At 37.8% G+C, this 121,137-nt stretch overlaps 1 protein-coding gene, 1 non-coding gene and 2 pseudogenes across 2 annotated transcripts; all 4 read right to left on the reverse strand.

Moving 5' to 3' along the window:
* Positions 1 to 10,554: 10,554 nt before the first annotated feature.
* LOC149240546 (glucose-6-phosphate/phosphate translocator 2, chloroplastic pseudogene) lies at positions 10,555 to 74,628 on the reverse strand (annotated as a pseudogene).
* On the reverse strand, positions 16,517 to 16,634 carry LOC149240547 (5S ribosomal RNA; annotated as a pseudogene).
* A 9,206-nt stretch (positions 74,629 to 83,834) lies between the features above and the next one.
* On the reverse strand, positions 83,835 to 95,024 carry LOC149240548 (uncharacterized). Its single transcript, XM_089367324.1, has 3 exons — positions 94,629 to 95,024; positions 94,457 to 94,537; positions 83,835 to 84,070 (listed from the first exon to the last, which is right to left on the reverse strand). Exons 1-3 carry the CDS (start codon positions 94,994 to 94,996, stop codon positions 84,067 to 84,069), a joined length of 453 nt encoding a protein of 150 aa, XP_089223450.1. The 5' UTR covers positions 94,997 to 95,024; the 3' UTR covers positions 83,835 to 84,066.
* A 5,851-nt stretch (positions 95,025 to 100,875) lies between these two features.
* TRNAK-CUU (transfer RNA lysine (anticodon CUU)) lies at positions 100,876 to 100,948 on the reverse strand. The gene has a single exon. It is a non-coding gene; the product is annotated as a tRNA-Lys (tRNA).
* Between the last annotated feature and the right edge of the window lie 20,189 nt (positions 100,949 to 121,137).

Below are 121,137 nucleotides of genomic sequence, written 5' to 3' on the forward strand. Positions count from 1 at the left end.
CTGTTCTACAAGCTGGAAGAATTGGCTATCATATGTTTTCTGCCATTCTATAGCCCGTTGAGTGACAATTTCATCTAGCGCCAGCGAGATTCATGCCAACAAAAGTGAAATTTTTTGGATAGTTAAAATGTCCAATAACTAAATGGGCCCGAATCTCAGCCCTGCTCTCAGTCATATTGGCCATGTGGCTGGGGGTTAGGCTAACCGCAACCCCCACCAATCTGTACCTACCACCTTAACCTGTGGTCACATTAATCCATGAAGTCAGGGGTCGGGGCTAACAGCTCGCCCCTGCCGGGGTAGCCCCCCCTTATCACGCCGGTGGTTACGTGGACCACCACAGGACCAGGGCTAGTCCCCATCTTCCGCCCTCTCAGCCTTAGTGCATGTCCACCATTGCAGAGGGTTGTATGGGCCACCATAGGACCGAGGCTAGGGCTTTAAGTTCTTCCCCTCTGGTTTAGTACCCGCACTACCCTGCACTAGTCCTGTGTGAAGACATGTGGCCATGGGTTGGGGCTAGGAATGAGCCCCTTCGTCATTGAAAAAGAAATTCAAACAAGATGACGTTGTGACAGAATTCATGCCAACTACAAGTAAGAATATGAGTTGAATGAAATGGAGGACTCCGTCGAAATAGAAGACTATGTCTCTCGTTTTTTCGCTAGTCGATTGTCATTGTTAATTTTTAAAGAATTTGCAAGCATAATGCAAGAAAGTGAAATTAGGTTATGTAAAGGATGTTTGGGCCGGGAGTTCCTTATCTCATCTGATAGCAAGTGTGTATATTTACAAGACTGTCATTGAATTGATTTTCTTGATGCATTCATCCTTAATTTTCTATGACAATCATGCATTTTATTTTTTCAATTTAATTTATGGGTTGGGCTTGTTGTGGAGAGTCTGGAAGAATGAAGAGGAGAGTAAGATTATCATAGCATGTAGAGTGCTAATAGTATGGGCATTCCTTTCAATCATATTGAAACGTTGGCATCTAATAAATCGTTGTGTGATACCGTGATTTCGTTGTTCCTTAATGCTGAAATTATTGGAATCTTTTTTCACTTTTACTATCAACAAACTTAAAAAAAAAACGATTATATATTTGATCATATTTAAATAATAATCAAAAAATACAAATACTTGTTTCTCAACTTTCAAATTTGAAATGTTATGAGCTTTCACTTTATTTTAACTTATATAAAAATATAAAAACAGGGAAAAGAGATGCTAAAATCAAATGGCACAAGTTGTAAATTTACGTTATTTTTCACCTTTTTACATAACATTAAGTTATTTCTGGAATATTTGTTAAGAGTCTCTGGTTTTACATTTAATGGTTTTCTCTTGGTTTTAGGTACAATGTTTGCAAAACTCTTACGGTTTTGTACTGGTTTTGGGGTACAATGTTTGTAAACCTTTTATTTGATTTCAGATTTGGTGGTTGTTTCTGGGATTTTGATGGTTCTATGTGTATCTAATGTAGAAGGATATTATTGATGTTTTTGGACCATTCTGATTGTGTGAATGTGTTTTTGGGTCATTCCAACTGTGCAAACTTAATAATGGATTGATTCAGATTATATAAATTTAATAATTTAAAATTATAAATGTCCTAAAAATTAAATTTTGAAAGCTTCACATCTTTTTACTAATTATATCTTTAAATCTACAACTGAAAATCCAAATCCCTTTATATTCAAATTCATGCTTCACTGCAAATCAATGTTTGATGTGACTGAGATATTTTGATATCCAAATCCATGCTTCACTGCAAATCAATGTTTGATGTGACTGCATATATTTACATTGATGAGACTTCCTATTGTTTAATTTTATTTTTTTAATTGTTGAAAATACAAGATCTTGTGTCGCAGAAATGATGAAAAAATTGACAAAGGGAGAACATTTTATTTAGCATAAGATGTAAATCTGCTGAGTTAAAGACAGTATGATTAACACAACAAATCATAATCAACATCATTAAACATGATAAATCTAGATTACCTAAGGAATACATCTTTTTAGTAAATAAATAATAAGAAATTAGTTTTATAAAAGTATTTATAAATTAAGTTTTAGGAATGATAATTAGATTTTAAATTTTAAAATTTACATTTAATTAATTATTAATATTATTAATGATATTTAATATTATTAATGATGTTTAATAATATTAATATGATTTAAAACCCATTTACCAATATTAGTGAAATTCAATAACTTTCTTATTAAATTATAAATTTTTATTTATAAAAATTATTATAAATATTTTAATATTAAAAATTTATAATATTAAAATTTAATATTAGTATTTATAATATTAAATTTATATTATAATATATATTAAATTGATGCTTACCATATATCAACTACATTTATTAATACAATACAATACAATTAATACTCATTATATGTGTTAATTAGTTTACTATAATATTTGCATAAATACAAGTGATATGACTAATTCACGTCGAAACTCTCCACGTGCGAAGTGATATTCAAAACCTTCCTCCCCTTTTGCAAATTTGGAGTTTACTAAAGAGCCATAATGAGAAACTAGCTATATTTAAATTTATTACAACAAAATGAATAACCATTATTACAACAAAATGAATAACCATTTAAATACTATGTAGTTACTTGTTTTTTGCGACATATGAATGCTCTTTGAAACATAAATGAGATGTGTTTTTGGGACGCAATATGTGTTGGGAAAATTGTTGGATAAATAATGTTTTTTAATTTGGTAAAATAAATTAATAAAGTTAAACGAAAAAATTATATACATATTTTTTTAATATTTTTTTAAATCTCAAGAAATTATATAAATATTTTATATTTAAAAAAATTAAAAATTAACTATATAAAATTATATAAAAAGGAAAATTATTTACATTGTAAATTATACGAAGATAGCAAATTATTTATTGCATTTGATATTTTATCTCTATATAAATTTTTTACAAACACAAGTGATTTCTCTTACTAAAATGTTGTTTTATATTATATATTAGGTTTATTTGCATACAAATAACTATGTTTAATTCAAATTGTTGTAATCTCAAGAATATAAATTAATTCGTTATAAATAAATCATTTTCTAGGCATTACAAATAAATCTCTCAATGTTTCTCAATGTTATTCATTGAGAGGTGGGTTAAGTTTTTTTTTTCATTTTCAAAATTTGAGTATATCTTTTGAAGTTTAAGTTTTATGTAGTGTTTATTTTTTCTATACATAACTACTAGTTTTGGGTTGGTTTAAAGAAATTTAAAAAATGAAAATTTCTTTTAAAATGTAAAAATATTGGCAAATCATATATAGATATATATATATGATATTCAAATTTCCTATTATTTTATATAGTTTTTTTTTTAAATTTAGAGATTTTTAAGGTAAAATATTTATATTCTATAAAATTCAATTGAATTATTTTTAGAAAAAATGACAAATAGTGATTTTTTTGGGGAGAAAACATGGAACATTAGCCTATCTCTCAAATTTAGCCACAGAAAATTTCCTTGGTCTTACAATACATAAAAGGTTTGTTGTCGTATTTATGTCAGTTATATCTATTGAGTTAATTAATTAGTAATAATAATAGTTTAAGTATCTATAATAAACTAATTATTTTTAAATTGTGTGTTTAAATACTTTAATTAAAATAAAACAAAAATATTTTCATGATATATACTTATAAATATAAGTAGTTTGTGTGACACATTTCCATAAAGAAACGACTACTCATTTCTTCATCGTTTAATAATCTTAATAATATTTGTGAGAAATACCACTAATACTAGATCAACCTAGTTATGCACAAGCAACTCCAACACATAGTTTATGGACAATCTTTACAATTGTAATCAATTTGTTTACCATTGTAATTAATTTGGAAACAATCTTCCGACAACAAGACATCACTAGCACCTAGGCCTAATTCTTTAAATTGTTGTTAAATATTCACAATGCTACACCAAAAATAATGGTTAGAACCTCCTTCAAAATATTTCTAACAGTTTTTTTTTCCATCAAAGAATGTCAAATATTTGACAATTTAATTCATCTCTTTGCATCAAACATTCTTGTCGACAACCATGACAAGTTAATGTTCCAATCCTTAAATATGCCCAGTGTTGGAGAGTTAAAAAGTGGTTCAAAAACACACCAACATGATGATGATCAATTCGAAACAAATGTATTGCTATGTGTAGGCCAATGAGTTATGCTATCCTATAATTTATGGGTCCAAACAAGATTAGTCAATGGTGCTTTTGGAGTATTCATTTAAATTGTGTATACACCAAGAAGTGGCCCCACAAATTTGCTAACATATGTTGTTGTGGCTTTTGATAACAATAGTGGGCTTCCATTAGACCAAACCCAACCAAAGCATGAGCCAATTCTCCTCACACAATAAACTAACAAGAAACAAATCCCACTTTTGTTGGCTTGGGCATTAACTATACATAAATCTCCAGGAATGATCTTATTAAGGTCTACCATTGACATTGATAACACTAAACACGAAGACTTGATCTTCACAACAATGTCACACACTTATTTTATATGAATATGAATAACATCATTATTCTTCTTTAAACATTATGAAAAAATGAAGGATATTATGTACCCCACACTACTAAAAAATAAAAAATTATGCTTATTTTCTTGGTTACTTTCATAATCCCAACTTCTAACCTCACATAATCATATTTCTATACATAAAATATAGTAATTACTAGGACATGATAATAACACTAAACATGAAGGTTTGATCTTCACAACAATGTCACACACTAATATTATATGAATGTGAATAACATCATTATTCTCCTTTAAAAATTATGAAAAAATGAAAAATATTATCTATCCCACACTATTAAAAAAAATAAAAAGCCATGCTTATTTTATTTGTTACTTTCATAATCCCAACATCTAACCTCACATAATCACACCTCTATACATAATATATAGTAATTACTAGGACATAATAATACTAATAAATATTAATACATATAATAATTACTATGACATAATAATACTAATAAATTTTATTTGTTATGTATTTACTAAGACTTAATAATACTGCTACATGTTATTTATAATAGATTTCTACTTCCCCGGATGCGGGTGACACAAACGAATTAAATGTTAATCATGACAGATTGTAATACCAGGTACTGCCAGCTGCCGGGCAACGTGGCTTCCCAGGATCTCACCTCGCACAAGAGGAAGGGTCTTAATAAGGATAGATATGGCAGGATTTCTGCATTAATGGCGTGCACTCTTCAAAGCAAAATTGTGGTAGTTATAATCATGGCGATCTTGGTTATTCTCTTCACACTTCGCATTCAGTCTTCTTGTTCCGGGCCTTGGTTTGATGTGGTTTTTGGTGACAAGCAGGACTCTGCAAACAGTGGCAAGTTCCAGGCCGGTTCTCTGTTATTCTGGAAGAGGTATTACTATGCTAAGGATCCCCACGACAGGATTAGCACTGCTTTAAGGGGTAAGCTTTCTAAAGCTCTAGAATTTAGAATTGGGCGAGTCTCTTCTCCTTCTCAGGCATACTCTGTGTGCTTGTATCGGTCTCTGTTTCAGTCCTTTTGTCCTCTTGTCATTGTTTCTGGTTACTCTGTGCCTTCCCCTTCGCTCTTCATAATGGTTTGCCAGAGTGGGAGGAATCGTTCCGGGGGGCGACGTGGTAGCGGCAAACGTTCGATGGCTAGTCATTCTATGGACCCTGAACGGTCTCCTGTCAATCTTCCCTCCTCTCATGTGGATGTGCCTCCTCCGAGCCCTGTTCGCAAGCCAACTCCAAATAGTGCTTTCCAAACCACGCATTTCAAATTCCAAAGCAATCTTAATAGGCCTCTGATCACTGCTCATATCACTATAATCCTATCGGAAGAAGAAAATCAGCTCTATCCTCTGTCATGCATGGCTCCTGAACCTTCTCAAAGCAGTGAGCAATTAATGGATGGGGGAAGCCAGGAGAATCGTATGAGTGATAAGCTTGGTCAGGATGAAGTTCCCAGAATCATTCCGCCTCTTGAAGACATTACTCCAGTGGCCGGGGAAGGGATTTTTGGAGCCACTAATCATTCCTTGGCGAACCCAGCGGGCGAGAAGGATGGCAATGAAAATTTGAGGATTGGCAGCGCGTGTCCGGTAGCGGAGAAGACTCCTGGTGAGGATGTGGAAGTTTAAGGCCACCTGGGTCTGTTTTTTCTCTCTTTTTGGTTTTGCTATCGCTCAGATGACTACTTCCAGGCCACTCTGTTTACAGTCATGGTTCAGCATCTTCAACCTGATGATTTTGTTTCCCTCCAGGGCAGTGGCTGTTTAATTACCGTCTGGTTTGCCAAGTACATAGGCTTTCTTGCTTTCATGTTTCTTCCTATGTTCTACTGGTCTATCTCTGGGTTCTATATCTGTCTTCTAGCTCTTTGTAACTGGTCTCCCCAGGTTCCTTCTATACTGGGGCAGTTTTGTTGTGTTGAGTGCTCTCGGGTACTGTTATCTGAGGCCTCAACTCCTTGTAAAATTATTCTACTTTTCAGTTAATAGATTTTAGTCTTTGCAGAGAAAAAACAAATAATAGATTTCTACTTGATAAATGTTATTTATAATAGATTTCCACTAGATAACAATGTTATTTATAATAGATTTCTACTTGATAAATGTTATTTATAATAGATTTTCACTAGATAACAAGAGCCACGTGGTGGCAATGTCATTGGTTTTGTTTTTTTATACATTGCTACCATGTATCTTTTTTCTATTATGTAAGAATGGTATAGGCTTATATGTAAACAGACTATTTTTAAGAGATTTGTACTTAAAAATATTTGTTTTTCACAAATTAAAATGGATATATATTATTGATAATAATAATAATCTCAATTTAAAATAGAAAATTTGATATAAAAAAATATAGTATCTTTTTTATTAAAATCCATCATATTGATTTTAAATTTTAAAACGAAATATTAATTTTATATACATATAAAGCTCTTCACTAAAATAATATATTATTTATAAAAATTAAATAATATTTTATATTCGGTTGATTGAATATTACTAAAAAAAATATTTTATTAATAATCACATTGACATCAATATATTTATATAAAATATTAAATAAATTACATTAATATATTTATTTAAATTATTTAAACATTGATTATTAATAAAATTTTAATTATAATTGATTTTCAAATTTAATTTTCATTCTTTGCGAATTTGGCATGGAAAGAGTAAACCATTATAACCACCAAATATAAATTTCAAAATAATTATAATAAAAGAAAAAGCCAAAATATTAAGAATTCATACATAAAACATTCCAATGTTTGACTTCTATCCATTCTGATGTAATGCTACCTATGTGATGGGTATTTTTTTTATGGTTCCACCTCAATGCCATTTTTGTGATGTATACAAATTGAGTGGGCCTAATGGTTAAGAGCATGTGTTTCCTTCTAAGAAAGCGCGGGTTCAAAACCAGAGGGGAGTAGAGTATGTATACCTTTGTAGACTTAGCAATCAAATTGTTGCACGAAGGTGGGTCCCTTGTCCCACAAACAAGAGGGTCTCATACAAGGAGATAGTGTTCGGTTGGGGGAGTTTGTGATAAAGCATCTTTTATATGCGAATGATCTTGTATTGATTTCTAAATCAGCCCATGGATTGCAAATGCACCTATATGCCCTTGAGCATTTTTGTAGAGAAGTGGGGATGCAAGTCAATACTAGCAAGACCAAAATAATGTTTTTTTGTAATAAAAGGAAGCAGAGCCAACATACATTCTTCTTTGAAGGCAACATTTGGTGTCTCACTTGGCGTGTAGTGGGATCCTCTAATGTATACATCTCATCCTGGTTAAAATGGGATATGAAATTTAATGTTCAAATTTCTATGAGTCAAACCAACCAAAATAAAATAAAATATATCTAATTAATATTATAATATTATAATAATATATTTTCAATCTAAATTAGATCTAATTATTTTTTTGTTCACGGACACTGGGTGGCCGCTACATCCACGGAAAAAATCCAGGCAGATCAATCCAAAGGGTTGTCAACCAAACAAGCAAGGCCTAACCCCAAGAGCATCGAGGAGATTTGACCCCGTGACCTCCCAACTAGCAAGGTACTTAGCAATGAGAACTCGACCAACTAAACTAACCATTAAGACTTATTAAATCTTATTAATATTATAATATATTAATAATATTATTTTATTTTGAAAAATATTTATTGTATATATATATATATATTATGTTTTTTATAATATTAATAAAACATTATTGATTTATAGTTTAATTGTAACTCGTTTAATGGTAAGTTTAATGGAAAATTTGGTGTCCCACACTATGAAACGGAAATCCGCTCTCTTACACGGTGGGTTGAAAATTAAGCAAGCGACAAAATAATGTCTCATTTAACGTGGGAGATCCAGATTGGTTGTTATTGATCACAAATGAACCCCCACTGCCCAGCTTTTCACGACTCTCGGCCGTGGGCACCAACCCTCTAAAACCCCATCTGCCCGTAATTTTCTAAAATCCCCAAATTTGTTCTCCACGATTGCTCAGTAAATTCAGGGTTGGTTGTTTGTCTCTGTATAAGCCATGGCTTCCTCTTCTCCCTCGCTTCATTACTCTGTTTTGTAAAATCCTGGGCCAGATCGGCAAGCCTGGTGTGGTCCGTGCCTTAGAGCCATTATTAAAATTGGCTAAAGTATTGGCGGGCACCATGGAGTTCCAGTGTCATCGCTAGATAAAATATTTTCCAGTTGTTTTTAGTATGTTTTTTTGGAAGTTTTTCTAGTTTAATTTCTCTAAAATCTGTCAGGAGTTTATTGAAATCATAAGTTTGAGGAGGAATTCAATGACCATTTGTTTCTGCAATGTAAAGGCTCAAAGCAATTGTGGCATGCCTTGGAGAATTATTATGGAGTCCAGCACAATATTCATGCTTCTATCACAGATTCGCTCCTATGGTGCAGTGAGCAAAACGAAACCTGGAGGACTATCTTCATCATTGCTTTGTGGAGTATATGGAAGTGGCGTAACAACTCCATATTCAATGGCTGCAATTCCCCTTTCCTGGACATTTTTCTCAAAATTATTTCTTTTCATGATGCCCTTCCGCAAAGGTCCCTCAAGAAAAACAAGAGCGCCAACAATGATTTATCAGAGGATCCTTCCTCCTATCCAAGAGCATACTTCGATGGAGCGGAACAGCTCGGTTCCTGTGGATGTGGTGCTATCATTATGGTAAATGAAAACAATCAATTTTTCGCCCATTGGAACGGTGGGAAAGGCACCAACAGTAAGGCTGAGGTGATGGCCCTAGCAGGCCTTCTAAAGCTCTGCATATTCCTAAATATACAGGACGTCTCGGTGTTTGGAGATTCTAAGGTAATGGTGGATTTTGTCTCTGGAAAAAATCATATTTTCATGCCGCACCTTGCAGGATGGACGAACAGGATCAGTTTTTACTGGGGAAGCTTGCAAGGTGGCTCCATACATCATATCAGCAGGGAGCTAAATCAGCAGGCCGACTTGCTGTCAAAAGAGGGTCTTCATTCAGCTCCGGGTCTTTGGTTCTTGCAGGTTTTGTTTGAAGGGATCCTTTTTCCTATTCAGGAATTCTCCTTTCAGGATTTCTAGTCTCTCGCATGCAATCTCTCAGGTTTCTTCTTTTGCTTTTTGTTTATTCATGATGAAATTCCTATCTTTGTCCATGCGGAAGCATCCTCCTATGCTTTTCTGTGATTAAAACATATGAAGAACATCATCAAGAGGTGTGATCTGCTTTTGTTCCTTTGCATCCTGGTTATGCTGGCTACAGTCTTATTAGCAGGTTTTGTATAGCGACAATCTTCAGAATCTGGACATATGTATGCTTTTTATATTTCTCATATAATATAATCTCGCTTTTTCTTCCTGAAAAAAAAAAAAAAAAAAAAAAAAAAAAAAAAAAAAAAAAAAAACCTTGCACAATTTAAATGTCCCAGGGGTTTTGAAGATGCTGAATCTATATATAAAATTAAAAAACCAGTTTAAATAACATGATTTTACCTCAATTTTTTCCGCTAAATTCCAATACCAAAAAGTCCAAAAATCACATAAAACAATTCGAAATAATTTTAATACAAAACTTTTTAAATTAAAATTAACATTATATACTATATCAAAAAAGGGTCTAAAATTTTATTATATTATGTATTAGTGTGATTACTAAATGTCTGTACCAGTGACATAATAATCTCTGGTGAAAATATTTGTTTACCCTTATATTTGAACTATATAATTACACATTATTTAGTCCTTTTCTTCTTTATATGCAACCAAAAAAATTCAATATGCACATTTTATTGGTCATGAAATACGCGGTGTGTATTAAAACATATTCCTTTAATGTTCGCTTCAGCTTTCCCTGGTCAAAGTCAAACTTAAGTATGCATTTATTCATTCCTATGATAGAGGAGAACAATGGAATAATCCCGCATGTTTAATGTGATCTGAAGTTAATAAAATTAATACCCACAAAGGAACCCATTCAGTGACATCTGGTTGTAGAGGTGATAAAAAACACGTTCCGCTGCAACCCACCACACAAATTGAGGTCCAATTGCTTGCAAAGCTTCTTTCCATCCAACGGTCGATCCCTAATGTCCTTCAACTGCAAAGGCGAATGACATTCGTAATTTTAGAGACAGTATAGAGAGGCAAGCATAGTACTTCATGCCACCCACGGACTTACCTTCTTTCATGCCCTTTCTGGACAAAATGTTGTGGAATACAAAAGCAAAATTTCAGATCATTGCACCCATGAAAACTGTCATTCTAAAATTCAATTCCATTGTTGCCACCAACGCACAACCCCCAATAATGGGAATTAGTGAGAGATATGGCACATAAAAGCTTTCTTCCATGAGAAAACAAGAGACCAAGACACTAAAGGCTGGCTGAGCACTTTTAATGATGTGTGTGAATGAAAATACTACCTTGGACATGCTAACATTTGTTGCTACATGCCAAATTGTATGTGCAACTACCACCGGTACCAATGACTTCCAAAATTCAATATTAATAGTTGGAGCATCCACTAAACGTGTTTTCCAAGACACCCACATCATTAATGATCCAACGGCTAATGAAAGCGTTGAAGTCAACCAAGGGTAAGGAAATGCATTCAGCTCTTGTTGTAAATGTTGAAAACAACATTTAGGGTTCACCAAGCAACAAACTAGATCCCAATTTTCAATCTCTGAGCAACTTCTGATGGAGAATATTTTTCTGGAAGGACTTCATCTTGGACATCACTGTCAGGAACTAAATATGAGGAACTAGCTTCATATGCCTTGCCCTGAACATTGAAGTTTATCCTTCTCGAAGGTATCTGACATAAGCCAAGCCTTACACAGGGTGTGAACTCGAGAGACTATCCATATATGGCTTTCCTATCAAGTGCAGATGATAATTGAATCAATCCACCCACAGGAAGAGACCTGGGATTTAAATTTGTTTTAGATAACACATTTATCTGCCAACAAGAATTTGGTACATAGATAGTTGTACGACATGGTACATTGCTTTCACACAACATATTTCCAATCATGATTTTGGCACAAGCATACATTTCTGATATTGGTAGCCATGTGAATAGGACAATTTAGTAAACGTCGACGTCGAAGAGGGGAAAAACAAAAACATTGAAGTGCAGCGATCGACCGAGTACTCTCAAGACCTCTAAGGATAATTCTAGGTTCCCTTCCCAAGTCCTTGAAAAATCGATCCCTGTTTGACGTGGCATTCCAATTTAGATGGTCGGGAGAATCTGTGGGATGTAATCAAAGGCGTTAATGTTGGCTCCCAGTTAATGGCGGTGTAGAAGGTCAACGCTCCCCTTGTGTTTCATGGCATGTGCTTAACACTAGCAATGTGTCTATTTACTAACACCTGCGGGTTTTGGTGTAACGACAATTGTGTCTCCAACAAGTGGTATTAGAGCCAGAGGTCTCGAGTTCGAAACACACTGGGCTCACAGTGGGGGAAATTGTTGGCTCCCAGTTAATGGCGGTGTAGAAGGTCAACGCTCCTCGTGTGTTTCGTGGCATGTACTTAACACTAGCAATGTGTCTGTTTACTAACACCTGCGGGTTTTGGTGTAACGGCAATCATGTCTCCAACAGTTAATCCCGATTGGTTTCTATTGGATTGTTCTAGGATCCATCTTTATATCAAATCATAATCTCCTTTCCACTAGGGTTTGACTTCTTAGGTAAGAGCTAGATCTTCGACGAGCTTAATTAGCCCATAACAAAATTATTTCTGATTTTAGTAGGTACATAGTATTTCATAATTAATAATAATTCTAGAGATTTATCTTAGAATAAATAGATTTGATATAAATCGAATTTCCAAAAACAACTCATGATAGAGGTTTTAGTCATGTATACAACTCCCTTCGTTACCTATGGAATATAAAAAGAGAAGCATTCGAAGATAAGCGAGATACACATTACATTTCCCTTGGGCATTGTGTGAATCAAGGTATCCTTTTAAGGAAATTAAGGTGTGTTGTTCTAGAGAGAAACCATGTGATAAGGTTTACTATGGCGGTGCCACGTCACTTTATATGGTCTTTGTTCTTTCCATTATGGTCCTTGTTCCTTCCATTGTGGGTTGTATCTTGGATGCCAGGGTTGTATTTTGTAGGTAGGGTGCATTATAACTTAGTACAACATTATGGTTATCGTTGTATTTATGGCAAGTTTGTGGTTTGGAGGCAAGGGTCATTTTAATTGGGACTTCGTAAAATATCAATGTTGTTGTTGTTTTTTTTTTTTTTTTTTTTTTTAAGACTTTTTTTTAATTGGTTTTGCAAGAGGTATTATATGATTTCATGCTTTGGTTTATTATATATGGGTGGATTTTGGTTATATTATAGGGATTTTGTAATTGGGGGTTTTGATTAGAATATTGTTAATTTTATTATATTATGTTTATTTAAAGAATATTATAATAATTATATAATTTAAATAGTTGGAAAAGAGAGTTCAAATAGGAGTTGGGTGCTTTCATGAAGAGGTTGGATGTTGAGTTTTGTTCTTTCTATCTATATAATATTAAGTTATGTAATAGTAAAGCATCATTACATTGATTGATGTTTATGCAATTTTTTTTGTCTTTCTATTTGAAAAGATCATACAATAGATCTATAAAACAGAAATCATATTTATTAGTATTAATTTTACTATATTATGTTTATTTAAAACATGTTTAAAATTTATTATGGAAGAAAAATTTAGTATTATAATTGAAATTTATCTGATACATGTATATTTATTAAAAATACAATATTTTTCCTTTATAAACAAATAATTATCTTACAATCCAATCCATAAAATAGAAATCATGTTTATTGTATTAATTTTACTAGATTATATTTATTTAAAGTATTTTAAAAATTTGTTATGGAGAAATTTTGTTATTATAATTGAAATGTATCTCATAAATGATATTTTTTATATATATTTATTAAATTTTTATTATTTTTTCTATATAATTAAATAATTTAAAGAGTTTTTTTTTGTGAGCTTGGTAGGATTTCTGATTTTCGAGTTTACATGTCCATTATTCACCCCGCTACGAGGGAAGGGTAGCACAAGATAAGAACCCAAGATCTCTAGTTCAGTGAGACTTCATTCCACTGCCATTGCTACTTGAGCTACCCCAGGCAAACAATAATTTAAAGAGTTTTAAGTAAAATAGAAATATGATTATTTTTTAGATCAATTTAAAATGACAATAAATTAGTAGTTAAAATTTCCATTATAATAAAACTTGGTTTATGGTAGACTCTTAACCATTCATAAAAATTCCAAAAAAATTAAACAATTCAATTCAAGTTTTTAAAAAAATCATTGTTTGTTATAGGTTTTGTTTATTCCCTATCCATTCAATATATAAAAAACATATTTTCAATTAACCCAATGTGTTTTATTTTTATTTTTTTAACCATAATGAGTAGATTTTTTATTTAAATATGGCGCGCCCATTCAAAAACAAAACTAAGATTTTACATAGTGATTTCTAGCCTTCTAAGGACATGTGATACATCATTTGGTTTGCATACCCACTATACGAGTGTTCTTTGTAGTGCATACAAAAATTCCCATTCACATATCTCTTATCATTGTAGATTCTACAATATTGAAGTAATAAAAATTGGCATTTACATTTTGTCATTTGAAAATAAAGAAAGAACTGAAAAGTCTAAAATTCCAAAGGCACTGGATTGTTCAGGTCTAGCTCGATTAGGACTACTTTGGCTTTCTTATATAGGTCCTATTCAGTGGAGTCCTCCTCATTGTTCTTGCTGATCTCTGCCACCGTGAGTTTAAGTTGCTCAACTTGCTGACATAGTGCTTCCACTTCATCCTCAAGTTGACGGATTTGTTCCCCCTTCTCTAGTTGACTCTCCTGTATTGTGAGATTCTCTCGTTGTTGAATGTACATGTTGTGCTACAAAGCCTCCAAGCCTTCTCTAAATTACAAGTGCTCCTACTCACAAGTGGTGTAGGTTGGCTGAATTCTTCCAGCACCTTGCCGACCCGACCTATGCCTCTGACTCCCCCAAGAGCTCGACCAAGGAATGTCTTCTTCTCTCTGACTCCTTAAATCCATCTTATGACATCCCAAAAAGTTACAATTATTTATGCCCCCCCTGCTCAAGTCCCAAATTTCCTCGACCCACCAATCCACCTTACAAGCCAGCCACACCACCCTAAGGATATTACCTAAGATCCCTTCACAGACTAGAGGAATAGAAGCCTTCTCACCTATAGCAGAGACAGAACTGACCTATATCAACCGCACTTTCCAATTTAGTGGAATTTCTTTACCAGCCCCGGTAATTGTATCATTCCCGTATATTATACTCCAACCCGCTGCCCCATAATGCTTCTCCTTTGGAATCATTGCTCCAAGGTCCTGATCCTGGATCTCCTCCCAGACATGAAGCTTGAGAGAATTCACAGCTACTAAAGTGTCAAAGACAACCGAATTCCAAACTTTTCATGCAGGTCTGATCCAAAGACCCCTCCCAAATCAACAGACTAGCAATTCCCAACTCTGCATTACCCCTTAGACCAACTATAGCCCTTAGACCCGCGAACCCCTGCAGCTTCCCACTCAAAAGTTCTGACTCACCGGGCTCCTTAGGATTCTTCCCACCAATCCAGTCCCCACTACAAACACTCGACGACCTCAGCTTCAGCCTCAAGGCCTTAAGGAGCATTATCCCAAGCAAACTTCTCCGACTGGTGTTCCTTATATAGCAGTAATAGTGCCACGAGATGATGCAGTTCCTTTGGAGGAATCTAATGGGACTATGCTACCGATGATATTCCATTAATTCCCAGCCTTCCGCCTTAATTTCCTAGCATTGATCCTTGTCCTTCATTCTCCTTTTGAGTTTCCTCCCATGAGTGTTTTGGATCGATCTGTGTTCCTGAAATAAATGTTGCTCCTCTCTTCCCCTTATCCTACACAGATAACCAAGGAAAATGAACTAAAAACTTACTGAGAGATCCATGTTATTAAAAGAGATGGTACCTAAGTGATGATATCATACACGTTATGGGTGTAAGAAAAGGACATGTTTGCCACGAGGTTCTTGGTCAAGCTAGGGAACGCAAGGAGATGTTTTATGGGGCCCAAGTGTCAGGGGTGAGAGGTGGGCAAGGAAGGGGAACATGACAGAAGGGAGGGGAGATGGGATGGAAAAAGAGAGGGGCGAGACCATGGAAAAGAAAGGGGGATGTCGGAGGGAAGGGGTGAGAAGGATGAATAGGGGAGAGGGGGAGCAAAGATAAGGGGAGGGAAGAGACAGGGGAGGGAGAGGGATAAGGGGTAGGAGGGCAGACCAAGGAGTCGACCCAATGAATTTATACTCAAATTCCCTAATTCTAAGGTTTGATATAACCCAAGCCAGGTTTAGCTCATCCTCCACTATCCAGGAATTGTAAGTCATTAACTAACATATGCGATCCTAGTCGTGCTCATGACATCATTCACCATGCTCCTTTCTTCGATCAACTAGAAAGCGAGGTTAGCTTATTTGTCATATTCTTGATTATTTCCTCTTAGAATATGGAAGAAGGTCACTGAATCGAAGGATGGGATCATCCCTTGGAATCTCTTGATAATTTAGTTTAATATTGTGTTTTTTGCAAATGAGGCATAGTTCATATGCCATATTATAATCATGGACTCTCCCAGCACCTGCAGAGTTTTTATTCCTTTCTTTTGAGCCCATGTGAGGCCCAGAAACAATCCATACACTTCATCTTGATTGTTTTTCTTCCATCCAAGTCCCCAAGCATATCTATCTTCAATGGTTCCTTCTAGATTAATCAGAATCCCTCCCCCTCCTATCACCCCATGGGAAGAGTAAATAAAACAAATATTATAAGGGACATAAGACGGGGGAGGGTGCAACACTAGGACTTCCCAGGAGGTCACGCATCCCAGTACTACTCTAGCCTAAGCGTGCTTAACTACGGATTCTGATGGGATCCGGTGCATTAACTTTGGTGTGATTGCACCCTCAATGTATTTTGAATTTTACTTGAAAACTTTATATCAATTAAAAGAGTGTTATATAACCAGATCACAAAAACAAAAACTACATGGTGGAAATGTTCAAAAAGCTAGGGCAGTGACATTTCCACCACGTGGCTCTCATCAGAATATGAGGAAGGAATTTTTTTTACTTAAATTTATAATTTTCGGTTTAATGAAATTATTGTTGTTAATGGTGAAATAAATTCAGCTTTCGCTACTTTATTGTATGTGAATTTTGCAATTTTCAAGTTTTTTATCATTAAAATTTGAGTAAAGGGTTTTCCATCATATATTTTTTTTATTTGATGAAATTGTACTTTATAATGGGTAAATAAATTTAGTCTTTAAATATTTTATTGTAATTGAATTGTGCAATGTTAATATCTAATATATGTAATTTAATTAATTTAAAAAATGAATTTTATTAGACTTTAAATAATAATAAAACTTAATCTTTGTTTCCATTTTTTAAGTGGATGGAAAAATATAAATCTTTAAAACTTCAAAAAATATTTTAAAAATAAAACTATAAAAAATGTATTTCCTCTTCACATTCATTCATTACTAGTAATTATTAGCATAATTTAAGGTTTAGAATTATTAATATTCTTGTTATGAGATTTTTGATATGAATTAAATTTAGAAATAGAAGAATTCTAAACATTTTATGATTTTAAATTTTGTTATTTGATATTATGAAAATTTGGCCATTAAATTTTTAGTGAATTTGTAAAACTCTGGATCACTAAAATTGTTCTTCTTAATGTAAAAAAAGATTCAACGCTCCCAAATACCTTTATTACAACTTGACTCTGTATATTTAATGATTGGTTTTTGATATTTCATCAATATAAAATGATTTACCAAATTGGAGACAAAATATCAAGATTTCCCTTCTCTTTATTTTGAGCAACGGTAAAAGATAAAGTTATAGAGCATTTAGACTATGGCTTAGAAATGTACCCAAGAATTTGACTAGACCCTCCACCCATCATGAGTAGATCCAAATGAAGTTCATTGATGATAGGTGGAGTGTCCATCCAAGATGTTGGGTACCTTTCTACACTCTAACGAATTTGATATCTTAAAATCTCTTTACAATCATGGCTAACCATAAAAATCATTTTTGCAATCAAAAGGAATGTAGTAATTTTTTTTAAAACAATAAAATTGCAATGGTAGATGTTGATTAGGATTCAATTCTAATTTGACAAGACTATAGCTTAAATTTACTTAGCATCATTTTAGGTTCCAAGGTTTCGCTAAAAAAAAGGTCCTAATGTAACACTCCCTTCCACATCCTTAGCTTGAACCAGCCCAGTGGAAGGTGTTACTTTATCCTAACTAAAATTCCAAGGTTTTGTCATGGAAGTGGGGTTACAAAACCCCTCAATTTCAACTTCCTCGAAACTAATGCCACCAATGCGTCTGCCTTGTCGAGAGCTTTCCAGTGATAAATTTTTTATCCCTAATCAACCCATGGATCAAAAACTATGGTCATTCAAATATTTTGTCAATAACGCTTTGCCACATCAACAGACACTACCACGTGGTACCCACATGGATCCCATGTGGCATTCCACACCACATGCCAAGTCACTCTCGACCAAGGCCCACAAGGCCAGGCCCTAGTGTGCATCGCAACCCTTTCCCATTACAACCACTCTCAACCTCGATCTTCTCATTTTTTCTCGACATCATAGCACAACACATTGTTGTAAGCTTGGGGCAAGACGAGAATTTTTTGCATTAATTACCAATATAGGGATTTCTCATCTCTTAACCCTCGCTCCCTCGTTGTCCATAACATATGCCATACAATGGAATCCCCCAAGGCCCAGGAACTTAAGCTCCGGAGACAGTAAAATTCCCCACCTCTTGTTAGGAATTTTTATGTTTCCCAACCCCCATCACTCTCATCCCTTCGCTTGTGTGCATCTCTTATGTGCACACCACACATTTCCTCAAAATCCGTAGAACCTAGGCTCAAAGATAGCATCATATCGATGCCATGTTGACTTCCCTCACCCTGACGTCATGTTGACATCTCTCGCCCCACCATGCCCCCTTCCATCGGCCTTGTTACAAAGCATTATGATTGGGGAAAGATAGGAATTCCATCCATCACATAATAGAAGTGACCCCTTTGATAAGCATTTGGCACTTAAAAATATTTCCAGGCTTGTCAGCATACATACACATCTATGTGTATCAACGAGAAATGCTCATCATACATAGTGAACCCCTCCTAAGCTTACATATATGCATATGCATCTATGTTAACAGGGATGCCTTGACTCTTAGTCAAATATGGGCTATCCTTCCCCAGCTTACGCAATAGATACATACATACATACATGCATTTCCTCTTGAGCTTAGACAATTATTAACCTGCTTCCATCTACATATACAAATAAGTCTATCCCTCCTTAGCCCAAGCTTCATATCAATATAGATGTATTTTAATCCATCTCTCCTGAGCTTAATTGATTTCAAGTATTTGAGTTTTTCAACCACACAAATAGGAGCAATTCCTCTAGGTGACTCAATAGCCCAAGATTTTAGAACAAGATCAATTCAAAGCAAGCAATAGGAGAAATTGCAACGATATCCATGATTCCACTAATGTGTGTGTATATATATATAGTGACGGGCTAAATTCCTTTTTACTAAACTAGTGACAACAGAGAGTTCAAACCTCTCTCACTACAACCATGAATAGGCTTCTATTCCTCATAAAAATACATGCATTTTATTAATAGTAACAAAGCATATACATTGCATTCAAATAGAAACATGAATAATAAATTTATATACATTTCATCCATTTATATAGGAACATGGAGAATAAATTTATCTTGTATTACAAATAGGTCTGCCAACTGAGATTGGGACTCTAACCCTCCACCCAACTATAGGTCGACCATACAAATATCTTTTCTTATAGCAAACCACCCCTGAGTGAGATTCATATTATGTGAAGGTAGTTATCTCATTATTTCTCAACCATTCATTCTCATACAATGAACACAATGTTGGGTGTGGAGCCTGATTATCTTCTGTATTCAAAGGTTTCAGTCGGATGTATACCCCAGGAAGATTGTACACCCCTCCACGCGAGGGGGTGCGGGGGGACTAATCCCCCCCGACTGAGGGGTCCAGGGGCCAGTGGTCCCCCGACGAGGGTTCGGAGGCAGTGCCCCCGAAGCTAAAAACATATGTAAATTTGCCTTGTAAAAGTATAGTAATTTCTAGTCAATCTGGGTCGTTCATTAGGTGGATGATCTGACGGTAGAATTTATGTTTAATTTAGGGTTTTTTTTCCCTAGAAGGAAACCCCTCACTATATATGAGGGAATTGTATTGCGTCTATGCATATTTGAATATCTGTATTCAGAGTGAGGAAGAGAGAGGAGATTGAGAGTGAAGAGGGAGTTACAACAGATTTGTTGTAGGTTGTATCTCTTCAGTTTGTTGGATAATATAAAAAGAAGGACTAGTTGTTTCTCCGTGGACGTAGCCCAAACTGGGTGAACCACGTATATCTGTGTCTCTCTTGTTTTATGTGTTTTCTTTGTTTATATTTCTGCAATAATTTATGTGTTCCATTTCTCTGTAATATATAATTTTCTAACAACTGGTATCAGAGCCGAAGGTCTATTTGGCTGATAAACTCGCAGGAGAAAAGGGTTTTTGGTTCGAGTGGGAGTAATGGTGGAAGATGATAGGTTTAGGGTCGAAAAATTCAATGGTCAAAACTACCAGCTGTGGAAGATGCAGATGGAAGATTATCTGTATCAGAGAGATTTGTACTTAACATTGAGTGGAAAGGCAAAGAAGCCGACAAGTATGACAGACACAGAATGGAATATTCTCGACAGAAAGACACTTGGAACAATACAGCTGTGCCTAGCGGCGTCAGTAGCATTTAATCTTTCAAAGGACACGACAATACAGGGTTTAATGCCGACAATGGCCAAACTATATGAAAAACCCTCGGCCTCAAATAAGGTATTTCTTATGAAGCGTTTATTTAATATGAAAATGTCAAAAGGTGGATCTATTATTGATCATTTAAATGAGTTTAATACAGTTACCAGTCAGTTAAGTTCTGTAGGGGTAAATTTTGATGATGAAGTTAGGGCTTTGTTATTTCTGTGCTCATTGCTAGAAAGTTGGGATGATTTAGTTATGGCCAACAATAACTCTATCTTTGGATATACTACTTTAAAGTTTGATGATGTTGTCGGTGCAATCCTTAGCGAGGAAATGCAACAGAAAAGCTCTGTGAGACATCAGGTAATGCTTTGACTGCAAAGACTAGGGGAAGAAAAATTGAAAGAGGAAAGAGCCCTAGATATTGAAGTAAGTCAAGAAAAGGTATATCCAAGTCCAGATCGGGGATAGTGTGTTGGAAATTCAGGAAGAAAGGACAGCTGAAGAAAGACTACAAGTCTCGAAAGGGAAAAGAAGGAGACGCGTAGCAAGAAAACAATCATGAAGCGAATGTGACAGGTGATATGTTGCAAGATGCTTTGATTCTTTCTTTAGAAAATATTATTGATGCCTGGGTGGTAGATTCAACGGCCTCATTCCATGCCACACCTGATAGGAAACATTTTCATGATTATGTTCAAGGAGATTTTGGACAGGTTCGATTGGGTGATGATAAACCCTGTAAAATCATTGGAATGGGTACAGTTTTCATAAAACAACAAAATGGAAACCAATGGCTATTGAAGGAGGTAAGGCATGTTCCAAATCTGAAAAAAAAAAAAAAAAAAAAAAAAAAAAAAAAAAAATCTAATTTCAACAGGGCAGTTGGGAGGTGAAGGTTGCGTAACTACTTTCACAGATAAAACCTGGAAGGTCACTAAAGGATCCCTGATAATAGCGAAAGGAGGAAAGGTCGGTACATTGTATATGCAATGGTATTTCTAATTTTGTTAATGCTTTAACCTCTACAGGAGAAGATACAACACTGTGGCATCATAGGCTCGGACACATGAGTGAGAAGGGGATGCAGATTCTTCTCTCAAGAAATTTGTTGCCAGGTTTGAAGCACATTGATTTAAAATTCAGTGAGAATTGTGTTTATGGAAAACAGAAGAGAGTCAAATTCCTTAGAGTTGGGAAAGAAAAGAAGAGCGAAAAATTAGAGCTTGTGTATACAGATATATGGGGACCTGCTCAGGTATCATCTCTTAGTGGCTCTCGTTATTATGTTACTTTTATTGATGATGCAACCAGAAAAACCTGGATTTATTGTATTCAAAATAAATCTAATGTATTTGATACTTTCAAGAAATGGAAAGCTTTGGTTGAAAATGAGACAGGGAAAAGGTTGAAGTATCTCAGATCAGACAATGGAGGTGAATATTGCAGCAAAGAGTTTGATAGGTATTGTTCAGAGAATGGAATTCGTAGAGAGAAGACAGTTCCAGGAACACCACAAGAAAATGTCGTGTCAGAAAGGATGAATGGGACAATCATGGAGAGTGCAAGGTGCATGAGATTGCATGCAGGATTGCCTTTACAATTTTGGGCAGATGCTGTAGATATTGTTGTTTATCTAATAAACAGAGGACCTTCAAGTTCCTTGGATGGTGGTATTCCAGAGGAGGCATGGACAGGTAAAAAGGTAAACTACTCTTTTTTAAAGACTTTTGGTTGTGAAGCCTTTGTCCATATTAATAAGGAAAATAGAACAAAGCTTGAGGCAAAATCAAAGAAATGTACCTTATTGGATATGGTGTTAATGCTTTTGGTTATCGCTTTTATGATTATGAAAATCACAAATTCATTAGGAGCAGAGATGTCATATTCAATGAAAAGGTTTTGTATAAGGATCAACTGCAGGAAAAGAAACAGGAAAAAGAAAACAGATAATACACAGTGCTTGACGATATCACAGGAAAAGTGATAGTGCTTGAAAATCATAATGATCAACAGCTAGAACAACAACCACAATAGCAACAAGCACCTCAAACACCTTAAAGTGGTGTTAGAAGATCTACTAGGATAAGTAGACCCCCTGAACGATACTCTCCTTCATTATATTATGTATTGTTGACTGATTCTGGTGAACTAGAATGTTATGAAGAAGCAGTGCAGGTAGAAACCAGGAAGAAGTGGGAGCAAGCCATGAAAGAAGAGTTGGACTTCTTAGCACATAACCAGACTTGGGACTTAGTCAGGTTGCCTGTAGGTAAAACAACATTGCAAAATAAATGGGTTTACAAGTTGAAGGAAGAAGATGGAGGTAGAAAAAGGTATAAAGCTAGACTTGTGGTGAAAGGGTTTGCACAGAAAAAGGGTATAGACTTTGATGAGATATTTTCTCCTATTGTGAAAATGACTTCAATCAAAACTATTCTAAGTCTAGTAGCAGCTGAAGATTTGCATCTTGAGTAGTTAGATGTAAAGACAACCTTTCTCCATGGGGATTTGGAGGAAGAGATATATATGCAGCAGCCACAAGGATATGAGGTAAAAGGGAAGGAGAAACTAGTGTGCAGGTTGAAGAAGAGCTTGTATGGCTTAAAACAGGCTCCAAGGCAGTGATATCTAAAATTTGACATGTTTATGTCTGAACAAGGTTATACTAGATGTCATTCTGATCATTGTGTTTATCTCAAATGGAAAAATGATGGCAGCTATATTATATTGTTATTGTATGTAGATGACATGCTTGTTGCAGGTTCTAACATGTAGGAAATAAATGTGCTCAAAAAAAAATTGGCGAACTCATTTGCAATGAAGGATTTGGGTGCTGCAAAACAAATCTTTGGTATGAGAATAACTAGAGATAGGAAGAATCGCAAATTAACATTGTCTCAAAGTGAGTACATAGAAAAGGTGTTGAAAAGGTTTAATATGCAGAATGCAAAACCAATTAGTACACCTTTTGCTAGCCATTTCAAATTAAGTAAGGATGAGTGTCCCAAGACTCAGGAAGAAATGGCTCATATGTCTAAAGTTCCATATGCATCAGCAGTTGGAAGTTTAATGTATGCAATGGTCTACACAAGGCCTGATATTTCACATGCAGTGGGATTTGTAAGCAGGTACATGAACAATCTAGGAAAAGAACACTGGATGGCGGTGAAGTGGATTCTCAGGTATTTGAGAGGTACCACAAATCAAGCATTATGCTTTGGTGGTTCAAACATTGCTCTATAGGGATATGTTGATGTAGATATGGCAGGTGTTAGAGATAATAGGAGGAACACAACAAGGTATGTTTTGACTGTAGGTGGAATAGCTATCAGCTGGGTCTCAAAACTGCAAAGTGTTGTTGCACTCTCAACAACAGAAGTAGAGTATGTTGCTGCTACAGAGGCTAGTAAAGAAATGATTTGGTTACAAAGGTTTCTGGATGAATTAGGTAAGAAGCAGGAGTTGGGAAAGTTATACAGTGACAGCCAGAGTGTCATACATCTTGCAAAGAACTCTGCATTTCATTCCAACACTAAGCATATACAGCTCAAGTATCATTTCATACGATCAGAGTTGGAAGATGGACATTTGAAGCTAGAAAAGATACACACTAGCTAGAATCCTACAGATATGTTAACAAAAGTTGTAACCAGGGAGAAACTGAGAATCTGCTCAGTTTCAATTGGTCTTCAAGTATGATGAAGAAGATGAGAAACAGCCAGGTCCAAAGTGGAGTCATTGTCTAGCAAATGAAGCAGCGGTGGAGTTGCTATAATCAGTTTCAAGTGGGAGATTGTTGGGTGTGGAGCCTAATTATCTTCTGTATTCAAAGGTTTCAGCCGGATGTATACCCCAGGAAGATTGTACACGCCTCCACGCTGGGGGGTGCGGGGGGGCTAAACCCCCCCATCTGGGGGGTCCGGGGGCCAGCGGTCCCCCGGCGGGGGTTCAGGGGCAGTGCCCCGAAAGCTAAAAACAGATGTAAAATTGCCCTGTAAAAGTATAGTAATTTCTAGTCAATCTGGGTTGTTCATTAGGCGGATGATCTGACGGTAGAAGTTATGTGTAATTTAGGGTTTTTTCCCTAGAAGGAAACCCCTCACTATATATGAGGGAATTGTATTGTGTCTATGCATATTTGAATATTTGTATTCGAAGTGAGGAAGAGAGAGGAGATTGAGAGCGAAGAGGAAGTTACATCGGATCTGCTGTAGGTTGTATCTCTTCAGTTTTTTAGATAATATAAAATTAAGGACTAGTTGTTTCTCCGTGGACGTAGCCCAAACTGGGTGAACCACGTATATATGTGTATCTTTTGTTTTATGTGTTTTCTGTGTTTATATTTCTACAATATTTTATGTGTTCCATTGCTCTATAATATATAATTTTCTAACACACAACTTGTTTCTCAGGCGTTCTCAATAGCTCCCCACTATTACATGATAGGGCCTTTCAATCCATCAACAAAACAATGCAAGGGTTAATGCAGAGCATACAGAGTCTTAGCTCAGTCTTGGAGAGTGATATGTATAAATAAAAATGAGGTTTGTTATTTGTGTTGCTTCTATAGGAATAAGATTGCATTGCCCCGCAACTTCTCAGTGGTTTTCACACTTGCGTTCTCATCCTCCCCAAGGCTACACCAAATGTTATCGACCCACTAGCTATGGAGTGCCTCAACCTCTTAGTAATTTCTTAACCAACTAATATCTAGTGGTTTTATCAACCCCAAGAGCAGAACCACGACCCTAGCGATTCTCATTTAACAAGCCCCAAAATTTTCTCATCCTAGCTATAACCAAAGCATCTCTATACCTTCGAGCTCTCATCTAGCCTCAACACATAGGTTCAACATAGGCCTCACAAACACACAAACACATCACAGGATTCTATAAAGAACAAAGAGTCAACATGTAGTATTGCAAGAATGTATGCATACATGAATGTACAGGCTAGGAAGACACTCATATCCTCTTCTCTTTCTCAGTGTGTAATCCTCCCCTCTTCCATTGTCTTGTGCACCCTCTTCTTTCACATCATCATGTCCCATTCGCCTTGTTCTCCTCCTATCCTCTTGTCCACCCCAAGTCCTCTTGCGTATTGACTCTGTCAATTCGACCCTCGAGGAAGTCTACAGACTTTTCCTTTGATTGGGAGCCCCATTTCCTCCATTAACTACCCACAACAAGGCCACCCCCTCCAACATGAAGTTTGGTGATAACTTAAATGAAGATATGGCTTACAAGAAACTCCTTTTGCAAACCTCTGAATCTGAATGCCATCTCAACTAGTCATCATTTATAATTAAGCATTATTTACATGACTTTACAATTCGTAAAAATACTTATAAGAGGGTTATCAAAGAACACACCCCTTAGAGTAACATCATCCTCAGTGTTTTATACCCAAACACACACTATTTACAAGAGATATATACACACAAATCATCCCATCCATTTTCATATACATTTATGTTTACATACACATTTACATTTTCTTAATCATCAAACAAAAGTGGGTATGCTACCCTCATTTTTTCAGCCATCTCCCATGTAACTTCCTTTGGTCCAAAGTGTTTCCACTATTTCTTATCCTACTCGATTACTTGATTTCAGATCACGGTCTACCTCTGATCTAGAATGCTAAGAGGTTATGGCTGGAACTCTCCCTCTTGTCCTACCTACAACATAGACCCATCAATTACATGATTAACATCTTGCACATATCTTTTAAGTAAAGAAACATGGAAAACATCATAAACCTTCACTGTATATGGAAATTCTAGTATAAATGGCATTGGTCCTATTCTATTTTAAACTTGAAATGGTCCACAATACCATGCTTCCAACTTGGCACAGGACTAAATTTTCAATAAACCTTTCTTTGCTCTAATTCAGAGATACACATGATCTACCACTTTGAATTATTGGTGCACTCTGTGTTGGTTTACATAGCACTTTTCCCTCTCTTGATCAACCTTTAAGTTCTACCTAATGATTATAATTTCCTATTCCATTTTTCTTAGTATATCAGGCCCAATATTTTGTAGAAATTAATGTTTATATTTGAAATTTCTCATGAAATTTACTAAATCGCAATATTTGAAGCTATTCTACTAATCTACGGAAGTTAATTCACAATCTAGAACACAAATCATAGACATGCAAAAGGAAACATCACACATGCACGAAAATTTATCTAGGGGAAAGAAACTACTCAAAACCCATTCCTATCTGTATTGCATTAATCAGAGAATAGAGATGAATACATATGTTTGCTCAAGCCTAAGCACAACCTACAAGTGTATAGTTTATCCCTCTACATAACTGACTGACTCTGACCAACACTTAGCCAATTTTAAATCCCTCTAATCTCCTATTTCCTTGCATTATTCCTTGAGGAAATTAGCCCCTATTATTTAGGAAATTCCCTCAATTGGATTGCGCAATTCCTCTAGGTCATTCCTCTGACTGCATGCACCACCTGTACACATGGGAATAGTCTACAACTGATAGTACACTACCTTGGAATCTCCATCTCAACTGGGTAACTCGAATTCTTTGCATGCAACAATTATTTTGGGTTGATTGATTAGTTAATTGGTTGATCATTGAGTGTGGTTGAAGTTCCACTTCCACAACTTGACCTCCACTAGTTATTTTGACAATTAGAACTAGTTTAACTCACCAAAATTCAACTTAATTAAAATATATTGTTGTAAAAAATTAGAAATCAATCATACTAAACTGTACTCAAGCTTCCCCAACTCGAATTCACTGAGTTAAGTAAGTGACAAGTTCCATGTCACCTCGGTTAACTACCTCCAATATTCATGTTGAAATAGAAATTTGAGATCGCCTCAATTGTTGCTTGACTTGCAACCATGTATTTTGATTCTGTCAAGCTGAGTGCCACAGATATTTGATGGATGTTGTACCAAGAAATTGTTGCGGACCCAACACTGAAAATTCCACCTGATGTACTCTTTCAGTCTGATGGACTCCCTGCCAAATCTGTATCTATGAAGCCACACAAATTCACTCCCTCTGTTTGCCTGTACCATAGTGATGAACACTAGTATTGTAGCAAGAATGTTGCAACTCCTGGAGCTACCATCTTTACTTTATCAACCCGGGGTTTGTACAAACTTGGAGGTGATAGTGTTGTATACACAAGTAAAAGTGTTGGTTCTGCCTTTTGTCACTATTCATCTAGCGAGAGACCACTAGGGTTTTCAAGCCAGACTTCCATGGATTCAGAAGAAGCTTTATTACTGATGAAAGAAAGAGAAATCTACTCTATTAGAAAGCTTGTCTATTGTAAATAAGGAAAATTACTGAAATCCTATGCTAAAAACACACCATTCTCTAACTAACTGCTGAGAAACTGTGCTTTACAGTAATTCCAATACAACATGTATAAAATTCTACTATCTAAAGCATGGAAATTCAAGACATCAAACATCATTATTGTGCATGTAAAGGACTGAAATAAATATGTTTTGTTCTTTTTATTCTTTTTCTAGAAAATCAAGTGTAAACCCTAATCTATTTTGGTGATGTGGCAGGTGGATTAGTGATGCTGGTGGATGGTTGGGAGGTTTAGGAGATGGTTGGAAGGTTTGGGAGACCCTTGGGTGACCTAGTGTGGCTTCCTAGAGGTATTCCCTCAATTCGGCCTCAAAACAGGTTACTACAGGAAAACCTACATGATGTACTAGAAACCTACAGGATTCCCTGTATTTCTACAGGATACAGCCGAGAGAAAAACGATGGTTGCTATAGGTGATGGAAGGCTTAGGGAAGGTGGTGTATGGGTGGAATGGAGCGATAAAATGCCTAGGATCACTCAGAACTCAAAAACAAGGTTAGGAGATGGTTGGATTCGCTCAACATGATTGGAGGAATTTCTATGTAAAATGATGAGATTAGTGAAGATCTTGGTGAAAGCAAGGAATGATTATGAATTGACAAAGTTGGAAGGTGGTTTCTTGCTATAAGATCCCTTTAGATTTATGATGCACCTGCTTTGCATCAAACATTTATAATTGCCAAAAATTCATGTAAACAAGAAGAATTCTAACAAGCTAGAAAAGCAGAATTTAATGAACTAATTGTCTACTTCATGCATGAGGAAAATTGTTGAATAAAATGGAATCATGGATGAGATATATTGTAAGACTGAAGATGGAAGAGATGGTAATTAAATCCTACACTTGCAAAAATTATCAAATGCTGGTTCAAGTACAGTAAACTCTAAATCTTATGAGAAAATGGAAATCTGTCTTTTTGGGGCTGCATAAGGGTCTTTTCCTCAAATCATGATCCCTGAGGGAAGAGGTGAGGCCAAGACACCTACTGAAAAATTTGTGGTGCTCCTTTTATCCCTTCTAACCTGCTAATAAAGTAAATCACAAATGGAAGCAAACTAATAAACAACTAATCAAATCCACAGTACTTGCAATGAAATACTTCTAGAGACAACTTAACCATGAATCTATGAAACTAAGCCAAGCATACAGATACAAGAAGAGAAGCCTTTTCTGCTAGGGTTGGGCCATAACCCAAGAGCTTCAGCCCTCTCATTTAACTAAGTGTCGGACCAAGAAAAAACTCATTTTCATTATCAAAACAGAAAATTACATCAATGTCTTCCACAAGTCTGGAGCTTGAAAATAACTAGTGTTTTTACAACAAAAATTCGAATCCTAATTAGGCCCTAGGCCTCTCTACTTATACCACTGAAGTCTCCAATGACTTCCTTAAATATAGGGAGGCTCAGCTCCCAAAATCAAGATGAACTAACTCTTTGTCTATAACTTTCTCGACTGTCTTTTGATCTTCATGACTTGGTGTGATTAATGGAGGAATATTTGGATGGGGGAGGAGTAAATGAGGAGGATTTACCTCCTACAATATCTCTCCCTTGTCCCATTCGAGTTTCAAACATTATTCTTGCCAAAATTCCTTGATTTTCTCTTCCAAACCTACATTCAATTCATATTAGTCCACTAGGCATAATATCTCACTTTAACTCATCCCATTAAACAAAATATAATCAAAACATGTAATAAGTTGTGATAAAAATTGATTTGACTTAGCTAGGAGGTGAATTAAGAATGATATAATTACCTAATGATGAGGCTCATCATCACCCCCCTATTGAAATTGTTGCTCATCCTTTGAGTAACTCAATCAATATCCATGTCTTTCATAGCTCTAGTGGCCTCCCTGACATCCCATGCCTCTGCTATGGTTTCTTCTTCTTGTGCATAGAATCCTACCTTCTTTTCTACCTCCTCCCACTGCCTTCTTTCTTCCTCTTCCTTCTTTCCTTCTATCATCCCCAAGAGCAGTGGGGGACTGAGTCTCAGTCCAATCCAATTGACTTTAAGCCTTTGGATGGATTTCTTGTACATGGGTGTCTTGTTAAGTGCTTCTCTCATCCTTTGAGGAGATTGGTACTCTCTGATCTTCAAACTGTATGGAAATGTATTCCATCTCCTTAGGAAATCTTGCATGTTGTCATCCCCTAATAATTTTAACATGTCCTCAAAATGTGTAATTGCTTGCTCTTGGGCAACAAGATACCTGGGTGCAAGTTGAGGATCATTTGCAATTAAATTATGTGTACTGATGAGTGCCATTGGATTGGATTGCTCAGCTCTGATCATAAGAGGCTATATTTGTTCTTTTGCAAATATCTTCTTCATTTCTGTAGCCCTTTCTTCCTCATGGTTCATCCAAGATGCCAAAGCCATCAACCGTAAATCCCCTAGATTTGCATTAGGGTCCCATACATTCATGTATGTCAAAGCCATGTTATGCAAATAAAACATAGACATCTTGGCCCTATCTTCCAATGTGCTTTGATCACAAAGATCAATGAATTGTCTATAATCCTGGAATGGCATAATGCCTCTCTGTGCTAGGGTCTTGATTTGGAACTGCAGCCATTGTTCCTTAAGGTATATTGCATAGGACTTAGCTGGCATCCTGCACTGGATTGCTTTGAAAGAGAGACTGGCCATGGATTCCAATTGATTCTCTCTTTCTTGTAGTTGTCCTTTCAACCATGCATTTTCTGCCTCTAACTGATTTTTCATGATGGCCTCTCTATCTCTCAAGCTACTTAGTTCTCTGCCCATCTCTTTGTGCTTCTCCTCCATGTGACCAATTTCCTCCACTCCCTTGGACTTGGCAATCTGCGTCCATCTATGAGTTCTGGCTCTCTCTTTCTCAAGCTCGAAGAATAATGGAATGGAAATTTTTTGTGGAATGACCCTGCCCCCCTAATTAAATTTGTAGTAGGAGTCAAAGTTAGGTTGAGGACTAGGTTCCTCTAGCTCTGGGCCCTCTCTCTTTGTTTATGGTTGCTTACTTCTTTCCTCATCCAATTTTTGAGTTTCCTGTAGGACTGCCTCTACTTCCTGTAGGTCCTGCTGTGTATCCTGTAGGATGCCTTTTCCTTTGGATGAGGTAGACTTGGTTACAGGCCTTCTCACATAGGTGATAGGAGACTTAGGGGAGGTTTGTGCTAAGGATCCTTCTTCTTGAGTTTTTATAGGAGGAGCCATCTTCTCCTGTTGTTTAGGTGAGTCCTCAATAACAATGGGAACCTTGGTTGGAGTTTGGGGTTTTCCCTACCTTATCCTTGTGATTTTCCTTGTTCTGAAATATAAGGGGGCCTACCTCTGTCTTTTGCCTTTTTGTTTGATAGGGGTGCTAAGGGAAGTGAGGGCAGTTGTTGCCTCTCTCTCAGTGGGTTTTGGAGACACCCTAGGTGACTCCTCCTTGTCCTTTGCCTCCTCTTTTCCATTTCCCTTTTCACCAAACCTCAATTCTTTAAGAAGCCTAAGGTGATATCCATAAACCACACTATACCTACCTTCACATGATATGTATTTAATAAGGTGGTAGCTTACCTCATTCCATGGGTATGGTAGGCTTGTTCTCCTTACTCCATTCTTGTCCTCAATGGGCTCTTCTCCCTCTAAAAGGAATTTCTTCTTGGCAGTCTGGCTATCTCCCTTGTCTTCCTTTCTCCAAGGCACTCCTAGGGGAAGTGTGGTAATTCTTCTTATGAGTTCAGGGGTGAGCTCTATGGAGAGGCCTCTCACCACAACAGTGGCATGGGCTCTGGTCAGTGGAATGAGGAAGAGAGAAAATTGTCGGGCCACTTCATCATCATACCCCCTTAATTTCTCAAAATACCCCATCCAATTATGCCTCGTGAAGATTTCTAACACATGAGGGTGTTGGTGGATTCTCATAGTGTTAATGGGCTCCCTTCTATTAAACCCCCTTGTCATTTTGGCTGGTGAATTTTGAGGAGCAGAGATGGTTGATACAAATTTTAATGCAGAAGTAAATGGGACTGAAATAATTATGGAGACAATTCCCTTACACAGCTGCCAAATTCACTCAAACTAGGAGATTTTTCTATTCAATTCACTTGGAAAAAGGGAAGTAAATATAGAGCCTACCTTTTCATGGTGTTTTTTGTAGCTAACCCCTATGTATCCACTTCTGAAACTGCTCTCGGCCAATCCTGTAGACTGTCTAACTGTATCCTGTAGGATTCCTATGTGATCCTGTAGGATTTCCTGTGTAATCCTATAGGAAGTCCTGTGCAGGAGAAAGATGGAATTTTCCTCTTCTGTAGGTTTCCTGGGTACGAGAGAAACTTTGCTAGAGTGGGCCTCGAGGAGATGAATGCATGAGTGCATGGGGATCAATGATTATTTCCTCTTATGGTCAAGTTGAGTGAGGTGGTGTGCAGGCAGCGGAGGTACATTTTCTATTTTTGGACTGTTGGTCCCCGCAACCACCTCTCATTCCCTTCTCCTTATAATCAACTCCTACTTCATACATTCCATAGCCTTAATTGCTTTTGTCCTTCTCCTCTCTTTTTTTTTTACTTGGCTGCTGCCACGTGTGGGAGGACAAATTTTTTTGTCTTTGTCAACTGAACGAAGGTGGCCAAGTTAACTGGCCACGTTTCGCTTATAAACCAACTCGCTCACAACCTTTACATCTTTTGACTACATAATGAAAATGAGAGAGTGAAGCGATATACTTAGCTATGGTGCTAATACCTTGATGCAGTTTGTTGAAGACATGAGGTGCTTGTTGTGTGTTGGTTGCATGTTATTTTTCTTTCCTTTTTTATTTCCCTCTAATGATTCCCTTGATGTGTAGGTACCTAGTGTTGAAGATGATGGTGTTGCTGCTGCTATGGAGCTTCTTTTTCCCTTGGATATTCATGTTGGAATCTTGCTACTACTCATGATTTTTATTATGTGGGATAGGCTGCTACAGGATTTCCTACAGGATGTCTTGTAGCTACTTCTCCCTCAAAATTTTTAATCATTTCCTCTGCTAAGATTTTAAAGATGATGACATGGATAGAGAGGAGGTCTAGGAGTGTGAATAATGAGGAATACACTCAGGTGTTGTTCCCTTCTGCCCTCTGTTTCATTTTCCTCTGTGTTTTCTCTTGAAGACTGTGAATTTTTTTTTGAAAACTGATTTTTTTAATGATGAATGCAGGGGTGATCAAGGTGGAGAGAGTTATGGTAATGAAGTTGTGATGTAGGGATGTTATTTTTTGACATGGCAGGTCATTTTCTCACCCTAGGGTTACTTCCTGTAGGATTCCCGAGCCACTGTAATTCCTACAGGATCATCCTGTATGTTTTCAGGGGATCTTGTAGAAAACACAATCCCCTTGTAAACTGAAGCAAATGAGCAAAAGAAAAAATGAAAGAAATGGTGGAGTGATGAATGATGATGGGTGGAAAAAAATTAAAATGTGAGTGAAATAGGTCCCCTTTTATTCTCCTTTATTCTCTGATCATCCTCCTGCTGACCTGCAAACAGAAATTTTTCATGATTTTTCTCTTTTTTTACATATATATTTTTTTAAAACAACTAGTCTTCCTCTAAGAGGTTTTCATCCTAGCTGTTTTCCCTACGCGCCTCAAGAGAGGTTTTCACCCAGAGATCTTTTTATTTCCCTTTTTTTTCTTTTCTTGTTTTTTCTTTTTTTGAAACTATTGGGCTGCCCCAAGAGTTTTTCAATCCAATAGTGGGACTTAGGCGCCTCATGGAGGTTTTCACCTGAGTCTCCTTATTTTCCCTTTTTTCTTTCTCAGTGACTTGATGATGCAAGAGTTGAAACTTGCTCCACCACCATCACTATTTTATTGATACCATCAATGAACTCTTGGTTTGATAATGGCCTCTTGTAAACTTTCAGTCTGTGCCCATTAACAAGTAAAGGAATGGCCTCTACATCTAGGTTCCAATCTACACTAAACCATTATCATGACATCTCTCTATAACATAAGGCCCTAACCATCTTGTCCTTAACTTGCCCTTAAAGTCTTTATATCTGGAATCATATAACAAAGCCCAATCACCTTCTTGAAATTGCTTATCCTTGATGTTCTTATCATGCCAAATCTTCCTCTTAAGTTGAGTTACCTCTATGTGTAGGAGGGCCTGCATTCAGAATTCATCCAAACCATTCAACTAGAGCAATCTCTCTTTTTGTGCACTACTAAGATCTAGATCTAGTTTTGCTGCCATCCTCGATGTGTTATACTCAAACTCAATGGACAACAGGGCCTTTTTCCCATAGACTAGCTCATAGGGTGTGAATCTAATGGTGGTCTTCCAGGTGGTATTATAGGCCCAGGTGGCCTCAAATACTCTATTTTCCCAATCTTTCCTACTGTTACTAACAACTTTGGTCAAGATGTCCTCCAGCGCTCTGTTGGTTACCTCCACTTTCTCATTAGCTTGTGGGTGATAGGGAGTGGAGGTCCTATGCTTGATCCTGTGCTGGCTGAGCAAGTCTTCAATCATGTTGGAGGTAAACTGGCTACCATGATCAGTGACCAGTTCTCTAAGGTACCCAAATTTTTAAAATACATTCTCCCTTAAGAACTCAACCACCTTCTCCTCTGTTGCTGCCTTAATTGCCTTGGTTTCAGCCCACTTAGTCAGATAGAGAGTGCACACAATGATATATTAATTTTGCTTGGAAGGAGGGTCAATAGGTCCAATGAAGTCTATTTCCCACTTGTTAAATGGCTCAAAAGTCACTTGAGGTTACAGAGGCATTTCATCTCTTGGAGTAGGCTTTCCCATCCTTTAGCACCAATCACACTGACTAGTATATATTTTCACATCCTGATGAAGAGTGGGCCAATAATGACCAACTTGTAACACTTTAAATGTTGTCCTCTTTGCTGCAAAGTGACCTCCACAAGGCCCATCATGACAAGTTAGAAGGATTTCAAATCCTTCATCCTCCCTAACACATCTTCTCAGAATTTGATATGGACCAAGTTTGAAGAGGTTGCCCAAAATCCAGGTGAAGGGGGCGCTCTTCTTCACAATCTTTCTTTCCTCTTTGGAGGAGAGATTTGGTGGGAATTGTGCAGATACCAAATAGTTTGTTATGTCAGCAAACCACGGAGAGAGAACTAAAATGGCGAATAAGTTCTCATCCGATAACTGATCATCAACCATTCCCTCTTCACCTGCAGGAAAAGTTAATCTAGGCAAAAATTATGCAACAACATTTTCCTTTCCAGGCTTATCAACAATAGTTAGATCAAACTGCTATAATAAAAGTAACCATCTAATAATCTGGTCATTCAGATCAGGTTTATTCATTAAATATTTGATTCCAGCATGGTCAATGTGTACAAATGTTTGATAGCCTGTAATATAATGCATAAATTTGTTCAATGAATGCACAATAGTCGGGAGCTCCTTTTCAATTATTGTGTAGTTCAGTTTGGCCTTTGACATATTCTTACTGATAAAGTAAATGGCATAAGGAAATTTCTCATCTATCTGGCCTAGGGCTGCTCCTATGGCTTTGTGTGAGGCATCATCATGAGTATGAAAAGGAAGGGCCCAATTTGGGCCTTGGAGAATCGGTGCAGTGGTTAACTTGTCCTTCAGGGTGTCCAAGGCCTCTTGACAGCTTTTTGACCATACAAACTCAGAGTCTTTGGCCAATAACCCAAATAAAGGAGAAGCCAACTTGCTGAAGTCTTTTATAAAACTTCAGTAGTTTCTAGCTAACCCTAGGAAAATTCTGACATCTCTATGCTTTTGTGGAGGTGGGACCCTTTGGATGATAGCTATTTTGTTTGGGTCCACCTGCAGTCCTTGTTGAGATATTGAATGACCTAGCAAGGTCCCTACAGTCATCAAGAATTCAAATTTCTCGGGATTGGGAGACAGATTCATTTCAATGCATTTGTTCAGAACCTTACCTAAGTTGGACAGAGCCTCCTCGAAATCACCTCCATAAGGTGTGAAATCATCCATACATATTTCTACCGCATCATGGACTAACTCGGTAAAGATACTCAGGACTGCTCTCTGAAAAGTGGTAGGAGCATTGCATAGGCCAAAAAGAAGGACCCTATAGGCAAAAGTACCCCAAGGACAAGTGAAGGTGGTTTTATCCTGGTCTTCTGGGCTGATCTAGATTTGATTGTACCCATTGAATCCATCTAGGAAAGAGAAAAACTTTCTCCCTGCCAGGCCATCTAGCACTTGGTTGATGATAGGTAGAGGGAAATGGTCCTTTTTTGTGGCTTTGTTTAACTCCCTATAATCGACACAAATCCTCCACTTACCATTTTTATTTGGAACCAACACCAAAGGAGAGACCCACTCACTATTTGAGATAGGGTAAATGAATCCTGCATCTAGCTGTTTTTGTAGTTCTTCTTTGTCTATATCTTTAAGAGCTAGATTCATCCTACTTTGGGGTTGTCGGAATGGCTTGCAACCTTCTTTGATATAAATATGGTAAGCACACACCGAGGGGTTCACTCCCTTCATTTCTTGGTAACTCCAAGCAAAGGAATCTAGATGTTCCTTTAGCATGTTGCACAACTTTTCTTCTTGGAGAACAGAAAGAGATGGATTGATTTTCAAAGTCTCTCGAGACTAAATTATATGGTTTTGACATGGATAGGGTTGGAATCAGCTAAGCATAGATCAATTTGATGGTTGTTTTGGGTTTCCTTTACTACTTCTTCTAAAGACAATGTACTGGGAGTTGGACTTTGGAGTATGTGTTTGATCAAATCATCTTCATCCTGTTGTCCCCCTCCCATGGTTATTTCTAAAGTATAGAGTTGGGAGAAATAAACTTCATCTTCCTCTTCCTCTTCCAGCCACAAAGGTAAGTCACGTTCTAGATATGGTTGAGCAGGAGGGTATAGGACTAATTGCTTGGACATATGCCCATTATTGATGGTCATATTTCCAGCTCTGCAACTAATGTAAGTATTAGTAGTGGCTAACCAGGGCCTCCAAGAATGAGAGGGTAACCAGTAAGCTTAGCCTTAAGTTGGAGAACTAGGAAATCTGCAGGGTATTCCCAAGAATCAATGGAGACCATCACATCCTCCACAATCCCCTCAGGGGTCACTATGGAGCAGTCTGCATGTTGCAGAACTATTGTGGTCTTCCTTAATGAACCTTGGAGGTTGAGCTTGAGCATGGTGTCCTTGGTCATCACATTAATGGCAACCCCAAGATCAATCAAAGTGTGTGGGACAATAGTGTCATTGATGTGCACATCTACTACAGGGCTTCCAGGGTCCAAATACTTTGGACAGATTACATGCCCCAGCATTAAGTCGAACAATTATCCAATGACATTAATGGTAGGGGAATCTCTTTTTCGCCTCCCTGGATGCTTAAAGCACTTATCTTTAATCAACTTGTTGTAAATAGGTACATCCTTAATAGCTTGGAAAAGTGGAATTTTGACACATAGGTTTTTCAATTCTCCTAGAAGTTTAGTCTCTTCTAGGGTAGGCTGGAGTGGTTGGGTTAATCTCTCAGGAAAGCATGGTGGATTTACTTTAAGCATGCTTTACTCTCTTTATTCCTCAACCTCCCTAGGTGAAGGTAGAGGTTGGTTATCCGGGAGTACTCTCCCAGATCTCAGGTTGATTTCCTGAATCTCCATAGCATAAGTTGGATATGATGTCTCTCCACTATATACTTGTTGTGCCTGTCTATTGTTCAGGTTCAAATTTGGCTGGGCAGACATCTGAGGTTGTTTAGGTGGAGCAGAGTGTAAAATTTGTGGTTGGGCAGGTGGTGAAGGTAATAAAGTTGGAACATTGTTGTATTGGGGCCTCCACCCCTAGGGCGGTGCATTCCACTGAGGTTGTGGCAGAGCATATGGTTGAAATCACTAGCTAGCTGGCTAGGAATGATACTAAGGTGCAAAGGACCAAGGAGGAGGTGTAGACCAGGAAGGATGAGCAGGGGGTCCCCAAGAAGGTATCGATGTGGTCCAGTTGGGGTTATAATATGCATGGGATGACCCTTGCATGCCCTGCTGCTATGGACTAGGCCCATGAGGTCTCCTTTGGTTTATGTAGCAGAGCTTCTCAGTGACCCCTTCAGCTCCTTGATATACAACTTTGAGTCAAGTTAAAGAGGGGAACTTGTCTGTGGAGTGGTTTTCTTCATAGACTAAGTGAATTTCAATAGAAATCAATGGACATTCATTCCTAGGGTTCCTTCTGGTGCATGTAGGACAAAAAATGGCCAAGGCTCTCTCTACTTCCTCCTGCTTTATCTTAATGTGCATAGTGTGCATCTATAGGGCAAGGGTTTGCAACATCTCACTTTTGAAATCCTCCAGCATATTTCCAGTTTCACCCTTGATGGATGCATTGGAAGAGGATGGAATGACCATAGGTTGACTACCCCTACCCTTTTTCCTGGCTGCCCTAGAATGGTTTCTAAAGAAAGCCTTGATATCCTCATAGGGTAACTAGTAGACATCCCCTCCTTCTAACAAGTGTAGGGTATCCAGAAGGTCTTCCCTTACTCCTCTAAGCAGGACCAACTTCAATGACTCAAGGTCAAGTATGCACCTGGCCCTTTTGTAGCTAAGATGGAATCTTTCTTCATAATCCTCTAGGGATTCATCATTGCCTAGGTCATCCTAAAAATTTCCTCTTTAGTGTCTTTAGACCTGCAGTAGTCCTGATACTTGTTGTTGAAGGCTTGCTTCATCTAAGCCCAAGTTGTGATGCTATCTCTAGGTAAACCCATGAACCAGCACAAAGCTGCATCCTTGAGTGTGGATGTAAATAGTTTCAACTTCTACCCATCATTTGTATAGTCATAAGTTCGGCATATGACAATAAACTCAAATAATAAAGTGTCAAGTTCTTATGTGGTTAGGCATGGAAATGAGCCAGGGTAGAAGGGCTTTGTTATATACCTAGGGGGGATAATATGGGGTACTAAGGGAGGTAACCAAGGTAATAATGTAATAATGGGATGGGCCATAGTAATAAATAAGGTAGTTAATAATAATGTAATGGACCCATGGTATTAGTTGATGGTATGAGGGAACCATGGTAATGACCCATGGTATTGTATGTATGAGGCCTATATAGAGGCTAGAGACTCCAAGTCAATGAATAAGTCAAGGATTATTGTATGAACAGGCATATGGCGTGTGGAGTGTTCTCCTTCCTTAAGGAGTGAATGTATGGTGTTGCCCTACCTTAAGGGTTCGATATCAATAAAGAATCATTTCATATTATTTCTATCTTGTTATTCTCGGGTTATTTCTATTATCATAATATCTTTGGGTTAGATCTATAACAAGTGGTATTGGAGCTATAACAAGTGGTATCATAACTATAACAAGTGGTATCAGAGCTACAACAGGCTTATATTTTCATCTTAGTATCCCCATTGGTTTCCCTTATGGGGAAGGCACCCTCAACTCTTTCTCTATTTCCTTTGTCATTTCTATTTTCAGCCATAGGTTCAGTAGGAATGGGTTCTCCTTCTTCTTCTTCCCCTGTAGGTTCTTCAAATATGTCTAGTTGCTCACCTAAGGGTTCCTCTAGTTCACAACCACTGAAGAAGAGGGAAGGTTGGTTGTTTGAAGCAGTGGGGGTATTTGGAAAAAAATTCCCTAAGTTATCCCTATTCCTACGAGGCATGAAAAGAAATGTTTTTGTTTGGTTTTGTGTTTTTTCAAACTTTGAAAGTAATTGCAGAATTGAAATTGCAGACTAAATGAAAACTACTAACTGAATGAAAAATTAACTACTTGATTGAAATCTTACTTGCAAAATGGAAAGGAAAGCAAAGAATGCAGAATGGAAAAGGAAGCAAACTAAATTACTTTTGTAGAAATGAAACTAAGAGAAGAATATTAGAAACAAGAAATAGAAGAAAGAAAGAAGTAATCACATATTACTCAGACACCTCCCCGACAATGGTGCCAAAAAGTGATGAGCACTAGTATTGCAGCAAGAATGTTGCAACTCCTAGAGCTACCAGATTTACTTTATCAACCCGGGGTTCGTACAAACTTGGAGGTGACAATGTTGTATACACAAGTAAAAGTGATGGTTTTTCCTTTTGTCACTGTTCAGCTGACAAGAGATCACTAGGGTTTTCAAGCCAAACTTCTATGGATTCAGAAGAACCTTGATTGTAAACAAGCTAAGCCGGATTGGTTCTTCAACTTGTCCTGACGATGAACCACACTGGTTGGTTCGAAACGCGTCGACAAAAGATTGGTTATGTGATTTCGCCGAAGATTATCTAAACAATGTTATGGATCACAGAAGTCTAAATTCCTTAATAATTTACCTTGATTGTTGTTGAAAGAAAGAGAAATCTACTCTAGGAGAAAGCTTGTCTACTATAAATAAGGAAAATGATTGAAATCCTATTCTAAAAACACACCATTCACTAACTAACTGCTGAGAAATTATGCTTTACAAGAATTCCAAGCCAACATGTATGAAATGATACTATTTAAAGCATGAAAATTTAATACATCAAACATCATTACTGTGCATGTAAAGGACTGAAATAAATATGTTTTATTCTTTCTATTCTTTTTCTAGAAAATCAAGTGTAAACCCTAATCTCTTTTGGTGATGTGGCAGATGGCTTAGTGATGCTAATTGATGGTTGGGAGGTTTAGGAGATGGTTGGAAGGCTTGGGAGACCCTTGGGTGACCTAGTGTGGCTTCCTAGAGGTTTTCCCTCAATTCGGCCTCAAAACAGGCCACTATAGGAAAACCTACAGGGTACAGCTGAGAGAAAAACGATGGTTGTTGGAGGTGATGGAAGGCTTAGGGAAGGTGGTGGATGGGTGGAATGGAGTGAGAAAATTCCTAGGATCACTCAGAACTTAAAACCAAGGTTAGGAGACGGTTGGATTTGCTCATCATGCTTGGAGGAATTTCTATGTAAAATGATGAGATTGGTGAAAGAAAGGAATGATTATGAATGGATGAAGTTGGAAGGTGGTTATCTGCTATGAGATACCTTTAGATTTCTAAAGCACCTGCTCTACATCAAACATTTATAATTGCCAAAAAGTCATGTAAACAAGAAGAATTCTAACAAGCTAGAAAAGCAGAATTTAATGAACTAGCTGTCTACTTCATGCACGAGGAAAATTGTTGAATAAAATGGAATCATGGATGAGATATCTGTAAGACTGAATATGGAAGAGGTGGTAATTAAATCCTACACTTGCAAAAATGATCAAATGATGGTTCAAGTACAGTAAACTCTAAATCTTATGAGAAAATGGAAATCTATCCTTTTGGGATTGCATAAGGGTCTTTTCCTCAAATCATGATCCCTGAGGGAAGAGGTGAGGCCAAGACACCTACTGACAAATTTGTGGTGCTCCTTTTATCCCTTCTAACCTGCTACTAAAGTAAAGTACAAATGGAAGCAAACTAATAAACAACTAATCAAATCCACAATACTTGCAATGGCATACTTCTAGAGGCAATTTAACCATGAATCTATGAAACTAAGCCAAGCATATAGATACAAGAAGATGGGCCTTTTATTCTAGGGTTGGGCCCTAACCCAAGAGCTTCAGCCCTCTGAGTTAACTCAGTGTTGGACCAAGAAAAAGCTCATTTTCATTATCAAAACAGAAAATTACATCAATGTCTTCCACAAGTCTGGAACTCGAAAATAACTAGTGTTTTTACAACAAAAATTCGAATCCTAATGAGGCTCTAGGAATCTCTACTTATACCACTGAATTCTCCAATTACTTCCTTAAATCTAGGGAGGCTTGGCTTCCAAACTTGAGATGAACTAACTCTTTGTTTATCACTTGCTTGGTTGTCTTTTGATCTTCATGACTTGGCTGATTGCACTCCGAGGTGGTGTGATTAATGGAGGAATATTCAAATGGGGGAGGAGCAAATGAGGAGGATTTACCTCCTACAATCTTTCTCCCTTGTCCCATCCGAGTTTCAAACCTTATTCTTGCCAAAATTCCTTGATTTTCTCTTCCAAACCTGCATTCAATGCATATTAGTCCACTAGGCATAATATCTCACTTTAACTCATCCCATTAAACAAAATATAATCAAAACATGTAATAAGTTGTGAGAAGAGTTGATTTTACTAAGGTAGGAGGTAAATTAAGGCCCATATAATTACTGAATGATGAGGCTCATGACATAGTCCAAACTGAATAGTGCCTCTAAGGTACCATAGAACATGCTTAGTTTCCCTCCAGTATAGTTTGGTTGGCCTAACCATAGCTTGGATCATCTAGTTAGTTGCTTAGAAAATATTTTGTCATTTTTTCACAATATACATGAGTGAAACCACCAACTGCCAGTAAACAATAGCACCCACTTCCTCACCTGAAGTGGCATACTCTTTCCTCCAGTTGGTCACAAGAGGCATCTCCATGGGTTTGCATCTATCCATGCAGAACCTATGAAGTATATCGTTGGCATACTTTCCCTAGGAGACAAACATTCCCCATCACCTTGCCATAATTCCAATCCGAGGAAGTAGTGCATGAGACCCATGTCCTTCATTTCAAATTATCTTGCAAGGTCTTTCTTTCAAGATCTGATCAGCTACTCATCACTAGTCAAATCAATTCATCAACATATAAGAAAATATTCAACAATTTACCTTCTACAAAAATATGATAGAGGTTTGCATCCACTTCACTTTTGGTGAAGCCCAAACTGGTGAGATAGTTGTCGATCCCAGTGTACCAAGAACGGTGTGCTTGCTTGATACTATGTAACGCTCGCTTGAGTCTGCACACATGAGAATCTCGATCAAAATTCTTGAAGCCTTATGGTTGCTAGATATACACCTCCTCCTCAATAACTCCATTGAGGAATGTTGTTTTCACATCCATTTGGTGGATCTTCTACCCCATTTGTGTGGCCAGAGCAAGGATTGATTTGATGGATGAGTACCTTGCTACAGGAGCAAAGGTCTCCTCATAGTCAATCCCCTCAACCTGAGAGTACCCCTTGGCCACAAATTTGTCCTTGTACTTTTCTATGATTTCATTTGTTGCATGCTTCACCTTGAAGATCCATCTCGAGCCCACAACTGATTTGTTTGTTGGTCTTGGGACCACTTTCCAAACACTATTATTTACAATGGGTTCATACTCCTCCACAATTGCATCAACCCATACAGGTTTCTCTACTGCTTCCTCGAAAGAGGATGACTCAGTCTCTACAAGCTCATTCATTAGAGCCATGTATACAATGTCTCGATCTGGTGACCTTCTCTGCCTGTACTGATTTGAAGGAGCACCCATATTCTCCCTCATATCCTGCACAAGTATATCAGCTTACCTGGTACTTTTCCTACCTTATCTGGATGGTTCTGCTTGAGTGGTTGTCTCCACTCTCTTCTCCTCAATTTGTGGCTGCTCCACAACTTCTTGAGGTTCCTCCTTTGGAGCTAAGAGCTCCTCTTCTGGTGGAATTTGATGCTCCCTCTCAAGAGATCACCACATGGATTTGTCTTCATCAAATTTTACATCCTTCGCACAACTTTCATTCTAAGGGATGGAAAGTACACATTGTAGTTGTGTGGAGTTTCTATGTAACCCACAAATACCCCCAATTCTTCTGTTGGCTCTAGCTTATTCCTTGATTCTTTTAATACATGGCAGTAAACAAAGGCTCCAAAAATCCTTAAGTGTGACACATCCGACTTCCTCCCCGAGAAATCCCCTCTAGTGTAATCATGCCATGAATCCGATGAGGACTCCTATTATGCAAATAGATTGTTGTGTTGCATGCCTCGGCCCACACATGCAGAGGTAGGCTGTGATCATGCAACATCTCCCTTACTTCTCTCGCAATGCTACGGTTATTCCTCTCAGCCACCCTATTCTATTGTGGTTGTGGGGTGTTATCAACTCTCGTCAAATGCCTTCTTTTGAACATTTTTTTTTAAATTCATTTGACATGTACTCACCTCCATTATCGCTGCTGAGAGCCTTCACCTTCTTTCCCGTTTCTTTCTCAACTAGTGCCTTGAACTCCAAAAACTTGGAAAATGTCTCAACCTTATTCCACAAGAAGAAGATCCAACGCTTCCGTGAGAATTCATCAATAAAAAAGATAGAATATTTGAGCCTTGTAGTGGAGGTTATTGAGAAAGATCCATAGACAACAGAGTGGGTCCTTTCAAGGACTGCATGTGCTTTGTTGTCCTAATCATGGAAAGTGGATTTTGTGTACTTCCCCAAGGTACACCCTTTTCATGCATCCTTCTGCTATAGTGCTCCTTTGGGGAGGCCTATGGTTATTTGTTGCATGATTTTCAAAGAACCATGATGAAAATTGCCAAGTCTTCTATGCCAAAGTTCAACGACATTGCTGCTCTACACCTTCTCTTCCTTTGTGCTCAATGTACCAAAATACTCCACATCTAGCTTGTACAAGTTATTCACACGAACCCAATTTTGCTTCACCTATCTCATGCCTATGTGTCTCATGAATGCCTTTCCTTTTTTGAAGATCACATCATAGCCATGGTCTTCCAAAACTACAAAGGAGATGATATTTTCTTTAGACCCGGAACAAACATCACATCCTTGAGTCTGAGAAGGGAGCTTGACTCCCTTTGAAAGGTGGTTGTACCAATCCCATTTTCATTTTACCTTCCATAATCCCCCATCTCGATGTTCATCTGGAGATATTTTGCCTCCAAATCACTGAAAAAATCTCTATTCCCCATCATATGGAACGAGGCATCATTGTCCAAGTACCACACACTCCCCATCATTGTGTTGGCCATGCATGAAATGAGAGTAAAGTCAACCTCAAACTGTGAAGCTAAAGCTTCACCTTCTGCTCCTCCTGAGGTCAACCAACGCGACTAGTTATGAAGTTCTTTGGGAACTTAGACCAAAATATTTTATACTGATCACAAGTGGTTTGTGCATACAAAACTTTCTCCTTTACCCACTCTAAATTATTTTTCCACAATTGTGCTTGCTGCAAATTAAATTGGTCAATTTTATCATACCACTAATCATGAACATCATCTTTAAGGATCCTTGATAACATGGTCAAGATCCATTTAAAACATTGAGGTCCCAACAATGGAACCATTTGTTGGCATAAAATTTAATAAGACCCAGGGTTCTGACATTGGCTGCCAACAAAGGTTTTTGTCGTAGCCTAGCACATTGTCGACATTTCCACTTCTCCTAGAAGGATAAATGTCTCACCCGAGACATGTCAAGACTAAAAAAATGGTACGGGATCATAGAATGGAACAAGAAATTATTTAACATTCAAGAAAGTCATTGCATAGTTACTGCACTCAACATTACAGTAACATCTTTAGTTCATTCAGTAATTAAACAGAAACAATTCTTAGGTACAACAACAAAATACAACTGAAACCATACTCTCAAAAAAATTTAGAGCCTAAATAATTAATCATTCATTCTAACATATAGAAATAGAATCATTCCCCACAACACTTATTTCTATTATCAACCAGATCATTACAATGTAGTATAACTCTTTATAAGGATGTGATATCATGCATAATTAGCACGATAAATCATAAAACATAACATAGGAGTACAATAGAAAGACTACAATTTTCTCAAAACTTCACGTCGGAAACATCTCGACATACACTATGAATTATCTCTTTCTGTCTTGTTTCCTTTATCCTTTTATATATTGTATTCCTTGATCTCGCTCACTTGATTTGGTCCACTTTGACAAAATATGAATTTTTTGGTTCTTATCATCTTTGATCCTTTCAAAATCTAGTGTGCATATCCTCATTTCATGGCTTCTGTGAGCTCCAAGATAACTACTTCTAACCTCTTTTTGTCGCTTCTTCCTTTCTGTTCTCGACTTCTGGCTATTTTGACCACTTGTCTTCAACATTTCCAGTGACCTTCTATGTGACCATTTTTCAACCAAAAATCAATAAAAAATTTCCCAAACTATTACCAAAAATGAAGGACCCAATAATTGGTTGATATGGAGATCTCGTCCTTGGTGGAGCCACCCGATCATGTATGGTTATGGGTGTGGTGTGGTTAGCAGGACCAACCACTTAATGACCTCTGCTAAGATGAGGTTCTTTTGTCTCCCACTATCGACAATGAATTGTAGTCGAAAACACTTCACCCACATCTGTGATTGGAAGAGACACTCCCCCTCCTCTGGATCTTCGAGCTCAATCTTTTGGACCTTGGTGGTGGCAACAATGGCACTAGGTTTTTGATCAATAATTTGTTTCCCCTTGTTAGGTTCTATTTAGAGCCTAAACATACATCTAACTCTGAATATTTTAGCTCGTTCACTACTGACTACTTGGCATGACACCCAAATGTGTTGTGGGTGGGGATCTTGTGGAACTCACACCACTTTCTGGTGTCATTCTTCATCTTCATGGTGTTATTCTTTGCTTGTGGCTTCAATGGGTTGTCATAGGTTGCTCCACCTTGGATCTATCCTGTGTTCTATGGTTTGGAGTTTTATTTTCCCTACTTCAGATTCATAGATCCAAAGTCTCTCTTCTTCTATTTAAATGTATGCTCAATCCTCAAAACATAATGGTATGCTACACCAAGAGAGGATATTTAAAGGAACTCCATTTTTGCCTAAATGTATTTTTGCAAACAACCAAAGTACTTGAGTATTAAGTTTTTCTTAGAATCCTTAATACCCAACTTCGTGTGTAGGGTATGGAAAATGTTTGTGAACTCTGGCATGTCTTAGTCCTTTTCTTATCGTAGTGTGGTCCACTTTATGTACTTATCTTCATGGCTCCTGACAAGGTAATATTGCTCCTGGATGGCATCTTGGAAATAATCCCAATAGGGCGTATATGAAAATAGTAAGGGTTCCCCCTTGTCACTCTGCTCAGTCATTTTCCCACCAATCCTTTACATGGGGGACATTTTTGAGGAGTTCAAAAGTAATATTTTCCCTATCGAAAAAATGATGGAACGAAAAGCATCCTTTCAACAGATTTAACCATCTATCTAGGGAATATTCATCTATCTGGCTTTCAAATATATGAATGTAAAAGTTAACTTGTACCTTAAATGGTGTGACACCTCTGAAGTGACTGCTAAAAGAATATGTTTCGCTCGTTGATACCTGATGAAGGATCTGGGAAAAATTGGCCATCATCTCGTTCCTTTGTTACTCGAGGGCCTATTTGAGAAACATTTTGAAAGGATCTCTTGCTCCCTCATCTTTCTTTTCTTCCACCATGGGATTTCATCGAGGTCGGTGAGGTTGGTCTTGCAAGGGTTCAACCAGTTCAAATCCCAACTCCTTACACCCCAACCTTGTTGGGGACATGCATAGAAAAATAGAGAAAGAGAAGACTGCTTTGATACCACTAATCTGGATTTATGAATGAACGAAATGAAATACATATTTAAAAAAAAACACAAATATACAATGAAACAAAACTTCAATTAATAAATAACAAATGTTGAAATTTTTTTACATGTAGAAGAGAATCAAACTAGCTCGAATGATGGTAGCTTATCTTTGAGAAGAGATAAAATGGCTACATTCCTTCTTAACTATGTTACAATGAGGCTCAGAGGCCTTTTTATCATCAAAAAACAATGGAAAACCATAAACATCCAAAAAAATAACTCTAGGAGATAAAGTAGCAAAAGCTTCTCGGCCCCGTTGAGGTTAGTTGGAACGTCAACTTCCCAAGGTCGTAACTTTGGCATACGATCTTCATTTGGCATGCACGATACCTATTTAGAAATATCTATCTGAAGAAAAATAATTTGACTACAAATGGAAAGGTTGATGGCCTTTCGTTTTCCTGTTTATTAAGAAAACATTGTTTAGGGCCTCAAAACAACTCCAGAAGTTTAGTACCTGAAAAAATGCCAAAAATAGAAAATTTCCGAAATAGGAAATTGTGCTAGAAATTAGGAAACTAAAAGGAAACAATGTTGGGGGTCCAAGTGGAATAGGTTGGTGGCCACCAATATCCACCTATATCACACTTGTTTTTAAATGATGTAAGATACAACAAAATCATAAATTTCCAACTTATTGAGTATATTGGCTTCAAAAAGAAAATGATCAACCCTTTGTTGATGTCATTTCCATGTGATTATGAAAAAATTCTTTATACACTTTGAGCTTAGAAAACCCCACAAATTCATAGGTGGTTTTAATATAAGATTTTCACAGATAATCATCTTAACCAAGAAACTTCTCATCGAAAATCCCCTTAGTGATCATTATTCAATTCATCCAACATCTATCCTAAATCACATGCATGTTGTTGTTCATGATTCAATGTTCGAGTAACTATGCCAATACAGGTTTGTAGGACACCTTTCTTTCCTTCATCATACCTTGATATTGGAAAAACCATTTATTATGACCAACAAAGCCTTTCTCTATGTTTAATTAGTTAGTTTGTATGCCTTTTTTTGTTTTGAGGACCTTAATGCATTCCATTATTTCTTTGTTGGTTAGGGATTTGAAGAATGGCTTCATTATATTGTCTCCTTTTGAGTTAGTGTATCTAAGCTTACTTTGGGCTCCCCTTGTTTTGTATGTATCTTCTACCATCAACAATTGTCTCAACTTGGCTACTCTGGCCTAGAGTTGCTCACTAAAATACTAAGATGCAACATCCTTGACACTTTTTTTAATTGTCTCATAATTTCTTTGTGTTTTATTCTTGTTATTATCACCATCTATTTGTAGAAAGGGAATTACCCTCCCTATGGCATCCTCCCTCCATAAAATATAACCTTTACCCCATTAGGGATCGGGTGTCAAATTCCAAATTATTTTGATATCTTCAATACATGAATTGTGCTTTAAGTGGGATTCATTTAATAATAATTACATATAATGGAGCCCAAAATTTTCAAAACCCTAAGAGAGGTAAAAATAATTGACTAGTGGTCAGACATGGGGAACTCATTTCACCCCTAAAATGACATTTTTCCCTTGTGGTCAAATAAAAATAAACTTTGTTCAAATAACATAGCTATGTCGGCCATAATTTTCAAGACTTGCATATTAACCTTATGGAACTTTGACTGTGTTAATGAATGTTGGGTGAATCCTTGTGGAGAAACTTATTAGGGTCATAAAGGTCAAGTCTAACTTTAAGGGAGCTCTAGGTCATCTATTCACATGAGAGTATATGAGCAAGGAGAAAGACTTCCTTGTTTTTATATCTCTTTACATTACTGAAGTCACCATAAATTAGTACCAAGCCTTTGGAAGTTGTAATATTCTTAAAAAGTATATTAATTTTTAATATATATATATATATATATGGTTGTACCTTTTCCTAATGACGACATGACCATTCAACTCTTATGTTTATAAATACACACACCTTTATACTTTATGAACATGTCAAGAAATTGTATATATATATATATATATATATATATATATATATATAATTTTTAATTTTCTCCAAGTAGTATCAAAGCGGTTTTTCTCCATTGGCCTATGGTATTACTTACCAACTTCATAAAAAAAATTACATACTCCATAATAATTTCTTACTAACTCCATAATTTTATTTTTTATTTTACCAACTCAAAGCATTAGACTAACAATAGGATTTTTAAATAAAACCTAGAAAGAATTGGCCATAAAATTGATCATCTCCAAACAAGACTTAACCAAGAAATGATAGAATTTGAGGCATTGTTTAAAGAATTACATGAAGTTATTAATTGTCAAAATTTGCATGTGGAGTCTTCCAAAAATGATAAGGATGTATTATGTAGAATAATTTTCGAGGATAATGAGATATGCAATTTTGGAACAACTTTAATAGTTAAAGGTCTAAGGGTTCTCTTGACCAAAAATATATCAAAGAACCATTAAATCCAATAGTTTAAACCAAAGTGAAATCATTCACACTAATCTCAAAAGGAAAGGGAAAAGAGAGGAGTTCCTTAGCTAGGAGGATTGGTAGAGTACTAGTTTCCCTAAAAGAAATGGTGGTAAGCATTGATGTGTAAAATAAATGGAAAATGTTGAAGATTCTAGAAGTATTGTAGAAAATAAGGGGTAAGAGAAATTGAAATCCAAAAGGTTGATTGTAGATCAAAGAATATTTATGTAAGAGGAGCAGTAAACAACTAATAATGAAAAAAGGAGAAGAAAAAAGCTCCCAACTATGTGGTTATGCAACCACATATTCATTTTATGACCCTTAAACAAAATAAAATCAAGAATGTTGATCAATACTTACAATATTTAGCAATGTACGTTTAGAGGGAGATGAGAAGTACAAACAATAAGAAATATAAATTGTGAGAGATTCCCTATCCATTAGCAAGCACCAAATTCCTAAATTCAAACCCAATGTCATACTTCCTATCCATGAGTGGAATGGAAAAAAAAAAAAGGCTAGTGTCAAATTTGAAGAATGATAATGATCAACTTAATGCATAATACTCTACAGTGATATCGTTCAATGATGTCAATGATGAAAAGGAGGAAAATTTATGTATGAAATGGTGGTCAACCATGAATAATTTGGATTGTAAAATACACTTGGAAAGGAACAAACAAGAAGTTAAAAGACGCATTAGACAAGGCATTGCAAAATTGATTGGGGCTTTCATTTGGAAATTGATTTCAAGCAACCTCAATATTCTACTACCAAACCTAGGAATTTACTCATTTCTCCTCTCCAATGAAATATCCCATAAATCATAGTCAAGGCAGCTTATCATTAAATATTGTCATCACACCAATTGTTTAAATGATATACAATCCTAGACACAAGTCTCCCCACCGTGTTTTGAAGGCATATCTTATTTACGAATTAGAGATTAGGCTTATATGTGTGTGTGTGGAAAAGTGTAAAAGACACAAATCATATAGATTTATATGCAAACATATTATTCAATTTATTTTCTTGCTTAATAGGGAATGTTAATTTCAAGAGTAATTTCCTAGATATTATTGGTATGCAATTGTATATGTTGTTCACATTGGAAAAATTGATATTCAAACTTTGTAAAGCAACTTTAATCTATTACATTGGATGAGATGGAAAATAAATTACATCTACATTTTTATGAAGGGTCAAAGGCACTAGAGAGATTCATAGACACGATGTATCTTATAAACACCCATATTCATCTACATTATGAAATTATATAATGAATTGAATGTACATCAGATCATATTCAATTGAATGTACATCAAATCCTACTTGCTCATTAATCTAACTTATGGAACACGGGGCATAAATGCTTGAAGTTGAAGCTATAGCCATGGAACCATCCTTTGATAGTTAGTTGTTCAAGAAATTTCTATCAATAGTGGTTGATACCAAGGAGTTTCATTTTATTGATACTAAGGGAATCCATAACGTTGTGGGATTTCTAAGGAACAAGTAGAAGTATGCATGCGTTGATGAGTACACAAAAAATAAATGAAGTGTCTTCATGTGGTGAATGGATTGGACTATAAGATAACATGTGATGCATATAAGGATTCCTATGTTTTAGATACAAAAGAATTTTTGTTATATAGAAATAAAAAGAACCAGAGAATCACAACAAAGTAGCTCACCAACTTAAAGGACCTTAAAAATTTGAATATAGAGGAAAAAAATTTGACAATATGATTGCTACAAAAATTCTTATTTATCATTCATTGAAACTCTATTACCTTGTAATTCCCTAGTTATGAATGAATAAGATGGAACTCACTCCACATAATTCAAAATATTCAAAAAGTAATAATAAATTTGTGAACAATCATGATACATTGAAGGTTATCCATAAAATAATGTTCAATGGGCTAATAATAATTGATCTAGCTTTGATAGTGGGTATGGCTATATATGGAAAGAAGAAAAGCTTATACACTACAACTGAGGCATAGAATAATACTCTATACTTGTAGATAGCAATGAATAATATAACTAAGGAGATTCTTAATGATTCCTTCCATACATTGATAATTTTGTCCTAATTTTTCATGTCAATCAAACACATCATTTTTGGGGATGTGCTAACTTGTCATGTGAATTTGATATTATGCCTGGAAAGTGGTCATGGAACAATGAATGTGGAAATGAAGAGAATGAGCATATCATAATTAAAGAAAATTATATTGAATTAGGAAGTTGAAATAAAAGAAAATTATATTGAATTAGGAAGTTGAAATAAATTATGAATATATTGCATCTAATTATGAGTCTAAAGAGGGTGGTTTTGTCAATAATAATGAGCACATATCAAAAACTAAGGCAAGGTTGTTGAAATATTGGATATTGATCACAAGGAAATTGATGAGGAAATTAAAAGAAGAATAGGTTGGGGAGGAAGTTTGGAAACACCCTTATAATATTCTTATATTTGTTTTATGCATTAACAAACCACCATTTATATCTCTATTTAAGGATGATAAAAATCCTTATTGGCTCTTTTCACTTACCTTGCCATACTTGGTGACATTTATTCTAGAACTTTTTAGCCAATTATATATTGAAGGTCTCTATCACGAGAAAATTGTGTAGCAACCACATAATGATGTCCTATTCTATAATGCAACTAATATGAATAAATATAAGGTAAACATGATGTTTAAGAATTATTTTCAAATGGATCAAAATATTGGTCAAGGTTCAACTAGGGAAAATGCCATAATTGTATTCATTAAAGATTTTGTTTACAAGCATTATCTTCATCGAAATGGATAAGGATTTATTTCGATATGTTGTAGGTGATGACATTGAGGTGTCAATAGTATCCTACCAAGCTCAAAAGAAATGTGGAGAAATTCAATTATCTTGGATCTTAGACCATCAACTATTCAATAGTTGCACTGAATTAATTTATGCTTTAAAGATGAAGAATTCCCAAGAGGGGATAAATTGTAATATACCTAAAAAGTATATTAGGTATTATTTAATAATATGTTTATATTGTAATTATAAATGGTTGTATATTTTCCTATTGGCATGACCATTCAACTCTTACGTGTATAAATACATGTACCTTTGTACCTTATGAACATGTCAAGAAAATTTTATTATTATTATTATATATATCTCTGTTTATTTTGGTTTTCTCAATAATTTCTATAGTCAGGCGGCCCATGAGAACACCATTTTGTTAACATTATTTGACACATAAATATTGGCTAGGCATAGCACATAAATATTGAAATCAAACAAAAACTAAAAAACATGTATTGTCAATTCCAACTTTGGTTGTCTAATGGCAATTTCCCACCTTTATGATATTAGGGTTGTGTTTCAAATATCCCTTCAAGTTAGTGGAAAAAAATTGACCCTATTATCTAAAGGGTCAATTTAAGCATAAACCCAATTTACTTAACTTCTCATAAGCACCAAAATAAAAATATCAAAAATAACATATCTTAATCTCTAAACCATTTTCACAATTGGGATTGGTGATTACTCATACCTTCCAGGATACTACATTCGTTAGGAGCGTTTAATAATAAAACCCATTGTATCTTGTGACCTTCCCATCCAATAGGGAATCAAAGAAGTTTGAAGAGTTTATACTCTATGATTTGGGTGGGAAATAGTCATTCAAACTTATATTTCTTTGATTCTTGAAGGGATCATTATTATTATATGTTTGAGAAGAATCCAACCATATTAAGGATGGAGACCGAGCTTAATGATTTTCACCCCACTTTAGACCAAAAATTAATTTGGGAGCTATAAGGAGGGTCTTTCATCTCAATGGACATGATGGGATTCTTTTGGGCTAAACTTGGAGTGGGGTATGGAGTTTTGAAGAGATTTTGAACTTGAGAGACTATCCAATCTGAGAATTCTCCCCTTTTTCTAACAACTTTAGTCCTTCCATCATTATCTATCTGCAATAAGGCTCGAGGGTATGAATTGTTTGTTGAGAGATTGGATTGTAGGTAGCTCAATTTTTCCCAAAATGGGAAAATATTTTATTCTATGGTGGGTAATTTAACACCTAAAATAGGTGTTTGTGGGTACCTCACTTTTTCCCAATAGGGGACAATATTTTATTCTACAGTGGGTACTTTAATAGGTGTTGGGAAGATGGATGTTTTTGCACTAGATTCTATATAAGTTAATCCTCCTAAACCCTCTCTTGGTTATACAAAAATTCTTTTGTATCTCAAGAAATAATAACCCGATGACAATCCTTTTTTGAGTATGTGCATTAAACAACCACGACTACCCATTTTATATGAGAGTGTTTATTAGGATGATATTTCTTCCAGAAAAGTCAAAAATTGTATAGAGAGCCTAGGAAATTGCACATTTAAAGACACATTGCAATAATTTTATATTGACTCTTTTGAAATCAAAATTCACATTTTTGGAATCAAATTTGTTCAAAATCCACACTTTCAAAAACTAAAATTTACACTTTCATAATCCAAGTTTTCACTTCAAAAACACTAATACTTACACTTTCAAAATGAATATTCATAACTTCTTAGTCTAGATTCTTACTTATTAGTCCAAATTTAATGAAATTCTCATTTAAAAGCATTTCAATGGAATGCATGTGTAAATAATCATGTTGGGCGCAGGATACCCCAAGGGAAGTTTTGGGGCTTAGAGCCCAGATTTTGGTCAAAGATTGTAATTCTGATGTAAAGACTCTGCATTTTGTGGGCGTGGAGTGCGTAGTTTGTTAAACAGTCATAGGGTTGTCCGCCCTTAATTATGTTATTGTAATGTCGGCCATAGAGATCTACCCATGGTCCGCGGACCATGGGATTGTATAAATAGACCGAGGCTCTAAGTAGTTAAGACATCAATCTAAGGATAGTTGACGATGAAGAATTGAGTCATGTCTATGTAGTAAAGTCTAGTTTTGGGTCGTAGAGTAGGAGAAGGCTTTACAGCTGAGTGCGCAGAGGCCTAGTAGTAGGCAGCTAGGTGCGCAGACCCCTGCATCTGAGTGCGCAGGGCGAGTTGAGTCTGTAATGGTTGGAAGTATTAATAAAGAGAAGTTTCATATCATTTCTGTGTATTTATTTCTTGTTTTATGCATCGGATATATTGGGTATGAATTGCACTTCTATTGTTGCACGAGTATATATAACTATTATTGTTAAATGAATGCAAGTGAGAATAGTTGTTTACGTGAAGATAATCAAGACATGTTAATAAGATAAGTAAGATACGCGGTGTAGTTTGGGGAAATAGTGTAGTTCGCTGCCATAACAGCGTGAAATCATCTCAACCCCTGGTTAGGGATACGCGAAAGACGATTGGGACACTTTGTGAGGGTACTGAAGGTTGGAATAGTGCACGAAGCGACCTACATGAAGGCAGTCATAGTTGGACTAAATAGACATCACAGACATCTCAAGGGCGCGGAAACTTGGTTCTAGCATCCCCCCATACTACTTTGGTTGAGACTTCAATTTGTGCTCCGCGGGCTGATGTCGAAAGGGCCAGTAGTGTAGGGATTTGTTTGGCTAAATAACTCTGAACCTGAGTCAGGCCACCATAAGCCAACAAATGGTTATGTTACCGGGACCAGAATCTACATAAAGATGTATGATGTCGTATCATTGGAATCCAACTAAGAAGGAAATTGAAGGTTGGTTGGACAAAAGAATTCACGAGTTCGCGGCGCAGGAGAACAAGAACCTGTGACTATCAAAAGAGGAGTGGTTAGACTGTAATCTATATACAGAGATCCACGAAATCTTTTTCACGTCCTTCCCTACTGAGCTATATGAGTGGATTGCGAAGCTAGCAGATAACCAAGGAAGGTGGAAACTTGACAGTCCTATTGTGTGGACCCCAGAGTTAGTGTAAAGGTTGGAAGCATCGAAGGATAGTATTGCGCGCGCCATTGATCATTGGCTCGATTAGATTATAGGAGGATTCATTACTGAGTTCGCGGTTGACACCTCAGTCGGTTATAGTGAGGTGGAGTGACGTTTTCTCAAAGGACAACGAGGTAAGTTCATAAAGGCTTTGAATACTTGGATTAAAATGTCATTGTGCGAAAAGAGGGTTATGCAGTTACCTTGATGTTCGGGGCTACGCAAAGTGGAAAATCTTATAGGAACGAAGGAAATAAGGGACCAGAAAATAGCCCCTTGATTTCACCTCCGTGAGGGACGAGGGAGAGCTCGCAAAGGTCTCAACACGAAGTGTGATCCATCTAATAAGACAAAGAATTCCGCGAATACCACCTCCACCCACACTGCCACCAGGTTCACCACCATCACCTCCATCTTCACCCGTACCCACTCCACCACCACCATGATTCAATATGGCAAGCACAGTGAAGTTGTCTGTGTTTAAAGGTTTGGAGAATGAGGATTCGGACCAATTCTGATTCGTTGTAAGGGATGTATGGGAAGTGCAAGGAGCTACAAATGACCATATAAAGAAAGCGACACTAGTTAGTGCCCTGTAGGATCGCGCGCTGACCTATTATATGAAGTACTCCAATGATAATCCAAATGCAGGAATCACAGATATCAAAACAACGCTAAACAGATAATTTAGCAGGTCGAATTCTGAAGTGCAGTCAATCGTGGGATTTAAAGATATCACAATGCTACTAGGTGACACTCCTTGGGAGCTGGATTAGAGACTGAAATGTACGATTCGCGAAGCTAATATGAATCTGACAGATGGACAGCACCGCGAGTGGTTTGTAGCTTCGTTACTGCCACATTTAAGGAGTGCGCTATCACAGCAGAAGATAACAACTCAGGCAGAGGCCCTAGAGATTGTTATGAGGTTACATGAGACCTTGATGCAAGATCCTAACCTAGGAGTTCAGCAAATCCATGCGCAGCTGAAGAATTTATGCCTTGAGATGCAGAGTCTGAAACAAGACCGAATTGTTCAACCAGAAGTGCGTGAAGAGGTATGGTGTGTGAAATGCAAGGGTCAAGGTCATGACAAGGACCTCTTCCCAGTTTTTACAAATTTCCTCGTAGGAGGAGGACAGATGTTGTTAATGCTGGAATCTCAAGCAGGACCTAGCACGGTGCCTGCTTTATGGTGTGTGATTTTTCAAATAGATGGAAAACATTCCACAGACAACTGCCACTTATTACAGAAGTATACACAAAATTCACAATAGTTGTTATGCAACTTTTGTAGGTCGGTGGGACATGATGAGCGCACTTGTAGAATTTATGAGTTGATGATGGATAGAACTCCCACCTACAAAGTTCAGGCCAAAATGTGGCCCATTGACCAGAATGTGTTACACAAAAATATCGTCACCATGATTATTTGCAATCAGTATGGGTCTATCATCACTTGTACTGTCCTCCTAAGCAAGTCTCAGACCTCAGCTCTTCAAGTCAAGCTTTGAAAATGAGAGAAAGACATTAAAAATCAACAAAGCTCTCGTTCCGCACTTTCTCTCACTATTGCCTGCGGTCCCACACCTCCTGTTTACAAAAACTGCGGACCTGCCCGCTCTGTCCCTAAAGGAGTGGGTGCGGACCCCTGTGAAAGTCAAAAAGGCGCAAGTTTATTCTAAAAAACTCACTTTGGGTTAATTCTGGATTATTCTAGAAGGAATTTTGACGTGGATTGGTCGCTCTTAGGTGGTTCATGCATCCCAAAAGAGAAGGAGCTAATCCCTTGATGAGAGGAGCTATCCCTTTGAAGGAGGGCTTTATCCCTTTGAAGGAGGACCTAGTGACTTCCCTCCATTGCACTATAAATTAAGGCATTGGGCTGGTTGCTAGGGAGGTTAGAAGCTGAACATTTTTTAGGGTAAATGCTGGTGGAATTGAGACTTCCTAGTTAAGCTTGAGAGGAGAGATCACATACCTTTTTGGCTTCATTGGGAAGAGAGTGAAACTTGTAAAAGTAGAGGAGACTTCTTGTTGGACCCTGGGAGGAGCTTGTGCAGCATCAAGGCACAGGTTGTAAAGTTCTTCTTTGATTTGAATTAATACAATCAGATTCATTTTTCTCAACAAATTGTCTTATGTCATTTGTTTCATGAATTCCTTGATCTTCATGTTAAATATGTTTTGTAATATTGGCTTTTCAGGTTCTATTTAATTTGTTTGCTTATTTGTGTTTGCAGATTCGCAACGAGGGAGCTCATTTGGATCGAAGGAGTGAGGCTTCCACAAACTTGCATTGGACCCAAGGTAGGCCTAAATCACTTGTTTGCCTTTGTTTATAAATGCATATTTAGAGAAAGATAGTTTTTGATTGGCTTGCTTGTCATTAGATCTCTTTAGATTCTAGGAAGGTCTATCTTGTCCGCAAGATCGACTCATTCCGTGTGACAAAATGGCGACCATACTGGGGACTTGATTTTTTCCTTGTTTTTACTTTGACCTGAGAAACTATGTTTTTGTTTCTGTTTTTGGTTTGTTGTGTGTGGAATTGGGTAGATTTAGTAGATCCAGGGTTATTTTTTGTTTTTCATAACTTTGGGAGAGGACTGCACCCTAGGCTTTTGACACAATGCGGACCTATCCGCACTTTTGCTTTTAGCATAGAGCGGTACCGCACCTGTGTTAACTGCGGGCCTGCGGACCCTGTCAAAATTTTGGAAAACCTAAGATTTTCTCTGTTAGTCAGCTTAGTTTTTGTTTAGATGTTATTATCCCCTGCCCAGACCTGCATATAACCTGTCAGAAGCTTTCCTTAGGTTAATTTCATTGGTGTTAGGGTTTTAGGTGAAATTCCTAGAAGTTTTGCTTGTTGGGCTTGGTTTTCATTTTGGTCTTGTAGTAGCTCTGAGCTTAGAAGCTGTAGGAACCTCAGATCACCTTGGTTTTTACCAGCCTTCTTATGAGTCTGACCATTTGTGAAATCTACCTTTGTTGAGGAATCCACCTTGTGTTTTCTCTTTACAAAACTTCGAAAAAGCTTGTGTTAAAAGTTTGGATTTTCATTTTTAAAAATAAAACAAAGATTGGTTGTTTTTTGACTAATTTGTGATTCTGCATAAATTGGTCCTTAGTTTACATCTAGCTAAGTAAAACATCCTTAAAAAAGACATCTTGTAAGCTTTGACTTCAAATAGGTTTTATAGTTTATAGATCTCAAAGTTAGTCATTTCCATAGTTTTGAGTGTTTTATAAAAAATAAAAAATCTCTTTTGGAAAAAGTTTGTTTTTGTAGTGGTTGAGTGTTTTAAAAGAAAAGGGAAATTTTTGTGAAAATAACTAGTTGTCTCGTTTTGAGTGCATTGGAAAGGACAAAAGCTCTTCTTTTAATTTGTTTGTTAAGAAAGATTTGTGTTTACAAGTATTTGCATTCTCAAACTCTTTCATAGCTAGAAGTTCATTGAAGAGAAAAGATTGTTTAATCATCTTAAGTGCATTTTTTAGTGATTTCGAGTCGAGTCTTCATACCACAAGTTTCATCTCCGCACCTCTTGACTTAAACAAAAACCAATAAAAATAACGCTTAAAGTAAAATTCATCTAGTAATATTTTTATTTCTAGGGCTCTGATACACCAACATAGCTTAGGCTAGTGTCTTGGAGTAGGAGAGTAATTAACTCTCCAAGACAGTAAAACAAACAAGTAGTTGTATCTTGCGGTAGGAGAGAAATCCAATTGTTGCATTTATGCTCTGGGAAAGCTCCTCTTAAAGGAGAAGCACGAGATCGTGTCTGAACCAGTGTGGGAATCAATCCTTCCTCATTGGGAACGACGCCAGATATTCACGTATTAAAAACGGTAAACCTCGGATTAACCATTGTCGAGGAGCCTGGGGTCACTTGTTGGTAAACCTTGGATTATGTCAAGGAGCCTTCAAGGGGATTGTTACTCTACCCTTGCGTGCGTATCGGATCGTAGACTGTTCCCCCAGGTATATTTGTTTTAGTTGGTAACCTTAGTGACCATATTCTTTAGGATTCTTCCTAAGGTGACAGTGATGGGAAGATCCCACTGTACCTGGAGCAGACGTCGGCTAGACTCACTTGGATTTTCTGGGGGGTTCTCTTCACTCGAGATGGTTAAGTGGAGGAACTTGTGCCAGTCGATTCATTAAGCAGGTTGCCAGGGTAACTGTTCCAACCGCCATTTCTGTATTGAACTCTGCGACGTTCAATTTCATCACCAACTAGTGTTTTCAGTACGGAAAGTTACTGTTTGTGTGTGTTTGATCTCCTAGATTCTTTAGGCGTGTGATTCAAATTTGTTTGGTTCTTTAGAGGCTTTAGGTGGTTTTCATTGAGATTTTACTTTGTTTGCGTGTGAAGTAGTTAAAATTTTTTAATCGTGGCTGAATTACCGAGGAAGTCCCGTAGACTTCGGGGCCAACCTCCTAAGTTTTCACCGAGCCGGCCTGAAGGGTTAAGAGCCCTCGTAACTCCTAGAGACAGTAGAGTTGGGTCACCTGAAGAAGGAGAGTCTTCTTTGGTGGTACATCCTGATTTTCAAGCTTTAGTAGCAGATTATAATCCACAATCAGTGTCTGTTTCCGAAGTTACTGGTAGCTTTTCATCTACTAGTGATATAGGTGAGGAACCTGAAATATCCGAACCTGAAAGTGAATTTGCTGCTACTCCAACATCGGGGTTTGCTTCTCCAGCTTCTAGTGGTCCTGGTTCACCTAGGGTAGAAAGAATAATAACTCAAAATCTTCCTTCTGGACTTATAGCTATCGAAGAACTTGCTACTCCGGAAGAAGAAGTAGGCATCCCTATCCCTAAAAATCAACCTGTTATTGAGCTAAGGGAGCGTGAATCAATTTTTTACAGTCCACCTAGGAGCAGTGCTTGGTATCTTTCTTTGACTAATTTCTTAGAAAACCCAGGGTTAAGTTTTTCACCACCTCGTGTTCCTTATCACCCAACACCTAGAGGTTATTATCCTCCGTTAAATATGTCAAGACAGTCGTCCATGTTTACTCAATCGCCAGAATCCTTTTTGTACGGTGGTCCTTCTATTCCCTCTGGGTATTAGTCACTTTCTGGTACTTTTTCGGGAGCATCTCCTCAACCCATTGAACAAGGGTTATTAACTGGAAGCAATGGTATTAAACTGTTGAGTGTAGAAGATATTCTCATGATGTCAAGTACTATTCCTAATCCTCAACCTCAAGGTGGCCAGTTACCGCCTGGGGGGCAGCCTCAAAATCCTCAATTATCGCCTGGGGGGCAACCTCAAGGACAATACATACCTACGGGACAGTACGTTCCTCAAGGTCAACCCCAGACTCAATATGTACCCCAAGGTCAACCCCAGTATCAATATGTACCTCAAGGTCAACCCCAGTATCAGTACGTGCCTCAAGGGTATCAACCCCAAGGTCAGTACTCGAACCAAGGTTTCCAACCACCCTCCGGTCAATCATATGTTCAAGGAACGGGAAATGTACCTTTGAATTATCAACCCTACCCTCAACCCGGTTATGGTCCTCAATATTCTCAACCTGTTATGGGTCCGTACCCCGGAATGAATTTAGTGTGGGATCCATCGCAAACTCAATAGGTCTTGCAACCGAATGTACAATTGTCATCTCAAACTGGACAACCCTTAGTTTCTGGTACACCCCAGCAACCTGTCCAGTCTACTATTCAAACTTTTGTACCTTCGGTAGTTTCTCAGCCTGGGCCTAGTACGCCTCATACTCCGCCTCAAACGACTGCTGCAACTGCCGCAACATCTGTTCAATCTACCCCACCTACTTCTGGAGTATCGACAGCTTCGGTTTCTACTGTTCCTGTATCTACTCCTCAAACATCTTTACCTCCGTATTCAAACTTCGGTTCAGATGCCTGTAGGACAACCTGGTTCAAGTACGGTTGTCACAATTCAACCACAGTTTACTTATCAACCATGCCAGGGATAGTACCAATTCGGTCCTGCTGTGCAGCAACCAGTCTATCAGTATCAACCGTACCCTGGGTACACATATCAACAACCCCAGTACGGTCCAGTTAATCCTGGTTTTCTAGGAGGATACAATATCCCAAATGCAATTCATATTCCTAGTTATCCTGGATATCCTCCTCCTGGGGCTGGTCTCATGACCCAGAGTTTTAGGGACCCTAATCGTCAGTTACCGTTTATCGCAACTTTGGACTTGCTTGACTTGTCGCGCCTAACGAACGATCCCATTAATTATCTTCCGTTTTGGCCGCCAATGCCGAATAAGTTGCCTAGTGATATTCCTAAGTTTGAAGGCAAATCAGGAGAGGACCCGTCGAACCATGTGATGACTTATCACCTCTAGTGTGCGTCTAACTCCATTTCAGATGATTCAATCCGTCTAAGGCTTTTCCAGCGCACTCTAATTGGTCTCGCAGCCAAGTGGTACATTGAGTTACCGCGAGGCACTTTTTATAATTTTAGTCAGTTAGCTACCTCGTTTTTAACTCATTTTCAGTTGCTAGTCAGATATGACAATGGCACAGAATTACTAACTTCATTAAAGCAATCGACGTCCACTTACATTTCAGATCACATTCATGAATGGAGACGTCAACAGCGTTTAGTGAAGGTTTTTATTCTGGATCAGATCTTGGCTCAATGGTTTGTAAAATCTTTGTTGCCAAAGATCACTGAGGATGTAGCTAAGCCCGGAGTCGCTACTGAGGAGCAAGTAATTGCTCAAGCACAGTACCTTGACTTGGTTTATACTCAGTCAGGTACGTTACACGAGAAAATCCCCGATCTTCCTAAACAGAATCAAATCGTTGCAGCTCCTTCAGGGTCTCATGTCGCTGATGGTATGATTGGTACGGTTAACACTAAAAGTAAGAAGAAGTCTTCCAAGAATTCTTCTCCTATCATAACCTTGCCAGATTCCCCGACAGGAGATTCTTCCGCAGAGATTTCCGCCGATATTCACGTTGTAGAGTCATCTACAGCCAAATCAAAATCCGGTGGTAAGAAGAAAGGGAAGAAGAAAAATAAAATGGACAAAAATTCAAAAGAGAAACCTGAAAAATCGGAATCCAATGATGAAAAACGCAAACCTCGTTATCCTTGTCTCATTTGTGACGAAGAACATTTTACAAGAGACTGTCTTCATCGTGCAGAGGTTGCGAAGATTGTCAAAGGTTCCCAAACGCCTGCTGTTTTGAAGGATCCTTTTCCAAGTCAAGACAGTAAGATGATAGGTTCTTCCTCGAGTGCCAATGAAGAACCCATACTGATGATGTCCCATGTTAGGATTGCGACTCGATCGCATGATTATGGTAGTAAAAGTCCTGTTGATGGTAAAGAAGCAGAATCTTCTCATTCTAACCCATCAACCTCAGCTCCCGGTTCCGATCCACTACAGATCAAGAAACCTAATCCAGACTTAGTAATCAAACCGCCCACCAAGGGTATACTTCAAAAGTCAGCTTTCAATCCACATGCGAGAGCGGCTCAGAACTATAACACTGTTGAGGATTTAGCTGTTTCACCCTTAGCAATGTTGGCTTTGGAAGTGTTGCAATCATGTCCAGCACAGCGTAAATTACTTTTGTCGGCTATAGGAGCTGTTGACGTTCAGGACTCGAACCTAATAATTTTCGATCTAGAAAATAGTACACCGCGCTTACCTCATCAAATGGCTTTCCAGATTCCAGTGATAGTCAAAAACAGACCTATTCATAGGACTGTGATTGATGAGGGAGCCTCAACGTGTATTATGTCGATACAGTGTTGGAGATCGCTTGGTTCTCCTTCACTAAATCAATCCCCGACGATTCTAAAGGCCTTTGATGGCCGTGGGTTTCATCCTTTTGGCATTCTACAGGATCTACCTATAGGGGTTGAAGGAAAAATCGTTAATCTAGATGTGGAGGTGGTTGATGCCCCTCTAGATTACAACCTTCTCTTGGGTCGTAGTTGGTATTACGCTATGACAGTTGTCGTTTCATCGGTCTTTCGGGTTATAAAGTTTCCTCATAACGGAAAGATCGTAACAATAGACCAGCTGGCTTACTTTTCATCTGACCCAGCGTCTTTTGAAAGTATTCAGCATGTCGGTAAAACGACTATCCCGTATAAGGATGTTGGAGTAGGACTAGTTAAAGATGCCGGTTTACTGGGAACTTTTCCTTTTCCTTCGATCAACGCATCATCTTCATTTGCAACCATTCATATGATTTCGTCAGACACCATTGTTTATGATGATCCTTGGATCGTTCCTTCTGAATCTGAGATAGACTCATTTGGTGATGTTATGCCTTTGAGTCCATATGAAATTTCGTATGAGGCCGTGCAATCATTTACCGACCCATCTTCAACCAAAATTGACTTAATGAATGTGGTCCGTGATGAATCACTTTTCACATCAAGCTCGGATTCAACAACGTTTTCCGAACTTGCTCACTTTGATGAGAAGATTCGTGAAATCCTATGTGTAGATGATTTACCGTGGGAAGATCTCCATCACAGATCTTCGTTCTTACCCGAGAATGATCGTTTTGAAAATGATTTTTCATCAATTTTTACGATTGAATATGTCAAGGAACCTTAGAATCCAATGAAAAATCCTGATTCGAACTATTCCTATTGACATTTTGGTTAAGCCTGGAATTGTTGAGAACATTCATATAGGTGCCTCGTGTACAGAAATGAAATTCAAATATATAAGGCCCTGTTTCAAGAATTCTGCGACGTGTTTGCCTGGTCCTATGAGGAAATGCCAGGAATTGACCCCGCAATTGTTGTTCATGAAATCAAGACTTACCCGGACGCTAAACCCGTCCAGCAACGGTTGCGTCAGATTCACCCAAGAAAAGTTGTTGCTATTAAAGCAGAAGTTGAAAAATTACTCAAAGTAGGTTTCATTTATCTGATCCCGTTAACGGATTGGGTATCGAATATTGTTCCGGTTAACAAAAAGCAAGGGACAATAAGAATATGTATCGATTATAGGGACATTAATCGAGCCTGTCCAAAGGACAATTACCCAACTCCCTATATCGATCAAATCATTGATGATTGTGCCGGCAGCGAAATATTCTCCTTCATGGATGGTTTTTCCGGATACAATCAAATCAATATTCTACCTGCCGATCAACCAAAAATGGCTTTCATTTGTCCATGGGGGACATTTTCTTATTGCAAATTACCTTTTGGGCTCAAGAATGTCGGGGAAACTTTTCAAAGGGCCATGTCTTATGCGTTTCATGACATCAAGCACATTGTGCAACCCTATCTCGATGATTTTCCTGCTCATTCATTACATCGAGCTGATCATCTCATCCATTTACGAGCAATCTTTATGAGGTGTAGGCATTATCGGATTAGGTTGAATCCACACAAGTGTGTTTTCTGTATAGAAACGGGTCGATTGCTGGGGTTTGTTGTTTCGAAAGCCAGCATTCACGTCGATCCCTCGAAGGTCGAAGCTATCTTCAAATTGCCTCCTCCTTCGAGTTTTCGCCAACTCCAAAGTTTCCAAGGGAAAGCAAACTTTTTACGACGATTCATTCCTAACTACGCCGAGGTTACAAAGGGTTTTACCCGGTTGTTGAAATAGAATACTCCATTCTATTGGGATGAGATAGCTCAGAAATCTTTTGATGCACTAAAACACGCATTGACCCATGCACCGTTATTGCATCCTCCCAACTACAACCAGGACTACTTCTTGTATCTCGTCGCCTCTCATTCCACCATTGGAATGGTCTTAGTTCAGGAAGATGAATTCGGTACTGAGCATGTGATATATTACCTTAGTCGAACTTTAAATCCAACTAAGCTAAAATACTCACACATGGAGAAATTGGCATTGGCAGCTGTGCAAGCTGTCCAACGTTTTCGTCACTACATTTTACTATGTAAAACTACAGTAATTTCTGATTGCAACCCTATGATCTACTTTTTGACCAAGAAATTGCTAGGGGGCAAGTACTCTAAATGGATTGTTATCCAGCAAGAGCTCAACTTGGAATTTGAAAAATCTAAGTCTAAGAAATCTTTAGTTTTTGTGGAGTTAATGTGTGACTTCCCGCGTGCTGACACGAAAACTGTGGCGGAGGAACCCATTGCGGAAGAATCCTTGTTTCTCATCAGCACTTTAGATCCGTGGTATGGGGATATCATCGTTTATCTCCATACCCAATCCTTTCGGCCAGAAATTTCAAGGTCAGAACGTCGGAAAATACGATTCCAGTCCCAACAATTCAGGATTATAGGAGATACACTTTATCGCCGTGGGGCGGACTCTGTTTTTCGACGTTGTTTAACTCACGAGGAAGCTGAAAGGGTTCTAAATGATTGTCAATCTGGAGTGTGTGGTGGTCATATGTCTGGGTATGCCACAGCCCAAAAGATATTGCGCGCTGGCTACTTCTGGCCGTCTTTGTTTAAAGATTGTATTAACGCGGTCCGAAAATGCCACAACTGCCAAATTTTTGATCGAAAGATGCGCGCTCCACCTGCTCCTCTCCACCCTATAATTGTCGTTGGTCCTTTTGCAAAATGGGGTATCGATTTTATTACATGTAACCCTCACTCGGCCGGGGGGCATGCGTATATCATCCTTGCGGTAGATTATTTTACCAAGTGGGCCGAGGCGATGCCTACATTTGAGGAAGACGGCAAAACAGCTGCAATTTTCATGTTCAATCATATAATTGCTAGGTTTGGTGTCCCAAAAGCAATTATCACTGATCATGCAGACGGCAAAACAGCTGCAATTTTCGTGTTCAACCATATAATTGCTAGGTTTGGTGTCCCACAAGCGATCATCACTGATCATGGGCGTCATTTTCGAAACGTTATGATGACCGAACTTACAGGCCAGCTTGGCTTGCGTCATGATAGTTCAACTCCTTATTATCCACAAGCTAATGGTCTGGTTAAATCCATCAACAAATTTTTAGTCATCATGATCCGACGAATCATTGGGATTCATCGGTCGGATTGGCATAACATGCTATTTTCAGTGCTTTGGGCGTATCGAACCTCAGTAAAAACATCAACAGGGTTCACTCCTTTCCAACTAGTTTATGGTCTGGAAACTGTGTTACCCATTGAATGCGAAATCCTGTCATTGCAAATGGCCATCGATTTACTTCCAGCCACTTCCGAAGAGGAAAAACGTTTGTTATACTTGGCTCAATTAGATGAGAATCGACGTGATGCTGCATTGGCAATCGAAACTCACGCAAAACGTATGAAAGCTCAGTATGATCGAAATGTGACCCCTCGAAATTTTTCGGAAGGAGATCTAGTCTTAGTGTATGATCAAGCTAATGATAAATTAGGCACTGGAAAATTCGTTCCTATGTGGCATGGTCCCTATGTTGTCAAGCGAAAGCTAGCAAAAGGGGCCTATGAATTGGTAGACTTTGACGGGGACTCTTTGGGTAAACCCAGAAATGGTCTTTACCTGAAGAGGTATTATGCTTAAAAGAACAGGTATGGAGATTTTTAGTTAGGATAGTTTTTCTTTCTAGCTGGTGTGTTTTAGTTTAAAACGTGTGCTTAGCTTAGAGAGTGTTTTTCATCATTATTCCTGCTTATCTTGGTTTTACTCTTAATATTGCAGATGTCGATGCCTCTCCAAACATACATTGGTTTCGCTGATGGTGCTTGTCGTAATACACAGAACATTTCTTCCGCAGCTTGGGTTATCTATTCGCCCTCTGACAAGTTGGTATCTATGCATGGGGTAAGCCTCAGTCAAACAACAAACAACATTGCTGAATATATTGCAGTGATTGAATTATTATCTGAATCTATTTCATTTGGGATTCGGAGTTTGATAGTGAGGTTAGATTCTGAACTCGTTGTATTACAGCTTAATAGAGTATATGCCATTAGAAATCCAGTGTTATTGAGATTATTTTTGAGAGTGCGTCTCTTGGAACGTGAATTTGATTATATTGAATATCAGCATATTCCAAGATCTTTAAATACATTAGCAGATGCAATTGCTTCTCGAACGTTAAGTAGACATTTACAATAATCATACATGTAAATTTAAAAACATTCCATAACATGATTTACAAGATAAGCCGGTAATAGTGATATATATATAGGAGTGTGTCAAAAATACATCGTCCTCGATCATAGGTTGAAAAACACCTTATGATCGGCAAAAATGATAAGTACAAAAAGCAAAAATGTCATATGTGCCTACAATAGGCGATCATCCTATCACTGGTGATGATCTCGATAAGAAACCACTGCATGGGCCACCTTGCAAAGGAACCTCCTAAAAGGTCCTAGGACCCCAATCACATAGCGCTAAAGTCGACGAGGAATGTCATCTATGCTGGTCTCCGGAATGTCTCCTGTCAAGCATTCTAGATGACTCTCCAACTCAGCCAAGGTCTCTGCTGATTCGTCCTATGGGGCTGGCGCGGCTGCAACTGGTTGTTTCCTCTCGTAAGGCCGGAGAGCGGCTGGTCGCTGTGGACCCACATCTACATTTGAAACTTTTACTATCAGTTTTGGGACGATATAAAAATAAAAAAAATTAAAATAGGAAAATGTTGAAAATGATTTTACCTGAGTCATCCCATTGCTCTCCTGGTGGAAGAGCCATGTCTGGGTCACCACGAAAATCTACCCCAGCATAAGGGAAGTCCTGAATAGAAAAAACCTGGTTTTCCAACCATTGGAAATACTCAGGTTTGAATCGAACAACCTCTGTCCCCTCGTCCGGATGACGGGCCATAACTGCGACCCATCGCATCAGTTTGGGCTCTCGAGGAAGCCCAGCTCCAACAATAAGGTGCTGCGGGATCAACATTGGAACCCTCTCCAGACCAAAGCTCACAACTAAAGCCCCATAACCAAAGGTCTTCAGTTGTTTGTTCTTGGCTCTGGTCAGTTGGCCTTTTACATTGGTCAGCACAGCATCGCACCAATTAAAGATGGTGCCTCGAAAGCAGTCAACTGCCATCCGCATCTGGGATCCGGTGGCAATATGTAATGCGGCACTCCCGCAAAGTCTGGTGACAGTAAACGCGATCACCATGAGTTCAAGATGGGATATGGTTTTAATGTCTATCCCTTTTTCTCTAGCCTGGATGTTGCAGAACTCTAGCCAGAGGCTATCGACAAACTGGCCACCTGGCCTAGTCCCGAATAGAGTCAAGTCTTCGCCTCTCTTAGGCAAATTGTTATATACCTAGGGGAGATAATATGGGGTACCAAGGGAGGTACCCAAGGTAATAATGTAATAATGGGATGGGCCATAGTAATAAATAAGGTGGTTAACCCATATCATGTAAGGGACCACAAGTAGTTAATAATAATGTAATGGGCCCATGGTATTAGTTGATGGTATGAGGGAACCATGGTAATGACCCATGGTATTGTATGTATGAGGCCTATATAGAGGCTAGAGACTCCACATGGGAGATAGTCAAGGATTATTGTATGAACAGGCATATGGCTTGTGGAGTGTTCTCCTTCCTTAAGGAGTGAATGTATGGTGTTGCCCTACCTTAAGGGTTTGATCAATAAAGAAGCATTTCTATCTATTTCTATCTTGTTATTCTTGGGTTATTTCTATTATCATAATATCTTTGGGTTAGATCTATAACACAAACCGGTCAAGAAGTATATGTCTTCCGGCTCGATTTCGAGCTGGTGGCCACCAATGAAGAAGCACTGGTCATGTATGCTCCATCTATCAACCAGCCACTGTAAGAAATCCACCTGGGCCCTCATGCCAGGTATGGCCCAGAATTTGTACAAGTCGCATGCCTTCAATGCATCGATCGAAGGTTGGAGATTCAACGCGGCAAGATCCACGTCCTCATGCTCCCGTTCACGCCAATCTAGCATGATGTACACTCTACATCCAATAAAAAGACAAATTAGAATGCTAGAAATTAAATTGTTTGGGTCAAATTTGAGAATTTTTGGGTTAAAAACCCTTGCTGCGGGGACCGCACCCTCTGTGTTAGAGACAGTGCGTGGGTCCGCATCTTGCCTACATGGAAGGTGCGAACCCCTGACTTTTTCCCCATTGACAAAAAGTCGGGCTCGGCGGACTGCCAGTGTTACGCCTGCGGGCCCCCGCGCGCGGGTTTTTAGCCTAAAAACCCTCCAAGAAATAAATTAAAAACCTAAAACAAAAAATGAAACGGTTAAAATGAAGAGTAGGATGATGTGGATTACCTGGAGAAGACGGCGTTCGATTCCGACGGTTGGATTTTCCGCAATATTCACGGGAAGTTTCTGAGCAAAAGCACTATTTTCTGACCCAAATCTCAAACAGTAAAAATGAATTGACGAAAGCCCTTTTTATAAGTTTTTTGAGTAAATAAATTGCAAATTTGTTTATGTTTCACTTTAAAAAGGTAATTTTTGCAGCATTTTTATCCATTTCAAACAGGTATGAGTAATGTTTGCATTTTTATTCAGGATAACGGATTATTCAGGCAAAATCTATCATTTTCAACGAAAAAACATTTAGAGTCACCTTTAAGCTCTTTTCTGACTCCTAAAACATGAAAATATCGCCGAGTTTTTTCTTTTTAAACTCATTAAAACGGAACTAAAAATACGGTCCACTTACAGCTCTTTTCTGACCATAAAAACATGAAAAGATTGCCGGATTTTTGTCGTTTCAAATTCGATATTGGTTATAAAACGACGTGTCGTTGATCGCTTTTTTACTTTTTCGAATCAGGGACACTAATTACGAAAAGTACTCCTTGGTCGTAAAGATCAAGCGGTTCTCTCAATTATTATTTTATACTTTTTCGGGCTTGGGAGACACAAATTTACGAAAAAGGTCAACCCTGGAGTCTTCTTAAGTTTTTTCAGACTCTCTAAAATTGAAAAACGCTGAGTTTCTCCTATACTGGACTCGTTAAAATTTCACAGTAAAGGACCTGTTCAATTACAAACAGGAACGAACCACTCCTTCTTAGGGTTCGAATTTAAACTAAGTTGGACTCATCCGAAGGATGAGCTTATAATCAAGCAAATGTTATCCTCCTTAAGCTTGTCAAAAATAAAGAGGTACTTGCCAGAAATGGTGGGGGAAAAGAGAGAAAAATGAGCCTGCTTGTCATACTTTGTAACCACTCTTGAACACGACACTTTTATTCACCTGGGTTGGGAAATCCTTTGCCTAACAGTTGATAAAACCACATTGAAAGTCTTCAGCCGGTTTTTGGGTATTAACTTTGGGTCAATTGTCACCAAACCATCTGTTGTGTCGTTATGTGTTCAAGAGGTCACTGCCAATAAGCCATTCATCTGCAAAGTATCTGTCATCCATCTTGACCATCCCTGAGTCAGTCCTTGCAACTAAGTTTCTTCAACTTGATCCATGATTTCGTGTTGTGGGCTTGCCTGCAATGGATCGCTTTCTATCGACTTCAACTCACTATCTAGAAAGATGATCTAGAAATCGTCAGTACCTTGGGATCTGCATGCCTCAATGGCAGGTTTCTCGCCTTTAATGACAGGTTGCATCATTGACCTTCGATCAAAGGATTCCGTGACATGTTCGACATCAACACATCTATTCACATCTCATGGATTGTACTTGGTACTTTGAGAGCCATTGACATCACTGGTGGTTTCTCTCACACTTGTTAACAGTTTACATCATTGACTGGTAATCAAGTGGTTTCTACCATGTTCGACATCAACAGATTCATTCGCATGGATAGAATCGTACTTTTTCGGGAAGTGGAAATGAAGACCCTGGATCTAGTTTCTGCAATCTAGGCTGCGAAGAATTTTGTATTCATTATATGATGGACTATTCATAAACAGATGGTTGCGTCCATACTGTGTCCACATGAGTCTATACTTGTGATGTCTTACAAGATCATTCCTGTATCAGAGCAGTAGTTATTTTTCTAAGTCAGTTTTGATCTGAGTATGGGAATGCCTACCTCAGCGATGATATGATCTCATATATATATCTTGCATTGAATGTTTTTACAGGTTTCGACCGGGCTCTCCACAAGATGGTCCTCGAAATGATAAAGTACTTCACTCTTCCTAAATGATAAATGAAATCCTCATCTACTACAGACTTCGCACTTTAGGGGGCAATCTGTTACACAAAAATATCATCACCATGATTATTTGCAGTCAGTATGGGTCTATCATCACTTGTACTGTCCTCCTAAGCAAGTCTCAGACCTCATCTCTTCAAGTCAAGCTTTGAAAATGGGAGAAAGACATTAAAAATCAACAAAGCTCTGGTTCTGCACTTTCTCTCACTATTGCCTGCGATGCCGCACCTCCTGTTTACAAAAACTGCGGACCTGCCCGCTCTGTCCCTAAAGGAGTGGGTGCGGACCCCTGTGAAATTCAAAAAGGTGCAAGTTTATTCTAAAAAACTCACTTTGGGTTAATTCTAGATGATTCTAGAAGGAATTTTGACGTGGATTGGTCGCTCTTAGGTGGTTCATGCATCCCAAAAGAGAAGGAGCTAATCCCTTGATGAGAGGAGCTATCCCTTTGAAGGAGGGCTTTATCCCTTTGAAGGAGGACCTAGTAACTTCCCTCCATTGCACTATAAATTAAGGCATTGGGCTGGTTGCTAGGGAGGTTAGAAGCTGAACATTTTTTAGGGTAAATGCTGGTGGAATTGAGACTTCCTAGTTAAGCTTGAGAGGAGAGATCACATACCTTTTTGGCTTCATTGGGAAGAGAGTGAAACTTGTCAAAGTAGAGGAGACTTCTTGTTGGACCCTGGGAGGAGCTTGTACAACATCAAGGCACAGGTTGTAAAGTTCTTCTTTGATTTGAATTAATACAATCAGATTCATTTTTCTCAACAAATTGTCTTATGTCATTTGTTTCATGAATTCCTTGATCTTCATGTTAAATATGTTTTGTAATATTGGCTTTTCAGGTGCTATTTAATTTGTTTGCTTGTTTGTGTTTACAGATTCGCAACGAGGGAGCTCATTTGGATCGAAGGAGCGAGGCTTCCACAAACTTGCATTGGACCCAAGGTAGGCCTAAATCACTTGTTTGCCTTTGTTTATAAATGCATATTTAGAGAAAGATAGTTTTTGATTGGCTTGCTTGTCATTAGATCTCTTTAGATTCTAGGAAGGTCTATCTTGTCTGCAAGATCGACTCATTCCGTGTGACAGAATGCAGGAATGGTGCGAATAGGATTTCAGGGGCGCGGACGAGGCCGAGGTGGAGGATGACCTGGTAGAGGTCGCAGACAGTTGATTTTCTACAATTGCGGAGGGCCACGACACTATGCCCACGATTGCATGAATCCAATGTGCCCGTCGTGTTTGTATTGCACATTGTTTGAACATGAGACGGAATATTGTCCTACGCTGATAGCTAGGATGCGCTACAAAGAAGCGCTACCGCCTCCCCTAACTCAGAACCTGCAAATGATGAGGTTTGAGTCACACAAGGAAGACCTGAATGTAAACATTGTGCTCCGAAGTGGAATCATGACAAGAGATGACAAAGGTAAACAGCCAAAAGATATTAATTGGGTTCGCAAAGCTCCAATGAAAGAAGCGGAGTTTGATTTGGAGTGCACTCGGGAAACCTTCATGGAAGCTAAGAAGAGCTTCGCTGATGCTTGCACTTCAGGAAGCAAAGATCAGCCAGAGTCAGAGATGGACCCATCTATGCTCACAACATCCCTGGAAACATGTATGAAGTTACTGCGTGAGAGTAAGGTTGTAAAAGGATTACAGGGACTCATTAACAGATGCACTGGGATCGCACCATGAGAACCGCGTGTAGTCTGAAAGATTGGAAAGCATAAGACAAGGACAGGACGAGAAATGAGGCTAACCATGCAAATCGGAGAGTATGAGATGGATCAAGTCATCCCGGATTTAGGATCGAATGCGAATGTTCTACCGAAACAGACATGGGAGCGAATGGGGATACATGCGCTGTAGTGGTCTCCAATTCAGCTAAGAATGGCAAACCAGCAGAAAATAATACCCATGGGGTGATTTCAGGGAATAACTGTGGATATTGAGGGAGCGAGCGCGCTGGCAGAATTTGAAGTGATAGAGATTGTTGATGATAGCAATCCCTACCTCACACTCGTAGGAACTGATTAGGCCACTGACATGAATGGGGTGATTAATCTAAAGAAGCACAAGATGATTTTTGAGAAGAAATCACTACGCGTAATTATACCCCTGGACCCTGCTGAAGGATCACGCTATACGGAGCCAATGCGTGAATATGAAAGTGATGATGATTTGGACTGCATCTACAAGATAACAGCGCTAGAGCAAGACTGGGTAAATCCCACCACAGATGGGTGGGTTGCATGGGAGTGCGAAATCTCCTATACTTCGGATTCTGATGAAGAAATAGAGCGATGGCATAATAGGTTACATGAGGTAACCACGTTGAATTGCAATATGATGACAAGGTCGTTGCGCTACATGTCGACAAAGGCAAGAGATCTGCCTACCTATGATGGTCTGAATGAGGTAGATACTTTCTTGGTTGCATTTGAAACAGAGGTGTCGGAAAAGCAACGCTTCCAGGCCTTGGACTGGGTACTGCTCACTACACCCGCAAGATGGTGGGGTATGCATAAAGGAAGCTTTGACGATTGGTGCGAATGTAGAAGAATGATGCACGCAACAACTCAGCTTTCAAATTGCCAAGTGTTGTTTGCTGAACAGCCATTCATGAACCCAGACTTGTTCGATCTTCTGAAGGCAAATTCCTTACTTGAGCAATTACCAGAGACCCTGAGAAAATTGTGGAATCGCACTGTGGCAGCACCCAAAGAAGCCATGGATACCGAAGCAATGACCATTGAGGAAGTCGTGCAGGCCATTACGGAAGTGGAAGCCCCAGAAAGTGTTGGGATAGTCGCAAAAATCCCTAAATCACCGCGCATGATGAGACCCAAGAAAGGCAAGTAGGCCATGGTATCGGCGCGCGTATCACCTAGAAATCTACTGAGGACTAGGCTCACCATGGAAGAGAAGGGGAAGGCTATCAATTTGGAGGCCGATGAGGAAGAAGAGTTCGAAGAAATCCTGGTTGAGGAGGAGGATGTAGAGATGGAGGTCGAAAACCAGGGTGCAGACCCTCTAACCAGGCTACCTACATATGTTCCTCCACGAAAGGGTAAAGCAAAGATGCCCAAAGATATAAATGAGATCCAGAGCTCTCTACAGACTCCGTTGCTCCATGACGACATTATTTTTTAAGGAGTGCACTTGGGGCAAGTGCCCATACTAAAATTTGAAGACTAGGATCTCACGGACCATGAGAAGTTCCCACATCTCGTGACTGTGCAGCTAATGCGCCAAAAGAAATATGCGTTGACTAGAATCATAGAGTTGGAGCTGCGCAAATGGTTGAGAGGTGTAAAGAAGGCAAGATTACTAAACCTGCTCTAGGTGTCGCATTACCATCGCGCCGCAGTGACCATTTTTGTCATCAGGCAGCTGCTCTGCTTGGTTTGGTGCATGATGGGTGCTTGTCACTAGAGGAGCCCATCCCCATCATAGACCATTTGATTCACAGAATTACCCGGCTCCCTTGCACAGGGGAGGACCCAGAAAACATCTCAAAAGGGAAGAGTGATGTTTTGGCCATCAGAGAGGCCATGAAAAAGAAATTTAAACTGGAAAAGAAGAAGCAAGGATACGCCATTTCCAGCATCAACAACCCTGTGGTTAAGGTCGTGACACAGATATTAGCAGGGAACATTATACGGACATGTCACGTGGATGAGATGCCCACGCCAATGGTTGCACTAGAAGCACAATGCGCAGAAGGGGTCCAGTTTAACTAGGCAAACTATTTATGCAGAGAGTTCCTTGAGAATTGTCGCGAGGCACGGGAGTAGGGAAAAACCTTTCACTATGCATGGCTTCTATTGTCAATAGTACTGGTGGCATGGGAATTTCCCGAAGATAGACAGTTCTCGACGATCGCGTAGGACCTTTCGAAGGCAACGAAGTATGCTTCGCTGTGGGAAACCAGGGATGCACAAAGGATAAGGGACAGCAAAATATTATGGGTGTTCATGGAGATGAACATCAGAATGGGGATTAATCGTAGCCACGATTATCGCCCATAGTCTACAGCAGTCTGAAGAGCTTCGCGGAGTTCAATTTAGACTTCCACCATGTCTTCATAAGGGCACGGAAGGACCCCACGAAGACGTGGCGTGAGCTACCCTATTTGGCGATCGATGATGTCATCTTCGCAGTCCTTGAGTTTTGGTCGCTGGAGTGGTGCGCCCCAGTTGACTCCATGGTGGAAGCAGAGAAGTCCACCACGCAACGGAAGAAGGAAGAGGCAAAACTTTGGATGGCACGGCATGTGGAAAAGCGCAGAAAGGAAGAAGCATCGACTAAGGCCCGGGCGACGTGCAATGCGGCGAAGTTGGCTAAAGAGCAGCAGAAGGTAGCAGAAGAAGAGTGTGAAGGACAGAAGTCGTCTTCATCCGAGTCGGAGACCAATACAGAACAAGGTGGTGCGGACCTATAGATAATGTCCACCCAACTAAAACATCCGCGCCCAAGAGAGAAGGTAGGACCGCGAAAGAAGACGAAGGCCTCAAAAAATTCGTTCAACTCGATCACCCTCACTGAGGGGGATCTCCATGATATTGGCAAGACGGTGAGGGATGTCACCACAGAGGCCCTCCAGTAGTTTAAGGACTAACACCAGATGGTGTTGGGGGCTATGTAGACGCAGATCCAGGAGTTACAGGTGCGCACTCTGTAGGCTGGCACAGTGTCAACCAGCCTCACTGTAGGCACTTCCACTGCCGAGGAAATGTTGCATGCCCAGATGACCAATACAATAGTGTTGCCAGATGGAGCACTTGTTACAGAAAATGAGGCTGACAGGCCAATGGTCAGCGGGTTGAAGGGAATCGGGTTAAACATGGTTTCGCTCCCTCAGGAGATGCTCTATACTTTACAGGATGGAATCACTGTAGAACTACGAGCTAGGGAGGGTTGCGCGCTCCAGGTAATGAGCGAGCAATGTGTCAACATTGAACAGTTAAGCCTACAACGTGACAAGGTAGTGACGCAAAACAGACAAATAGTGCAAGTGGTGGAGGAAGCCTGCTAGATGGTCCCAGAGTTAGCCATCCAAGCAGAGGAACCAGTGGAGACATGCGTCCGGAGGTTAGCAGTAAGGGTGCGTGACGCCAGAGAAGAAATTGCCAGGGTTCAGCTGGAGCTGAACCTTCATATAGTAGAACTAAAACTGAAGGCGCAGCCTTCAACTCCACCGGAGGTTAAGGAACAGCGTGCCACCGAAATCACAACAGTAATAGCAATGATTAACAGTGCAGTGACAAAATGCACGAAGTTGTTCGAGCAGTCGTTCGAGGTCCTCACCACACTACAGGAGGACCCAAACATACAGCGGCTAGAAACAAAGGCACACGAGCTACAACAAAGATACAACGAAGTAAAAGGGACTATGCAGACGGTTTCCCTTACACATAGGCTCACAAGGATGCAGCAGGCTAAAGTGCTCAAGGAGTAGGTGGATGCTGCTCGACATAAGGAAGTAGTTTTGAAGGTGCGCCTATAGCCGTGGATCGATGAGGCTTATAGCATTATAGCCTCCATCAAAGCCAAGCTCACGCAGCTGCAAGCAACACAGGAAAGGATTCAGGGCAGCAGTTCAGCCACAGCAGTCACTGAACAATGCGTAGAGGAAGTATAGCAGGCAGCCACTCAGTGCGCTGCCGAATTTGTAGCGATCCAGTCAAAGTTGGGAGGTCTTCACGCAAAGATATTTGCACTGATAGAGTGACTTGAGGGCGAGTCACGATGTTTGTGTTCAGGCCTATTGGGCGCGGGATCCCCCAAGGGAAGTTTTGGGGCTTAGAGCCCAGATTTTGGTCAAAGATTGTAATTCCGATGTAAAGACTCCGCATTTTGTGGGCGCAAAGCACGTAGTTTGTTAAAGAGTCATAGAGTTGTCTACCCTTAATTAAATTATTGTAATGTCGGTTGTAGAGATCTACCACGGACCATGGATTGTATAAATAAAGCGAGGCTCTAAGTAGTTAAGACATCAATCTAAGGATAGTCGAAGATGAAGAATTGAGTCATATCTGTGGAGTAAAGTCTAGTTTTGGGTCGTAGAGTAGGAGAAGGCTCTACAGCTGAGTGTGCAGAGGCCTAGTAGTTCGCAGCTGAGTGCACGGACCCCTACCGCTGAGTGCGCAGGGCGAGTCGAGTCTATAACAGTTGTAAGTATTAATAAAGAGAAGTTTCATATCATTTCTGTGTATTTATTTCCTATTTTATGCATCCGATATATTGGGTATGAATTGCACTTCTATAGTTGCCCGAATATATATAATTGTTATTTTTAAATGAATGCAAGTGAGAATAGTTTTTACGCAAAGATAATCAAGGCCTATCAATAAGATAAGTAAGATACGCAGTGTAGTTTGGGGAAATAGTGTAGTTCGATGCCATAACAGCACGAAATCATCTCAGCCCTTGGTTAGGGTTGCACGAAAGACGATTGGGACACTTCGCGAGGGTACTTAAGGTTGGAATAGTGCGCGAAGCGACCTGCGCAAAGGCAGGCATAGTTGGCCTAAATCAACATCATAGACATCTCAAGGGTGTAGAAACTTGGTTCCAGCATCCCCCCATACTACTTCGGGTGATACTTCAGTCCACGCTCTACGGGCTGATGCCGAAAGGGCCAGTATTGTAGGGATTTGTTTGGCTAAATAACGTTGAACCTGGTTCAGGCCCCCATAAGCCAACAAATCAATACTTCAACTTCTCTAACTTGTCTTTCTCTTTGCTAAAACAAATTAACCTTGTCACATTCTTTCATTTAAGAAGTTTTGAGATTACTTCATCATATCCCTGCACCTTTCTTAACTACAATATGGAAATACTTGATAATATGGAATTTCTCGTACAATTTCCCAAATTAATGAAGCCCATTCTTGAATGAGTATTTGATGTACCATCATTCTTTACTTTCCACCCGCAATAGTCAAATCCAAACTTCCATGGAAATGTATAACTTCATGTCCAAAGGCTAGTTCAAAAGGCATGAATCATGTGGGATGCTCAAGTGTTGACATTTAAGTCCATGGAACCACATGTAGTCAATCCACTAAATATGCATTCTCAACATTTCTTCCAATATTTTATTCACTTTATTTGATCATTAATCTAAAGATGGTGTATTTTGCTAAAATTCATCTTAGTCTTAAATGCTTCAATTTTTTTCCTTAATCCACATTGTAAACTCTAATATTATGATCCATGATATCCAAGGAAGATGTTACATAAGCATATGTGATTATGAAGAGATATAGGGGTAGATCCCAAGTTATTCTCCTCACTACAAATTTCACTGTTTTTGGGTTTTAAGTAAAGCCAACATGGGCCTGAGGATACAACCTATTGTACCTACCATAAGAGAATAAGGGGTTGTTTAAATGGCCACCTCATCGGATGAATCTATCCTTTTGGAAATCATGCAAGGGGAGATCAATTTGGGCCTTAGTCATCATGGTTCCTCCTAAATCCCTATAGGAGACAATCTTGAACATTGCACATCTCTATTGATAAATCTCACATTCATATTCAAGATTTTATGTATTATCCAATCTATGATAATTTAAAAATGCACACATTAATGCATAGTATTTTGTGAGTCATATCCTACCAAAGGATGTGATTGAATCTTGGCCTAAAGATTCCTAGAGATCCCATGGATACATTTACATAATCATCCCTAACCTGATTAAGGAAACTTTTTAATTATTTTGCAAAAAAAGGATTACAATGGGATTCGGAATAGATGGTAACAATCAACAACAACATTTTGCAGAAAACACTAAATAAAACTTATAACATTTTTAATCGCTCCAATGCAACTCGATTTTTTTAATATTCATCCAACAGTAGATAAGTTTCGCACTCTCAAGTAATCAAGAATTTAATAAATGGTCCGCCGAAGAAATGATATATTAAAGTTAAGTTGGAGAATTTTATAATGATAAATTGGTTGAAAAGTATGATAAATGGGTTCCATTTTCTAACGTTTTAGTACGCCTTCCCTGCAAATATATCGAACAAATAATTAGAAGATATCATGTCTCTAACCTAAAAGGTATCATGTTAGTGATGAGAAGGTATGATGTTGGTGTGGATTCAATAGCGGGTTTCAAGTAAATAAATTATATCAACTTAGTATATAATTTAAATATATTTAATTTTTAGTTGATATGTTTACAATTTAGATTAAAGGGAATGGTGTCTAAATAATATATAGATGAGAAAATTATTTTCCAATTTTCAGTGAAATTATTTTGTCTCATAATAAACTATAAACGAATCAGTTTGTATTAGGTTAGTTTATATATATATATGGATTTTGTTAAATTTTGGTGATAAATAGAAAGAAGAATTTGATCAAAGCATGTATTTATTACATTTAATACTTATAACTATTTACTCAAAATGTAATAATGAAGGAAACCATAAGATAAGCATATAACATGATATTAAGAAGTTTTAGTCTTTTAACTTTTAAAAAGTTGAAATATTATGCATTAAATTTTGTTAATATTAGTGTATATCCCATGATCCAAAGCAATGCTTATATATATATATATATATATTTTGTTGGAATACGTAATTCCTACTTGTCTCGGTTGTGATTCTTTCTATCTAGAGGAGTATGTTCCTATTTTGTTTCCTAGCTTTGTGTGTGGTTGAGATATTCTCTCAACCAACAAATTGTTTGTCCAAGATAGTTTCTCTATCTTAAGACAACACTTCACATATTTATTTGTAACATTATTTGATTAATGTGAATATAGATTTCCTTGTGGATTTTTAACATGGTACCAGAGCCCGTATGGGCCTAGCCTGACCTGCCATGAGAGAGTGCTAAGAAAATAAAAAAAATGTGATGAGAGTGAGTGAAAGGGTGTGAATGTTTATCCATTATTCGATTGTTTTGTTGATTACTGTTTACACAAGCACTGCATCAGGAGGAGCAACGTTCGGATTGTTGCTCGTCGATTGTAGTAGCAGCACGGAGGTGGCGTTGGTAACTAGCGGATTGAGGTGGCATTGTAGTGTTGTGGATCTGTGACTGAGATCCAACAGATCCTTAGTTGACAAAGCATTGTGAGGAGGGCTGAGTTGATGTAGGTGAATTGACCTGATCTGAGGTATGGGTCTGATCTGTCAACTGCCGCGGAAACCGAGCATTGGATCATGAATTGCTGCAGAATTGTGGTGTGCACCAGATCGCCCTCGTGCTGGTGGAGCGGTGATATGTTGATCTCAAAGTTAACTGATTGGTTTGTTGGTTTCACGCGATCTGAAGAGGCGGTCATGGTGGGAAATTTTGTTCGTCGCCTAAAGGACCCCAATTCCAATGCCTGCGATTCCTGCGTCAATGCAATCAGCATCATGGCATCGAGGATCAAGAACTTGAATTAGTCGATTTTTGTGTTTGTGAAGCCTTTCTGGGTAGCTTAATTCAGTTGGCATTGGGATTTTCAGTAGATTCAAGTCGATGTCAGGTGTCGGCTTACCCCTGAGTCCAGGAGCGTCGTTGGCATGATGTCGACGGTGAATATTGCAAACTCAAATCACATCTTTGTTGCTTAATTCAGGTGTGGTTTTGATCTGAAAACAAATTGGGATGTCAAATTGGTGATACGCCATTATTCAGTAGTGTTGAATTAACAAAAAACAGGGATTTGTTTTGTGTATTTTTGTTGACTCATCACATGAGGGGCTCGTTTTTTAGAGCCATTATCAGTCGCGAACCTGAGGAGGAGGTGTTTTTCCAATTTGTGTCGCGTTGGAGCTGAGGGTTTCCATAATCGCAAGGCTTTTGGGTACGTTTTATCAGATCCGATCTTCTTGTGTCTATGCATGTGCACTTTGGATATGCTGTAGGAAATTTAATATCAATCTTGTTAACAAGAGATTTATTTCTCAGTGTTGTTGGTTTTTCATCAAACAACGAAAAATTGGATCTTGGGATTCATTTCTCGTTTTGCATCGAATTTCGAGCTCAACCATGTGAATGTCGAAACCCAAAGAGACGATCCCCTAGACGTGTGTAGTTTCGAAAGGACAAACGTTGCTCTTGGTGGTGATGAATGTGACAGAGAACCCATGGTTGGCTGCTAAAATTCTTGCGAGATGTTGAATCTTATACGCTTTTGTTCGTTTGCAAGCTTGTTGCTATAGCTAGGGGTATTCTACCAGAGAAATTTGCAGAAAATGAGAAGATGGTGATTTCCTTTGCTTTGTTCATGCTGATGCCTAACTAAGTGTCTGGAAGAGAGAAGAACAGAAGAAGATATATGCATTTGCATTAGTTAATGGATCTCACTACTCCCTAGCAGATGTCATGTAAAATAAAATTAATTTTCCATTGTTTAAATTATATTTTTTTGAAAGTTTTATGTCAATGATGTAATTCTGTTAAAAGAATATAGTGGTAGTTAGTCTGGCTAACTATTATCACACATTTGTGTCTAGGTTAGAACTGGCCATTCCAAAAATAGAAAACTTTATTTGTAGGAATGATTAACAACCATATATGATGAAGACATGACAGTGAAGATGGCATCAGAGGATAGTGGTTGGAGTTGCATCAAAGATTAAAGGATGATGGACAATCTAGTTTGTGTGTGAGTTTGTGGAATAGACTCATGATGATGGTGTATTGTGTCACATACATTTATTAGTAAGCAAGTCTAGGATGTTTTGTAGTGGTCTTTGTAAAGTATGTACCTGGTAACTCCATGAGATGGAGTGTGAAATGTAAGCTTGATGAGGCATGTGTATCCCCATAAAGTTTGTGGTAATCTTAAAACCACCTGTAATTGCAGGTTTGTGGTCACTCGGAAACCATTTTTCAGTGTCGATTTATGGTAAGCCATAAACTACGTGTAAGAGCGAAGTAGACACTACTGATTCCTATTGGCATGGTTGAGTGTGAGCCAATAAAACCCTAGGCCTAGTTAAGTTGGGTCTGTGGTGAGCCTTTATGGCTGTGTTGAGCCTCTATGGTTGAATTAAGCCTCCGTGGCTGTGTTAGAGCCTTCATGGTTGAGTTGAGTCGTGGTGGCTGAGAGCCCTTAGTGGCATGGCTGAGGGTGATTCGATAAAGCCTAGAGAAACGTTACGGTTAATCCGATAAAACCCATGATGATGGCATTGGAGGGGGATTTGCAAGTACAATTACATCTATGCATTTATAATGGTTGACAGAACCATGTATGTGAAGGGCATCTTGGTACACTGATGGTTGGCAGAACCATGTATACGAAGGGCATCTTAGTACACTGGCAGTTTTAGCAATTGGCACCCATGCATTCCAGTGGATGGTTGCTCCTTTATATGGACATCAACATATTCTTTTGTTATGTTTGACCACAACTAGACTTTTCATATTGATATTGAGACAAGTACTCATTAAGGGGGTGTGTTGGAATATGTAATTCCTACTTGTCTCAGTTGTGATTCTTTCTATCTAGAGAAGACTATCTAGATTTGTGATATTCTCTCAACCAACAGACTGTGTGTCCAAGATAGTTTCTCTATCTTGAGACAACACTTCACATATTTATTTGTAACATTATTTGATTAATGTGAATATAGATTTCCTTATGGACTTTTAATATATATATATATGGCAAAATGTATACTTTATCTTTAAATTCGATAGTATATATTAGTTTATGTAAATTATAGCATAACCCATATTAATAGAGCCCAGAGGTTCATTCTACAACCCAGTATGAGATGTGTAATTCCATCTGTGGTCAATGTGGAGTTGACACATGTTCCTCTTAAAATAAAAATAAAATATTCTTTAAATTGAAAATTAATATGGCTATAATCAAAATAAAAAACAAAAAACAAATATAGGGGAGAGATTCCTAATGTTGTGCAGGGACCAGTAGTTGATATAATACTGGTCCCACCAAACCACCAGTGATTAAGACTTTTGAAACCAAAATTTAGACAGAAATAAATAACATTATGTATAAATAAGTATTAAATTATGTCCAAAAATCACCCATACATTGACTGGGCCCACAAGTGTCCATAAATAGTATTTTACTACTTAATATTGCAAAACATATTGACCCAAGTAGAAAACAGCTAGAGCCATAAAGGCTTCCAAACTGGTCTATTCCAGAAGTACAAAACAGCAGTCACTTCAACCCCCACTCATCAGAACTGCAACTTTGCATCCCAAATAAATATGCCTACCTGCACATAACAAAAGGAATGTATGTCAGCATAACTGCTGTGTTGTTCAACAGCTAAACACCCTATGTTCAATAAATGACACCCAACCCAATAACAATTAAATCCACTTTGTTCAATAAATGACACCCAACCCAATAACAATTAAATCCACTTTGTTCAATAAATGATACCCAGACCCAATAACTGCAATAAATGACACCCATCTCACTCTATTTCTCATTAAAACAGATCAAAGCACATGGATCAACAAATAAACAATTCCCAACCATTAGATCACATCAAATTAAATCCATACCACACATTCAAAATGAAGCCATTGCAATCCATGTGCATCCATGTCCACCAATTAAAATCAAGTCCCCAAAACTATAAAAGAAGTCCACCCACTGTTGAAGTTCATCTTATGCTTTCAAACTATTCAGCAAACTTGAAGACAACATCACAAAACAGTGGCCAATATATTCAAGTTAGTTATATGAATTACAACTCATTCTTCTTACAGTTCTGTTTTCATTGTTTTCATTTATCAGATTTCTTACATTACAGTTCTGTCCATAGGGTGACAGTTAACCTATACAGTTACAGTTAACCTTTTTTATACAGAGTTTATGTATGTGTTCTAGCTTATTATATCATCAGCTTCATAGTGATTACAGCTTACATATCACAGAGGTTACGTATGTCGTGTTAGTACTGTAGTCATAGCTTGTTTACTTTACAGGAATTGAACCTTAGCTTACACCTTAGCTTACAGGAATTGAGCGAGCGATTATTATGGCTTGGGTTCTGCAGGAATTGAACCTTAGCTTACACCTTAGCTTACAGGAATTGAGCGAGCGATTATTATGGCTTGGGTTCTATGCAGAATGAGTTAAAACATAGAGCAAATAAGTGAATTTCTACTACTGGTGAATGGACCATAGAACTGTAAGATTTTAGATAATGAGAAAACACAATTATAAGTAACATAGCAGATGACCATCTTATTGGCCTTCATATCTTTTCACCTCGTTGAGCTCGAGACCTTAGGGTATGGAGAGCCCGAGCCATACGAAGTTGTAAAAGTTGGACCAAAGGAATGGGGATTTACATAACTCAGCTCTGTAAATTAAGTCACAGATAATGGAGAGAAATCTTGGAGCAGAGATTGTTCTTCACAATATTCAAAATAACTAAATAAATTATATGAAAAATATAAAAAATAAATGACTGCAATGAAACTCGATTAAACTGAAGTAAAACCGATTGTCTATGACACCTAGGAGACCATAGAATCAAATGTAATAGTGATTACAGCTTACATATCACAGAGGTTACGTATGTCGTGTTAGTACTGTAGTCATAGCCAATAGCTAATCACTGGAAGAAGAAACATGACTCGCTATCCTTCCAAGCAAGCAATCCCCACATCCCTTCCCGTTCCTTATATAGTTTCATCTCCCTAGCCATATCCAATCGGAGACCGAGTCTAACCTTGAATAGCATCAGAATCAAAGCCAGCATTCGAACCATTTCCAGCCCAAGATTGATGCAATGCAAAAAAAGGTAGGTAGTAAAAAGGCAGTTAGCACTGTAGTCATAGCTTGTTTAGCTTACAGGAATTGAAGCTTAGCTTACAGGAATTGAGCGATTATTATGGCTTGGGTTCTATGCAGAATGAGTTAAAACATAGAACAAAAACGAATTGTAACTTTAATGACTCTGATAAACTTAGTAATTTTTCACATATTTTCAGACCTTGACAATCATCATTGAAACATCACATTGAAACATAATCGAAAGACATTGAAACATAATCGAAAGACATGTATTTTCAGAAGCATGAAGCTATTGAGAAAGCAAAAATTTTGATATTGAGTCGAAAGAATGCAAATAAGTGAATTTCTACTACTGATGAATGGACCATAGAACTGAGGAATGGTTTCTTAGAATGGAAGCCCGAGCGGATTAGATGACTGTAAGATTTGAGATAATGAGAAAACACAATTAGGTAAACAAGCATGGTTAGAAAGAGTCATATGTAACTACTGTGTTCTAATTGCATAACTACTGTGTTCTAATACATAATCAATACATATGGATACACTGTAATCACTGTATATGTATATCCTAATGTAATACATATGGATAGACTGTAATCACTGTATACGCATATCCTAATGTAAGATGACTGTAAGATTTGAGATAATGAGAAAACACAATTAGGTAAACAAGCATGGTTAGAAAGAGTCATATGTAACTACTGTGTTCTAATTGCATAACTACTGTGTTCTAATACATAATCAATACATATGGATACACTGTAATCACTGTATATGTATATCCTAATGTAATACATATGGATAGACTGTAATCACTGTATACGCATATCCTAATGTAACAAGCTCTGTTTCCTCATTACTTTGATTTCCATGGTTCTACTTATGGCACTGATTCAACCATTAGTAATGATTACACTCTACTCTATAAGGTAAGTACATATTGAATAGACCTACTTATTACCTGTATTCCCTAATCTTTAACAGATATAAGGAGAATGACGTAATTCATACATGTTTACATACCTCATTGGTTTAGCTGTATAAAGCTGTTGAAAGTAAATGGAAAATGATATATGAAAACAGTGACATACATGTTGATAATTTCCTGTAATAGAGGAAAAGTATTTTTGCAGAAGTAATAAAGCATAATTTGACATATATTCTAATGTCTAAATGCAACATACATGTTGATAATTTCCTGTAATAGAGAAAAAGTAATTTTTGCAGAAGTAATAAAGCATAATTTGACATATATTCTAATGTCTAAATGCATGCAATAATTTTACAGGTTGTTGCATCTATGGCAAAAGGAAGTTACTCTGCTCGTACAAGGAGAAGTGGTAGGAGAGTGACAAGGGGTGCGCAGCTGCGATGCACATCGTCCGATGATGACAGGCCAGCTGATGTCAATGCCGGCAATGCACTAGGGAACATTGTTGAAAATGACCATGTGACAGCCGCTGATGTTAACACAGCATCAGCCACAGAACCACCATCAACAACAGTCCAAGGGGCAAGCTCAACTAAAAAGATCAGTGCTATAAGAGGATGGACAAAAGAACAAATGTTAGTTGCAATTGACGACATAGAGTTTAATGGATACTCAGTTCGGGCATCTGCAAAAAAACATGGTATTCCTCCCTCATCAATACATTATTGGATAAATGGACTGACTCATACAAAACGTAGAGGGCCTCTTACAGTTATGACTGAGGAGGAGGAGGCCGAGGTGGTTGAGTGGTGTAAAGAGATGGCCCAACTGGGACATGGGCTAGAGTTGATACAACTCAAATCAACAGTTGCTCAAATCTGTCAAGGGAGGCCAAACCCATTCAAAGATGGGTTTCTTGGTAAATCATGGTGGTTTGGGTTTAAAAAAAGGCATCCAGAACTTGTATTGCGTACTGCTGAGGGCCTTGACAGAGACAGAGCATTAAATTTGCGCCCTGCAGTTGTGCAAAAGTTCTATGACACACTTTCTAGTGCTTACGATAAACATTCTTATGGAGCAGACCATATATGGAACTGTGATGAAACAGGTTTACAGGCAGGGAGGAATTGTGGCATGCGGGTAATTGCCAAGAGAGGGAGCCGAAATGTGCCAAAGATTTTGCCCAAGAGCAGGGAGTGGATAACTATTTTATGTTGTGTTAATGCAATTGGTACTTCAATCCCAGGATTTTATCTATTCAAAGGTAAAAATCAACTGAAAAACTATATACAGAACTGTGAACCAGGTGCATGCATGGCTGCACATCCCCATGCATGGATGACTAAAGAACTGTTTCTAAGTTGGCTTTTTCACTTTGCTGCATCGGTACCAGGTGGCGTCTCGCCTAATAACAGACACCTTTTGATATTAGATGGCCATGGGAGCCACATGGCTGTACAAACAATTGAGGAAGCAAATAATTTAGGCATCGACCTGTTGACATTGCCCGCTCATACCACTCATAGGCTGCAACCCCTTGATGTTAGTGTGTTTGGCCCTTTCAAGAACTATTTCAGGTCGGAGCGTGCTGCATGGATGGCAAAGAATCCAGGGGTTGAGGTGAAAAGGTTTGAGCTAGCAGAGCTTGCAAGTAAAGCTTTTAAAAGGGCTTTGACACCATCAAATATCAAGGCTGGCTTTAGGAGGACAGGAATCTGGCCACTGAACTATGATGCTCTTATGCATGATACTGGTTGTAGCCAAGCGTTTCATGTGGATGGTCAGGAAGAAGGGAATGTCCAAACAAGTGTTGAAGTGCAAGAAGTAGATGACCAAGATGATGTTGTTGCAGCTGGCAATATGATTTCCCTGTCTCAAGGACACTTATATGCTGAAGATGATGAAACTGTATGTGAAACACAATATAACAATGAACAAATTCCTAGTAACATGGAGATTGTTCCACCAACTCAAGAAAATGAAATTCCTGTTGTTGATATTGCTAATGATATTGTTGAACATGCAGTTGACAATGACCAATTGACATTGCCAAGCCAAGTAACCCCACCTTCATGGCTAGCAGAAGCAATGATCAATATGAATGCACATAGTGTCTCAGCAACCAATGAAGAAAGCATGAACATGCCCTCACAACCAGTAGAATTGAACAATGAAATTGTTCATTTTTTTGTGGACAATAGATCAATGGAAGAAGATGAAGGACATAATGAGGCATCAAATGAAGATAATGATATGGTTCAATCAGTTCCAACAGATACTGAAAGGGAAGTACCAAGCAATGACATGCAGGTGGGAGGGGTGGAGAAGACACTTGGACGGTTCCTAAAGCTACCAGTAGAGAGAGTATCAATGAAAAAAAATCAAGGTGCACCAGGTAGTCTTCGTCTGGGCCGAAGCTCACAGTTACTCACCTCAGAGGACTATATAAACCTGTTAGTTGAGTCAGAAAAAAAGAAATTTGAAATGCAAGAATTAAAACAGAAAAAGAAGGATATAGTCAAGGAGAAGAAGGCAGCAAGGATTGTTGCAGCACAACGTCGAGCAGAAGAACGGATTGAAAGAGATAAAGCAAGGCAAGTTAAAGACCAACAAAAGCAAATGGCAAGACAGGAAAAGGAAAAACGAAAGGCACAACAAATGCTTGAAAAGGAACAAGGGATGATCAACGATACAAGAATAGCTGATGAAACCAGGATTATTTCAAACTCATTGGACTCCATTGCAGACAATACACCATTATTCCAAGATCTCATAAACATTCAAGTGCCCCACTATCAAACTGAGGGTTTACCCACTTGCCTTGTTCCTACCAGAGCTGGTGTCAATTCTCTGTATGCTCATTACACACCTCCACTTAATGCAGGGGTCAGTAGGGAAAATGTGAGGTATGGGTACTCAGTACCTCCATGGTTGGAAGCTGCAAATTGGAATCAATCATATGGCATCAATCAACCATTTCCTAATCAGCCCTTGACTGGTAGGCCAACCTACCTGGCTCAAGAAGGTAACTCGGGGAGTTTTGGCACTCAAGATTCTCAGGGCCATAAAGAATAGGGGTGCCATATGTTTTTGGTTCTAACCACATTATGATGTGGATTTTGGATAGATTGTATCTTTTTCTTGGCACAGAAACATTTTGGCTTACAACACTAGATTGTATCTTTTTCTTGTCACAAAAATATTTTGGCTTAGAACACTAGATTGTATCTTTTTCTTGTCCTAAGAAACATTTTGGCTAACAACCTAGTAGTGATTTCTTGTGGCAACCTAACTGTGTGTTGATAAGAAATTTTCAATGGAATATGTCTTTCTGTAAAATATTAATTATGATAAAACTATTTCTATAAGTTATTCTGTGCACCCTCCCCGCCACGTCAGAAAACCACGCGTAAAAGCACATGGAGCCGATACAACACCTGTCCACCATGGAGCTCATGTGTTGGCCATCATATCATTGCATAAAACTTTGTGTTCGCGCCATTTCACAGGTTTGTTCGGGGTCATTGCTGCGATGTTTGGGGATTCAATAATAACATTTCAAGTTGCATATGAAAAAGGCTAAATATAGAAATCAAATGACCAGACAATCTTATTATGATTGAGAGCACTCATTATCAAGTTGAGTATGAAAAAGGCTAAATACAGAGATCAATGAGGAGGCAATCTACCTCACAATAAGTTTTATTAAATGTGAAAAAGCCACTAATAATTTTATTGATTGAGGGGACACTTGAGAAATTGAGAGCACTCATTATCAAGTTGCATATGAAAAAGGCTAAATATAGAAATCAAATGACCAGACAATCTTATTATGATTGAGAGCACTCAATATCAAGTTGAGTATGAAAAAGGCTAAATACAGAAATCAATGAGGAGGCAATGTACCTCATAATAAGTTTTATTAAATGTGAAAAAACCACTAACAATTTTATTCATTGAGGGGACACTTGAGAAATCGAGAGCACTCATTATCAAGTTGCTCTCATTATCAAGTTGAGCATGAAAAAGGCTAAATAAGTGGACCGTTATCTAAAGGAACATCATTCAACTTGATAGCTCATGCTTCAACCATAATGCTTACAAAGCAATTTCTATCCATTGTATTCTGTAATAGCTAGTCAGTGAACCCCAAGACGGGTTGGAAACAGAGACTACTTCAGATATTCACACAATGAGTAAACTATTATATCATATACTAATTTACATTAGAACTTTGAAGTGAACATCTGAATCAGAGGGACCTAGGAATAAGTCATATTTGCTCATTTACATGATCCACATCCTTAATTAAATTAAAATGAACAGTAAGGCCACTGAATGTGCAAGCCCCATTCTTGGGAGCAATTGGAGGGATGACCTTGTTCGCTGGAAGTGAAGGAGGGAGAAGTATAGCTTTGTCCACTCAACTCCCTCACAATCAGATGGAAACCCTGAGACAGATACTCTTGATCATCCCGTATTGAACATTCTTTCGATTTCTATATGTGGTTCCATATTAATATGTCTCGGTTCTTCTACTTAGTGGACAGTTCACACCTCAATGGCTCAATGGCTAGACAGTTCGCACCTCAATGGCTCAATGGCTTTTCATGTGGTCAATTAATTTTGACATCAGATGTTAGGAGAGATGGGTTTGACACTCAACCCATTAATCTTTGGATGATCTTTTCTCTAAGAGCATTTTATACATTGTATTTTTTATGCCTTCGATCTCAACATTGAAGGCATCAAATTTGCAGCACTGTACAAAGCTCTAAACTCACTTATGGCTCCAATAAGTGGACCGTTATCAAAAGGAACATCATTCAACTTGATAGCTCATGCTTCAACCATAATGCTTACAAAGCAATTTCTACCCATTGTATTCTGTAATAGCTAGTCAGTGAACCCTAAGACGGGCTGGAAACAGAGACTACTTCAGATATTCACACAATGAGTAAACTATTATATCATATACTAATTTACATTAGAACTTTGAAGTGAACATCTGAATCAGAGGGACCTAGGAATAAGTCATATTTGCTCATTTACATGATCCACATCCTTAATTAAATTAAAATGAACAGTAAGGCCACTGAATGTGCAAGCCCCATTCTTGGGAGCAATTGGAGGGACGACCTTGTTCGCTGGAAGTGAAGGAGGGAGAAGTATAGCTTTGTCCACTCAACTCCCTCACAATCAGATGGAAACCCTGAGACAGATACTCTTGATCATCCCGTATTGAACATTCTTTCGATTTCTATATGTGGTTCCATATTAATATGTCTCGGTTCTTCTACTTAGTGGACAGTTCACACCTCAATGGCTCAATGGCTAGACAGTTCGCACCTCAATGGCTCAATGGCTTTTCATGTGGTCAATAAATTTTGACATCAGATGTTAGGAGAGATGGGTTTGACACTCAACCCATTAATCTTTGGATGATCTTTTCTCTAAGAGCATTTTATACATTGTATTTTTTATGCCTTCGATCTCAACATTGAAGGCATCAAATTTGCAGCACTGTACAAAGCTCTAAACTCACTTATGGCTCCAATAAGTGGACCGTTATCTAAAGGAACATCATTCAACTTGATAGCTCATGCTTCAACCATAATGCTTACAAAGCAATTTCTATCCATTGTATTCTGTAATAGCTAGTCAATGAACCCCAAGACGGGTTGGAAACAGAGACTACTTCAGATATTCACACAATGAGTAAACTATTATATCATATATTAATTTACATTAGAACTTTGAAGTGAACATCTGAATCAGAGGGACCTAGGAATAAGTCATATTTGCTCATTTACATGATCCACATCCTTAATTAAATTAAAATGAACAGTAAGGCCACTGAATGTGCAAGCCCCATTCTTGGGAGCAATTGGAGGGATGACCTTGTTCGCTGGAAGTGAAGGAGGGAGAAGTATAGCTTTGTCCACTCAACTCCCTCACAATCAGATGGAAACCCTGAGACAGATACTCTTGATCATCCCGTATTGAACATTCTTTCGATTTCTATATGTGGTTCCATATTAATATGTCTCGGTTCTTCTACTTAGTGGACAGTTCACACCTCAATGGCTCAATGGCTAGACAGTTCGCACCTCAATGGCTCAATGGCTTTTCATGTGGTCAATAAATTTTGACATCAGATGTTAGGAGAGATGGGTTTGACACTCAACCCATTAATCTTTGGATGATCTTTTCTCTAAGAGCATTTTATACATTGTATTTTTTATGCCTTCGATCTCAACATTGAAGGCATCAAATTTGCAGCACTGTACAAAGCTCTAAACTCACTTATGGCTCCAATAAGTGGACCGTTATCAAAAGGAACATCATTCAACTTGATAGCTCATGCTTCAACCATAATGCTTACAAAGCAATTTCTACCCATTGTATTCTGTAATAGCTAGTCAGTGAACCCTAAGACGGGCTGGAAACAGAGACTACTTCAGATATTCACACAATGAGTAAACTATTATATCATATACTAATTTACATTAGAACTTTGAAGTGAACAACTGAATCAGCGGGACCTAGGAATAAGTCATATTTGCTCATTTACATGATCCACGTCCTTAATTAAATTAAAATGAAAAGTCACTGATACAGTAAGGTTTTATCGTTGGAGCCCGAGAAGGGTTAGTTATTGAAATGCATTTTATGTATGAGAACATAATTCATTACTAAAAATATTTATTCTCTTATCTCTGTAACCATCAGTAACCGGTTTTGGAATCGACTGTAAAATGTGTGAACTTTTTTTTTCAGAGAAAAAAGCATCACATATTATATTGACAATATAAAAAACATCATAAGATACAAAAGGGTGGCATATGACAGCCACTGTCCGAGACATCTCGAGGAAAGGAAAATGTCAGAGGTCCGAAAACATATACATCAGGTTCAGGAAAATAGCAAAAAGCATCAAAATTAATAACCAGGAGTAACAAATTCCAAAAACGAACAAGACTTCTCTTCCTCCATAGTTAAATAACTGCAATGGTAAACTTATACTGCCCCATACATATGGCCATTAAAGAATTTGTTATTTTCAGCGCAACCAAAAAAAACCCCAAATTTGCTTAAACTGTAAATATACTCAAATTAGTCAATTGTGAGCAGCGTCAACATGGAAACAAAAAGGACTATGTATACAAGATATCCATATTGCAAAACATATACATCAGGTTCAGGAAAATAGCAAAAACACCAAAATTAATAAGCAGGAGTAACAAATTCCAGAGACGAACAGGACTTCTCTTCCTCCATAGTTAAATAACTGCAATGGTAGCCCATACATATGGCCATTAAAGAATTTGTTATTTTCAGCGCAACAAAAAAAACCCCATATTTGCTTAAACTATAAATATACTCAAATCAGTCAATTGAGAGCAACGTCAGCATGGAAACAAAAAGGACTGTGTATACAGGATATCCATATTGCAAAACATAGCAAAAAGCACCAAAATTAATAACTAGGAGTAACAAATTCCAACAAATTCCAAAAACGAACAGGACTTCTCTTCCTCCATAGTTAAATAACTGCAATGGTAGACTTACACTGCCCCATACATATGGCCATTAAAGAATTTGTTATTTTCAGCGCAACCAAACAGCGAAAACAACGAAAACAACGAAATTTCAGATAAACCCTAAACCTTCAACAACAAACAGCTCAAAATATCCCATAAACCCTAAACCTTCAACAACAAACAGCTCAAAATATCCCATAAACCCTAAACCTTCAACAACAAACAGCTCAAAATATCCCATAAACCCTAAACCCTCGGAAAAAAATCCTCCAAAAAATGCCATAAAATGCCATAAAAGTTTACAAAATATCCAAAAATAGAGATGTTGTGTTGAAAAACACAGAGAATGCTGGTAGGATTAAAATCCTACCGGGTACATGGTCGCCGACCTCCCCCACCTTCCCTGGAGCTCGCCAGACCTTCTCCACACCTGCAACGACGTTCTGCACACCTGCAACGAGAAGAAAAATATATATTAGGGAACTGAAAACCACAAAAACACCACCACAAAACAGCAAATTGACAACAAAACACCATTTGACCTCGAGCTCAGTAAAACAGCGACCGACTCCTCCCCAAACAACAAAATCGTCGAATAAGACCAGCAACAGAGAAATGCTAAACAACTGACATTCCAGAACGACCAAGAACTCCAGGCGGAAAAGCACAAGAAAAGGAGAAGCGCTGTGCCAACCACAAACCCTGAAACTCCAGCAAACATTCGCACCAGCACCTGCATACCAGGCGAAGCGCGCAGGTCCACAAACCCTGTCAACCGAACAAACGCCTCAAACAGCACAGCTATAAACGACGAAGTGCGCAGGTTCCGGGGCCGTCCCGTGCCATAATCGGCGGGGGGCTTCGCCCAACGACCGGCCCCGAGCAGAAACACACAGGGAAACTCATACATCGCAGCAAAAACCCCAAACGAACCTGTGAAATGGCGCGAACACAAAGATTTATGGGTTGATAAGGTAGCCAACACATGGAGCTCCACGGTGGACAGGTGTCGTACCGGCTCCATGTGCTTTTACGCGTGTTTATCTGACATGGCGGGGAGGGCGCACATGTAATGGCGACCCTCCCCTACATATTTGGTTAGTTCTACTTGAAATTATTATAAAACATACTCACTCTGACTATTTGCTTTATTGGTTGTTGATATTACAACTCAGTGATACAAAGGAGATATGGTAAAAATAGTTCACTCTCACTTATAAATAAATAATTTCATGTCCATGTGAAATAAGATAATTTTATATCAACTTTTAATGTAATTAAAACAAAAAAATGTATAAAATTGATATTATTTATATTTTCATATTTCAATTAGATACTTAAATAAATCACTTTAATATGCATGTTATCTAATTTATTTTAATATTAATTTTAGAAAAAAATATAAACATATAATATATGAACTATAATAAAATATTTCAATGTGGAAAGAGAAGAAATACTTGAAAGTAAAAAGATTGAATTCCTTCTTTATAAGAGTGATAAAAGGGGAGATGTGTAATTAACTCAATTCTTAATATAAAATTAATATGTAACATTTAAAAGATATTAAAAGTAATTAGAAAATTTAATGTGTATCATAAAGCCAATATTTCAATATATAAAATAAATCCCAAAAAGAAGCCAAAAAAAATTAAGCAAATTTTTTATTAGTGTAATATGTTTTGGGATATAGTTTAATTGTGCTTTTTAATATAAGCTTGGTAGGTTTATATCATTATCATGTCTAATATATCATTTTGATGGGGTGGGGAATTGAACCAATGACTTCACATCAAGGAATTTCTTAACAAAGCATTGGTTGTTTATCTGAGACTCCATGGGCAAATGTAGCTTAGTTGTTGACAGGGTATATTGTTAAAATTATTGGTTCAAAACTCAATCTACTCATTTTTATGGTAAAAGTAGTGATTCTCGTAATAGTTCACGTCCACGATTCATCTAATTACTCATTTATTTCACTTTAAAAAATAAAAATTGTTTATTTATCTAAGATATATTTTCCTTGTCAAGTCCCACTAGCTTTATGGTAAAAGTAGTGAATCTCATACTAGTTCATGGGTTCATCTAATTACTCATTTATTTCACTTAAAAAAATTAAAAATTGTTTATTTATCTAAGATATATTTTTCTTGTCAAGTTCCATCAGAACAATTGATTGAGGAGGATCAAATCTCACAAGGTGGTTGTGCCCTGTGCAAGGGGGAGGAGACATACTAAAAATCCATTGAACTAAAAGGCTTGTGTAGCCTAGGCAGGTGCAATCCCGAGGTGACTCTGGGCTCCTCAAGCCACGGGTCAAGCCTAGAGGACCACAATATATATATATATATATATATATATATATATATATATATATATATATATATATATATATTCTTTATTTATTTAGTGAAAAATAAAATAAAAAGACTTTGACGACTTAGATGCCCCTCAATCTGGGCTCCTCAAACTACGGGTCAAACCTGGAAGACCACAAGCAAAAATATATATATTTTCTTTAATTATTTAGTGAAAAAAAAATAAAAATTTGCCATATATATAATAATTATAATTAAAATGTACAGACTTGATTTAACGGTTTATTTTTGTTTAAAAAATCAAATGATTATATATATATATATATATATATATATATATATATATATATATATATATAATTACAAAACTATTTATTTTTGTGAGAATAATTTCGGCAAAATCACATAGAAAATCATTTGTCGACGCCTTTCGAACCAACCAGTGTGGTTCATCATTTCCCACAATTGGTTGGAGATCAGCTGTGGGATTTGAAATCAGACCACAAGCTAATTTATTTATGTTTCTCTTGGATTGGAAAGAAACAATTAGAGTCAAAAATTCAGCATGTCCAACAAAATCTCCCACAGGGCAGAATTCTTTTGACCCCAGAAAATTGTAATACCTTCAAAATGACGCTAGAGAGGCTCTTTGAGAAGGAGAAAATTACAATTCACAGCCTTCATAGTCATGAATTAACACATTTAATTCAATGCGCACTTGCAAAGTGCAAAAGAACAAAAATTAAGAAGTCTGAAACAAATTGCTTTCCGGTTAATGCTTGGTTTGACGAGGAATGCAAAAAGGCAAGGAGAATGTGGAAAGAGTCAAACAAGGATAACATAAAGCTCAAATATTACAAGCATTTATTAAGCAAGAAAAAGGTTGATTTCATGGTTTCAAGGAGGGAAGAACTAATCTTCCTTGGGAAAAATAATCCCAAATTATTTTGGAAGGAGCTCCAACCGAAAAATATACAAATTGGAAATAATATTACAGCTTCTAAATGGTTTGACTATGCAAGACAATTCTATGAGCAGGTTCCCAAGGTTGACCCTCCCCCCCTGATACTAAACTCTTCACGGTACAAGAGGTAGAGATGGGTATCAAGAAGTTGGGTGTTGGAAAAGCAAAAGACTTAGCTGAACTCCAAGCAGAATATCTAAAGTGGGGCTCAAAGATTCTTGCACCTCACATTACAAAAATATTCAACAACATTATACAACAAGGGCTCCCCACAGATTGGACAACTAGTCTTGCAATACCTCTTTTCAAGAACAGCGACGTCAATAATCCCTCCAATTATAGGTCCATCATGATAAACCCTTTGTTTGCAAATTTATTTGGAAGCATGCTAGAAAACAAAATTAGCAAGTGGGCAGAAGAAAGAGATAAGCGTGCTAAAGGGCAAGCAGGTTTTAGACCTAAGCATTCCACAGTTGATCATTTGATAACTTTAAGGCACATCATTGAAAAAGTTTGGGAGAAAAAGGAAGAAGTCTTTTGTTGCTTTGTTGATTTCAGAAAAGTGTTTGACTCGGTTCCTAGGGATAAACTTTGGCAAAGAATGGAGGAACTTGGGGTTCCTAAACATTTGAGAGCATCTGTGCATAGGCTGTATGAAGAGGTGAAAGTAAAAAATTAGAACTTCAGCAGGCATTTCTGAAAGTTTTAGAAGCGATATCGGGGTCAAGCAAGGTTGCCCACTGTCTCCTACCCTTTTCGGTTTATATATCGACAAGCTTGAGGAGTGGTTAAATTCGCAAGGGGGTGATGGTATCTATTTGTGCAAGTTTGTTATAAGGCTTCTTTTGTATGCAGATGACCTTATTCTGATTGCTAAATCGGATCTTGGTTTGCAAGAGCACTTACTATCCCTTGAGCATTTTTGTAGAAGTGTGGGGATGCAAGTCAATATTAGCAAAACGAAAGTAGTGGTCTTCTCTAAGAAAAGAAAGCATAGCCAACATAAGTTCTACTTTGAAGGCAACATTCTGGAAGAAGTTGCGGATTACAAATACCTCGGAATTGACTTCAACAAAAATCTAAGCTGGAATGGTTGTAGAAAGAAAAGAACTTTGGGGGGTTGGAAAGCATTTTATGCTTTTCAAAATAGGTGTAGAGAGGCAGCGTTATGGGACTGGAAGACCACTCAAACTCTTTTTGGGCTTCTAGTGATTCTGGTACCTCCGACATGCAGTGGAGACAAATTGAGAAAATTCAAAAGCGTTTGATTACAAACAAATTTAAGATTAAAAGTGCAGTTCCTTATGATATCTTGTTAAGTGAAACAGGGACTGCTCCTATTGAAGCAATTGCTATGGTGCGAGTCATAAGGTATTTAAAAAAAAATTGAGCAAATGGAAGAGGGTAGATGGCCTAAGGTTGTCTTTAATGATAGATGGTGCAAGAGCAAAAAAACTTGGATGCGGCAAAATAACAAATGGTTTAGTAAATGGGGCATTTGCTTGAACGCATGTCCCATAAACAGCAAAGAGATAAAAGCTTTTGTTATGGAAAAGTTCCACAAACGTACTTGGGATAAGGAGCTAGGAAGAAAGAAAAATTACTATATTGAAGTGTTTAATCCCACTCATAATCATCAACCAAAAGCATACATAGAGGCCAATATCTCTTGGAGAGCCAAAACTCTTATTGCTCAGTTAAGGACTAATTCTCATCAACTCCGTTGTGAAACAGGGCGCTGGAAAAGGCCAAAGGAAGTGTGGGAGGAAAGGGTATGTATTTTTTGTTCTTCCAAAAAAGTGGAAATAGAAAAACATTTCATTTTAGAATGTGAGGCCTTCAAAGACAACAGCGAAAGTTATGCAGATACGCTGGCAGCTAGCTCTTGGGATAATCTATTTAACGAGGGGTTTGTCGAGAAGATGGGAGCATTTATTGTGAAGCTTCACAAAAAAAGGGCCGAATACATCAAGCAGATCAAGAAGCAACCTGTCCCATAGGCTATCTTTAGCCTCATGGACGTTAAAATAATTTCTTTCTTTCTTTCATCAGGACAAGTTGAAGAACAAATCTGAGTGACAAGTTAAATAGGGAATGCAGGTCCTTCCAAGAGCTATATTTGACTGGGCAACGGTTAAAACTGACTTCAAACGGCTAGATTTGACCAGGGACCAGGTTAATAAGGATCAAGGAGAGGGGGCAAGGTTGTTAGTTTAAAAAATCTCTTAAATAAATTATTGAAATAAATCTATATAATCAATAAGATTATTAATACTATTTTTATTAAATTAAAATAATATTATTATAATTGTTATTAGTATTAATATTAAGGTAAATAATTCTATTAAGAATAATAATATACTAATATTAAAATTCCTAATCTTAAGGTAAATCCAATATTAAAATTAAAGTGAACAATGTTTAATTTGATATTAATATTATTATTAAAAAATATTATTACTATTATTAATATTAATAATAATCTAGAGTAATAATTCCAATATTACTAGTTAATAAATAACAGTAATATTATTATTATTAACTTCAGATTAATATTAGCCCCAAGAGTTAGCTCAATCGGTCAAATCAAGTGCCTCGCCAATGGGAGGTCACAGGGTCCAATCCCGAAAGCTCCTTGGGGTTAGGTCAGTAAATAGGCCAAGGGGTGGCCAAGGGGTGTTGATGCCTTCTGGTGCTACCCAAGGGGTGTTGATGCCTTCGGGTGCTACCCATTGACTAAGGGGTATTGATGCCTTCGGGTGCTACCCATTGACCAAGGGGTGTTGATGCCTTCTGGTGCTACCCAAGGGGTGTTGATGCCTTCGGGTGCTACCCATTGACCAAGGGGTGTTGATGCCTTCGGGTGCTACCCATTGACCAAGGGGTGTTGATGTCTTCTGGTGCTACCCAAGGGGTGTTGATGCCTTCGGGTGCTACCCATTGACCCGGGTATCCGTGAACCAGAAGTGAAAAAAAAAACTTCAAATTAATATTACTATTAATACTAGCCTAGGGTAAATACTCTATTATTACTAATTATTAATATGTTTTACTTAAGAATAAATATGTTAAAATATTCAGGTGAATCATTTTATTAAAGGAATAATATAATTAATATTACTAAACTATTGTTATTATTTTTAGTATTGTTATAATAATTAATAATAATAACGATATTGTTATAACTTTCAATATTAAAATAAATTCATTACTAGAAATAAAAATATAGTAATAAGATAATACTAATAAATTGGTTGATGTTAATTCTAAAATTTTGATTTGATAAAACTATTAAACTAAATACATAAGAGAACAAGATTCTATTAAATAAAAAACAGAAATTATTAATATAATTACAAATGGATTAATGCTAACTTTAAAATTTTGTTTCGAGTTGATATAAATATTAAATAAAGCGAGAAAGAGATACCATAAAATTCTCCTGGTTTCTGTTTAATTCGAGATTCTGTAAAACTCCTACTTTGCTAATACAGCAACATATAGCTTCGCCCACCGTGGGGCTCGAACCCACGACCACAAGGTTAAGAGCCTTGCGCTCTACCAACTGAGCTAGACGGGCTACCGACGAATTTGTCTTCGCCCCACTTTTCACCGAGTTGCGTTGCTTCGAATTTAATGGAAAAAGATCATCAATTCCTCTTTTTTAAATCGTCCATCCATTTTGGAGATGTTAATTTTAAAATTAACTTTAAATTGTAAATATATTGATTTTAGTTTTATTTATTAATTTATTAATTTTAATCTTATTATAGAGATGGTTTATTTTTTTATTTCTCATTATTAATTTTAACGGTATTTTGATTATATATAAATTTAAATTTTTATTATATTTAAATTTAAATTTTTATTATATATAAATTCTAACGGCTACTTAATATCTTTAAGTCATCATATTTTAAAGAATATATTTGCATTTCATTTAATTTGATTATCTTTTCTTACACTCGTACTCTCTAATGTTCGTTTTCTTATATTAACAGCGATTTATTCTTGAGCTTAAGTATTTGGGTTAATTGAGGTTGGTGGCTAATTTGGGTGGGTCGTGAAGAAGGTTTTCGACCTTATTAAATAAATGTGGTAAGTGTGGTAAGTGGGAAAATTTGTATAAAAATTATAGTTAATATTGGTTAATGTTAAAGTAATTGTGGTCGATAAGTAAATGGAATTCTATAGTTATGGAATTCTATAGTTTTGCTTTAGTCAGAACTAACAAATTGAGATGTAAAGTGGATAACTTAATTGTTTTTGGTGAGTAGTAACCACTAATAAGTCTATACATTTACAATTTAACTCCTATATAAGTGCTAAGGAAAACATAAATAATGGAGGGAAGTAAGCATATTTATCTACATCTTATTCATATCAATTTCTTATGCAAAAATTTGCTTAAATTATGGTGGGAAGTAACTAATGGTAAATATGTTATTTACGAGCTATTTTCAAGGACTTTATTTTTAAATGGTTTTCCTACAAAGATTAAGAATAAAAAATCATTACATAAATATAATCATACATGAAATTGCAACCTTATCTATAAATTATGGCATAAACAACCTTATCTATAAATTATGGCATAAAATATGTGATACAATGATCCACATGTATTTTGATTGTGCAAAGATTGCAATAAGACCTTTAAATTATGGTAGTTTTTTTTAATAATATTGAAAAATAAATATTTGTTTTTCATAGTTAAACATTATAAGTTGACTTGGTCAATGCTAAATTAATAGTGATTAACATAAAATCAATTGCTAGAGGTTCCAAGAAAACCTTTAAATTATGGTAGTTTTTTTAATAATATAAAAAAATAAATATTTATTTTTTATAGTTAAACATTATAAGTTGACTTGGTCAAGCCCTAAGGGATAGCTCAAATGGTCGAGTTCCCATTGCTAAAGCACTTTCCCAGTTTGGGAGGTCACGTGGTCAAATCTCCTCGACGCCCTCGGGGTTAGGCCTGTTAAGATTGGCCGATGGGCAGATCCCTTTGGGTGGATCTGCCCTGATATTTTCCCGTGGATGTAGCGGCCACTCAGTGACCGTGAACCACAGCATAAAAATAAAAATAAAATAAAAATAATAATAATAATAATAATAATAAAATAAAATAAAATAAAATAAAAAAAATTGACTTGGTCAATGATAAATTAACAGTGATTAACATAAAATCAATTGCTAAACCTTTCCCTACCAGAGACTAATAATAACATCAAGTTAGTGCAAGTTAATAATTTTTGTCACATGACTTCATGAATATGAATTGATTACCATAATAGTAACTACAGTGATTTATAATTGGATTGGTAATATGTATAAAATGGCATTAAAATTGGTTTTTAGTGTGGTAAAGTAATTTCTTTGTGTGATTTATTTGGGTGAATTCAATTGTTATTATTAACAATGTAAACTTATCTTAATTTTAAATTTATCATGTATTAATAGGGATCAAATCCCTAGAGACACGGACTTTTCTTTAAATTTTGATCCCTTTTAGGTCATGATAGATCCATAATTAAGATGTATCTACGCTTGTGCTTAATACACCACATTTCAACTCCATGTTGATCATGAAAAAAAATATGCATCTCCCTCATACTTAGAAACACATCAATGAAATGTTTTAAATACCATATATAGAGAGTGATCAAATACACCACGTGTCAACTCCATGTTGATCATGAAAGGAATTATACATCCCACCCATATTTAGAAACGCATCAGTGAAATGTTCTAAAAACCATAAACAGAGAGTGATCAAATTCCTAAAGGTGTAAATGTTTCCTCAAATTTCCTAGAGATGTAAATTTTTCCTCAAATTTTGGTCCTTATAAGAGCATTTTAGATTTGGATTTAAGATGGATCTAGATTGGTTTTTGAGTGTCACCATAATGTTGAGCATAGAAGGAATTATGCATCTCCCTTATAGTGAGCAACACAACATTTAAATGTTTTAAAAAAAATTGCTTTCAGTTGCATAAAATGCTTAAATTAGGCATTGAAATATTTCATATATAGCCAACATTATTTTTTATTATTATTAATGTTTTTTTTAACTCCATGTGTCAATTCCACCTTTTTTTGTGTGGGGTAAATGCCCATGTGGGATTTAAAGTGGTGTCCTTTTTGCATGGAGTGTCTTAGCAAAATACCCATTCACAAGCAATCCAAAACCATATGGGCGTACCAATTCCACATTAGATATAGAAAGAATTGCACATTTCCCTCATACTAGTTTGTAGAAAGTTCATTTTTAATATATATATATATATATATAATTTAAAGTGGATTTTTATTTAAGGTTCACATTAAAATATTTTTTCTATTAATATTTTTTTAATTTCATGTGTCAACTTCACATTGGGCATGGAAGTAATTCAACATATCTATAATACTCAGAAGTAAAAAAAAAAATCTATTCGCTAAATATATATAGATTTATTATGAATTATTTTGTTTTATTTAAGGTGGACATTGTAGTATTTTATTTATTACTCACATTGAAATATTATTTTTGTTATTAACATTTTAAAATGTCACATGTGAACTCTATGTTGATCACAAAAGGAATCACACATCTCCCTCATACTAATTTATAGAAAGTGTTTTTCTACACATAAGAAATCATTTAGTTTCAATTACTTTATCTCTCTGGTATCTATATATAAAATTATTTTACTTAAGTTGGATATTCTAATATTTTGTTTATAGTTGACACTGATTTTTTTTTGTTATTAATTAATCTAGATTAGATCATTATATTATTTTCCATCCATCTTGGTGCTTTTAGAGTGGAAAAAGTGGAGGAATAAGCTCACAGAATCATTTTTAGCAGCGGGGCCTAGTTTGGTCTATTGGGATCTGAAACATTTCAGAAGCATTTTGAGGCATCAAATAGCATTTTTTGGAGTAAAACGTGTTGCTTAAAAGTAGCACCACCCTACTTCTATTCTACACACAAATACCTTACCAACAACGCATGAATCACCTCAATCAAAATTTGTATGCAAAAGTTATGTCACCCAGAAGTTGACCTTCATGTTTTGACCACCATGCTTCAAGAGGATGTCACACCAACCCCCATCATTCATAGAAAAGAGGCTAGCGATGTGATCATGATGAGGAATAATCTAGAAGAGTCGAAATTGTAAATCTTGTTAAGAGTTGAAGGAGGCAAACTTAAACTCTAGTAGGCTATTAGACTATATTATAATTGGGTCACTATGAGGAAAATCGGTGTCATTATATTAGAGCGAATTTTGTTCTAGAGATAATGAGAGTAGTTGAGAGTGTATGGAGAGAGAGAGAGAGAGGCCCTATGCACTATAGCATCTCATGGGTGGCAAGTATCATTCCTTTGTACTTGCATCCATTTTCATTCAAAGCAATAGAGAGAAAAGCAACCTCACCTTCCAGATGGATGTCATATCTTGTGTTATTATGGTTGTGAGTGATTGTATATGTGTTTGTTCTCTTTTCCCATATTTGATATATTGGACGCATAAATATAACACAGTTATTAATAAACCCATAAACCTAAGGAAAAGCTAACCCTCCTAGTGTAGATTTTGGATTTTCATTATATCTTAATAGATCTATTGTGACGAAAAGTCTAGTGGAATATCAGTGACAGTTTATGGATCATTAATATTTTTGAAATGCAACATGTCAATATCATGTTGAGGGTGGAATTAGTTAATTACACATCTTCCTCATTAGTTTGTAGAAAGCGCCTTTTGGCACAACTAGCATTGAAGGAAAGGTGACCACTTCAATGTAATATGTTCGAATTCACATTTATTCATATTTAAGTAAAGGTCTCCCAAATGAAATTATACTAGGGTTTGAGAATCATAGTTGGACATCTAGATATTATATTATGAATCCACAATGTTTCATTTGTTTTGAGCATGGGCATGTGACAACTTCTTATCTAAAGGCAAAGGATTTTCATGCTATTAAGTCGAAAGAATAACACACCTTATTGGTGGAAAGACTTGTGTAATTAAAAATTAAAGAATCCATTTTAGTTGGGTCCCAATAAAAAGTGGGCTTCCATTTCTCCCAAGCCTACAATTTTTACAAATGTCCATAACCCAATCACTGACAATGATGCACAATGTCAACCATAGAAGTTAGAAGTAAGTTGTTGCTTTAAAACTATTGTAGCATAGCCAAGCTAGTATGTGTCATATGGTAGGAAAGCATTGTAGGTAATACTTGAAATATGAAGGGAGGTTTAAACATTTAATATTAAACCCTAAACATTCCCTGCAAGTTATAGATGTCAAATATTGAATATCAAGCCTAGGATAATAACCCACAAATGGGGTGGAAAAGAATAGTAATACTATAGTGAGGGAATGTTGAATATTCATGGATGGGCATGGGAGATTGGAAGGGATGGATACACCGACACCCTAGAGGGTATATCTTAGGATAACCATAGTGAAAAAAATAGTAAGTTATAAGATAGGACAGGGAATGTATTATGGATGACCATGGCTCTCAATGATGGCCATATGATCAATATCCTCCTCATCATAAAAATGAAGCGAAATAATTAATTTGATCATCCAATCATGCATAATCTCTAGGGAAGTTAGACAAGGAACAAGTTGATAATGGAAGGAATTGTTGCATGTATGGAATACAAGTTTCTTGTCCTACAGATGATGACCCAAAGAAGGAAATGGAGGCAACAAGAAAAACTTTGTGTAAGCTTAGGGGAAAAGGGACATCCCCCAAGAACCAAGTTTATGGGAATTCATTTAAACCAATTTAGAAATAAATAGGACCTACTCCAATCATTGAAATTTGAAACTCTTCCACATTGTAAAGGGATTTATTAATAGGCACAAGGCCACTACCATAAAAAAGGTAGATAGCCTAGAGGAAATATCAAGGCTCATATTCATACATGGATATTAGTTCATACTCATGCATGGTTACTGAGTATTCTTACTCATGCATGGATAATCATATTCATACTCATACATGGATATTAGCTCATACTCATACATGGATATTAATATCCATCAACATCGTGACTATGAATTATTCACACACAATCAATCTACTAATATTGTGAGTATACATCATTACAAGTTCATTAACCAAGCAAGCATTTCAAAACATAATAGATATGTATACGATATTGAAGTTCCATAATTCATCCTACAACAAACATTCTAACCCAAGTCAAAGTAATAATTCATAACAATATCAAGTTCATCCTCCTTGTAATACACAAATCGTAACTGGACAAGATATGTCATTGCATAGCTAGTCTTTCAAGTAGAGACTTCATGAGCTTGAAAAAATGTTTGAGAAATGCCAAATTATATAGTTCCACTAGATTGTACTTAAATGAAAGATGAAGGAATATGATGGAAGAAACTAAAAACTTTATAGATGTGTTACAAAGTTCAACCCTTTTTTTAAGCTTTTGTTTATAAGCATTACACATATATTGTCACCAACATAAGATTCTTGCTCAAAAAAATTCATCTCATCATCCCTAATTGTGTGGCACTACATTCCCTTAGTCACTAGGGCTTGACTCCCTTCGTCACTAGGGCTTGACCAACATGTGCCTACTACACCCAAATTACACCTCTTCACTTAAAGTCTACTCCTAACTAATTTTAAGCTATGGTTTATCAGATGTAAAACCAAGTTCTCTAACAATGGGTGCATATCCAATCGCGACCTTAAAGCATCCCCACAATACTTTTACACATCCAATTATTCAATATTGCCTAGCCAAACAATGCATTGTAAGGGATGCCAACATTCATTCAAGTAAATATCCTACAACCCAAATGTATGGGTGGCACCAAAGATGGATTCCTTAACTTTATTAACACAAAGAATGTTAGAAAGATAAAAAAAGGGAGCACAACCAACCATCTACATCTCTTTTGCAAAATACAAGTATCCAAGGGACAATTGCTTATAACACTTGTCAATCTAGCAACTAAAGCACTTGCAATCCAACCTCACTACAAGGAAAATTGTTGTATCAAAGGTTTCAACGTATATTTTTAGTGTTAAAAAAATTACGAAACTTTTCAAAACTACTTATCCTACAACCTCCATTATTCAACACAAAGGTTTTACTGGAACTCTAAATGGATGTTCCTTATAACTAAAAAAAAATCACTAGCAGAGGTTATAGTGGAGGTTTTTTAGTAGTGCACTCTCTATTTACATGCATCAATGCATCTACAAAATGGTTGCACTTGTGCACTTATATTTAGCACTAAAATCATAGGTGTGTATTCAAGTATTACGCACTGGATATGTCATTTCGAAACTACCAATATTGGTGCTCTTGATAATATTATGCATCAAGTTATTATTTCTTGTCTTACAGTGCACTGGTGCTTTTATAATTTTTATGCACCAATACTGTTCCTTTTTAGTTGTTGCATGTGCAACACACTAGTGCATTGTTATAGTATCAAAACATCTATGTTAATAATTTATTTTAAGCATTGGCATGTCTTTTGTCATTAAACATTGAGTAATAGACAATTATAAAGCATCAGTGTGGCTATTTTATTGTAAGAACCAGTGTGTCTAAAAATGATAAGGCACTATTATGGTTGTTGTTTTATAAGCATCAATGCATAGAAATATTATGAAGCATTGGAATTATTTATTTATGAAAAAAACTTGGTAATCCATAAAATATAGTGGATATTCCAATGGACAAATCATCAAAACAAGTCTAATAAAATTAATCTTAAAATTCAAAATCTACAATACGAGGGTTTATTTTTCCCTATTATGTATTGTGTATGCATGCAAATTATAATTATGCAGAAAACGGTGAACAAGAAAATAAAAATTCATAAACCACAATTGACACGAGACATACTCTGGGAAACCCTTTCGAGAGAAAACCTAGCCAAAAGGTGAGGCTACTTTGCTCTCTTTATGTGAATAGAAAATGGATGCTAGTACAAAGAAATAAGGTATGTGGCATGCAGGGTGTTACAATGCATAAATCCTCTATGCTACTCTCTCCCCAACCACTCATCCATTATGCTCATCTATGGAACAAAATGCATTGGAATAGAATGGAACCACTTTCTCTTCTATTGGTTTGGTTATAACACAACTCAATAACCTACTAGTGATTAGGTTTGACTCCTACTCTTAGCTAGAGTTACAATATGGACTCTAAGACTTCTAGAGTCTTCTTCCTCATGATAGCATGGCTAGCCCATTTTCCATGAATAATGGGGGTTGAGGTGGCATCCCCTCAAATAATGGTGATAAAAATAGAAAGGCCAATTTTGTAGTGGCATAACTCTTGCATAAGGACTCCAATTGAGCTGATTTTTATGTCATTGGAAAGAATTTTGTGTTTAGAATAATACAAAAAGGTTTTGCACTTAAGAAGAAAAGTTTTTCCCCAAAAAAAATCATTTGATGCCTCAGACTACTCTTGGAATATTTCAGGCCAAATTTTCCAAACTGGGTGCTACAAGTAAAAATGGTCCTATGAGTTGATTCCTTCACTTTTTCCACTCTAAAAGCATTAAGATGGATGACAGATGATATAATGATCCAATATGGATCATATCTTCCTATTTTTGAAGGCTTTTGGTTCCCAAAAGCTTCTACTAAATGAGGTGAGAAAATTTTCCCTCCACCTTCTCTTGGTTGTGCCTTTTAGCCTTATTTGGAACCTATCTTTTCAACCTAATTTTTCAAAGGTCATGTTTCCCATGTCTTGTAGCTCTGGACCTCTTCTACAAAATTGTATCATTTTCTAGCTCTACCTTAGCATCTAGTGCAAAATACTTTGTAGAAGGCAAGACATGTTCCTCTTCTTAATCTAGCATGGAAGGACATAGAGCTCCATATTCTCTACATTTACCACTGAGTAAATGTGCATGTACCTTTTCTAGTGTCTCAAAAGGTGCATATTGCAAAGGCCTGATTTTTTTACCAAGACCCTATAGTCTCTCCTTATTCAAATGTAACCATACTCTTTCTCCCACCTTAAAGGACTTCTTTGTTCTATGTTGATCATGCCTAGCCTTATATCTTTCTTGTGACTTATGTAGTGTCTCTTATACTTGTATATGGATTTGCTTGATCTTCTCAACAAAATTTGCATCCCTATAAGATCTTACCTCACTCCTTGTTGCCCATATGCAATATCCAAAGGTGAAGGTGGCAAATATCCAAAATAAGTTTTAAATAGGGACTTACCAGTAGATGTATAAACTAATCTATTGTAAGAGTGTTGTATATATAGCATATTTTCATCTTAAGTTGATTCTTGTGATTATAACCCCCCAAATGTTGCACCAAAGTCTTGTTGACTACTTGTGTCTATCCATCTATCTAAGGATGAAATGTTGTAGACCTATTTAACTTTGTGTCCATATTCTCCCATAATATAGTCCAAAATGGACTTAGAAATCTTGTATGTGTCTGAAACATTGCTCCTTTGTATCCCAAAGTGCACCCATGACTATCCAAGGAATAAGGTTGCTACTTCTTTCCCACTGATGGTATTTTTACAAGGCATCAGAACACACACTTGTTGAACTTGTCAACTACCACAAACAAGGAGTCATGTATCTTCTTATTGGTAAGCATTCCATAAAGTCCATGGAAATGCTTTCCTAAGGATGAGCGGGTACATGTAAGGGGTGATATTAGACCATGTTTTCTACGACTAAGCTTGTTGGTATAACAAAGCATGCATCCTCATAAGTGGGTACCTACATCAAAGGAGTGCCTAACCACCTCATAAAGATCGTTTGTTTCGTAGATATAAATATGCTTCCCATTCTACAACTCCAATCACATCATAGAGAGCATTTCCCATGCACTTGCATTTTAGATCAACAACACTCTAAAATCATATGGAAAAGACCTTCTAAAACATGTTATCACCACGAAAAAGGATTTGAGCCTGATAGACAATCCTCCATGTGTACCACTACTAAGTGTTTCAATTCCACAAATCCTTCCAAAAATATAATCCTTTACGAGCTAACATTGTCCTTACATAAGTTGGAAAGAGTCCAATTTGACCCCCTGAAAGCCACAACATCTATATTGGTCGATATAATGGATCCCAAGATCTCTCAAACTACCAAGAAATCCATATATTGTCTACAAAGCCACCCACGCCCTCTCAAGTAGAATTGAACCATGGGTCACAATAGCCTTTGCATTATTAATATTGTCATAGATCTAAAAGGAGCATTTAATTCCTCTAGCATTGATCCGTAAATTGCCATGGATATTCCACTAGACAGTTCGTCACAACAGATCAGATAATAATATGTTATAAAACTGAATTTTTACACTATCACAGTTTTAATAAAATTTTGGATCTGTAGATTTAACTACAATTAGTGCATGCATGCGAATGAAAATTATGTAGAAAGGTAGAGAAAGAAAAAATAAGCTCACACACACACATAAGACACAAGATATGCTCTCTGGGAAACCCTTTCGAGACAAAACCCAGTTGGAAGGTGAGACTGCTTCACTCTCTTTCTCTGTCTAGAAATATGGCTACAGGTACAAATAAGTAATGCATGTGGACCGTGGACTGCTACAGTGCATGGATCATCTTTGTGTGCTCTACCTCCTATCTATCATCACTATCTTTTCTTAGCTATGGAAAAAAAATTTCTCAAAAGAATGGAATCCTCTTCCTCATAGTGGCTCGATTATAACACAGCCTGATAGCCTACTAATGGTTAAGTTTGACTACATCAACTCTTAATTAGACTTAGAATACAAACTCTTCTAGAGTCTTTTACATCACAAACATGTGGCTAGCCCCATTTCCATGAAGAATGGGGGTTGACGCGACATCTTTCTAAATTATAGGTGTGAAAATAGAAAGGTCAACTTCTGAGTGGCATAACTTTTGCATACGGACTCTGATTGACGTGCTTCTTGCATCGTTTGAAAGATCTTTGTATGTAGAATAGCATGAAAATGTGTTGCACTAAAGCGACAAGTTTTAACCCCAAAAAACGTCGTTTGATGCCTCAAAACACTCCTAAAATATTTTAGGCCTCATTTTGCCAAACTGGGTCCCACAAGTAAAAACAATCACGTATGTTGATTCCTCCACTTTTTCCACTCAAAATGCATCGAGATGGATGACAAAAAATTTAACGATCCAATCTGGATCAACGAATAATTCTCGCAATTGAAAGGTCAGTTAAATGTTTTTCCTTGAAACTTTTCATATTAAATTAGTTTAATGAAGTAGAATTTTTTTTTTAAGATTAATACTTTTTGTCAGCCAAATTAACCAATACTTCCGTAGTGAGCATGGTGGGCCCAGCAAAGCTGGGCACCCCCACCCCACAATCGGCAAGCCAGCCGCCCCCTCCCCACACTCCCCTACCCTACCTCGCCCCCTCTCCCTCGACCCCACCCACCCGCCCCCCACTCACCCCAAGCCCACCCCCACCTCCCACCGCTACCCCCGTCCCCCACTCCAGCCGCCCCATGCCCCCCCCACGCGCCTCCCACCGACCCATCTCACCCCACCCCACTCACTCCCCTTCCCCCCCCAACCTGCAATCGACGGACCACCCCACCTCACCCAACCCCCCCCAGCCCCCCTACTCCCCACCCCTCCTACCTCTCCCCCCTCTTGACGCCCCCCTCGCCCGCCTACCCCACCCCATCCCCCCTCCCCCGCTCACCCCATGCCACCCCTACTCCACACCCGCCCTCCCTCCGCCCCACCCAACCGCACTCCCCTCCTCGCCCCGTACCCCTAACTGCACCCATCCCCCCCCCCCTCACGCCCCTCCTCCTCCCCTAACCCGCCCTGTCCTCCCCCACACACCGCACTCACCCCCCCTACCCCCGCCCATCCCTACCCGCCACCCTCCCCTCCCTGCCACCCGTGTCACCCCCTCCCCACACTCCCCTACCCTACCAGCCCCCTCCTCCCTCCCACGCGCCCCTTCCTACCCCGCACCCCTCACCCGACCCCCTCACGCCCCTCCCATCGGCCCCCTCCTCGCACCCCCACCCCTCACCCCACCCCCTCACGCCCCTCCCATCCGCCCCCTCCCCACCTCCCACCCTACCCGCCCCCTCCCCACGCCACCCCAGCGGCCCACCTGCCCGCCCGGGGTGGCTGGCCGATTCACCTTGAGCAGGCGGGCACGCCACCGAGGTGGCATGGAGAGGGGCACCGCCACCCACCCTGTGCCACCCCGGCGGCCCGCCCGCCCGCCCGGCTAGGGTGGCCAGCCAATTCCGAGTGCCCACCCCGCGCCACCCCGACGAGTGGGCGGGCTGCCGAGGTGGCGCAGGGTGGGGCGCCGCCGCCCACCCCGTGCCACCCCGACGACCCGCACGCCCGGCCTAGAGAATCAGCCACCCCGGGCGAGCAGCCGTCGCCCACCTCTTTCCACCCCGGAGGCCCGCCCGCCTGGCTAGGGTGGCTGTCCGATTCCGAGCGCCCACCTCGCGCCACCCCGACAGGTGGGCGGGCCGCCGAGGTAGCGCGGGGTGGGGCGCCGCCGCCCACCCCGCACCACCCTGCAGGCGGGCGGGCGGGTAGGGTGGGGGTGGGGGGAAGGGGCGGGGTGGGAAGGGCGTGAGGGGGTGGGGGGAGGGGGCGGGTAGGAGGAGCATGAGGGGGTGGGGTGAGGGGTAGGGGGCGAGAAGAGGCGGATGGGTGGGGGTGGATGGGAGGTGGAGGTAGTGGGTAGGGGTGAGCGGGGAAAGGAGGGGGTGGGGTGGCCGGCCGATTGCGGGGGGGATTGGGTGGAATGGGGGGTAAGGGGGCAGGAGGGATGGGGCGGGTAGGGTGGAGGGTAGGGAGAGGGCGGCTAGGAGGGGCGTGAGGGGTGGAGATAGGGGGAGGGGGCGAGTGCGAGGATCGTGAGGGGGTGGGGTAGGGTGACGGGTGGAGAGGGGGGAGGAGGCGGCTAGGGTAGGGGAGTGTCGGAGGGGGGCGGAGCGGGTGCGGGGGGTAAGCAGTAGGGGTGGACGGGGGAAGGGGGGGCGGGTGGGGTGGCCAGCCGATTGCGGGGTGGGTGGGTGCGGTGCGGGGTCAGTGAGTGGGGAGGGAGAGGCGTGAGGGGGGGGGGCTAGGGGGAGGGGGAACAGGGTAGGGGAGTGTGGGGAGGGGGCGAGTAGGGAGGGGAGTGGGGGGCGGAGCGGGTGGCCACCAATTGCAAGGTGGGCAGGGAAGGAGGAGGTGGGTGGGTTGGGGGCGCGTGAGGGGGTGGTGAGGGTGCGGTTGGTAGGGTGGGGCGAGGGGTGTAGGGGGGGACGAGTGGGGTGAGGGTGGGGTGCGACAGGGAAGGGGGGTAGGGGGTAGGGTAGGGGAGTGTGGGGAGGGGAGCGGGGGGTCGGCCGATTGCGGGCGGGTGGGGTGCAGGGAAGGGGGCGAGTGTGAGGAGCGCGAGGGGGGGGGCTTGGCGGCGTGGGGGCTAGGGGAAGGGGAGGCGACGGGTGGGGTGCAGGGTGGCGGCGTTGTGTGAGGGTGGGGGGCCGGCTAGGCCGGGAGAGGGTGTGGGGGCAGAAGGGGCGAGGACGCCGCCTAGGTGGTGTGGTGAGGATGTGCCGCAACCCCATCCTACGCCACCATGGTGGCCCACCCGTCTGCCCACGGAGGTTGCGCGATTCTCGGAATCGCCCGCCACTCCGCAGATGGACGGGGTGGTGTCGGTGGGCTTCTACTATTTCTTAGTGTTAATATTTTTTTAATTTCAATTATCTGATTATATAAATTAAAAATTTATGATATATTTTCATTGTGGATTTAAGTTAATATGTTTTCGTTATTTACTGATTTATGTGTTTCTATTTTTCAGGAAAATGGCATCAAAGAAAATTTCTGTGAATCTTTCTGGTCCAAAGACTCTTAAAAGTGCATCTTCAAAAAAAATTGGTGGACGAACTCAACCTGAGCTCATGGCTAAAAAACTTTCAAGAGCCTCAAATGATAAGAAGATGATTTCATACTGGAAGAATTCAAAAGAGGTGAAATTTCCATCAAGAATCTGGTATGTGAAAGAAAGAGAAAGTCAAAATGTGAATATATATTTATATATTGATATACCGAATGATAATGGAATTTATGAGGTGATGGGAAGAGTCATAGATATGTGTTCGATACCGGAAAAGCAATTCAAAAGATGGAAAAAGCAAAACTATTAGTGATATATTCAGAGGTGTTGATAACATTTTCCAATTGGCATTTGGAACTGGAGATGTTTGGAAGTTGATTGATAACATTTTTAACATATGGGAAAACATTGGCATTAAAATCCAGAAGGTCAAAAAGTCTAAGCCCTTGATATGTAGCAACAGTAAATCAGCTCTTAAAATGAGACAGCTTCCAGAAGATATGACTATCACACTTGGAGAGCAATGCAAGGAGTGAAAGATGAAAAAATTGTCAAAACAATATTATCTCGTGTGAGGTCAGAGGAATTATCATTGGAGGAAATGTCTGAGGAATTTCAAAAGTAAGTTTGTTGAATTATTTTTATTTATTTCTAGATTACAATTTTCTTTTAAATAAAACATGTTGTTCTTGGTAGTATTTGTTATACATATCATTATATTAAATTTTTGTTACTTTATCTATGCAGTCACAAAGTTTACATAAAAATTCAAGAACAAATGGTTAAATTGTTGAATGAAGATAGTTGGGATGATGTTGTATGAAACTATCCAGATTCAAGTTCTACATCAACATTAAAATCTTTTTATCTTGCATTTAAAAAGGTATCTTGATCTACACAAATGAATCTGTGTACTATTTTTAATTTATAACTTACACATATATTTGTTTATTTTATAAAAGATGAAGAAGGATGATAATGAAGCACCAAATAGCTTCAGAACCTTTATTGAAAAAATAAAAATCGAAACACTGAGGAAGCAACGTATTAAGAATGTTGAACTTGATCCAACTCTTACTCATTTCATTTGGAATGGACTAGACACTATTCAATATCAAATAATACAAGGCGATTGTGAAGACATTGCTAAACTCATACCTAAAAGGGATTATGCCCTAGTTATTGCAGATATTCCCCATCGTTTCAATATTCTAAACATTGACTATGATAGTGACCCTTATACTTATCAAGCTCTCAGTAAAGTGGTTGCGAGATTTGTAGAAGTCACGTCATCACCATTATGGAGATTTGTGACATTTCATTCAGACACAATTGGCAATGATATTGTCAAGCTTCAAGGGGAAGACAAATTCAAGGATGCAGCTTACATGGTAAGACGTTTAAAATGTATATTTGATTAATGTTGAAAAACTCATTTATGTACAAGTTGATTGAACTTTTACTATTTCATGTCACAGGAAAAAGTCAAATCTTCTTAACCGTGAAGATCAACTATTTATAAATTATTGTGAGTTCATTCATATTGATAGTTGGGAAAAAGATGATAGCTATATGTCTATGATTTTTAACCGAGTAGGCGGAAAGAGTCATAGCCAAACACTGACTTATGATGTTGTTGTGAGAAAACCAACATATGAAGACAAAGAAGCAAAATGAAAGATAGTTAACATTTATCAAAAACCACAATTATTGATTAACTATCTTATAAACATATGTTCAAATGAAGGAGATTGGGTTTTCGATTTATTTTCTGGCTCAGGTAAGTTTTATTATATGGAATTGAATTTCAATATGTTATTTTTTAATTAATATGTCATTGTACTAATTTACTTCATTATTTCTTTTGTGCTTGATAATTAGGTACAACACTAGCATGGTGCCTTCAAAAAGGAAGAAATTGCATTACAATTGAAAAAGATCCATTACAATGCAATTTCATTCAGCAAAGAATTAATGCTTTTCAATTTCTTCCGGATGCAATGCAAGAAATTGGGTTGAAGAAATGGGACTTTAGTGAATCACGTGTGGCAAAAAAGACAAAGGAACCCCAACCACCATTACATGGAATGTTTGAAAAGACATATATGGGAGATTCGCATAGATCAAAGATCCATTAGAAGACGAAAATGAGCAAAAGGAATCAGAAAATATTGTGGAAGAAAATAATGATGAAACTCTAGAGGACGAAGAGTTTGGATTACATGACATTGTTGATTAAATTTAAGTTATACTTGGAAATCAAGCTCATTTTTGTAACTATTAAGTAGTTATACTTGTAATGTTTTGACTCAATTAAGGTTGTTATGCATTCAATATTTGTAATATGTGATTTTCACATTAATTTTTAAGTTAATCATTATTTTTTGAAGAAAAAAATTATTATTATTATTTTTTTTGACATGAAATTCATAAAAATAATGTATTATTTAACCATTTTTAGTTAAAATTTTCGTATAAAAATTGTGATTTTCGCATGTCAATTGTAGCAAAAAATTATCAAAACGTATAGCTTTTTAGTTATATTTATGTTAAAAATGGCTATTTTTATGTCCATTGTTAAAAAAATATTGTTTTTTAGAAACAATTATTTCTTGTGGATTGAAAAATTAATTAATGATGCATAAATATGTAGAATATCGAAAATTCAAAATATCGACTTTCTTCTTTAAATATGCAAAACAATAAAAACCTCACCACAAAAAAAATAAAATTAAAATTAAAATAAGAAAATATGAAGAAAAAAACCACTTCAAAAATTATTAAATTTACAAACTAATTATTTACATTTCATACATTAGAAAATAAAAAAATTAAATTAAAAAAGCCTTTTTAAAAAAAGGCCTGGTGTAGAATTACCACGTTTTTAAATCGGCGTAAAAAACTCACCATTCTAAAACACAATGCACATAAAAATATATATATAAATAAATAAATAAAAATTATAGTGCCAAAAACTATGCTCTAAAAAACACGTGTGTTCTGCATCACCCCTTTTCAAAATCGGATCACTTGTTTGCTATCTCTACAAAACGGGTAACAGTATGAGTTTCCGTTTCAAAGTTTACATTGTTTTCATAATCTATCCCTTCCTTTTGAGAGAAACCCCTTGCAACAAATCTAACTTTGTATTAGCCTATACTTCCATCAACAGCGTGCTTGATCTTGTAGATCCATTTGGAAGTGACAACTGATTTGTCACTAGGTCTAGAAACGATTTCCTAAACCCCATTCTTCATGATGCATTGATATTCTTCATGCATTGCCTTCTTCCATACTTCTTAATGCGTAGCTTCTTCAAATGAAGATGATTCAATTTTAATCAGTTTTGTCATATATGCAGCATATCTAGAATATATTTTCGACCTTTTACTTTCTCTAAATGTTCCTTTCATAGCTCCATGTCCTTCGGCATCTTCAAGAGTATCTTTTAACCAATTTGGCATTTTCCTTGTATTTGGTGTGACCACAGGTTGAATATGCTCACTTCGTCCTTCTTCTTCTTCTTGAATTGTAGATGAATTGGCGTGTTTTACTTCTTCTTCTTCGAATATTGGTATATCTGCGTCATCGGAATCAATAGGAATGTCTTTGGATCTTGTGTAGACATGATTTTATAACGTCCCTTCTTACTTCAATATGTCTTCCTTCCTTGATGTAGATTCTATATGCTTTTGAAAAGAGACTATAGTCAACAAAGATCCCTTTGATGTTTGTAGAATCTAACTTCTTTCGTTTTTCCTTTGGAATGTGGATATAGGTAGGACTCCCAAAGATTCAAAGATGGTCCCTGTGAATGCTTCCTCAGGTGTCATATTCTCAAAAATTCTATGAGGACTTCTGTTTTGAATATATATTGTTGTCATTGCTGCTTCTCCCCATAGACATTTTGGTAAGTCTTGATGAAGGAGCGTTGTTTGTATAACTTCTGCAATTGTCCACTCTTTCTTTCGGCTACTCCATTTTGTTCAGGATAGTAGGGAACAATGAGCTCCCTCTTAATTCCTGCTTCTTTACAATATGCAATCAATTCTTTAAATGTATTCCCCACCATTGTCATATCTCAAAGTCTTTATTTTCCTTTCGGTTGGGTTTCCACTTGAAATCTAAACTCCTTGAATTTCTCAAATACTTCATCCTTTTCCTTGAGAAGGTAGAGCCATGTCTTTCTAGAGTGATCATTCATGAATGTTGCACAACAAAGATGACCTCGAAGTGATTTGTCAGACATAGACCCACACACATCAGAATGAATGAGGTGTAATATTTCTTTAGACATTTTTTCATTATTTGTAAATGGTTTTCTTATATGTTTACCCAAAGAACATCCCTTGCAAACTCCTTCACAATCTTCTTTGATATTGGGGATGCCATGAACTAGTTGATTTAGAGTGGGAATGTCCTTGCAGTGTAGATGACCATATCTTCGATGTCATAGCTCAATAGGATTGATTTCAATATGAACTAAAACTTGAGGAGATGGTATTATGCCTCTATATAAGCTTGCCTCATGAACTCCAATAACCCTAGCTTTATCAATACTTGAATCTTTTCCCCAAACCAAAACCTCTCCATCAACAAAAGCAACTCTATCCCCTTTATCTTCTAAACAAGAAATTGAAAGAAAATTCGTTTTAAAACCTGGAACATATAGTATATTGCTGAGATGTAGCTTAGCTCCATTCTCCAACATCAAAGATGTTGATCCGAGGTCTCTAACAGCATAGCTTTTACTGTCTCCCAATTCCACTGCATGAGAACATGGTTCCTTTGATAGAGTGTGAAGTTGTTTACTCTCCCTTGTCACATGCCTTGATGTTTCATTGTCAATAATCCATGCATTATCATCATTAAGTGAACCAGTAAGTGCAGCCAAAAACCCTCGATTTTTGACCTTGTTGAAAAAGTAGAAGAAGATCTTCTTGATCCAGCTTCCTGCAGTATTGAATTCCATTCTTATCATAGAGGGAGTACCCATTTCCTTCAAGCCAACAGAGTGATCTTCAATCTTCTTTGACCTTAGCTCTAATACCATGTTGAGAAATCAATGTTGGTAGAGTTAGGGTCTTGATAATTACTTCTTAATTATGTTAGCTTCTTTTACTTCTTTGTCATATTATCTTTCATCAAGCAATTATCAAATTATGTGTGTATGAAGATCACAAAAACACAAGATACAAGATGTAGGCACTCTGCCAAGGCAAAACCCTATCTAGGGGGAAACCCAGTCAAAATCTCTTCCTTCAATATTTTTTCTTGAGACTCTTCAACCTAGACACAAACCTCCTCCAACCACCAAGTCAGCATCTCCGTCCAGCTACTTCAACCTAGATCTTCGACCTTGATGTAGCAGCGCTTCGACCCAGCAAGTCCAGAGTTTCAACCTTCTAGTAGTAGAATCTTCGACCCAACACTTTCAAAATTTCAACCCTTCCAGTAGTAAAACTTCGATCCAACAATTGGCCCAGTAACTTCGCATAAGAGAGAGAAAGAGATAGCCCAAAACTTCGACCTAGATCCTTCCAGCAATTTTTCTTCTCTTCTTGGAAATTGCGCACTTTTTTTGCTTTCTTGTTCTTGGATATCGAAATTGTGAGTGAGATATTCCAGATGAATTCGAATTGCTTGTATATATAGGCTCGAACTACTAGTATATATAGGCTTTAGGTGAGGTCGAATTGCCCAATATGAGGCTGACTTGATCTCTTAGAGGCCAACATGGTGTGGAAGTGTCAAATACCTAATTTGACTCAATAATAAACATTTTTACATGATTCAAAAGCCCAAGAAAGGTCTCATAAAATGTACAATGTCTCTAATGACTCGATATAATTCCTAGGAGTCCAAAAGGGGGACTTTGACTAATAAAAGACGACCCAAGCATGAAACCCATGCTTTAATAAGTCATTGCAATAATAATGATAATAATAAATATTTTTCATTCTTTTGACAAGTACATGACATAATGATTCGAATACATTTATGAAGACCGAACCTAGTTACATTCTTCAATAGAAGGCTCAAACCACCTTAAGCTTGAGGTAACGTACAAATGTCCCCAAAGAAAGTTTTGGATCATAGATTTTACTCATCATATCTCTTTACTTCACAAATGTTAATCTTTCTTTGTAGATTGCAATGCCAATTCAAAAGGTGGGGTTAGATGGTGCTCACCTACATTGGCACATTAACTATTGGGAGGTGTGCCATGTGCTAACATACTCCCATTGCTTCCCCAACTCCTATCAATCTCAGTGATCTCAACATAGTAGTTGTCAACCTCACCATTGCTCTATCAAACTACAAGGCAATGTTGCAAACAATGTTAGGCCCTCAAACAATAAATTTTCTACATTTCCCCCAACTTATTTCTAATGCTAAGAAGCCTAAATGGAAAGAGAACCATTGCTGAAAAATTAATGTTCCTAAACCAAAGCCACAAAACCTAAGGTGGAGAGGGCCACAAACAATGCTCAGGATGATAAACCAAGCTCAACTCTAATTATAGTTGCAATGTGATTTATTTTATTTGGGTGTCATTATGTTGTGACTTAGTTAGTAAACATTTTGGTGTTGGCTGGGTGGCAATTTAAATTTTGTTTATATGATCTAGGGAAATTTTATTAAACTTTATAAATTTTGCTTTGGGCAATTTTGTTACACTTTATGATAATTATTGCCTACTTGTGCTAGTGGCTGCTAGTCTCCCTTTTTTTAACAAAAATGTTCATTTTTAATAATAAAAAGGGAGCATTTTTGTCAGGATAGATGTTGGTTAGTAATGCAAGGATGTTGTCATCCCCCCACTCATGCTCAAATCTCTCTAGAGACAAGTTCACCCCTCCCGTGTTGC

The sequence above is a fragment of the Pinus tabuliformis genome, chromosome 8, assembly GCF_031772625.1.
Source record: "Pinus tabuliformis cultivar Carrire ecotype Pingquan chromosome 8, CPIR1, whole genome shotgun sequence".
In the NCBI taxonomy this organism is placed as follows: Eukaryota; Viridiplantae; Streptophyta; class Pinopsida; order Pinales; family Pinaceae; genus Pinus; species Pinus tabuliformis.

Bases quoted from the DNA above. Each gene is read 5' to 3' on its own strand.
- LOC149240548 (XM_089367324.1), bottom strand. From the start codon at position 94,996: ATGTATGAGTTTCCCTGTGTGTTTCTGCTCGGGGCCGGTCGTTGGGCG. The intron at 94,538-94,628 runs GTCAAATGGTGT...TTCTCGTTGCAG, and splicing joins GCTGTTTTACTGAGCTCGAG to GTGTGCAGAACGTCGTTGCA.